Source organism: Pseudorca crassidens, chromosome 1 (genome assembly GCF_039906515.1).
Source record: "Pseudorca crassidens isolate mPseCra1 chromosome 1, mPseCra1.hap1, whole genome shotgun sequence".
NCBI classification, from domain to species: domain Eukaryota; kingdom Metazoa; phylum Chordata; class Mammalia; order Artiodactyla; family Delphinidae; genus Pseudorca; species Pseudorca crassidens.
The window spans coordinates 191,277,323-191,421,501 of NC_090296.1; the positions used below are offsets into that span (position 1 = coordinate 191,277,323).

The window sequence follows — 144,179 nt, forward strand, 5'->3', positions numbered from 1 at the left end:
CAAAAGCCACCACGGGTCAAATAAGACAAGAGGAAAAGGACGCAGCACTGCAGAAAAAGCCAGCACAGCTTGGATCGATACCATGTGGGCCGGATTCCCTGAGATCTTGTGTACGAAGCAGGCCATTCGGGAAAATACGGTAAAGAAAGTCATCACCTCCAACACCGCAAGGGGATTCATGAGAGCCTCAAAGTTGCAGGTTTGCAGAAAAGAACTCACCTGGCTGGATAATGTTTGATCAGCCTTAAAATGTCTTTTCTGTTTCACTATGTGAGAAGGGGTGGGGGTGTAGTTAATGAGTTGTGTTGAGAATGAGGGAGGAGGGGACTTATCTCTAAGATGAATAGCTTATCAGTACGAGTAAATAAACAGCCTACATTTGGAATCCTCCAAGTCTTGGATTATGGGTTAAATGTCCTTGTCCGAAGAATAAAATGTGGAAGAGAAAGAGCAATTACATGCGTTCAATCTTGTTCTACTCAGACTTGGCGCGATCTTTCTGTCTTTCTAGTAGTTTCTAATTGGCTAGATTTGTCGGTGCAAATTGACCTGTGGATTCACCCTCACTGCCTGGTCTCCTGCTTCTTTGGGGGCCTTCATAGCACACACCACAGTTGTCACATTCTGTTTGTGTGATTCTTTGAATAATATTTGGCACCTTATTAGATTTTAAGCCCCAAAACAACAGGGACTGAACATGATTTTGTAGCCCCGTCACTGAGCACTGTGATAAAAACGGACAAACAGCCTGGAGAGGAACTGTGTGCTTCCCCGGAGTGCCATTCATTCCTGTGTGCCCACTCCAGGCACGTGGGAACAGCCTGCCACTTGCTTGGTATTAATCATGTCACCGCAAACTGCACAGTTCTTCAGGGTTCACGCTAGGAAGCAAAATATACTCACCCATAGCCTAACCTTAAGTACCTCAGGAAGTCCTTTGGAAATAATGTCAGACGTTACCTGGCAACCCTACAAGCTGTTGTGCGTGGCGGGCCTGTGAGCTTACTTGCTGTGCTCTCCTCGCCGCACTCCACTCTCCTATTACTGATATTCATAAAAACCTGGGTTTTCAAACTGTCCAGTCTTATTCTTGGAAGAGTCTGTGAAGCAAAAAGGAAGATCAAGGATCAATAAGATGCGCATTTCATTTAAAACATCATTTGAACTGTTCCTTTCTACTGCTTCCCTTCAGAGAACATTTATGAGAGCATCTACGTAGCAGTAAACCCACATGATTTAGTGTATTTCTTTTCTTTTCTTAATTTGCTCCTATAGGTCTTATCTTCTCAGCATTCTTGTGGCAGTTCATTTAATTTAATGCTTGTTATTATTTGTTACATCCTAAGCAATGTCTCATCTCTGAACAAGATTATAAACACCCCAAGGGCTGGAACCAGCTTCTAGCAAGATATCTTGTAAATATCTTCGGTTAAGTACTTTCAGTTGACTGAGCTGGCATCTTTGAGAAACACTGAAATCACTAAGGAAGGAAAGAGAAATGGGGACAAACAGCTCATCAAATTAAAGCCAATTCACAAGTTTTGACCAGAAAATTGCCTTCGCTCATTTGAGTTTACACAGTGAATTTTCTCCTCATGATGGCCCTAGGTTGGCTACCAGCCCTAAAGAGGTTATCCATGAACCCGACTCTGGTTCTCAGTTCACTGTGTAAGATTTTGCCCCCCTGGCTTGCAGTAGATGTTTTGGTCGTGTTGCCCCCTCTTCGCTGGTACCTGGCTGACACAGGTGTGATGGTTTCCTGAAACCTCTTGAATGAGTAAATAACTGTGGGCAAATGACCAAGGTGGTACCCATGTGATCACACCTCCCACTTCAACAGTGAAGTCAGGACAATTGACGCTGCACCCTACATTCTCTGACGTAAATTCTATTCTAAGCCAGCCTCCATCCCAGTGCCTATTAGCCCTTTGTAAAAGGCCAGCATTTCTCCAGTTCTTGGCTAGCTCCTCTTTTGGCTAGCCAAAATCTTTTTTTTTTTTCTTTTTTTGGCTAGCTTAAATCATTTTAAAAAATTTTACTTATTTATTTTTATTGAAGTATAGTTGATGTACAATATTGTGTTAGTTTCAGATGCACAGCAAAGTGATTCAGTTACACGTATATATGTATATATCTTTTTTCTATACTTTTCCATTATAGTTTATTGCAAGATACTGAATATAGTTCCCTGTGCTAAATAACAGATCCTTGTTGTTCATCTATTTTATATGATACTGTGCATCTGTTACTCCCATGTCTCAATTTATCCCTCTCCCCCTTCTACTTTTGTAATCAGAAGTTTGTTTTCTACATCTGTGAGACTGTTTCTGTTTTGTATAGAGATTCATTTGTACGAATTTTTAGATTCTACGTGTTAAGTGTTATATAATATTTGTCTTTCTCTGTCTGACTTACTTCACTTAGTATGAAAATATCTAGGTCCATCCATGTTGCTGTAAATGGCATGATTTCATTCTTTTTTTATGGCTGAGTCTAAGCTTTAATGGTAACCCTCCTTCATCCAGAAGAAACAGAAAGAGAAATAAAATATTCTTAGTAATAGGATGAAGGCTTCACCTGGAAGCAAGGGAGAAGGTAGACAGAAGTTTCACTATCATCCAAGAGAGAATACGTCCCAAGAAGACTGTGATAGGCCAACCTAAAGCTCCCCCAAGGCACTGTGTGCACAGGGTATCAGTAATTCATTACCAAGCTGCATGTCCCCACCTTTCCAGTCCCCTTGACCTCAGCCAACAAAAACAACAGTAGGAAAAACCAATATTGTAGCCACACTACCTTAAATTCCAGTAGCAGAGGAAACATTTAAAGGGCAGAGTTTTCATGGTGAAGCCTACAACTGGATCTCTTACAAGGAGCCCCGGCTTAGGTCTCTGGTTCATCACTGGGGGGGCCGACAAAGAACTGATATGTTCCTCACTGCCATTCTGGAGCCCTTGCTTCTCTTTATTCCTTCCCTGGCTCCTCTTTTCCTTTGATTCTGCTTCAATTACAGGTCTGTGTGCTTAAAATAATTGGATTCTTGACAGTTTCTTAAAACGGATTCACTTTTACTTTGCTTTTTGGAAATGCTGAAATCATTCTGTTGTAATTTTTCACCATACATGTGCTCAACACATAAATAATTATGACATGAATATCATTTCATTTTTAAGAGATGATTTTGTATGAAGCACACATTTTTTTCCCCAAGCTTTTTCTTTGCTTCTTATGCCATTTTAAACACCGGTAGGTCAAGAACACACTTTAATTGTGTAAAATTATTAAAAATATAAAAATACACAAATTAAACTAGGAATCCCCCATTTCTGACCCCAATTCCTTTCCCTTCCCCAGAAGTGACTACTGTTTACATGATAGGTAAACATCCCGTCTTATCGATAAGCATTTATATAGATGTATGGATACACTTTTAATTTTTTCATGTAAATGGGATTATATTACATGTGTTGTCCTGTAGCTTGCTTTTTTATATAATAGTATAGCTTCAAAGTCTTATTTCTGTAAAATAAAATAATAATACCTTATTATTTTAAAAGATATGCATTATAGCCCATAATAAGGAATACAGATGTATTATACTCAATCTAGTAAACTACTAAAATATAGTTGGGTTGAGAAATTATGAGAAATGCTGCAATATCTTTGAACAACAATCTTTGTGCAGATAAATACTTCTGAAGGCCAAATTCCTGGAAATCTAATTGTGCATTCAAAGGATATGTACATTTTTAAAAGCTTGACTGAGGTATAACTCACATCCCATAAAAGTTACCCATTTTAAGGTATTAGTAGATTTATGTTTATATGATTACTAGTATATTTAAAGAGTTGTATGACTATCACCACAATTTTACTTTAAATCATTTCTATCATCCCCCAAAAGAAACCTCATGCCCATTTGTACTCATTCACCATACCCACCCCCAGCCCTAGGCAACCACTATTCTGCTTTCTGTCCCTATAGTTCTATCTACTCTGGACATTGCATATGGATGTAACTGTACACTATGTGTCTTTTGTGTCTGCCTCTTTTCATTTAGCATAATGTTTCTGACGTTTGTTCATACTGAAGCATGTATAAGTACTATGTTCCTTTTCATGGCTGAATAATATTCCATTGCATGGACATACCATATTTTGCTTATCCATTCACCAGCTGATAGACAACTGGGTTTGTTGGTTCACACTGGAAACTATAGCACAGAAGAGTAATCATCAGCAGTGGTCACACATAATAACCAAGTGGAAAAGGAGGCATGAACATAGAAATAACAAATTTAGAAGAACACAACAGTATGTTCAAGAAAATACAGAACCAAATGTCTCAGAGAATTCACTTGATGATTCTTAGTAGAAAAAATTCCCAGTATGATCCTACTAATTATATAAGATATCGATAAGGCATACCAGACTCTGGTTGGCATTACCATCTTGCTGGGAAATCTAAGGGCAAGTGGGAAGATGTTCCACAACATCCCCAATTGATAATCAGACTGCATTTTCTCACCTGGGAAAAAAAAGTAGAAATTATAATTGTGAGACTGTGAGGCTAGCTCATAAAGATTTTATTTACCCTAAAACCTTAGAATAAAACACTTCATTTTTCATTATACTAGTAAATGTAAGCCTGGAAGTAGTATTCTAATACTTCTTTTAGCTGTACTGTAGCATTTTAAGTCTTACCAAACATATTAATTGACCTCTGTCTTCTTTCAAGTCTATGACTACTATTGTAGGGAACATACAGTGGTCCAATGAAATGGACTGACAGCCTCAAAACTGCCACCTTGGAAAATTGCCTTGTTATTCCACTTTTCAAATTATTTTTGGAGCCCACCTTCTTCATTGGTCTTTGGAGTTCATGGTATAAACCCTAGACATAGCAAATCTTCACTGCTCTGAGTAGATTTAATTTTTCAAAAGACTCCAAAGACATTAGGAATTGGGTGACTAAGCTCAGTAGTAATTTGGGGGTGGAAAATAAGGACAAAGTATAGAAACTTCACTCTCCAAGCTATTTCTACCAACAGTATAATGCAGTCATGTGTACAGCTTCCCAAAGTGACTTCTTTGAGGATGAAGTTAATTTAGCTGAATAAGCAAAATAATTTCATGGTCATACTTATGGCATGTCATGTGTGCTCACAAGCACTAAAAAACGGCCCTTCCCAAAATATACCTCCCACTGTCCTACCAAGCTACCTAAAATTCAGAATACTTTGATCTGTAGCACGGACGGCTGTTGCTAAAATACCACATATTCTAAGCAACGTGTAGCCTAACACCTTAGCATGAATTTGCTTTGACAGAATAAATCATCAGCCTTGACTGACACAAGGCGAGAGGACATAACTGATTTGGGGGGAAGGCATCAGAGGGAAAGCCTCGAACCACCTTCTAAGCCTTGAATCGAACACAGCACCCACTCCCCTCCAATTCCACACAACCGTCTTAAACACATCAGCCAAACACGGGTGCATGGTCCAAGCGTGTGGTGATTTTTATTAAGAATAACTTTGGTTCTAAGAATTCCACCCTCAATTCTGTAATACTTTCCATTAAAAACAATTATACAAGAGCAAATACAAAAAATATTAAATTATGAAAACAAATCCATTAAGGCTCCCTTTATATATATTATATACACTCAAACAAGTCAGAATTTTTCAGAGTAGAAGAATAAAGTCAACTGTGATAGCTTAGAAAGCAACGCTACTCGGAGACTAGAAAACACGGAGCTATTTTAAGAAAACCGCAGAGTGGAAAAACGGAGCCATTTTCCTCAAAAATTGGCTCAAAGCACAAAACTGCTTGGATGTTCATGAGTCCTAGGGGTCTGGACTGTACAGTATGAAAGTGTGGAGGGAGAATGATGCCTTTTTAAACTCAGGCTTATAAGCTGAGCTGACCTGGCAATTTCAAAGAGCTTTTCTATCTGGACATTCCACTGTCTAGTGAGGAGACATCGCTTGACACTATTTACAAGTCTTCTTTTGGCCAAACCTTGGACTGCTAACCACTAATAATTCTGCAGATTTGTGAGTGAGACTGGGAGGGAAACACTCTTGGAATTTATTTTTTCCCAGTGAAGAATGCATTCTAGGTAAATTCTAGGAACAGAATTGGTCTTTCTAAAGGAGCCTGTTAGGGCCCTTGAGAATTTTATCAAGTGGTAGAATTGCTTCAAGGATACAGAATCTAAAGATCTTACATATCCGGTTGGATTCAAGGCTATGAGCTACTCCTGAATCTTCATTTTACAAATTGCATCACTAGTCCACATGCACAGGGGCAGAACTGTAGTCAACGTACAATCGGAAACGTACTTTCAAGATGATCAGTTAATGCTCTTTCCTCTCTGAAAAGGAAGAAGGATGGAAAAAAATAGTTACCATTCCATCCTTCAAAAGTAAATTATGATAGAGCAACATTGTACCTTAAGCACCTCATATTTTATTCAAATAATACTTGCTGATGAGAGAAATAATCCGTTTCAGGTGTAATCAACATGTTCTATGACTAGCAGTATATTATCTATGCATTTACTTTTGTCCTGTCCACATCAGGGGTGAACAGGAGCCTAATCACCAACCATGAAAACTACAGAATTCCCATAGAAAGCTACTTTCTACTTAGGCTTGTTGAGGATTCAAAAGCTCAGGATCCAGCTTTCTATGACTCTTGAAAGAAATTATAAGAAGAGCCTTCGGGGCTTCCCTGGTGGCGTAGTGGTTGAGAGTCCGCCTGCCGATGCAGGGGACGCGGGTTCGTGCCCCGGTCCGGGAAGATCCCACATGCCGCGGAGCGGCTGGGCCCATGAGCCATGGCCGCTGAGCCTGCGCGTCCGGAGCCTGTGCTCCACAACGGGAGAGGCCACAACAGTGAGAGGCCCGCGTACCGCAAAAAAAAAAAAAAAAAAAAAAAGAAGAGCCTTCAATGTAGGAATTACCGGCTGAACCGTTTCTACAAAGAACATACTGAATCCACACAAATTCTTCTAGACCACCCCCAAGCAGAACGTCCCCCTGCCCATCCCGGCAATAGAAAAGGGATTTTGCGTTAAGAATCTGGCTGTAGTTGGTAACGCAGGGCTCACACGTGGAGTACGGCATGCCAGCTGGAGAGCACCAACCGAGCAGCCTCCCCTTCCCCTCAGCTGTTCCTGAGAGATCAACAGTAGTCACAACATCATCCTTACGAACGCATCACCATCACTAAGGTAGTGGTGAACTAGCCTTTCTTCACAAGAAAAAAGGGCAAAGAGCTAGGTGACCATTAATCAGAAAATTTCAAAGGTTGGCTTCAAATAATATTAAAAATGTATAAATGCTATATATCTTCCAAATGGGCCTCCTTGAGACCAATCTACATTTGATTCATATTAAAATACCCAGAGAACTCTTCCTTCACAGCTCCACATGGGAGCTTTCCCCACACTGCTCTCAGGAGAAACCAAAAGATTTGGACCCTCTACTTTTGACACTGAGGTTGGGTTATACGGACTAGTTTTTATTCCTCGAAGGAGTGGGAGATTATTTCACATAAAAGGCGTGGCTGAGCAAGAAACTTAACAACAAAATAAAACAAAACCAACCCCCTAACAGTTATCAAAGCAAGACATGGATTTATATGATGGAACTTCCCTGAAGTAGAAGGTCACCGTGAAGCATCAGGGAACCAACAGGAACGGAAATAAGATCAAGACAGACGTTTACGTAGTCTTGTTTATGTATCTCTTTGTTCCCATATTTTTAAAGTTCCTCACTCTATTTCTGAATCTTAATGCCGACAAAGGTAAGAACTGTGTTCAACATGAATATTAACATTCTCTGGTGTTAAGCCTAACGTGGGTGAAAGTGTAAATAGACAAGAAAACAGAATTTACAAACAGTGGATATAACAGATCAAACGCATTTCTGCGCGATCTAAATTACTGAATGGGTAACTAAAGGAAGAACGAAACACATTTTCTTTACATTTGAAAAGAAAAAAGGCTCTGTGCCCCACTAAACTTGGCTTGAAAGAAAAACCAAGTAGTGCAACTCTCAGGAATTTATGCCAGTGTCCTCTTCCTTTTTTTCTTGTTGTTGTTATTTTTTAAGTCTTTGAACACACAGGTCCATTATCCCAACTTAAGTGCTGGGCAACGTCCTTCATTTGGCGAATAGGAACTGCAACAGTCACAGGTGTAACCGATCCAACCCGGATGGTAGGAAAACCAAAACCAAACTCTTTTCAAAGTAACAGTTCTCTGCTGGCTGGGATTCTCTCCAGGGGCTTTGGCCCTGAGGTTAAGTACTGGGGAGGCCCCTGCACACACTTTTTGTGTGCGCTGGGCTGGTGCGCGGTCTCTGCAGCCTGGACCTACGACTCCTGGGCTTGCGCCACTTCTTGGCCTGTTCTTCTGAGATTGCCTTTAACCTTCACAAACTCTGGGGCATTTTCTTGCTCTTCTCGCAATTTCTGCTTCTCAAGTTCAAGCTAAACAGAATTCAGAAACAGGAAAATTATTTCCAAATTATTTACAAACAGAGAGGCTTTCCAAAAACACTGTTCCTCTTTCCAAAGTCCCTAACAACTCCATTTCCCAATGGAAGGAAGTTTCTCCTGGTCTCCGCTTTAAATATATTTGTATCTTTACATACGTGGCTGGATCTAGCTGCTGGGGTAAGAATTCTGCACAGGAGCAGCAGCTGACTGGTTGTTGCTGAAATACCGAGGGATGACGAGAGCCTAAAGATTAAGGCTAAGACTTAAAACAGGACCCGAGGGCAACACGCACTTGCTCCACAGTCTTAAGTGAAGCTGAACTTCACTCAAGTGCTTGAGCTCCCAGCACTGGGCTGTGCATTCTGTGATGATATTCCCTGGTTTTGGCTTTGCCTCCTGAATCCCTTCTAGGTCCTCAACAGAATCCCTCCCTTTATCTTGAGTGTATTTTAGTCCATCTGCAGACACCTGTCTCAGCTTTTCCTTTCATGGTATAAAAACATTTACATCCGACGTGTCTGGGAAATTCTGCTTGTTCCAGCACCCTTTATTTCTCAGGACAAGGTAAGTCAGAGAAAGACAAGTACTGTATGATCTCTCTCATATGTGAAATCTAAAAACAGTGAAATCGTAAAAGCAGAGGGTAAAATGGTGACTAGCTAGGGGAATGCGAAAGATGCTATTTAAGGGTACGTACTCACAACTAGCAGAGAAGTAAGTCCTGGAGACCTAATACACAGTACGGGGATTATCGACAACAAAACGATTATAAACGTGAAAGTTGCTAAGAGACTAGAACTTAACTGTCCACACCAGCTAGAAGAAATGATAATTATATGATGCGACAGAGGTGTGAGTTAGCACTACGATGGCAATCATATTGCGATACAAATGTACCAAATCAATATATTGTGCCCCTTAATCAACAACAACCGAAAAAACACCCTTCACCCCAATCACCCCTACCTGCTCCAACTTCTGCTGCCGTTTTAATAGTTCTATTTCCAAGTCAGATTTCTTCTTTTGTGCCTCCTCTTCCTTCTGCTTTATTACTTGATCCCGTTTTCTCTTTTCCATCACTTTCTGCAGCTCTGGCTTATTCTGAGGGGCAAGTCCCCTGCAAAAAAGCATTAACAAATCACTTTGCTGTACACCTGAAATGAATGCAGCACTGTAGATCAACTATACTTCAAAAACATTTTTTTAATTAAAACTAGTAAAAATAAATTTTTTTAATTAAAAAAATATTTAAAGCATTAACAACATTTAAAAGTTTTAATCTAGTGGATGCATCTTTCATGAATAGAAATTTTAGGCGTCAACCACAGAAGAGGGGTCTAGTGACTTAGCGTGACTGTGATGCCTACCACCAGCTAACAGTCGACACTGGGAGCCTCAGAAATCCATGAGCATGAAAGAAAGCGCAAGAGCACCTTCCAACAGTAAGCAAAACCCATCGCTCGATAAAATCATCCTGAGCGCCTACCGTATGCCAGACGCTAGGTCTTGCAAGGGAGGTTAGCGCAGGAGGTTTGGGTGGGGAAGGTGGGGAACAGCATGCTCATTCGCTGGGTGGGACGGTCACCCACCATGGAGAGGAAGATGTTGAAGCTTCCCAGGCTCGAGCCCCTGACCCCAAGTACTAAATGCAGCCTCGAGAGAAGCTAGCACAGACACTTCAACAACCAAATGGCCCAGAAACCTCTTCCAACCCTTCACGTTTCGGACTTGGGAGAGGATTCTTGCGCATCTAAAAGGCACGTCCAAGGTTCCATCATGGCTGGGGGCATGGCCCTGGAGAACCTGTATCCCGAATCCCAGCCCAGTGCTCTGGAACCATTTCAACTGCTGACAACACACAGAAGTCAGGCTTCAGGGGACCTCGACACTGGGGAGAGATCAATCAGGCTGCCATCTCTTCAAATGGGGCGAAACAAAACCCAAACTCGGGCCATTCCCTAGCAACCCTCATCTGAAATATCTGAGGCAGGTCAGGAGAAGGACGACGTTCACTGGCATTTTCGCAGGTGGGATTTCTGTCTATGTTAAAGGTCAGCTGGGACATGCCTGGTCTCCATGTCTTCGGCTAATTCCTCAGGATTTCTCTAGTCCAGGCTCCCCCTCTTCACCATCCTCTCTCTCTTGAGCCAGTCTCCACTAGCCCCTGAGTCATCTCAACTCGTTATTAACTTTGACAATAAAAAATAAACCAAAAAAGAAACAAACAAACAAAATACACAAAGGGCTTCCCTGGTGGCACAGTGGTTGAGAGTCCGCCTGCCGATGCAGGGGACACGGGTTCGTGCCCTGGTCCGGGAAGATCTCACATGCTGCAGAGCGGCTGGGTCCGTGAGCCATGGCCGCTGAGCCTACGCGTCCGGAGCCTGTGCTCCGTAACGGGAGAGGCCACAACAGTGAGAGGCCCGCGTACCGCAAAAAAAGAAAAAAAAAAAAAGAAAGAAACAAGCCACAGAACGGGAAGAACGCTATCAGTGCCAAGCAGCCCAGGGGGTGAGTGACATTGCCATCACACGTGTCCGCACATGCACACGTGGCCCCAACCGGCACAGGTGCTTTTCTGGGCTGCGGGAAACCGGTGCTGCTGAAGCAGCCTCAGACCACCGAGGTGGCCTGTGCGCCTCCCCACACGCCTGCTGACCTTGCTGATGACACCCGGGAGTCTGTAGATCAGGCCTGTCGACCTCCGTGGCTCTTCTCCACTCTACTTCAATCAGCTAATGCGACTAATCAACTAGGAGTCATGTGAGTTGCCGTTAACTGAAAGAATTTCCGAAACGTGCTCTGGCTCTAAGAATCTCAACACCACCCTTGCCTCAATCTCTTTCAAGTTCACCCTATCACATCTGTAAAATAATCCTCGGTGTCACACTTCCACATCTACCTAGTGGTGATTTTTTAAAATGCTGGCATCTCTCCTCTCTACCTCTTTTTAAGGGCATAATAAATGATTTTGCAAAGTTGCTGTTTACAGAGTAACTGTCAGTGGATTCCATCACTGAAGATAAAGGACACAGAGTTAAAATAACATATATGTCTTCCCTTTCCCAATTTTCATTAGCAGAACTTTCGGTTTTAAAAAAACAGAAAGAGGAGTTTTCCTGGTGGCCCAGTGGCTAAGAATCCGCCTGCCAATGCAGGGGACACGGGTTCGAGCCCTGGTCCGGGAATATCCCACATGCCGCGGAGCAACTAAGCCCGTGTGCCACAACTACTGAGTCTGTGCTCTAGAGCCTGCAAGCCAGAACTACTGAAGCCCGCGAGCCACAACTATTAAACCTGCGAGCCACAACTACTGAGCCTGCGCTGTAGAGCCCGTGAGCCACAACTACTGAGCCCACGTGCCATAGCTACTGAAGCCCGCGTGCCTAGAGCCCATGCTCTGCAACAAGAGAAGCCACTGCGATGAGAAGCCCGTGCTCCGCAACGGAGAGGGGCCCCCGCTCGCCATAACTAGAGAAAGCCCTCGCGCAACAATGAAGACCCAACGCAGCCATAAATAAATAGATTAAAAAAAAAAACAGAAAGAAATATTAAGTTCAGCCATATTTCCAGTGAAATAAAAGAGACAGGTTATTTTTGCGATTTACAACTTATTTCACAGTTATTAAGATTGTATGAGGAGGACAGAAGTATAGACAGACTACTCTGGAAATTAAGTCTTAGTGTAATAAGAAAAGTTGCTTATGGTACTTCACTCCAATAGACTTAAGTGTCACTGAGCACCGGAAAATGTTTGTAAATAATCTGAGTAAAGACCCACGCAGTTTCATGACTATTAAAAAGTCTCAGGATGACAGTACAGACAGAGTTAAGGGATTTAAATTTTAGGATTAAGAATTTAGCTACCTGCATAATTTAAATTTCAAACTATAATTCACTGGTGAAATTAACTTCAACCGTTATTAAGTGCTTCTGGCTTATGCAAAAGCTGTTGAACAAACTCTGATGTATGACGCGTTAAGCTGGCATTCTATCACAACATGTGAATGGGTTTAATATATGGTATGCGTTTTCTGTTCAAAGATTTTACACAGTGGTGCAGTAAGATAAAATATTTAGTAACACAAAACTCAGGAAAATGGTGCTTATATGATAAATGTCCTGCACTTATAACAGTCAAGAAGTCATACAAATTTAGTTAATATTTTATCAAGCAGCTCACTTAACTTTCTATGCTGAATGGAAAAAGTCAAGCACTGCCTATGTGATTCTCTGAGTCTAAAACTAGATCAGGCTGCAGAGGTAGCAAGACAGAAATAAGCTCCAAATTTCATAAAAATTACAGTATCAGTCTCTGCATGACAACGTTGATTCTCTTTAATCAATTCAATTAACAAGAACTTTCAATCCCTTTATGACTGACAACTGCTTACGACCTGGGGGCTTGGTACCACCCAAGACCAACAGTTATTCCCGAACTGCTTCTCGTGACTATCACAGCGGACCAAGCCGATTTTTAAAATTAATATGTGCTCTTTGAAAAAAAAAAAAAAAAAAGGTTAGGTGTTATATACATACATGCAAGATAAAAAGTGAAAGCAGGGCTTCCCTGGTGGCGCAGTGGTTGAGAATCCGCCTGCCGATGCAGGGGACACAGGTTCGTGCCCCGGTTCGGGAAGATCCCACGTGCCGCGGAGCGGCTGGGCCCGTGAGCCATGGCCGCTGGGCCTGCGCATCCAGAGCCTGTGCTCCGCAACGGGAGAGGCCACAACAGTGAGAGGCTCACATACCGCAAAAAAAAAGGGAAAGCACACCTAGACTCTTCCTGTTAGACATCTACGGGGTGCACCACTTGCACTGTAATCTAGGTGAATGGTGGCCCGGAAAATTGTACACAGTAGAGGCCCTGCACCCATTCCTGCACCCAAAGATCACTCACTGTTTAGAGTGTGCCCCATACTCTCTAGACCCTTATCGGAGTACAGAAGTGCCCAAATTTCGCCATGTCCATAATGCGAGACATTTAGGTTGTTTCCAATTGTTCCCCATTGAACGCAATGAGGCGGGGAGCTTCCTTGTCCATTTATATCTCTCCTATCCAAGCATCTCTGCTGGCTACATTCATAGAAGCAGAATTGCTGGCTAAGCGTCTGCACATTTTGGATTTGGATGTGGACCGTGAAACTGCTTTCCAAATAGGCCGCAACAATTTGTACTCCCACCACCACTGATGAAGACGTACAGAAGACGTACAGACGACGTTTCACACTTCATATAAACCACTGAACACATTCAGGGGCCGACTGGACCGGTCTATGTTCACGCCACTCCGCCTCCACACCGGCCACACTTGAACCCGTAAAAGGGAGAACGCCTCCAGAGCCAGGTCAGCACGGAGGCAGGGGCAGGTCTGGCGCCAACTCTAACACGACACGCTCCCTCCCCTGCCCACCCAGCCACACACCTCCTGGCCTAATATTTTTCTGTAGCGGGGAGGGGAAGGGTTGCCTTTGACTTTCAGGCCCTTGATCTTGAATCTTGGAGTCTCCTGGTTTGGCCTGCCCTGCTCCGCGTTTATGACTGAGCCATTTCAACCGGCGTGGATTCAAATGTAAATATTTCGACCTCAGCTTCCCATATTTTTTTTCCACGTTGCACGGCAACAAGCATTTACTGAGGATCTACCTATTTGTCTGACAAAGCACACCAACTGAAGAGTGACCAAAAACACAGGGACCTCGAAACTGTCGACTGAAATGTACAAGCCAAAGAGCCATTGGTAGGGATGCAGAGTAGCCGGGCATTCTCTGTTTGCCCCAGAAGTACTCTTTTTAGGGAAGACAGATTCTCTCTAAATTATATTGGAAATATCCTCATTTTTTAAGACCTCTTGAACACTGATCTTTCAACTACCAAAAATAATGCCTCTTGCAATCTGCCTTGTTATAGGAACAAAGAATCTGAGAACCTGACACAGGGTCTTAATCGTCAGACTTGGTGGTAAACTGTGACCAGATCAAATTTTAAAGACTTTTAACCTGAAACTTAACTGGGTCCGAAAGACAGCAAATAGAGGAGCAGAATGATATACTTGAAAGAGTGCAGGATACGGCGTTAGAATACCTATGAGGATATGCTCTCCTAAGCAAGGCAACTCTTTGGACTGCGACAGGTCTTCGAGTGAAACTGTGGCCACGCAGAGGAAAAGCTCCACAGAGCCTGTTTCGTGTACATCTCAGTTCTCTCTCCCTCTCCTACCCCTACCCCTTCTTCTCATTTATATGGTTATTAAATTTGATTCATCGCTGTCTTTAATTTAAACTGCCTGTAATTCTATGTTGATTTCTACCCTTTTTTTATTCCAATAAAACTATCATGTGAAATTGAAAAGACTCTTCAGCCAATGACTCTTGAGTTTCCTCTCACTCACATGTCGAATGAGAACAACCCCAAGACAACACACACTGGGTTGCTGGAAAGATCACTGGATAAAATATGGGAAGGCCCTTTACAAACCGCAGACAAGTAAACAGAGGTTCATTATGGTACAAACCAGTAAGCAACTATCACTATCCTTTAACCAAATATATATATATTATTGATGTGATGCTTTCTATTATTTGGCCCTAAAACAGAAATAAAAACCCCACAGTCTCTAAAAAGCATGCGTGATAGAAGATGAATAAAAGAGAAGAAACTGCTTGAGAAGTTTTCACTCTAAAACCAGTTGTATTCCTAATAAGAGGATCCTACCAAACTAAGATTTTACCTTGAAAAAACCGGAAGGCATAGGATAAGATATATTCATTTGATTTTGAAACCTCCCTTTAATTTTCTTTCTTTTTTTTTAATGTACTTCTACAACCAGACCAGAACTTTTCAGAGAAAAAGGGGAAAAAGCAACAGGAAATTTCAGATGATGCTACATAGTAAGGGGGAAGATGGATGGGACTAAATGAGCACTTCTTATATGCCAGGTGTTTTAACAGGTATTTAAACATGCTCTCATTTACTTTCATTTTTTATAAGAAAGATATTTTTATCCCCTACTTTAGAGATGAAGAAGCAGATCTCAGGAAGGAAGACCCTATCCAGGATCATAAAAGGTAGGTCAAGTTCAATGGCAAACCAGATTCATACCATTTCTCCCTGACCTCAAGGCCCAGGTCCTCTCTATACCACGGTGCTCGAGTGAACACGAGCATTCTCCAAAATTAGCTGAGCTGGGCCTGGCTAAGGAGTCAGCTGTGCAAACAAGGAAAAGAAAGAACAGGCGACAGAAAGGCAAACAGGAATGAGGTCCATTTTCACAGAATGTGCCTACTCCAGGAAATTTGGAAACAGATTCAGTTGCACAAACTGAATGTAATGTTTTACACAGACAGACCCAGGCTACTAACTACATTTCTGCAGAATAGCCTATAGCCTCTAATTCAAAGAACAACTATTCCACCAACTTTGCTTTACCGTTGTCTCTATTCTGACGTGGAGCCTTTTCATAGATAAAATAGAAAAAACAAAAACCCAACAACAGTTTGAACTGGAATGTTCCTTAGAGATTAACTAAGTCTCCTACTCCTATCTGACAGCCAAGGGGACTGAGATCCAAGAGGTAAAGACAATCAGAAAATTATTTGGTTTAGGAAACCATTCGGCTACCCTCTTTTAGAGGATATTAAACTTTCCATCTTCCCACCAAAATGCAGACACGGTTTCCCAGGAAGGACGGCCTCCAAATTCTCTGGTCTGTTTAGGAACGTATACAGTCTTGTTTTGCTATGGGCGTGATGATACCAAATCCTTGGGGGTTTTGTTGTTTTTATGCGACAAAGACAGGTAGAAGCTAAGGACTTATTCAAAAGGGATCAAACTCACATTCTACTGATTAAGCGTTATTCAGACAGCACGCTAGTGTGCTGGGGACAGAAAGTAAGTCACATTCCCACATCTGGAGGGAGAAATGTAGTTACAAAGAGTTCCTGGGGCAGAAGATATGAGTTCTGGCAGAGGTACACTCCGACGGAGAACTGCCATAAAAATGCCCCCTCATCCCTTTTTAAAATGTTTCATTTTTATTTTTAATTAGGCCCTTCTTCCAAAACGTTACCCCAATGCTGAGCTTGGTCTGCACGTCTTTCAGTGCAGTGGGCAGTAGCTACCTTTCCACCAAGGCTTAGCAAAGAGTGAGCAGATGAGTGCCACAGTTCCACAACTCAGATCAGCACACAGTTTTACTATGAAGACCTGAAAACAGTTCTAAACGAAGCTTAACAGATCTTCTAGTAACCTTGTGTCCTAATAAATAAAGCAACTTTTCATCCTTAGCTTTCCCAGTCCAGTAGCCCTGCCCATAATCACTTAACACGCAGAGTACCAGCCATAAAAAAGAATGAAATAGCGCCATTTGCTGCAAAACGGATGGACCTCGAGATTATCATACTAACCAAAATCAGAAAAAGAAAGACAAATACCATATGATATCATTCATATGTGTAATCTAAAATACAACACAAATGAACTTATCTATGAAACAGACTCACAGACAGAAAGAGGACTTGCGGTTGCCAAGGGGGGTGGGTAAGGGAAGGATGGATGGGGAGTTTGGGATGAGCAGATTCAAATTATTATATACAGAATGCATGAACAACGAGGTCCTACTGTATAGCACAGAGAACTATGTTCAGTATCCTGTGATAAACCATGATGGAAAAGAATATGAAGAAGAATATAAATATGTATAACTGAATCGCTTTGCTGTACAGTAGAAATTAACACAACACTGTAAATCAGCTAGACTTCCATAAAATAAACTCTCAAAATTAAAAAAAGCAGAGTATACTGAACCCAATGCCCTAAATTACGTATGACACAGATGGAACTAACAAATGGTTTACAGAGAAGACTGAAGGTCAATGTTTTGCTCCTCTCCAAAAAAAAATTAATAATAATAAAAATGATAGTAATCATTTAAAATGCTACCTAAAAACAAACAAATGAAAACACAAGAAAGGGGGTACTTATCTACTGTTAAGTCTGATGTGGTTCTAGAGACTTCTCCCTGCCACTCTACAAATGCTGAAGTGGGTGGTATCTCTTCTCACATTTCCCCAGATATATGGGGAAAATTCAGAATTTTTACAAATCTAAGCAATAACGTATTCCTCTTCGACGTAGGACACCCTCTTTTATCCTTAATCCAGCCCCTTCTGTACAAATTCTAAAATACGCATCCACTTGAGAAGGGGACCCAGGACCACAGAACTCCGAGAGACCCTGGGGCCGGCAGCTGAGCCTGCAGACGGCTTTACATCATGGGTGCCCTGACTCAAGGATGCGAAAGGAATAGGAAGTGTTAAATATGGTCAAGAAACAAACAACTCTTCGAAGCCTTTGTAAACGTAACTGAACTTAAATCTAGTTACCTTAAAAGTCCCCTAAGGAAAACTCCACTCAAGAAAGCATCTTACCTTTTTTGATTCATAAGAAGTTCTCTGTGAAGGTCTTGATGGTTCCGGGATGTTTTGACAGGATTGACTAGTTTCTGAGGCCTAATTAGTTCAGGATTGTCATCGTCTATATAGTCTGGCTCAGCCATGATGTTTCTCGGGATGAGATACGTGTCCTTCAGGTCAGAATCCTCCAGCGGGCTGTCTGAAACAGAAAGATGAAATTCACTGTGGTCTCTGCTCAGACGTCTGCACAGAGGCCGAGGCCCAGGACAGCCGGGCTGGCCCAGCAGCTGACACCGCATCCGCCACGGGGCCCCTTCACCACTTCATTGAAAACTCTGAAGCTCTGTCAAAGAGATAGGGGCAGGGCTTCCCTGGTGGCGCAGTGGTTGAGAGTCCGCCTGCCGATGCAGGGGACACGGGTTCGTGCCCCAATCCAGGAAGATCTCACATGCCGCAGAGCGGCTGGGCCCGTGAGCCATAGCCGCTGGGCCTGCGCGTCCGGAGCCTGTGCTCCGCAAGGGGAGAGGCCACAATAGTGAGAGGCCCGCGTACCGCAAAAAAAATAAATAAATAACTCGTCCAGGTTAATTTTACCAGTAGTGTAAATCTCAAACTAAAAAAAAAAAAAAAAAGAAAGAAAGAAAAGGAACACCCTCCGATCTTAAAACCCATGTTCTGTATAACAAATTATGATGCTATTTTTTATTTTATTTTATTTTTTGCGGTACGCGGGCCTCTCACTGCTGCGGCCTCTCCCGTTGCGGAGCACAGGCTCCGGACGCGCAGGCTCAGCGGCCATGGCTCACGGGCCCAGCCGCTATGCGGCATGTGGGATCTTCCTGGACCGGGGCACGAACCCGTGTCCCCTGCATCAGCAGGCGGACTCAACCACTGTGCCACCAGGGAAGCCCCTATGATGCTATTTTTATAGAAAAATCTTTTGTTCTGTACATCTGTGTCTCTATTTCTGCTTTGGAAATAAGGTCATCTATAGCATTTTTTATAAAATAGACAATTGATGGGAACATACTGCAAAGCTCAGGGAATTCTACTTAATGCACTATGGTAACCCTAAATGGGAGGGAAGTCCAAAAGGGAGGGAATATCTGTATGTGTATGGTTGATTCATTTTGCTGCACAGTGGAGGCTAACGGAACATTGTAAAGCAACCATATTCCAATAAAATTAGTTTAAAAAAAACAAACAGAAAAAAAAAGAAAAATCTTTTGAAAATCAACATGAAAATAAAGAGGACAAAAGCCCAAAAAATAAATAAGTCAACTAAAACAGAAAACTTGTAGCTGCCTCATTTGTTTATATATTTTAGGTATAAACACATGATTAAGGCTCAAAATTAATGAGCAATAATATATATATCTAACAAATTACACCAAACATTCTTTAAATGCTACCTGCACTGACCTTTTAAAAACAAGCATGCCTGCAGCCCTCCCCCAAATGGAAACTCACAAACCTCGACAGTGGTAGGTTAGTGACCCCATCCCAGCAGCCTGACCGTGAACGCACCCCGAGGAGAATGTGCTCCTTGGTGGAGACTGGAGAGGCACCAAACACACTTGTAGGCAGTCTTGATTTTGTTGAAAAGCCAAGAGCAGTTTCATCCTAGTTAATCAGTAGACAAGAAGGCCCATATGCTTCCATAAAAGGACTGATTTCTCTGCCCTAAACCAGGGATAATCTCCGGGACATCAAATGCAAACAGATTCCTGCCCTCCTGAGGTCAAGGTGTCAGCAGGGGTGGGGAGAAGAGTATTCCAGACACCAGAATGAGACAGGAGTCAGGAGCATGCCTGATGGGCCTGAGGGAGGACAGACACCAGCGAGGGTGGGGATGGAGAGGGACCAGTGGGGACGCAGGGGTGGGGTGAAGGCGATACGATGCGGGAACTTGAAGGCCAGTGTCAGGGCTCTGGCCTTTGCCCTGAGTGACAGCCGGGAGCCATGCAGGGCTCTGGGCAGGGAAGTGACGAGCTCTAACTCATGCGTCCAGACAATGACTCTAACTGCTGAGTGTAGGACAGACCAAGGCGGCCAAGGAAAGACGCCGCCGGGAGGTGAGTGTCAGGGGACCCAGATGGTCTGGACCAGACAGATGCCGTTTCATCCCGGGCCTCAGGACTCCCCTAAAGGACTGCATACGAGATATGAGACACAGAAGGGCCGAGGATGTCTCGAAGGGGCCTGGCCTGAGCAACAGGACAGAGCGGTCGTGGTGGAGGCCGTGCGGACAGCAGATGGGAGGTCAGCAGCTCCCTTTAGGACGTGTTGGGTGGGAGACGTCGCTGGACGCCTGAGTGGTGACGCGGTAACTGGGCAGCGGCTGGAGGGGATCTGCCGTAACTGAAGCCCCCAAACATCTTCCTTCTTCTTTCTCCCTGGTTTGCCCTTCTTCTAAGTGGGGACGGGAAAGGGAGTCCCGGCCTGAGTCAGGCGTGTAGACCTCAAGCGTGACTGCAAACCAGGCTAAGGGAGACCTTGTGGCCCCCGTACAGTGGACCACACTGGGGTCTGGGAAAGGTCACTTACGAGAAGGAGGGTGAACTGGCTGGGAGCCACACTGTGTGTCCCTGAGCACCCCTGGCAGTGGTGGTGGCCAGAGAACAATCTGGGGTCTGGTTCTTTTTCAGCAACTTTCCACCCTGGAGCCACGACATGGCAATAAGCATCTAACTGACCTCCTTGTTCGACTTTCTCCCCTCTGCCAACTACCTTCCCCATGGCTCCCAAGGCTGGGAAACACAGCTCTGATCGTCAGGGAACCCTCCCAGCTCACAGATCCTGTCCTCGACGAAAGGAAAATGAACACTCACTGCTCCCCGTGTGTTCACAAGTCCCTGCCTTCCCCACCAGCATCCTGTGCCTGCAACGTGCCCTCTGGCAGGGCCGCTGATCTGCTCCCTACCCAACCCTGGACCACAAAGCCAAATCTCACTCACACCTTCAGGTCCAGACGAATGTCAGATCCTCCACGAAGCCCCCCGCCCAACTCCCCAGGTGCAATTCTCTGACCTCTAGACAACTATGGGGTTCTCTTTGCCCCCTTTTCCTAGTACTCACCAACCTCCACCTTGTGTTGCAGCAAAATTTACATAAATCGTATCATCTCTTCACCGCAAAGACCGCATCTGGTTTACGTTCATATTCCTCAGACCCCTTGGACTGAGTCAATGAACAGTCAGTCCTTAAATGAAGGAACAGAGCCCACGAATAACTAGCAGGACAGGGAAGCCCTGGGCTGTCTGGAGTCCAGAGCAGCAAGTAAAGCCTGGAAGGGCTCCGAGCAGCAAGCATCCACAGCCTGAAAGGGAGGAGGAGACAGAAATATGTCTGGGAGTAAAAGCACTTTGTAACTGGATGTTATTATTGCTACGAAACATTCTTCCAGAAAGTAACATGAAGACACTCTTGTCATATACACGCCCCTGGCCCAGTAACTGATTCATAAAGTAATTTTTTTTTAACTGTCAAGTCAATGAAGGAAAATGAAGGTCAGCTCAGTACAGGAGAAGAAAACCTGGCTTGAGATCTTGGACAAAGCTTAAGATGTCTGCCCCTCGGTTCTCCCACCTTCTAAAATGAGTGTTGTTCTAAGAACAGGCTGAAGGGGCTTCCCTGATGGCGCAGTGGCTAAGAATCCGCCTGCCAATGCAGGGGGACACAGGTTCGAGCCCTGGTCCAGGAAGATCCCACATGCTGCGGAGCAACTAAGCCCGTGTGCCACAACTACTGAGCCCATGAGCCACAACTACTGAAGCCCGCACGCCTAGAGCCCGTGCTCTGCAACGAGAAGCCACCGCAATGAGAAGCCCTCACACCGCAACGAAGAGTAGCCACCACTCGCCGCAACTAGAGAAAGCCCGCGCACGGCAACGAAGACCTAACGCAGCCCAAAAAATAAATAAATAAAAATAACACTTAGAGTTCCGGCACAGAGCGCGGTGAGAAGCGGATCGCGGCCTTCTAGCCCGGGGCCCTCCAGGCCCTCCGGCCTCTGGTCGGCAGGTGAACTGGGGGGCCCCCGGGACAAGCTCAGGCTGTGTCTTACCGAGCCCCAGAGCCCTCGCCGCAGCCGCCCACTGGCAGGGCCCGAGCCTGAAAGCAGCAACGAACTGCTCCCCCACCCCCACCTCCGCGACCTAATGGCGGCGGCCCCTCGGAGCCCAGATCCCGCCCACCGCCGGGTCTCTTGACCCCACGCTGCAGGGGTTAGGCAAAGCCTCTGGCAGGCCACTGAGGACGTGGCGTCTTTGGGCGTCGGGCGTGGCAGGGCGAGAAGAATGGCGGCCACTGGAACGCTGCGGAGGGCCGTTAGAGCCTCGAGGGCCCGGGAAGGGGGCTCTACGTGGACGCCAGCTCAGCCACCCTTAGGCCTTGGAGCCCGCGCGGATCCGGGACCTGAGGTGACCTCTCTGCCCCAGTTGGACGAGACCTCACCTCGTCCGGACAACGACGGACAAAGGCCTTAACGGGCCCGGAAGGTGAGCGGAGCCCCGGTCGACGACGGGTGGAACGTTAGCGGGTCATCGGGCGGGTTGGTCATCGTTCTACCAAGACCTCGATGTTGGAAGATAGAAATGGTAGAATAATGTACCACACGCGGCCAATAGGAAGTGCCCGCCACCCTTTGGGAGGATTTACTGGCCGTTTATAGAAGGCCTGTGTATATAATATGAAAAAGCTGCTCTCAACTTTCCCCCCAACCTTTCGAAAGAAAACTTTTCGCTACATATAGGCCTTCTAGATGTGAAGAGGTTGCCGACGTATGATAGAGTTAAAGTCACATGTCTTGTAAATGCCCATTTGTTTCTTTAAAAAAACCGTAGAAAAGAAATGTCTTCTGGAAATGACTTTTCGAAATGGAGTTGTTTGACCACCTCTAGAGGCGACATCAGGAGCCACAGAGGTCCACGTTTGTTCAGTGGGTTAGAGGACATGGAATGGAAGACGTTGAGGAGGAAGAAAAGAAGGTTCTGTGCCAGACTGGTCACAGAAGACATTTGCGTATTCGAACCATTGTTTTGTGTGTGCATTTTGTGTAGTTGACAATAAGTACTTTTTTGATATATCTAGTCTTTCTAGATCTTCTAAAGTGCCTGATATTTGTTCAAAGTAGAGGTAGTAAAAAGACATTTTGTAAATATCTTTTTGTTAAAATTCGTATGAAATGTTGTTTGGGGGGGAGGGGTGGCCAAACCACCTTTTTGAACAGTACGCAGTATGCACTGTGTTTGTGCACTGGTGCAAGGTCGCGGGGAGGAGAAGGAAGTGCAAAGAGCTCTGTGCCAGTGTGTTTATAGTGAGGCAAGATTAACCGTTGTCTTTTTTATGTTCCCGCATTTTGTTTCACTTTGCTGTGTATATAGAGTATATAATGGACAAATGAGTCCTAATTTACAACATCTAGTCTTTCTAGATGTTAAAGAGGTTGCCAGTGTATGACAAAAATAGAGTTAGTAAATAATACATTTTGTGTTAAAATTTCTAGGAAAGATTGTCTTTTGAAAATTTGAGCATGATAGCCCTCTGGGTTGGTGGAGGGGAGAGAGAGAGAAGGGGGTTGGTCTTAGAATGGCTAGAATGCTGGTATTTTGAAGACAGTTTCAGATTATAACTGTTACATGTGTGCAGTTCATTCAGTACTGCTCTGTATATAGTGGACAAATTAAGTCCTTATTTGAAACATCTAGTCCATCTAGATGTTTAGAAGTGCCCAACGTATGTTAAATGTAGAGGTAGTAAAATATCACTTTGTAAATAACTTTTTGCTAAAATTCACAGGAAGTACTGTCTTTGGGAATGTTAAATGTTAAACCACCTCTCTGAGCAGTATACTATTGTCTATACTTGTTCAGTGGTTTGGAGGAGGGAGGGAAAGAATTGCAAAAGGTAATATGCTAGTGTGTTCATACCTGGACATTTTCAGACAAAACCATTTTTTGTATGTTCATTTTGTTTTGCTGTGTATATAGTGTATATAATGGACAAATTGAGTCCTAGTTTTGCAACATCTAGTCTCTAGATGTTAAAGGGGTTGCTAGTGTATGACAAAGTAGTAAAATTAGCACATTTTGTATACTTTATTGAAATTCATAGGAAAGCTTGTCCTCTGTAAATGACTTTTGGATATGAATTTGTTCAACCACCTCTAAGCATTACATATGCATGTACTTGTCCACGGGATTGGCGGTGGAGAGAAGGAAGTGAGGGAGGAAATGGTTCAGGCCAAAATGGTCATATTTAGAAGATACCTCAGATTATAACCATTGTTACATGTGTGCAATTTTATTTAACAGTGCTGTGTACATAGTGGACAAGTAAGTTCTTATACGAAATATCTATTCTTTCTAGATGTTTAGAAGTGCTTGATGTATTTAAAAGTAGTTTTAGTAGAATAATGCTTCTTGTAAATAGCTTTTAAAAACTGATGGGAAATACTGTCTTTGGAAATGGAATTGTTAAACCTCCTCTCTGAACAGTATACTCTGTGCTTGTTCATTGGGTTTAGGGAGGTGGGAGGGAAGATTGCAAAAGATGTTTTGCTAGCAGGTACTAGAACATTTCAGCTTATCCATTGCTCTATATGTTACATGCATTTTGTTTAACTTTACTGTATATATTTTGTATATACTGGACCAATGGGTCCCAATTTTATAATATCTAGTCTCTAGATATTAAAGAGGTTGCCAATGTATGACAAAAGTAGAGTTAGTAAACTAACACATTTTGTACAAAAAAAAAAATAACACTTAAAAAAAAAGAAAACAGGCTATAATGTGGATATAAGTATTCGGTATAATCTCTGGCATGTCTATGATGCCAGATTCAATAAATGGAAACTATTATTAGTCAAACTATGTGACTAACAACATTCCATGTTTTATTCAGAGGTCTGGGAAACCCTGTATATACAAAGCTCTACCTCTCAAGCCCTTTAAAGCATAAGAGTTCTCCGAAAACATACGAGTTCAACTAGGTGACCCACAGGCACTGAAACGAAGGCACAAACATTTTCCCTCTCCTTTCTCTCCAGTTTGCCCTTCTTCTCAACCAGCGTGGGGAAGGGGCCACGAAGCCCCCTTCACGTTCTCGCCGGTAACATTCAGTGGTTCTAAGACCCACTCAGGCTACAAACATTAAGAACCTTCTGCAAAGTGTAAAAAGTCTATCACACACACATGGAGTTCTGAATGGCTCAGGCTACAGTGCAGGGTGTGTATCAAGGAAACAAGGCTGCTAGTGAGGATCTCTGATGCTGTTCTGAAGTGGAGGGGATTCACTGAAAGATTTTAAGCCACTGAATAACAACACAGATTTGCATTTTAGATATATACTAATGCTATGCACTGAAACATGCAACCTGATGAAAACTCTGCCTTTAATTCCTGAGAATCAAGAAACGGAAATCATCACTGAACTCTACTATCCCAGAGAGTAAGGAAATCCCATCCTTACAGATGCCTTCTGAGTCCTTGCTTTTGCATTTTTTTCCTCTTTCAAAGGTTAACTCTGGGCCCAAGCCTCTGCCTGTCCTGGGTATTTTGTGTTGATTGGTTTCCAGAGGCGAATAACCATCCCCACAGAAAAATTCCACAGCTCGACTAATAAAACAAACATTTCACTGCGTCTGAGTTTCCCATCAGTCTATTCCTGGCTCCAGTAGTTCACTTACATATTGTTACATCACAAAGATATATTTTTTTTGTATTTTGGCCGCAGGGCTTATGGGATCTTAGTTCCCTGACCAGGGATTGAACCCGGGCCCTCAACAGTGACAGCGCAGAGTCTTAACCACGGGACCACCAGGAATTCCCACAAAGATAAAATTTAAAACCTAATCCTTTGAGATGAAAAATCAGAATTTACAGATTATGCTAAATTCCATGTTTCCCTTAATATTTAAAATCTAATTCTACCTAGAAGTGCTAATAAATGAATCCTTTAGAAAACAATACTAGGACTTCCCTGGTGGCACGGTGGCTGAGACTCCAAGCTCCCAATGCAGGGGGCCCGGGTTTGATCCCTCATCAGGGAACTAGATCTCACATGCATGCCACAACTAAGAGTTCGCATGCCACAACTAAGGAGACTGCGTGCCGCAACTAAGACCCGGTGCAACCAAATAAATAAACAAACAAATATTTTTTTAAACAATGAAAGAAATAAAAAGGAAGAAGACAATACCTGAAACCTGTCGGTGCGTGCAGGTTACAGCTGTACTAGAACCAAGCGAAGCTAAACAATTAAACATCTGAACTGCTGCGACTTCTTCTGGAAAGTGCAAAGTAATTCCAAGGCAGTTTTTAAGAGCATTTGTTTCCCAGGCTGTCTCTAAGAGATTCTAGCAACCCTCTCACGATACCCTGAAAAACCCAAGTCATTTAAGATCGCAGGCCAGCCAAGTCCAGGCCTGGGTCAACCTGGAAGGGGAACGGCTGTCTCTGGACCCACGGGAATCTCCTGCAATAGCCACTGTTCCCAGAAGGGAGGCTGGCTGGCTGTGAGGAGAAAGGCCTTGAGAGACCAGAGAGTGAGTTAAAATGGGAATTTCTCCCAAACAGCCCAGGGCTCCACTGACAAACTCCTAAGCCTGGGGTGAACCTAAGGATTCAGTCTCGTTGCCAGGAGACAGTGGCAGCATCTGGTACCCAAAGGCATCAGACAAATGCCCAGATGACCTCTGTGGCCACAAACCTAATAAACTAAGGCTGACAAATGACACCAAACCGCAGCCATCCACAAGAGCTCATAAATGTGATTTTTCCAGCTGTACCCGGCCCACTGCTGCTAGAACTTCAGACCCGCAATAAACTGGCCACAAAGATGCTGCTGTACACATGCCAAACACTGACGCGCTTGGGAAAATACCAAACTAGTATTCTCATCGGTTTTTGCATCCCCCAAAAATGTATTTTTACAAAAAAAATAAGGCACATATTTTATATTTAGAAGATGGGAAAGAAGTCAAGAAAAACCTCGGGAAGACAGAACGCGTGCCAAGGTTAAAGATGAGCTGGTCAGGGTGAGGCAGGACCAACCAGTAGGTGGCGATAGCTCCGCAAATCACGAGGCGTCCATTTCCAGGATGACACCCACACCTCACCCTGAAAAAGCATCAGAGAGATGCCACAAAAGGAATCCATCGTGGAGTCACTGTGCATCTTCCCTCGATGCTGTCCACAAGCTTCTCCCCATCATTTCAGCCTCATGACGGCCCAATGAGGCAGGAGGTTTTATTCTCCATGAAGTCTCCAAATTTCCTAGAGGCTCAGACAGCTTCAAGGCCAGGGGCTCCAGGTCACACCAACTGGGTCTAAATTCCAGTTCTCTTATTTACTGTAAGTGTGACTTTGGGCCAAGTTTTCTCACCAGTTTAAAAAGAAGAAGAAGAGGTAGAAGAAGTGGAAGAGGAAGAAGCAGCAGCAGCCAGGGAAAGATTATCTTATAGGGTTATGAAGAATAAATGAGAAATGTACACCCAATGCAGGGCCTGGAATAGTAAGCGTCCAGTAAATGTCACCTGTGATGAGTGCTGTCATGGGCAACAAATAACGACTAGTAAAAATAACCCTGCTACTGCTGCCCCAGGTTACACAGCTACGAAAGGGCAGGACCAGGATTTGAACTGGAGTCTGTCTGATTCCACGGGTATGCCCTCAAGCATCCCACTCTTCTGGGCCGTGATAATGGTGGGGCAGGGGGAGGCAGGGGAGGAGACAACAGGTTTCGCTTTAACAGGATGACTTTCTCTCTCAGAAAGCTTTTAGAAGCTTTATAACATCATAGCTTTATAACCCCAACCAGAAAACATCTTGCAGAAAGTCACATTAATGCGGGGAAAGGTTGCGAGAGGGACACAGTTTCTTTAAAACATATAAATGTTTTTATAAGGATGCTCAGAGTAGCGATATTCGTAACAGCCCCAAACTGGAGGCAACCCAAATGTCCATTAACCGTCGGATGGAGAAGTAGATGGTGGTGTGAGGATATAACGGAAGAATACACAGCAATGAGAATGACAACAGCAGCAGGACCGAACCTCACAAATACAACGTCAGCAGAAGAAGCCAGACACACAGGAGTCCATCCTGGATCATTCCACGGATCTGATGTTCAAAACAGGCAAACCCAGCCTCTGGTGTCAGATGTCAGGATAACGGTTACCTTGGGAGCAGAGAGGCAGTGGGTGGGGAGAAAGGGGGCTTCTGGGGTGCCGGTAAGGTTCTGTTTTCTGATACAGGTTCTGGTTACACAGGCACATTCACTATGAAAATTCACCAATCGGTTCACTTTTGGGGCTCATGCCCTGCTCTGTATGCATATTATCCCTCAATAAATACAGTACATATTAAATAGCTATTAAACTTACAATCTAGGGATCATTCAGTTGCTGCTATATTATTAGAGTTTTGTTATTTCATCCATTTGAAACCCTGTTCAGTCCATGAGAAGTAATACCAGCAGGTTTGAAGACCACCCATCCTGGATTAGAAGCCTGGTTATGCCACTTACCAGTTATGTGATTTTGTACAAATGACTTAACCTGTGTCTTGATCTCCTCACCTGTAAATCAGGGCTCGTACACCCACGTTTGCAGAATTGTCCCAAGCATTAAAAAAAACTTAAGGAAAACATTCACCATACGTCGTACCAGCCCATGTGGCAGATGTTCAATAAACTGGACAGTTAAGTAGTTCCAACAAATTAACTCATTAATCTAACCCTCCATGAATCAATGTCCTATCACAGTGAAAAATGGATGACCACGCACTACAAGTATACTATTTTAGACCAAGTTTAATGGTGAACCCCATCTTGGCCTCTGCTCATTTTTCCAATTTGGACTTAGATGGGAGAGAGAGAGAGAGAGAGTCAGGGAGGGACGAAGTGGAGGGGAGAAAACAAAATCCCTGATGGCACAGCCAAAGCACAGAGAGGAGCCCGCAGCCCAAGGCTGGGATGCCGTGAAAACCCTGACCATCTCCCAGTCTCTGGGCTTCAGTCTTCTTATCTTTACAGCTGAATGGCTGTGTCGCCCTGATTGCTCAGTAATCTGTTGTAAATGACTACGCTGCGTACAGAGCTATCATACAAATGTGAGGGATCTATAAAAACATAAGTTAGTCCAATATAAAGAGTAACTGTTCAAACATCAAGTCACTCTTATTAGTGGTCACGATTTACTTAACCTCCCATGGCCCGCGTGGAATCTGAACTCACGACCCAATGGCAGGCAACTCTACAAAAAAAACAAAACAGAAAACAGGCCAGATCTCTTTAGAGGCATGTTTTGCACAAGGTTCAGTCAAACCCTGTGGGAAAGGGGTGGGGAGAGAAGCAATGGGTGGAAGACAGACAGCAAAAGTGTCCCCCCAAAGCACAGTACTTTACACTTCTGCACTGCACTGGTACTGTAAGTAAAGTGTATTGCTCCTGCACGTTTCTAATCAAGTTTCTACACCGTTAACAGTGCATTTTTCAATATAATCTAACACAAAATTACTCAAACACATACAAGAGGTAACCTGAAAGTAAATGCCCGGAACGTCAGGACCTCAGAGAACACTTATACCTAAGTTGGGCACCCAAGATCCTGCCGGTGCCTGATCAGAAGAAGGTGATGCTGACAGTCAGCAGATGCAAGTATCGGTTGCTTTCCATGGAAACCAGCAAATTAACCCTGTGACTGAATTCCTTCTGCCTTCTAGCTCCCCAAAGTCTAATGCTTTGCTAAAAAAATTTTAAAAAGAAAGAAAAAAGAAAAGGAGTTTGCTATGTTGCCTAATGAGGTCATGCTCAAAGCCTAAGTAAAAGTTAAAAGCAAAAGCAGTTCTTGAATAATCTGGTTTTACTAGAAAGGTGGATATTCAAGCTACCTTGGAAAACGGGGAAGACAAACTATACAGAGAAAATGAAAACAAAAACAAAAACCACTCTGGGGGTGTGAGGAAAAAAAAGTCTCTATGGCTTCCCTGGTGGTCCAGCGGTTAAGACTTCGTGCTTCCACTGCAGGGGGCGCGGGTTTGATCGCTGGTCAGGGAAGTTCCGCAAGCCGCGCGGTACAGCCAAAAAAAAGAAGAAAAGTCTCTAGGTAGAACAAAACTAATATAAAACGGATAAAAATTCCCTGAGCCGCTTGGTGGAGGGAGGAAGGGAAAATGGTGAAAGAGGTGAATAAAATCCTTCAAGGGCTCTCAGCCAGCGATGACATCCCTCCGTCCTGGCAGGCAGCTGATCCAGGTGATGTTTCACTCCGATAACTAAACAAGTCCCAGAATTTCAGATGAGACACGGATTCTCTACATTCCCTCCCTCTGCCTCCAGAGAAGATTCTAGAATTCCCTGGTAGACGACAGCACTAACTCTGCAAGCAGTGAGCACGCCTGAAGGAAGGAGGAGGGCCAGCCGGCGGGGGCCTCACCGGCAGGGGGACCCCAGCAGAGCTGCAGGAGGGCCACCACCTCCGCACGGGGAGCGGCAGGGCCTGCTGTGTCGCTCACATTCCCGCAGGACAACAGCACAGGGCGGCTTCTCATCTGAGCAGATGCACTCAGGCTTCTCCCCAAGGAAACACCTGGGCCTGAGTACGAATCGACAGGGATTTCAACCTGGAAGGACCTTAGCAAACCTCCTGCTTCCCAACTGCTACCTGGGGGGCAGATGTTCTTTCAGATCCAAGGTCCTGTGCTCTGGCCCCCAGGCCTGTCCACAGGGGCTGTCTGTGACCTGTAAGGCACTAGGGACAAAAAGCCACCACTGGATGCCTAGCAGAAAGCGCAGAAAACCTCCCAGTCCACGAATATGGGGTGCTCCTGGCTTCCTGGGGTACATTCTCCCCAGCCTCTCCCTGGAATTCAAAGCTGCTGTCCATCTCCTTCTTGATCTGAAAGCCAGCCCCTTGGACAACCCTCTCTCCTGGGCCTCCCTGCACCAGAGGCCCAGGTGCCCTCTTCCAGCCTGATCTCTTGGCACCAAGAGTTCTCAGGATCAGGCCCAGCCTAGACCCTTCTCTGGGTCCCCAACGCCCTCGGCCCTCCCTCTCTGTGAGCCATTTCTCGGTGGGATGCTTCCCTCTCCTGAATCTCCCCACGGCCACTCCCCCAGGCCATCTCCCTCTTGTCTGCAGTGCTGAGAACAATTTCACGCGGTACTCCCTTCCCGTGTGAACTTGACACTTACGAGTCAGTTCTTCATGCATCTCCAAGTGGTCCCCCTTGAAGGACCGATGTGCGTCCCTTCAGAAAGGAAAAGACCCCCGACTGACTTAAGTCATCCCCCCACCTGGAGCACAACGCCTCGCACTTATGCCATCCAAAGCGGAATTAGCCCCACTGTAAGCAGCTGACGAAGAAGAACCAGCAGGAAGCTGGGGCCACCGACGCCCTGTGCCTACGCTGAGCTCCAGGGGCCAGCGGTACATCTGGCTTTACTCCCTCCTGCGTTCCCAGCACTGGGCTGCGCGCCACCCCGTGGGCACCCGACAGAACTGCACCCAATAAAGGGGGCAGATGCTGAAGCAACAGAGAATCCAAACGAAGGAGCTCATCCCGGGAAGCTTTTCCTGATTCCTCTTGCAGTTTCCCTCCCTTCTGTCCCAAAAGGATGCCGTTAACACTTCTCTAAGGATGCTCATGGCTGCCTGTATGAAAACTACAAGTTTGCTTATCCCTCACATTAAAGTTGCAAAGGAAAGGCCTGACTCTTCCTCATTTCTTATCCCCAGAAACACCACTATGAGCCTTCCGCGTACTGCTGAACTCAATTTGACCTGTTGACAAGTGAGGTGCACAGCTCAGGCTTACAGAAGGGGCCAGAAACAGGGGAGGGGGAGAGAGGGCACCTCATGCTTTGAACAGACTCTGTCCTCACTTGATCTTCAAAAAGCACAGAATGAGTGAGAGACAAAAGTTCCTGGTTCTCCTGATACAGATCAGTCCAGGGAACCAAATGCCCATTTTTCTAGCCCAGCAGATGATGCTCCCTCTTGCACAAGATGACTCCCCGAAACCCTCACTCAAAGTCCATAACGTGAATTGCTGCATACGAGCTAGGAGTCTTTTGCCCCAGAAAGATAACTCAGATTGTTTTCTGCTGGGAAATAAATCTGAGTGCGCTGGCTTGCATAAATATTCCCGTGAAGTAATTAGCACTTCATCAACATGCAGCCCATCAATCTGCACAAACCTCTAAGCAACTGAAATGCTGTCCAATTAACAGATTTTTTAAATAATTGATTACCTTAAACTCATTAGCCTTAAAATTGCCATAGGCTGATAAATTACACTTATCAAATAACATTTGATAGATGACCATGAAGTGGTTCAGAGTCTCTCTCTCTCTCCTAGGTGAAGCAGCGTGATGAGATCTGAAGTCCAGGGATCCTTGATTCTACCCGTTGAAGAGTGTTCTGTGGTCTAACAGTGTCACCCAGTGGCAGAAGTCTCACAGTTGTGTTCAGAGCAGCTGTTGCTTTTTAAATGTATTTGTCACATGTGTTTCTTTACTAAAAGGAAAAGAAGAAAACTATTTTGGGGGAATTGCTCTAAGAAAACTAGTGTGTGTAAATTCTAGAAAACACGGCACTGGCATAAGACAGCTCCCCTACGTCCAAGGTTACTTTGAAGCCTTTGGGGACCGTACAGACGTGTGCAGACATGACGAGAGACACAAGGGAAGTTCCTGTGACTCAGGGACGGTGCAGGTTTGACATGAAATCAATTCAGTGTCCCAGGGCTGAGCAATAGGGTCACCCCCTGCTGTCTGCTTTCTCGTCCACCATTCGGCCACTTCAATTCTCAAAACCCTGGCTCTCCCAGAACAAGGAGAAAAAAATCAGCCAATTCTGTTCCAAGGTTGACTATCTGATTTTAGAAGCTTAGGAGGTGACGCTTAATTGAAAATAATAAATTATTTAACTTCCTTATCGGTACAAAGAGAAGGCTGGACCAGATAACCCTTGAGATCCCTTCCTGGTTCTAACATTCTGATAATACAGAAGAGTTCGGCTGGTCTGTCACTCCCCACAGCACAGGGGCTTCTGACCCAAGGCTGTGGAACTCTGGCCCCACCATCAGGGCCAGACAGACCACGGAGGTGCCCCAGTACGTTCCACGCACACCCCACCTCGGTCTCCACTCCTCTCGTTCCTGTCCCCAGTGCATCACATCTACGCTGAGCAGGCTTTCTGCTCGTGACTGCTGCACTTCCCCAGATGCAGCCACCCTCCCTCGAGTCCCTCTAGAAGAGTCTCAGCCACTTGGTCCAGGGCTAGAGCTGCCCACATAGGATGGGGTGCAGACTAGACTTTATTAAACCAAAACTCCCAATCCAGGGGGCTCCCAATACTCTAGTCAAGAATCACACATACACCATATACGATCAATAAAAACAAAGCATTGTTTATTCCTCTTTGCATAAAATCACCTACAGCAATTAGATATTACACTATAATTAAATTAATTCAAGTCTGACTCCTGAAACTACCCTGAAATCAAGCCACAATTCAGCCCTCTTTAGGATTGGTTCAAGATGGCGGAGTAGAAGGACGTGCTCTCACTCCCTCTTGTGACAGCACCGGAATCACAACTAACTGCTGAACAATCATCGACAGGAAGACACTGGAACTCACCAGAAAAGATACCCCACATCCAAAGACAAAGGAGAAGCCACGATGAGACGGTAGGAGGGGCGCAATCACAATAAAATCGAATCCCATAACCGCTGGGTAGGTGACTCACAGACTGGAGAACGCTTATACCACAGAAGTCCACCCACTGGAGTGAAGGTTCTGAGCCCCACGTGAGGCTTCCCAACCTGGGGGTCCAGCAACCAGAGGAGGAATTCCTAGAGAACCAGACTTTGAAGGCTAGTGGGATTTGATTGCAGGACTTCGACAGGACTGGGGGAAACAGACTCCACTCTTGCAGGGCACACACAAAGTAGTGTGCACATCGGGACCCAGGGGAAGGAGCAGTGACCCCAGGGGAGACTGAACCAGACCTACCTGCTAGTGTTGGAGGGTCTCCTGCAGAGGCAGGGGATGGCTGTGGCTCACCATGGGGACAAGGACACTGGCAGCAGCAGTTCTGGGAAGTACTCCTTGGCGTGAGCCCTCCCAGAGTCTGTCATTGGCCCCACCAAAGAGCCCAGGTAGGCGCCAGCGTTGGGTTGCCTCACGCAAAACAACCAACAGGGAGGGAACCCAGCCCCACCCATCAACAGTCAAATGGATCAAAGTTTTACTGAGCTCTGCCCATCAGAGCAACAGTCAGCTCTACCTACCACCAGTCCCTCCCATCAAGCCTCTTACATAGCCTCATCCACCAGAGGGCAGAGAGCAGAAGTAAGAAGAACTACAATCCTACAGCCTGTGGAACAAAAACCACATTCACAGAAAGATAGACAGAATGAAAAGGCAGAGGGCTATGTACCAGATGAAGGAAAAAGATAAAACCCCACAAAAACAACTAAATGAAGTGGAGATAGGCAACTTTCCAGAAAAAGAATTCAGAATAATGATAGTGAAGATGATCCAGGACCTTGGAAAAAGAATGGAGGCAAAGATCGAGAAAATGCAAGAAATGTTTAATAAAGACCTAGAAGAGGGCTTCCCTGGTGGCGCAGTGGTTGAGAGTCCGCCTGCCGATGCAGGGGACGCGGGTTCGTGCCCCGGTCCGGGAGGATCCCGCGTGCCGCGGAGCGGCTGGGCCCGTGGGCCATGGCCGCTGGGCCTGCGCGTCCAGAGCCTGTGCTGCGCGACGGGAGAGGCCGCAGCGGTGAGAGGCCCGCGTACCGCAAAAAAAAAAAAAAAAAAAAAAAAGACCTAGAAGAATTAAAGAACAAACACCTAGAAGAATTAAAGAACAAACACACAGAGATGAACAATACAATAAATGAGATGAAAAATACACTAGAAGCAATCAATAATGGAATAACTGAGGCAGAAGAACAGATAATTGATCTGGAAGACAGAATGGTGGAATTCACTGCAGGAGAACAGAATAAACAAAAAGGAATGAAAAGAAATGACAGACCTCTGGGATAACATTACATGCACCAACATTCAGATTATAGGGGTCCCAGAAGGAGAAGAGAGAGAGAAAGGACCCGACAAAATATTTGAAGAGATTACAGTCAAAAACTTCCCTGACATGGGAAAGGAAATAGCCACCCAAATACAGGAAGTGCAGAGAGTCCTAGGCAGGATAAACCCAAGGAGAAACATGCTGACACACACAGTAATCAAACTGACAAAAATTAAAGACAAAGAAAAATTATTAAAAGCAAAAAGGAAAAAACAACAAATAACATACAAGGGAACTCCCATAAGGTAAACAGCTGATTTCTCAACAGAAACTCTACAGGCCAGAAGGGAGTGGCACAATATATTTAAAGGGATGAAAGGGAAGAACCTACAACCAGGATTACTCTACCCAGCAAGGATCTCACTCAGGTTTGACGGAGAAATCAAAAGCTTTACAGACAAGCAAAAGCTAAGAGAATTCAGCACCACCAAACCAGCTCTACAACAAATGCTAAAGGAACTTCTCTAAGTGGGAAACACAAGAGAAGAAAAGGACCTACAAAAACAATTAAGAAAATGGTAATAGGAACATACATATCAATAATTACCTTAAATATGAATGGATTAAATGCTCCAACCAAAAGACACAGGCTCGCTGAACGGATACAAAAACAAGATCCATATATATGCTGTCTACAAGAGACCCACTTCAGACCTAGGGACACATTCAGACTGAAAGTGAGGGGATGGAAAAAGATATTCCATGCAAATGGAAATCAAAAGAAAGCTGGAGTAGCAATACTCATATCAGATAAAATAGACTTTAAAATAAAGAACGTTACAAGAGACAAGGAAGGATGCTACATAATGATCAAGGAATCAATCCAAGAAGCAGATATAACAATTATAAATATACATGCACCCAACACAGGAGCACCTCAATACATAAGGCAAATGCCAACAGCTATAAAAGAGGAAGTCGGCAGTAACACAGTAACAGTGGGGGACTTTAACACCAATGGACACATCATCCAGAAAGGACATTAATAAGGAAACACAAGCTTTAAATGACACAATAGACCAGACAGATTTAATTGATATTTATAGGACATTCCATCCAAAAACAGCAAATTACACTTTCTTCTCAAGTGCACATGGAAAATTCTCCAGGATAGATCATATCTTGGGTCACAAATCAAGCCTCAGTAAATTTAAGAAAACTGAAATCATATTAAGCATCTTTTCCAACCACAATGCTATGAGATTAGAAATCAATTACAGGGGAAAAAAACGTAAAAAACACAAACACATGGGAGCTAAACAATACGTTACTAAATATCCAAGAGATCACTGAAGAAATCAAAGAGGAAATCGAAAAATACCTGGAGACACATGACAATGAAAACACGACGATCCAAAACCTATGGGATGCAGCAAAAGCAGTTCGAAGAGGGAAGTTTACAGCAATAAAATCCTATCTCAAGAAACAAAAAAAATCTCAAATAAACAATCTAACCTTACACCTAAAGGACCTAAAGAAAGAAGAACAAACAAAACCCAAAGTTAGCAGAAGGAAAGAAATCATAAAGAGCAGAGCAGAAATAAATGAAATAGAAACAAAGAAAACAATAGCAAAGATCAATAAAACTAAAAGCTGGTTCTTTGGGAAGATAAACAAAATTGATAAACCATTAGCCAGCCTCATCACGAAAAAAAGGGAGAAGACTCAAATCAGTAAAATTAGAAATGAAAAAGGAGAAGTTACAATAGACACCGCAGAAATACAAAGCATCATAAGAGACTACTACAAGCAACTCTATGCCAATAAAACGGACAACCTGGAAGAAATGGACAAATTCTTAGAAAGGTATAACCTTCTAAGACTGAACCAGGAAGAAATAGAAAATACGAACAGACAAATCACAAGTAATGAAATTGAAAATGTGATTAAAAATCTTCCAACAAACAAAAGTCCAGGACCAGATGGCTTCACAGGCGAATTCTAGCAAACATTTAGAGAAGAGCTAACACCCATCCTTCTCAAACTCTTCCAAAAAATTGCAGAGGAAGGAACACTCCCAAACTCATTCTATGAGGCCACCATCAACCTGATACCAAAATCAGACAAACATACTACAAAAAAAGAAAATTACAGGCCAATATCACTGATGAATATAGATGCAAAAATCCTCAACAAAATACTAGCAAACAGAATCCAACGACACATTAAAAGGATCATACATCATGATCAAGTGGGATTTATCCCAGGGATGCAAAGATTCTCCAATATGCAAATCAATCAATGTGATACACCATATTAACAAACTGAAGAATAAAAACCAATCAATCAATGTGATACACCATATTAACAAACTGAAAATCAATCAATGTGATACACCATATTAACAAACTGAAGAATAAAAACCATATGATCATCTCAATAGATGCAGAAAAAGCTTTTGACAAAATTCAACATCCATTTATGATAAAAACCCTCCAGAAAGTGGGGACAGAGGGAACCTCCCTCAACATAATAAAGGCCATATACGACAAAACCACAGCAAACATCATTCTCAGTGGTGAGAGGTGAAAGCATTTCCTCCAAGGTCAGGAAAAAGACAAGGATGTCCACTCTCACCAGTCTTATTCAACATAGTTTTGGAAGTCCTAGCCATGGCAATCAGAGAAGAAAAAGAAATAAAAGGAATTCAAATTGGAAAAGAAGAAGTAAAACTGTCGCTGTTTGCAGATGACATGATACTATACATGGAGAATCCTAAAGATGCCACCAGAAAACTACTAGAGCTAATCAATGAATTTGGTAAAGCTGCAGGATACTAAATAAAGCACAGAAGTCTCTTGCATTCCTATACAATAACGACAAAAGATCAGAAAGAGAGATTAAGGCAACAATCCCATTCACCACTGCAACAAAAAGAATAAAATACCTAGGAGTAAACCTACCTAAGGAGGTAAAAGACCTGTATGCAGAAAACTATAAGACATTGATGAAAGAAATCAAAGATGACACAAATAGATGGAGAGATATACCATGTTCTTGGATTGGAAGAATCAATACCGTGAAAATGACTATACTACCCAAAGCAACCTACAGATTCAATGCAATCCCTATCAAATTATCAACAGCATATTTTACGGAACCAGAACAAAAAAATCTTAAAATTTGTACAGAGACACAAAAGCCTGAATAGCCAAAGCAATCTTGAAGGAAAAAAAGCGGAGCTGGAGGGGCTTCCCTGGTGGCTCAGTGGCTGAGAGTCCGCCTGCCAATGCAGGGGACATGGGTTCATGCCCCAGTCTGGAAAAATCCCTCATGCCGCAGAGCGGCTGGGCCCATGAGCCATGGCCACTGAGCCTGCACGTCCGGAGCCTGTGCTCCGCAACGGGAGAGGCCACAAAAGTGAGAGGCCCACGTACCGCAAAAAAAACACAGAGCTGGAGAAATCAGACTCCCTGACTTCAGAGTATACTAAAAAGCTACAGTAATCAAGAACAATATGGTACTAGCACAAGAAGAGAAATATAGATCAATGGTACAGGATAGAAAGCCCAGAGAAACCCACACACCTATGGTCAACTAATCTATGATAAAGGAGGCAAGGATATACAATGGAGAAAAGACAGTCTCTTCAATAAGTGGTGCTGGGAAAACTGAACAGCTACATTTAAATGAAAGAAATTAGAACACTCCCTAACACCATACACAAAAATAATCTCAAAATTGATTAAAGACCTAAGTGTAAGACCGGACACTATAAAACTCTTAGAGGAAAACATAGGAAGAACACTCTTTGACATAAATCACAACAAGATCTTTTTGACCCACCTCCTAGAGTAATGGAAATAAAAACAAAAATAAACAAATGGGACCTAGTGAAACTTAAAAGCTTTTGCACAGCAGAGGAAACTATAAACAAGATGAAAAGACAACCCTCAGAATGGGAGAAAACATTTGCAAACGAATCAACGGACAAAGGATTAATCTCCAAAATATATAAATAGCTCATGCAGCTCAATATTAAAAAAACAAACAACTCAATCAAAAACTGGGCAAAAGACCTAAGTAGACATTTCTCCAAAGAAAACATACAGATGGCCAAGAGGCACATGAAAAGCTGCTCAACATCACTTATTATTAGAGAAATGCAAATCAAAAGTACAATGAGGTATCACCTCACACCGGTCAGAATGGCCATCATCAGAAAATCTACAAACAACAAACGCTGGAGAGGATGTGGAGAAAAGGGAACCCTCTTGCACTGTTGGTGGGAATGTAAACTGATACAGCCACTATGGAGGACAGTATGGAGGTTCCTTAAAAAAATAAAAATAGAATTACCATATGATCCAGCAATCCCACTACTGGGCATATACCCAGAGAAAACCACAATTCAAAAAGAGTCATGTACCACAATGTTCACTGCAGCACTATTTACAATAGCCAGGTCATGGAATCAAACTAAATGCCCATCAACAGACGAATGGATAAAGAAGATGTGGTACATATATACAATGGAATATTACTCAGCCATAAAAAGGAACGAAACTGGGTCATTTGTAGAGATGTGGATGGACCTAGAGACTGTCATACAGAGTGAAGTAAGTCAGAAAGAGAAAAACAATTATCATATATTAATGCATATATGTGGAATCTAGAAAAATGGTACAGATGAACCCATTTGCAAGGCAGAAATAGAGACACAGACGTGGAGAACAAAAAATATGGGCACCAAGCGGGGGACGTGGTGGTGGTGGTGTGATGAATTGGGAGATTGGGATTGATGTATATACACTAATATGTATAAAATAGATAACTAATAAGAATGTGTCATATAAAAAGTAAATTAAATTTTAAAAAATTCAGCCCTCTTGCTTCTCCTCTAGTTTTTCTTGACATGTCTTTGTCTTCTCTATAAATCCATCTTCTTCCTGCCAACTCCCACCAAAGTCCAAATACACAGGAGCTTCAGAGAGTCAATGACAGTTCTTTCTCATTGCCTTACGTTCAGAAAATCACTGTCTACTCTCATAGACTACTCGTAAGAAGATATATTTTTGCCACTTCCTGTCTGAAGAATGTGTGGGCAGTGTGTGACAAAAGGCTTGAACACGTACATACCCGTGAATCTGGTAATTCCCCTTGCAGGAATTACTCCAAGGAGGTAATCAGACAAGGACACAAAACATATAAAAATATGTGTAAGAATAGTTTATGTATGATTTATGATAGTGAAAAAGGAAAGAAACCACTTAGATGTCTAATAATGCGATACAGTGCAGCTTTAATAAAATCATATTGTTAGAATAAATAATGAAAGGGGAAATATTCACGATGTATCAAATGAGAGAAAAATTTCAGGTTCCAAAACAGCATGTCCTTTATTTTCTAGTCTGTGCGTTTGCATGAACAAAAGCTATTCAGAGTGTCACCCAATGACCAGCAGTATCCGCATCGCCAGGGAGCTTGTTCAGTGCAAATGCCCTAGCTGAAAGGCACTGGATCAGAATCGCTGGGGCAGGGCACAGAGATCTGTTTTTTTGTTTACTGTGTGCCACACCACCTCTGAGGTAGATACTAAAATTTGCCCCATTGTGCAGATGGGGAAATTGAGGCCCAGAGAGACTAGGTAACTTAGCCAAGGCTGCAAAGCCAGTAAGTGGCAGCTCGCACAGCTAGCTCCAGAGTCCGCACTCCGCACCCCTCTGCTCTAGGGCCTCTCTAGGATAAATCTTATATTTGGAAGTGTGCTCTGTGCTGCTTCCCCGAAATCAACAGCATGATGCATCCCACCCATCCTTGTGTCTTCTTCCTAGTGTTTCAGCACTTCTGTTACAAAGTTATTGATGGGGGAAAGAGGCGTTGCCACTATCGCTGGTACCACCATTGACAAACCCCGTGGAGAAGACCTGCCTGAAGTCTTTAAAAAGATGGTTTGATTTAAGTGCACATTAAATAACAGCCCACATTAGCAGAAACAACCTTAATGCCCTTGAGTGACAGCATGGAGTGTGATATGGGTTTAACACGGAAGGCCTTCCTATCACCAGCTAGAGTGGGGCTGTCACTGGCGATTCCATAAACACCCTTGACAAACCACCCGGCCTATCATCTTTGAAATTATGCAACTTTTGATCGATTTCTTTTACTTTTTTGTCTTCTGCCTTCAAAATTTGCATGTAACGTAATACTTTGATTTTTATATGATGCTATTTTATATTCACAAAATTCAAGTTTGCACACAAACGCCACCAGCCTTTATTCCCAAACTGCAAATTTCTGAATAAAGGAGCCTACCTTGGCACATTTACTCTATGTGATTTTCTAGGGAGGAAACACCTCAGTCATTCATTTCAGGAGACTACCAAGGGGATGGACGGACTGGGAAGATGGTGGGCTTAGGCCTGGTCCCTCCTGAGAGGAAGGAAACCACACAGACCAGAAAAAAACTTCCTGCTGGACCAGCTTTCAAAGCCCTCAAATATTCCTGTCTTCAAGAGCGGAATAATAATTTCATAAAATGCATGACCTGGTCCAGCTGGGCACCCAAACAAATATTTTCAAAAGCGGAGACTATCTTCAAAAGGACTCAATTTAGAAAGAGCAGAGACCATCTGCTCAACTTCCCCAGCACCACACACGAGGAAACTGAGGCCCAGAGATACTGAAGCTTGGCTAAGTTCACAGAGAAAGTGGCCACGCCTGGACTGAAACCCGTGTCTGCCTCTGGCCCTCACTTGGCTGGACTATACCGCCTCTCTCACTTCTGACTCCTATACTGAATTTTCTAAATTGATTTTCTACATTTCCTACTCATTTTGGGGGGGTGGTGTTTTTGACACTAATATCACCATTAACATTACCATCAATAACGGGATGGCATCTTTGAAGATGATAATATGTTTCAGTTATAAGTAGCCACACTTCCATCTGCTTCTATATCCTGCCAAATTCCAGAAAACTACAAAGTCACTGTGATGATAAAAAAAAAAAAAATGCCTCTTAGGGTAGGAGAAAACGACTCATTTGCCTTTTTTTTTTTAACCTGATATTGACACTGAGTAACCATAACATTAAAAACCAGTGACTGCTCAGACACCGTGGCTTAAGACACCCTCTTTAGACTCTCCATCTTATCCTTCTCCTATTAAAACCTACCCTTCCTCAAGCATCAATAAACTACTGGATCAAATCAAATAAACTACTGGAAAAGTGAAAATCAGCCCTACTGACAACAGGAGAAGTAAGGACAGGCCTTACTGACAACCGACCCCAATATGCCATCAGGACATAAAGAAAGCTCAGCATAGGACCCAGACGCTGACCTCCACAAAAATGAATGGCCATCCTCCTTTCTCAAGAACCTGAGACTGCTAATTCTTTACTAAGTTACAACTCTAACCCCACTTTAATGTCCGGCCTCCTATATATAAAAATTGTTAAGATACCCAATCACTGAACTGTGACTGCTTCCCGACCACATCCAGCCCGGGTCTGGCCCCGTTTCTTTAACCCCATCTTCAAAGCACCCAGCATAAGCAAAGACGCAACTCTGCCTTTCCCAGAGAATCCCAGCACTCTTCCAGGCTACACTCGCCCCGCTGCAGAAGCTAAATGAACCGAACCTCTCTACAGTGACACGTGCATTCCTGGAGGTTGCTGGCTGGTGGGATTCCATACTCGTTTGTCTTACTAAGTTACTAGTAACATTAGAGTAGAAAGAACCTCAAATAAAAGGTCCACAAACCTAAATCCTGACTTATCACTTCTCTACGTCTGTTTCCTTGCTGGTAAAATGACAGCCAGTTATCCTATATTTTACAACTTTTCATCTCAAATACGCTGTATTTCAGCCATATTGTGGGTCAAAGAGGTTTATTTCCATTGAAGAAGGTGCTCTGACTTCCAGTCACTCAACTTAACTTTTTCACTTTTGAAATACAGCACAGCTAGAGTTTGTCTGGAAAACTTTTTTCACTCTTAAAGAGATCTTCATGCAAGAAACAATGGTTACAATTATGTGTTTTTCTGAATGGTTCATTAACATGTTCCCTAATTACACGAATATAAGTTGACATTTGATTTCTGCTTCCACCGTGAAAAATTAGTGTGAGGATTGGGGCACATCTCCGTCTGGGTCTTTGGAGGATCAACTGGCGCTAACTAAACCTCAGAGAGCAGCTATGGGCACAGCCCAGGTCCTTTTAATCAAAGTCTGTTTTCTCACCTACCCCTCTTCTGGTTACCCCGTGGGCTTTCTGTGAACAACAAACAGCCAGTCTTGTTATGAGGACACCAAAACCAAGAAAGGATTATTAAGCCCACTGTTGTCAGCAAGGCCAGAACCATGAGTGTCCCTCCTCTGTATGAGCCTCGGGTCAGGCCCTAAAGATCTAGGGAGGAGTGAGACATGGTCCCTGCCATCCAGGGCTCACAGCTAGTGGAGAAGACAGGCCCACAATCACTAGTGTGATACATACACTTTGAGGGTGGGAAGGCCGGGGAGGTCTCTGGGAGTTCTTCCTAAGACTGTACCTCCTTCCAGCTCCAAAAGGAGGAAGGTTCTCCCCTTGTGACTCCATCAATGAGGATGCTCTGGGCCACATGCAACAACACCTGCCTCTAAGGAGCTGCAACCACAGGGGCTCGTTTTTACCTCTCGTAAGAATGTGGTGGTATCAGGCTGTGCAAGGCTGCTTCAGAGCTCAGTGGTGTCATGGGGGCTCTGGGGTCTTCTCATTGCTCTGCTCAGTAGTCCCAGCACCTCCAGGAGGAAGGGCAGACTGGCAAAGCCCCCCCACACTGGGTCTCTTTATCTTGGAGGGAAGCCACTCCCAGAAGCCCCCGGGGGGCCTTCTGACACCTCATTGGCTAGAGCTACATCGTGTCATCACCATAGCAACAAAGGACGCTGGGAAAATGGGGACGTGGCATTCCAGCACTGAAGAGGGGACAGCAGTGGCTGTTAGGTAGACAACCAACCCTGCCACACACAGACGGTTATGGGGGGAATGTGTCCCACAATATTCATACGTTGAAGCCCCACCCCCCAATGTGACAGTAAGTGGAGGTGGGGCCTTTGTGAGGTGATTAGGAGTAGAGGAGGGCATGGGGGGGCCCATGATGGGACCAGAGTCCTTATAGGAGGACGAGACACCAGAGCTGGCATCTCCCCCTACCCCTGCCATGTAAGGACATGGTAAGAAGGCTGCTGTCTGTAAGCCAAGAAGAGAGTCCTCACCAGGAATCTTGGACGTCCAGCCTCCAGAACTGTGAGAACTAAGTATCTGTTGCTTAGCCCACTCAGCCTATGGTATTTTGTTATGGCAGCCCGAGCTGACTAGGACACAAATCCAATTCAACTGTCTTCAAAGGCACTCCAGCCTCCGGACAAGGGGCTCATCAGGCCCCTCCGGGTAAGGTCAGCAGCAACTCTGCACCTCAGCTCCAAAGCTGAAAGGGACACTAGAGCAACGACCATTCCTTAGAAGTGCTCAGTCCTCACAGCATCTGTAATAATGTTGCAGTAAGCAACAAAGACGGGGGACCTTTTACTGGGAGCCCTTTCAGCCTTTAGCTTTGCCTTCTGCACAAAACCTCCCTGTCTAAACTACCGGGATTTTGGCAAAAGTTCAAACGTAAACACATGTGTAGCGGGCGCTGGCCCCGGAACGAGGGAGTAAACTGCGCTGACTCTTCCCTTTCTCTGCTTGAACTCCACGTATTAATTCAACTCCCTCAGGAGGCCTGTCATGCTAGGACGCCAGGCCTTACCGTTTTCCCACAGGCTTTCCTTCAGCCCCAGGAAAACAAAAACAAGGCACCCCCAGCCCCGTGCGGCTGTCTACGCACCCTAAACGGTTATTTCAGTCACCCCCATCTCACAGGCCCACCCAGCCCGGAAACTGGATACAATCTCCCTTGGGCCTCCACTGGAGCCCTTTCTCTACATGCAGTTAATAGGCAGCGGAAAACCTCCCAAAATAAGAATTGGGAAAAACTGACAGCAACCTACTTGGCAAACAGGGAACACAGAAACACAAAAGCCTAAAAAGACGGAGCCTGCATTTAAACCAGCAGACACCAGGGGCCACGATGTCTGAGAAGCATAACAGCCTTTCTTCTTGCTGGAATGGAAGGGGGCTCACTGTTCATTAGAAAATAGTCAAGATTTCAAAAATTTATCTATTCCTAGAATAAACAGAGGCCTTAGATAATCACTTACTTGAGTAATGAGCAACAGATACACCATTCACGTTCCAGATCCTATAGAAGTTGAGTGATATTATTCATCTTCCTTCCAACAAGATGTTTTAAGGGTGTTTATGTTCAAACATAAATTGTTTTAAGTACAACTTATGACGATTGCAAGACTCTCCTATTTACTTGGTAGCTTCCATCCTCAAGGAAATTCTCTCTTAAAATAAAGCCTTAACCATCACCCCTTCCTCCCCGCATCCAAGTATGTAGAACTCAAACCACTTACCCCTGTGTCTACAGCCCCCAGGTCCTCAGCCAACAGGGATTAGGACGTGTGCCCTGAGTACCAACACATCCTCCACCAGGCTACTCACTCTGGCATCACAATCAAATCTGCTGCTAACCTGTTATACTAGTTGTTTTACATGCTTTCCCCAAGTCTTGACACAACTGCAGAAGCAGTACTGATTAAGTAAAAGAACAGGACAGGCTGGTAACTAGTAAACGCTCTGCCCGAACCCAGTTCCACAGGAAATGGAGAACTCGCTTCTCTCTCCTTCTGAAGTTACCCAAGTTTGAAATGTTTTCATTTCTTTTGTTGCAACAGGACTCCTTACTCAAGAACTTGGCATCCAGAAACTTCCCATCAGCTTCCGACTACTCTCACAGCTCCTGTCCAAAAGTTCAGAACTTTAACTGTGTCTGTTTTAAACTCCACGCGTAATAGAAGCTACTGGTTAATTAAATGAAAAGGGCAAGGACAAATGACATATCAACACATCCATAATGAAAATTTGTCCTCTACTTACAACCAGTTATAAAGGAAATCATCAGTCGCTTCCGGAAGAACAGTTATAAAATAATTTAACAAGAAACTACAGATGTATCATGACACCTAACTACTTCCCTTATGCCTTAAAAAAACAAAACAAACAAAAAAAGAATCTGAAAAGCTTAAGATAGGATAGTTTTACCTACTTTAATGAAGTATTCAAAAGTAAAATGCAGCCAAAGGCCATGAAAAATAAGATGCTTCTTTTAAAAAGTTTTCAAGGTAATTCAATGAACAAAAATCTCTACCCTTTAGTTTGTAATCTTACAAATGTCAAACTGAGTAAGAACCCAAGTATTTAAGAGTCCAATTTAAGATTTTTAAATTCAGTCTACAGTACAAAATCTACAAACACAACAGTACATGTGATGTGATAATTAGGAAGGACCCTATCAACTTTACTTTCGTAATTTCATCCATGAAGCTTCAGAGCTGAAGTCATAAACATTTTTTCTTTCTTTCTTTTAACAGGTTTTGTGTGTGTGTGTGTGTGTGTGTGTGTGCGCGCGCGCGTGCGCGTGTGTGTTTTGACGGTGTTGCGTCTTCATTGCTGCACGCGGGCTTTCTCTAGTTGCGGCGAGCAGGGGCTACTCTTCGTTGTGATGCGCAGGCTTCTCATCGCAGTGGCTTCTCTTGTTGCAGAGCACAGGCTTCAGTAGTTGTGGCACATGGGCTCAGTAGTTGTGGCTCACGGGCTCTAGAGCACAGGCTCAGTAGTTGTGGAGCATGGCCTTAGTTGCTCCGTGGCATGTGGGATCTTCCCGGCCCAGGGCTCGAACCCGTGTCCCCTGCATTAGCAGGCGGATGCTTAACCACTGCGCCACCAGGGAAGTCCCAATCTTATTTTCCATTTATAAAATATATATTAGCTCTGGGGGAAAAAAATCTGAGTTACCACTGAGTGTTCCTAAATTTCATTCTGTGAGCCATGTAGGAAAATCAATGTTAAGGACTCAGTGGAACTTCCCTTCTATATAACATTTAAACTTGCTCTAAAGCTGATAAACTTTCTAAAATACCTCAGATCAATGGCTTTCTGTCTGTAATCCTCTTTATACAGAGGGACCCAATAACACACCACACTAAAATTAGCTGAAGTAAAAGTTTCCAGAAACAATACTAGCCTTATGCTATATACACCCTGATATTTTTCAGTTTCTTTTTTTTGTATTGCTTCTTGTGACCCACTAATGGATGCAGCTGGGAAAATCCTGTCCTAATTCTTTTACTTAAACTTGCCATCATCACCTGGCAGCACTCCGGGTACCAGGGAAAGCACCCGAAAACTTCCAACAGAAACATAAACTGGCCGAGCAGCCAACTGTCATCATCCCTTCCAAATGAGAAGCACTTAAAACCATGACCTTTTAAAAGTTTATTTGAGCTTCTATTACTGATACTAAAAATTCATCATCTTCTCCTCTGTCTAATCTTTAAAATATCCTTATTCCAATTGTTAAAGAATAACCTCAAATCCTCCTAGCTATATGTGAATGAGTAAAGAAATACAAATTAAAGATTACTTAGAGAATGATATTTGTTCATAGTTCAGTAACAAGCCTTTTTCCCTGTGATGAACATGGGGAACAGAGATCACCGAGGCAGTATTTTCTCCCCTTCTTAAAGTGTTCTTTTAAAAGCAGTTTCAAAAGTTTCTCTATCCATAAATAAAATGATACCCATAGTACATCAATATTTAAAGCTAACTGTAATGGCATTTGCTTCTGTGTTAAAAACTACAGTGTAGGGCTTCCCTGGTGGCGCAGTGGTTGAGAGTCCGCCTGCCGATGCAGGGGACACGGGTTCGTGCCCCGGTTTGGGAAGATCCCACATGCCGCGGGGTGGCTGGGCCCGTGAGCCACGGCCGCTGAGCCTGCGCGTCCGGAGCCCGTGCTCCGCAACGGGAGAGGCCACAGCAGTGAGAGGCCCATGTACCACAAAAAAAAAAAAAAAAACTACAGTGTAACTCAGATTCTTAATACCGAAACAATAATTCTAGTTGCATATTTTTTAAGAAGCAGGACAAAATTCCACACACTTAACTGGAGTTAACAATAGGTAAGAGGAAGTTCTCCAGTCCCAGGTACCTGCAACCCAACCGTCAAAGGTCATTTATACCCGCATGTGGGAAACATGCGGAAAATGGTAAGGGAGACAACTAAGAATTGATGTATTTTTCTTCCTGTTGAAAAGAGACATGGCGACAGTAATGGTGGTTATGAAACAGTAGAAAGAGCTAAGCTTTCGAGTCTGAGAAAGTCAGAGCCCGCTCTGCCACGTGTTAGCTGGATGACCTTGGTTCAACAAGAAAAGTATTAAAATAATTATTCAGTAAATATCAGCTGTGGGCTGGGCACGGTCCTAAATGTCCACGTACATCACCTCATTGAATTTTCACAACACTGGAGGTAGAGGGCCAGAGGGGCTAAGGCACTTATCCAAGGTCGTACAATTAGTCATGGGAAGGCCAGAGTTCAAACATAAGCTGTAACTCATTTCAAAATCTTTGTTGGGCGTTTGCCTTCTGAGCTCTGCGTTCCTTATCTTTCCCTCTCAGGGTTGCTGTCTGGATTAATGACTGACTGTTAATAAGGACTCATCACCCCCTCCCCCCAGCCAGTATCTCAGCGGCCATGAGCACAGGTTACCAAATTTCTCAGGTAAGCGGGCTTCACCTGTTCAAAGTCAGAAACTTCTTATCTTTCGTTCAGAGTCAGAAAACTTATCTTTTTTCCTTCTACCCTCTCACTGCTCCACCCTGCAAACACACCTCCCACACAAATACCTATTACTAACCTTAGGAAGTATGTTCAATTTCATCAGCACTGCATATAACACCCACCTCCCATGAGTCTATTTACTAAGGGAAGGGAGGTGGGTGTCCCAGGTTTATAAGGCAGGGCAAAGTTATCAGACTTCATTCAAAGCCAAGACAATGACAGGCAGAGAGCCACAAAGGCTGGGACTCAGATGGGGCAGCAGGAGTGCCCTAGAACAATCACTAGGGTTAAACTGTATTTACCCTACGAGGTCTTGACCAGGGACAGAATAAAGGCAGGAGAGCGACTGAGCCAGTTGTGGCTTGGGGATCTGGCAGGAATCAGAGGGGCAGGGCCTCAAATATGCCAGGAATTCTGCTGAGGGCAATAAACAACCTCACAGTGGAGGGCAGGATTGCATTAAATTGGTTTTTGAAAGAGGAAGTACCAGGACCAAGTAGTTAATAAGTGTCGACAGAATTTTTCAAAATAGGATTATATTTCTCCCTTGCTTTCCTGTCCACATTAGTTGGCAAATGCTACCCCCTCCACTTCCTTATCCCAAAAAGTGGGTAAACAGAAGCACTGACAGGCTGTTCCATGGAAAGAACCAAAGCACACCGACCAAATTAATTTAACCAAGTTGATGAAAGACATGTCGATAATACACCATCACCTAATCACTGAATCGGGCCTTTTTTTTAAAACAGCAAATAGAGATGAGCTGTGTGAGTATGTGTCCTCAAGGTGTAACAAGTCAGCTATATACGTTAGACTTAAATTGTTAGTTGTCATAGCAACAGTGGACAGTAATGCCTGCTCAGATTGGTATTTAGCAGTTTAGTTCTTTGTTTTACGCTATACATCTATCACTAATTATATAAACTACTTTCCAAGTATTAAGAAATAACTGGTTTGGCAAACCAAAGCAGAATACAACCCATGACGCTGACTTGGATAAAAGCACCCGTAAGTCTAAAGGACATACATTGAATTTATGAATGTTCAGAAAACAGGACATTGTTGCTATATAGCTATTTAATAATCTGAAGAGATACAGCGTCTTTTTACCCTTAGGAAAAAAATTAATTATGAAACTACCAGATTAAATAATATCCTCTAACAAAAGGAGATTCACTGATACATCCATTATTTTAATTAAGTACTGATGACATTATGAATTTAGAATCATTAAATGTCACTCCCACTGACATTCTAATTTTTTTTTAATTTTTATTGGAGTGTAGCTGATTTAGAATGTTGTGTAACTTCTGCTATACAACACAATGGTTCAGTTATACATATACATATACCCACTCTTTTTTAGATTCTTTTCCCATCTAGGTCACTACCGAGTATGGAGTCGAGTTCCCTGTGCTATACAGTATTCATATTAGTTATCTATTTTATATATAGTAGTGTGTATGCCCACCGACATTCTAATTTAAAGCCTGCTTATAAAACAAAGATACAAAGTATCCTAGACTAACATTTTTATTTGTCTTTAATCTAGTTTTATTTTGCCTCATTCTCATTTTTAAAAATAAGTTCTGCTTCTACCTCACAAGCAAGAAACAAATTTTGTTTTCTCTTAAAATGGTTCACTGCAGATTTAAAAAGATTCAACTCACTGGCTTGGAATAATCAGACATTATTTATTTCCTCATTACATCTGCTACTAACCATTTTCTTTACAATTAATCTAAACAACGTGTTTTGTCAAAAGGCACAGGTCCCAGCACCAAAAATGCCAGGTCCCAGTCCCAGCTCAGCCACCGACAGGCTCTGTGCGTTCAGCAAAAGATCCTGCCCCGTGGGGTCAGTTTCCTCACCTGTGGGCCCCAGACCAGGAGACCAGATGTTCTCACTAATCAGGGCAGTCTGATCTAAACTTGCAGACTTTCTTGCACACACACACACACACGCACGTGCGCGCGCACACACACACACACACACTGCACCAGGCAACAAAGTCAGGCTCCAACAGAGACAGGCCTTTCGAAGCCACACACACTCCCCCATCCCTTCCAAAAAGGGAAACGTGAGAAATCTGCTTCTTGCCCATCTGCAACTATAACACAAAATAATAGGGTGACTCCTCGGAAGACCCATGACCAGAAGAAATCCCGATTAAAGCCTGTTTCTGAAATGCAGCCCCTCACTGCCTGGGTGTTGGGACCTTCCATACTTGGAGGCAAACCAGTAAGACAGCATAGCACTCCTCTCTCAGCGCTCCACATAAAAACGAGCACTGTTGGATTACTAACGACTGCTTTAAAGAGGCCTTCCAAAGGGTCCTTCTCTGTCATCCGAAACAACTGATTTCATCATCTGTAATTGGCTATCAGAAATTTACATTAAAGCAGCCCATGTTACTCTTCCCAAAAGCACAGAAGATCTACAAGTGCTGATCGCGGAGTTTCTGGATTGTTCCCGGCTTGGCCTGGATGCTGTGACTGAAAACGGAAATACATCGGTCAGCACTCAGCTTGCCAGCCATCGGCCAGGTCGCAGTGTTCTCATCGGTCACAGCCCAGACGAATGACAGCTCTGCTCTTGACACCACAAAGCGGTGCCAACCTCTGGCTAGAACAGCCACCTCCTGTGCTCCTCTTGCCAGGAGCCTGTAGGATGTGATCAGGGCCACCAGCCTGGCCTCACAGTGCAGCTGCAACGTAATTTCAGGTTGAAAACCCAGAAGGTCTTGTTGTCATTCCTGCTCCTCAAATATATCCAGATACCAACATTGCCATGGCTAAAAACGCTCTCCTCATGTTTTCTTCATTATCAAATAGAAAAATGTTACAGCAGGAAGCTTGCACTAAGAATTGATCTTCCGCCCGTGGGATTGTCTTAAAATGTAATTTAGGTCAGGTCACTCCCCAGAAGCTTCTCTAAGTCCCTGACCATGGCCGTCACTCCCTACCTGACCTGATCCGGGCCTATTTCTCACACCTCGTCCCCTGCATCTCTCCGTCTCTCCCCGCAGCCTTGCTCCCCGCCCTCCAGTCCTGGCAGCCTCCCTTCATTTTTTTTTTTTTTTTTTTTTGCGGTACGCGGGCCTCTCACTGCTGTGGCCTCTCCCGTTGCGGAGCACAGGCTCCGGACGCGCAGGCTCAGCGGCCATGGCTCACGGGCCCAGCCGCTCCGCGGCATGTGGGATCTTCCCGGGCCGGGACACGAACCCGCGTCCCCTGCATTGGCAGCGGACTCTCAACCACTGCGCCACCAGGGAAGCCCTCGCTTCATTTTTTACCTAGTCTGTGCTCACGTCAGTACCTGCTCCAACCCATCCCTTCCCATCCCAAATCTCTCCATACTACTGGCTCACCCTTGAATCTCCACTCAAACATCACCTGCCCAGATCACCCCACCTAACTTGGGTCCTTCCACCATCAGTCTGTCCTAAGCTCACATCCCAACCCTTTCACAGCCTTGGGAACTGTTCATTTTACTGCTGGGAACATGTTTTTTGATCATCTTCCCTCTAGATATGAAGCTACCTGAGCGTCGGGGCCACTGCTCTCTGGGCACCACTGTATCTCCAGGGCTTACAATTACTAAATGTTTGATTATCACTTGCTAAAGCAATTCAGTGTCTCAGTAAATTTTGCAGGGTTAGAAAAGATGCAGCCCATGAACATTTTTCTTTGTCCTAAGTTGGTCACGGACCAATAAGAAAAGTATTCACTTGTCTTGGGCAAAGTTAATTTCTACTCTTTCTATTTCTCCCCACTGAATATCCACCCTGTGGGTCTGTGCACTCCTGCAATCTCCTGATTTAAATGGGAGTTTTAGAACACTGAAATCTGTAATAGAAACGCTGTTATCAATGACAGTCTGGTTCCCAGGTAATCCTTAGAAATACGAGTCCTCCTTCTTGTTAAAATTTATTCAGTGCTTACTATGTTCCAGGCACTGTTTTTGGTTTTTTGGGGTTTTGGCCGTGCTGCCCGGCATGCGGGATCCTCGTTCCCTGACCAGGGATCGAACCCGTGCCTCCAGCAGTGGAAGTGCGGAATCCCAACCACTCGACCGCCAGGGAAGTCCCAGGCACCATCTTGAACACTGCGTCTTTCACGTCATTTGCCTTCCGAGACAGTCCTATGATGGAGGGATTACTGTCCTTATTGAAAGAGGAGAAGCTGAAGCCCAGGGATGTTAACAACTGGTGCAAGGTCGTGCAGCTGTAAGAGCCTCATCAGTCCAGTGGGTCTGCCACCAGCGTCTGGGCTCTTTACTGCTGTGTGATGGTGTTTTTATCTCCTGCGAGAGAAGTCCTCTACTAGCAGGAAACAGAAATGAGGCAGAGCCACCCCTTCCTGTTTTGGAGTCAGGCAAATCATTTTTTTAAAAAAATTTTTAGAGAAAAAGACTAAATTCCTCTTCGGACCCACGCTCCCTCAGTCCAGGTAATTCCCTCTGGGTCTCCCCAGTGCATCACGCGTCCCTCACCTCCCCCATCAATGCATCTTTATGCTTTGCAATTCACCACAGGGTCCCCAACTGCTCTCCTCCCCTGCGTGCTTAGCAGAAGCACATGCACATGCACTCACAAACAACTTTCCAAATTCCTATTTACTTCACCCTGCGGTGTAAAAGGTAAATAACTACTGAACCTTCCTAGCGATGCCAAAATGCATAACATATAAAAGGTTACTGATTCACAAAGTATCGTCTGAATTATTACACAGCCAGAAAATGACCAAACTTGGATGGACATTTCAAGAATTATCCAGGAAGATAACTAAACAGGTCAACGGGCAGTGCTCACCTGGTCCCGGTTTTCCCAACCGCTTTCCCTCCTGCGATTCTGAACTCAGACTAAGCTGCTGGCGATCGCAGAGAGGACTGGAAATCGGGGGGGTGGACGGGGAGTTGAGCAGGGAGATTCTAAATCTAGTGGCTGGAGCTGGAAACCACCTACACTTTGCTGCTAAATTTTAAGAAACACTTCAACACCTTTATAATATGTTCTGCCAGGTATAATAAAAATGTGCCCAAAGAGCTTGAGTTCTTATGAGCTGCCAGGAGCCAAACGTGGGGAAAAAAAGTCCAAAACAGCAGATGAAGATGTAGGGGGAAGAGAAACAACTAGCGAGTTAGGTGGGTCCATCTCAGCAAAGTAACACCCTCCCCCCTCCCCCACCCCCGGGCAAAAAGGATAAGCTGCTTTTGTTTATTTACATGTGGACAAACTGGCTTAAGTTAACTTCCATTTTCCTTCAAACACTACAGCTGTGGTTTCCAATTCTCCCCTGCACACCAGAATCATCTGTGAAACTTCAAAAAAAAAAAAAGGTGTGTCCAGCTCCAGTAGAGAAGCACTAAAGGAGCACCCATCGTGATCAGCCACACCTCCAACGGGGTCTGGGCCATAACACAGCCAGGGAAAGAGCAAGGCTGGTCAGGACAGCAAGAGCCACTGCTCCATCTCCAAGAGCCTCCTCTCCCTCCATCTCCAAGACCAAGCAGCTGCACCACCCATCCATGCGTCCATCCATGCATCCATCCATTTATCCAACCATCCATCCATCCATCCATCCATCCATCCATGCATCCATCCATTTATCCATCCATCCGTCCATCCATCCGTCCATCCATGCGTCCATCCATGCGTCCATCCATTTATCCATCCATCCGTCCATCCACCCGTCCATCCATGCGTCCATCCATCCATCCATCCATCCATCCACCTATCCATCCATCCATCCATGCATCTATCCATCCATCCACCCATCCACCCACCTTCACTGAGCACCTCTCGTGCCAGCACTGAGTACCAGGACACATGGCAAATAACACTGGCGGCCCTGCCCTCCAGGAATTCCATTCTAGGGGAAACCACACCAGGGAAATTGAAGTTACCCTTTTCTTCAAAAAAAACAAAAGCAATTAAAAAGGTTCCCACAAGCAATTTCAATCAGTCTCACTGAACTGAAGTCCTTTCAGCCCACAGCTTCTCATTCGGTCATCAGAAAAGTGTTGTGTTGTGTTGTGCTGCAAGAACTGGTAAATGCTTTCTATAAATGTGAAGAAAATTGTGTTAAACTCCAACATCCTCCTTCCCAAGCTGAAACATTCTAGTTCATTCAATGTTCACACCATCTCCAGGTTTCCAAATCCACAACCCCAGCCTGCACAGTCTCACTTCAACCAGCAGGGCAGGACTATTTCACACCCGGCTTCACTCAGTGGCTTGAGATCCAGACAATCAAACAACATTAACTAGCTCAGGGCCCCTGTGTTCCCCACATCCTCGGAACGGGTAAGCGAGTGTTCCAAAATCAAGTCTGTCCCATCAGCATTTCCTAGTTTTTCTTTTATTTTTTTTCATTTGGAACAAACGCCCATCACAGGCTTAGGGAATATAAAAGAAGTACAAGAATCCCTTTTAAGAGTATTTAGTTTTTTTGTAAAAACTAAATCAACACAAGTAACGTGAGTATCACGTAACACTACATCTTGATTCAGAACAAAATTGTGGCGAGTAGGCAAAACAGATTAGTCAGAGTGTGAAACTCCACTGAAGCAACAAGCCTCAAAAGACGGGTGTGACCAGGCGGAGTCAGCAGTGACCAGGCAGGGGATTTTTAAGGAGTAGGAAGGGTCCTCCGATGGGAGAGACAATGGAGACACCAGCCCGACTGAAACACGGGGACTGAAGGGGTGAGGGACAGGAGATTTGGCTGAACCAGTAAGAGGGGCAGGTAACCCAGGGCTCGGAAACCAGATGTGGTTCCCCTGTGACATGGTCAGTGAGACAGAGGTGTGGCAGGTCCCCGAGAAGGAGAAGGCATGACAGAAACTGTTTTAGGTACCTGTATAAAACAGCTGCCATTGGGCTTCCCTGGTGGCGCAGTGGTTAAGAATCCGCCTGCCAATGCAGGGGACACGCGTTCGAGCCCTGGTCTGGGAGGATCCCACATGCCGCGGAGCAACTAAGCCCACGAGCCACAACTACTGAGCCCGCGAGCCACAACTACTGAGCCTGCATTCTAGAGCCCGCGAGCCACAACTACTGAGCCCGTGTGCTCCAACTACTGAAGCCCACGTGCCTAGAGCCCGTGCTCCGCAACAAGAGAAGCCACCGCAGTGAGAAGCCCGCGCACCACAACGAAGAGTAGCCCCCACTCACCGCAACCAGACAAAGCCCGGGCGCAGCAACAAAGACCCAACACAGCCCAAAATAAATAAAATAAAATAAATTAATTTAAAAGAACAAAACAGCTGCCATCAATTCTGATGGAGCCTCCGATAAATGTCTGACGCGCCAAGTTATTTTCAACAAGAACTTTAATCCAGGTTGTTCATACCATTTCCATGCCTATCATCAAAACAAAATCACATTCCAGTATGCCAAAGTCCCAGTATTTACAAATGAGAAATTCAAAACAGCTTCCCATCAGCCTCCCTGGGCTCTTCATGCCCCATTTTCTCCACCTACTGGGCCTGTGATGATTCTAGAAGCCACTGGCAAACATGAGCGAAAAGAAGCAACTACCTGGCCGTCCCACTGGGATTTTGTTCTAAACATCTGACCAGCACCTGTGCGTCAGGCACGGTGCCTGGTGGGGTCTGAGTCAAGCCACACACAACAAGCCTTTCACTTTCAAAAAGCTACTCCTGCCCTTTCGGAGAAGATATGACTCCTGGAAAGCAAATGCCTATTGTTTACCGTAGCCCACAGAGGGAATCCAGGGAGTCCAATCTTCCAATAATTCACCAAGTATTTATTCCACATCTATTAAGTGCCTGGCACCGTTCTAAACAGTGTGCAATTAGCAGGAAAGGAATCAAAGCTCCTGCCCTCATGAAGCCTATCTTCTGTATCACGGCAAGTTCTTCAGGTTATGTTCCACAGGCTCCCGCAGTTTATGATCATGGTAATGCAATAATAATGACACTTCTCGTGTCTTTCTTAGAATCTGTGATACCTTCCAAGCCCAGTCTATTACATAAAAGACGATGACAGACCCAAGAAATAATTAAAGTCAAAGAGTGGTTTCCATTATAAAAGGAAGAAACCACTAGGTATTATTTGGAGTATATTTCTTAGCCTCCAAAATGCTCAACTCATAAAATCTGACTAAAATTAAATTAGAGTATTTCCAGATATAATGATGAATGCTTTAAGGGTGCCCCCAAGTAGAATATTCTCAATTGTTTTAAGCAGAGGATAGAATGGTCTTTTAATGTAAAACGGTATTAGGACGAACAATTAAGTAGTTACCCATCACAGTTTATACTTCAAAGTGAGCTGTGCCTTAGTAAACAGTTTTGGGAGAGACTGCGAACGTTAACAGTCACTAACGTATTAACTAAAGCCACAGAACTGAACGTTCAGCTGGAAATATCAAAGTAACAATGTTCATATCTTTAAAGTGATAAGTAGAGGATGCAAAACTGCTAATTTCCTGCTTTTTGGGTGCTTTGTAGCCATCTTAGTAATCACTTAATCATATCATAAGGAACATGAAGAAAGACCAACAGGATGGAATCCTCCACTTTCAGGAAAATAGACCATCAGCAGATTTGGATTCCTGTCCACAGACAAAGGACAGAAGCCTTAAAGTAGCAATACGTTAGGACAATACCACATCAGCTACACAACAGTGAACAAACATGCTTCCTAAATCCAGGGGTAAAAGCAGGGAGCTCATCCCCAGATGTGAGATGCCCTTTGCATCTCTGGGTAGACACTTCTACTTCCAGCCATAAAACTGTAAAGAGAGGGACTGCCCTGGCGGTCCAGTAGTTAAGACTTCACCTTCCAATGCAGGGGGTGTGGGTTCGATCCCTGGTTGGGAGCTAAGATCCCACATGCCTTGTGGCCAAAAAACCAAAACATAAAACAGAAGCAATATTGTAACAAATTCAATAAAGACTTTAAAAAAAATTGTCCACATCAAAAAAAAGTCTTTGAAACAAAAATTGTAAAGAGAAATACTCAACACACCACTGACAAAAGGACTCAGAGGCAATAACTGAGAGGTTAATTGCATGTTAATTTCCAGGAATATTTCTCAGCTATGCAAGGAGCTCTACTATCACTGTAGGACAAGATCCTCCTGCATTTTTCTTACATAACAATCAGTGCTTGGGCTTCCCTGGTGGCGCAGTGGTTGGGAATCCTCCTGCCAAAGCAGGGGACACGGGTTCGAGCCCTGGTCCGGGAAGATCCCACATGCCGCCGAGCAACTGGGCCCGTGCGTCACAACTACTGAGCCTGCGGCTCTAGAGCCCACAAGCCACAACTGCTGAGCCCTCGTGGAGCGGCTACTGAGGCCTGTGTGCTTAGAGCCCATGCTCCACAACAGGAGAGCCCACTGCAATAAGAAGCCCATGCACGGCAACGAAGAGTAGCCCCTGCTCACCGCAACTAGAGAAAGCCGGCTTGCTGCAACTAGAGAAAGCCCTCACAGCAACGAAGACCCAACACAGCCAAAAATAAATAAATTAATAAGTTTAAAAAAAAAAAAAAAGAATCAGTGCTTGCCTGAGGTGTAGCAGAAATGAGAAAAAGCAAATTGTGCCCCTGCTATAAAGTTCCACAAGCAACACTTTGCTTGAATAAGTCTTGAATAAGGTTTCTCTAATAAATCAATTAATTGTTATTCAAATAAAGAGGAAAAGTTCTGAGGTTGAAAACAGGCGTAGAAACGTTACACTAATCTGTTAAATAAACAAAAACTTGAAGGGGGAAAAGGGATTTTTGTTACCACTCCAACTATAAAAACTGGGGTTTTCATGTACAAGGTGACCTGTTGACGAAGGAAAAGGTTTAACAGACATACTTATTTCGCTATTAAAACAAAAAAAAAACTCTCCCCGCCCCTGCCGGTTTTAGAAGCAATATGATCATAGAAAATTTGGAAATCAGAAAAGTATACAGAAAATAAAGTATCATCCACGAATGCATCACTAAACATATCCATATTTTGATATATTTTCCTTTCAGTTAATACAAATACACATCTCTTTTCTTTTTTTTAGCAAAATGAGGGTCATATTAAGTAGACAATTTATGACATTTGCAAGCATTTCATCTGTGATAAAATACTTTTAAAATATGGTTGCATAATATGCCATTATACAGGTGTATTATAACTGACTCATCTACCCTCCTGTCCTATTCAAAATGAAAGATAATTTAATGAATTTTAATGTAACAGACTGAGAAAAGATCACTGTTGCGGTTTCAGAATCCACACTGTACCATCCGTAATTCTCTGAAAAGGTTATTTCAGTACTCCCACCTTTACCAGTTATGTATCTGTGTAAGATTGGATTTTCTACGTATACTTCAACCAAAACAACCTATCAACACACTGAATGCAGAAGCAGTTATGAGAACCCAGTTATTTTCTATTAAAGCTGGTTATGAAATAGATTTGCAAAAATGTAAAACAATGCCGCCAATGTCATTAATTTTTTTAACTTTGAAAAATAGTTATTTCCATTTAAAAACTTATTTTAAAAATGTGCACAAATGTAAAATAACGTTCATATCACTATTTTTTTCTGTTTTGGAAACGTTACCTTCCAATAAGAATGGTCTTCTGCTAATACGTAATGGGCTTACTGTTATTTTTGCCATTTTTAAGCGAATTTTCTAAACTTTCTCTGTTTTAATTCCTAACACGGTAAATAATCAATAGATATTACAATGGACAGAGGTCTTTGAGGGTCTTCAAATACTCTTTAACAGTATAAACAGAGGGTCCTGATATCAAAAAGTTTGAGAGCCACTAGGCTGTAGAATAAAGGGTCTCTTTAACAAATAAGTGTATGTATTATTTTGTTTGCTTGTAACAGACTTCTGCTTAAAGAGACTTCTCCAAGGCCTTTGATAGATGAGCAGTGTCTTTGCTGAATGGAATCCGTCCTCTTCTAGCCCATGTTTAGTCTCTAAATAATTAGGCCCCCAAATACTGAAATGTATTTCGACATTCTATTACCAAACACTATTTAAAGCAGATATTGCAAGGAAAACAGGATCCCGGAAAATCAGAAATGTAGATCTCTGACAACAACTACCTCTGCACTTGTTGGTTAAAAAAATAAAAATATGTCAAAACGTCTGGAGTAAGAGCAGAGTGACTCAGATGATGGTACCTGATACCTACTTATCTCCACAGTTACCATGTTTTTACTTCCTGCTACCAAATGACACAAGCAATTCTTTGAATTCTGCAGACCCAATGACACAGGCTCCCTCCCAACCACCAGGCCCAGAACTCCATGGAAATAAGAAAACACCCACGTGGTGCCTGTTACAACTTTACTTTCTAATCAACAACAATCCAATCAAAAGGTCCCAAACTATTGTAACATTATAGGTACTCCTAGCATCTCTAGAACAGGAATTCTCCTATACAGTTGTCCTGTTTTTCCAAAACGTATGGTTTCTACAAAGGAACAAAACAGTCATGCTTTTTTAAAACTCAGGTTGAAAATAAAAAACTCTTTCAATAAAATATTACATATTTATTGGGACTTCCCTGGCAGTCCAGTGGTTAAGGCTCCACGCTTCCACCACAGGGAGCACAGGTTCAATCCCTCAATCCCTGGTCGGGGAACTAAGACCCCACATGCTCTGAGGTGTGGCCAATAAATTAATTAATTTTAAAATAACATATTTATTGAGGGTGTAGCAGGTGCCCGGCTTCCCAATACTGAGGATAAAGCAGTGAACAAAACTGCGTCCCTGCTCTCAGGAGGCTCCTATTCTAAGCGGGGAAGCAGACCCTTAACTGAGGAAGAGCAGTGAAGTCTGCTGGGTTTGAACAAACAAGCCCAGGAGGCCCGGAGAACAAGAAGATCGCCCGGATGAAATAGAGCCCCAGGGCAAGCTCTTCACAGCCATGTGGAGGCACAGACCTTAAATACAAGGAAGATCAATCAGAAGAGAGAGGGGGCTCAAGACAGGAACACAGCAACACCAGAAATCCAAACTCACCCGGGGAGACAGTGGAGCCATTGGCCAAAATGGATGACGCTGAAGAGAAACGAGCTTGATCAGAGAAAACAGGGAGATCACCTTTAGACACACTGCATTTAGATGCCCATAAAGCATACGAGTGAATAAAGGAAGCTTGGATGTGAGTGCCCGAGCTTGGGAGTCAGATACAGGCTGGTTACGTAGATCTGGGAGCCCCAAATCCACAAGCAACTGAGGCCAAGGAAACTCACAGGGTGACAAAGGTGCCTCCAAATCCTCAAATATAAAGGGAAGGATAAAGAGGAGGAGCCTGCAAAGGAGACTGAAGGGGAAGATCCAGAAAGAGAAGGGAAGCCAGGAGGGCGCAAGGTCTCAAAAGCTCAGGGACATGAAAATGTTTCAGAAAGCGAGATGCTCTCAGCAGTGGCAAGTGGACAAGCAAAACTGCTGAGAGGGGGCTCCCCTGGTGGCGCAGTGGTTGAGAGTCCGCCTGCCGATGCGGGGGACGCGGGTTCGTGCCCCGGTCCGGGAGGATCCCACATGCCGCCGAGCGGCTGGGCCCGTGAGCCATGGCCGCTGAGCCTGCGCGTCCGGAGCCTGTGCTCCGTGACGGGAGAGGCCACAGCAGTGAGAGGCCCGCGTACCGCAAAAAAAAAAAACTGCTGAGAGGCCAAGTAAGAAAGCACACAGGCAAGTGCCTTCTAGATTTAGCAACAGGGAGGCTGGCCTCACGGGTGTGGACCTTTGCATCCCTGTGCTCAGATGAGCCCCCCACCTGGTTTAATGCTTTGCTGCTGCCATCTTGAAATTCTTAATAATTTTTGAACAAGGAGCCTCCCACTGTCATTCTGCACGGAGCCCTGCACATCATGTAGCCAATTCTGCCTCTGAGATTAGTGTCAGTAAAGTGGTGGAGATTAAAAAAAAAAAAAAAGAATACAGTGGTTTAAGGAGTGAATGGAAATAAGCAAATTGAGAGACAGACAGCCAGACTAAGGTGGTCCCCATGATCCTCATCTCCCATTGTTCCCCCTAGTTTAATCCCCTCCCTCTGAGTGTGGGCAGAACCTGTGACTCAGTTCTAAACAACAGAATTAGACCAAGGTGATGGGATATCACTCCCGTAATTCCATCCTGCTGGATTTGCTCGCTCACACTCTCCCCCTCTCTCCCTCTCTCTCCCCCTCTCCCTCCCTCGCCATCTGTGAGGACCTAAGGTGCCATGAATTAAGTGAAATCCCTTGTGTCATGGAAGAGCAATGACCTCTAGGAACTAAGGGTGACCTAGGTCCCACAGCTGCAAGGAAAGGCGTTCTGTCAACAACCTCAGTGAGCTCAGAAGATTCTTCTCCAACTGAGCCTCTGATGAGACCACAGCCCCAGTGCCCACGTGGACTGCAGCCTGGTGAGACCCTGAAGTACAGGCTAGTATAAGCTGTGCCTGGACTCCTGACCCACAGAAACTGTGAGATAAAAACTGTGTGTCCTATATGATGCTCTGTCAGGCAGCAGATCACTCCTACAGGCCATAAAGTAGAATATCCTCTCAAAACGTTTAATCAAAGAGGAGGAGAGAGAAAGTGACAGCTGAAAGAGGAGGGTACCAGGCAAGGCGTGGGTTTCACAGTGTTTGTTCCGTTTTGTTTTTGCTTTAAGATGGGAGAGACCTGAGCATTCATAAATCCTCATGAGAAAGAAACAGCAGGACAGAGATGGAAACAGGGAGGGGATGGCTGCGGAGAAACTGATCTTTAGAAAGTGAGGGAGATGGACACCGCTTACACTGTGAACAGAAAGATGAGAAAAGGATCCAGGAGCAAGCAGGTTTGCAGAGGGGCAGTGGGAAAAGGAGCAAAGGGCCTTCACACAACTGCCTTACTAGCCGTGGAAAGAACACCTGCTGAGAGTGGGGGACCAGCAGGCAGGATGGGGCTGACGATGAAACTGGAGATTTAAGAACTGTTGAGAGAATTGAAAATAGTCACGTGGGACAGTGAGAGGGTTGATGAAGAAATCAGTTGGTTTCCAGGCAGTGTTGAAGTTGACGACCAGACTCTATCGCCGCATCTGTGTGACTTTCTCTGACAAGAACCTCGCGGTCCAGGGGCAGGTGCAGAGACCATGGGCTGCCCAACCCTCCAGGGTTGGGATGTGCCAGGACGGCAGATAGGAGGGGATTCAGTGGATTGATAAGCACCTTGGTGAAATGCTGGCCAGGGAATTAGAAAAGCAGAGGCAGGGCATGATGGACACGCCGGGTGAAAGCAGGGGCCACGGGCTGCAAACGAACCTGGAAAGACAAAAGTCTGAAGATACTAGGGATAGTCTGTCAGGTGAACTGGAAGGATAGAAGGCTCTGGCCATCAAGGGGGACCTCTGAATTCCAGATAAGGAGCTGTTCCCGGTATTAACAACATCTGGAACAGTGACTCTTTCAGGGTGGCCCACGCATCCCAGTTTGAGCATCCAAGTCTCGTGTCCTGGGAAAGGCCCCAGTCCCAGGCAAACCAGCATGGTTTTAAAACGGAAAGCCCCCCCATCGAAGAAAGCCCCACCCCCAAGTCCTGGGCAAACCGGGACTGCTGGTCACCCAGCTTTGGCTGCATTGAAATCACCCAGGCAGCTCTCACAACTACTCCAGATGGAGCAGAAGATCGCCACCCAGGTGCCAAAAGGCTCAACAAATGAGGAGACACAAACAGTACGCGACAGCACTGAGGATCAGAGACAGAACATGACTGAAGTCAGCCTCGAGAGAGCAGTGCACAGAAGAGGAAGGATCTGAGAGCCAGGAGGAGCGGGGACCCCATCCCGAGATGTGGGAGAAGCAGCTGGGTTCCATCTGGATTCGAACCAGGAAGTGAAGGAAAGACTTCGGGGGAGAAACTGGCTGACCACGGAGCAAGAGTCACAGCACCGTGGAAAAGTCTGGAAGGCTAAGGAAGCACAGAACAGTCCTCGGAGGAAAGTTCCAGGAGTTCCGAGGCTGGGGGATCCCACCAAGGTAGCTGCAGGGAGGAAGGCAGTGGGGTGGGTACCACCCACCGTGTGGTTCACAGGATGGATGGCTGGTGACACACTAAATGGCAACTACAGGGGAGCTGCTGTCCCACAATGTGAGTGCCACAGAAGCACGTGTGTATTTTAACACACTGACATTCTGATATGGTATAAACATAGAGATTTATCCTGAAGAAGAGAGATTAGGGATTGTCAAAGCTCTACAGTGAGTTCCTCTGGTCCTTGTCTAAAAAGTCCTTTCCTCTCAGGACTCAATTCCTAGATATCTGTTTCACAAATAATCAACTTTCTTCTGATATTCAAACCCTCACCCAACCCTGAGAGTCTCCTTAAACCTCTCACATTTCACTAGTTACGATCTTCATGGATTTACTGATATCACTGCCAATAACTAACATAGAAACAGAGTACAGACATACATCTCTGGACAATAAAATGCTAAAGTTTTCACATCACCATAGAAGAAGGGGAGGGTCTACATGTGTTGTGTCGTGGTGAGTTGCGTCTTCTGTCGTGTGTGTATGTGCGCATGTGTGCATGCACGCATGCGTGCGTGTTACGATTAGGCTATCTGGAGATTGAAGTCTTATGGAAGATAGAAAAATTCAACCGTAAAACAGCAAAAAGGTTTTAGTATTATTTGGAAAAAAAATATGCAAAAAAAGGTCCTCGACTCAAGAATGACTCAAGTACTTCTGTTCAGTCTAGCCTTGCTCTCAAGTTTTGGGGAAGACGGAGTTAAGCCAGGCCTGGGGGTACAGGGTCCCAACCAAACAAAAAAGTAGAGTAAGTTCACAGGTCACCAGGAGATATGATGGCTACTCAACACTTAGTCCCTGGGAGGGACATCAAGGGCCGTTGCCTCCTCTCTCACACGGCCCACAAGCTCCCCACCTTCCCCGTCAATTCCAGGCTGGGCTTCCTGAAAGAAGTAGGGCTGGCCAGCCTCACAGGTGTGCTTTCGCCGTTTCCCGGGATCCAGGGACATGACAGACAGAGAGCCTTGGCTCCACCCCCGACCACGCAGGCTGGGAGAGCCAGAGGCCCAGCAAAAACCCGAACACAGATAGTGGAGCAGGAATCCCCACCAACGAAGCCCATTTTCCTCTCATTTCTAAACCACTTTCCTTAGTTTCAGAAAGAGAGTTCTTCTGTAAAGGAAAGCTTTCAAAAGCGAAGCCATTATTCCTTAAGATGGCAGGTATCACTGCTTTTGAAAATTTTATTTTTATATAAATATGAATGTGCACAAGGTAGGTAGGAGCCCTACGTTAGCAAGGGTAGCCCATATTTTTTTTTTTCCTCAAACGAAAAGGCACTGCAAATGCACCCAGCAAAAAAAAAAAGGTGTGTGTGTGATCTGTTTGTCTGTATCAACATTACCCTGTCACCAAATATTTGTGCACACCTAGGGCAGGCAGGAGTGTGAAGCAGTAGTAGCAACTCAAGTCAAAGCTACTGTGGAAATTATGACACCACAATCAAGGAGAGCATTTAAATCCCTTTGGTCATTAGACAGGTATGAACAGAGACTGAAAATACTGTTTCCATAATGGACACCCGAGAAAGCATCTTTCCTAAACCCCACCAAGGAATAAGCAGCAAATTAAAACCAAGGCCTCTCAGAGTGTTTTGTTGCTGTTTTCACAAGCTTGTTTTTTTTTATACCCACAACCAGCAGGGAGAAAGTGGAGATGATGAGCAAAACGACTGCAAAGCAAGTGCTATCTTGCTAAAATGAAGCATTCCAAAATACACATCGGTAATTTTCATTGGAGTCACACTGTACCAGGAGTGGAGATCTTCAAAGAAAAAGCACAGTTTAATCATCAGAAGCCCAGACACTGAATGGAGCCTGGATAAAAGAAGGGAGACAAAACCTACTCAACATCAAAAGATAGTTTTAAAAGGGGAGCCAAGGGCAACTCATCCAGAGTTTGACAGAGATGGCTGGGCACTGGAAGAAATTGTCGGGGGAAAAAAAGGTAGTTTATGACTGCAAGGCAGACAGCCTCTTACAGAACTCTCTCCCTGGCAAAGACACGACATCCAAAACCATAACAAGATGTGACTTTTTATTTAGTCTTGTTTAGATCTGCTGTTTTGTTAAATCCACAAGCTCAAGTTCACACATTTGAAAGACTAGATTCTTCAGTGGCCCAGGGGAAGATCTCAAGGTTTATTATGACCTCAGATAAACACGTATTTATGCTTTCATCATCAACATCCAACATTTTAAAAATTATCCTTTAGTAAGATAAACTTTGCCCAGAAAATCACCCCACACTTGTCACCTACTCAAGGCAGAAGCAACCAAACGTCATGGAGAATGAACACTGATCTCTTTGGATGTGTGCAGGCTCCTTGTTCAAGGCAACAAATAAAAAGATCACAGTAAGAACGCGCCTCCCAACAGCAGGACTTTTATCTAGCAATAAAGAAAAGCACCCAGAACAAGGATTTACCACCACTGCCCCTCACCCCGCCAAGAAGCTCTCTTACTGGAAATCAAAACAGAGTTAAAGTTCAAAGGGAGATGTTGTAGCAACTTCGGAAAGCAGGAAAGTTTGCATCAGCTCTGTGTGCAACTGTATGACCTCATCGGGCACAGAAAGGACAGCAAACAATGAAAAACAAACTGTTCCAACCCTGGTACCAGTTACCGACCTTCCAGATGGAACACGCTGTCTCTGCCAGCACGTGTGCAGAAAAGATCAGCAGAGCTTGCTTGCAAGCAAGTACCCTCTATACAAGCTAAGTGAAATCTATCAACAAAAGCAAACATTTCCCCCTAAGAATCAGCTCCCTCATTAAGTGGTGTGACCACACACACACACACACACACACGCACGCCCCAAACACACCGGGATCTCCCCAGGTCTGCACGTGCACCATCCCCAGCCCGACATTCGCACACCTCGATCACTCTCCATTCACCTTTCCAACTACTGACAAATCCCCTCCCCAACGAGCGGAGGTGGAGTTCTAACGTTGCCTGTAACCCCACAAGGCACATCCCATCCAGGCTTTTGAGACAATGCAAATCTGCGCTCCTAAGGATCGTAATTCATGACGAGACGGTCCACTCATAAAATATGCTCTGATGCTTCTATTTGGGGGGAAGCGTTTAGTACAGTGAGAAAAATGGCATCAGTGGAAGAAAGGCCTTGAGCGCTAGTCCCAATTCTGTCCAAATACCTGAGTGACCTCTGGGCTGAAGGGTCTGCCCCTCTAAACCAAGGAGGGTTTAGACTGTTGGTACGAAATTAGTAGGAAATATCAAATCTAGAGCTAGGCAAAGAGTGAAAGGACAACTGTGGAGGCGTGAATGAGACATAATATTCAGTGAACTGACTTCAGCTCTGGTCCACAGTCCATGCCAGCTTCTGCCTCAAGCCCGTCACACGGGAGCTGCAGGCTCTCCCGGTGACGCAGCCCTGCCTCATTCAGTGCCCTGCGGGGTGTACGGCGGTGGGGGGGGGGGTGGAAGCACCCCAGGAAGACAGGAGAAAGAGGTTCCACGGAAAACCCTGAAAACTGTTTACAAACAATGCTCTCTGGCTATTGGGTTCACTTGAATTCCTTCCAAGTGTATCACTGTGGACATGTGACACTTAAACAACCACGCCCCATGAGTTCACCTATTCTTCCTGCTCGTTCTTTCCTAGTCCACCCCACCCAAAACATGGGAAACACTGCAGACCTCTCTATGTGAGAAGTGGCATGAGACCCGGGAGATACCAACGTGTTCCACTCTACTCTGCCTGTAAAAAATGTAAAAAAGCAGGGCTTCCCTGGTGGCGCAGTGGTTGAGAGTCCGCCTGCCGATGCGGGGGACACGGGTTCGTGCCCTGGTCCGGGAGGATCCCACATGCCGCGGAGCAGCTGGGCCCGTGAGCCATGGCCGCTGAGCCTGTGCGTCCGGAGCCTGTGCTCCGCAATGGGAGAGGCCACAACAGTGAGAGGCCCACGTACCGCAAAAAAAAAAAAAAAAAAAAAAGTAAAAAATCAATAGGACTTAGTACAACACACACACACACATACACACACACACTTCACAAAACAGTACTGATCCCTAATATAGGCAAACATTTCCTACTGTATTTTATGTTGTAAAATGCTGATTGTGACCCACAGTATAAAAAACAGTTAGATCCATCAACAGATGAATGTGTAAACAAAATGTATCTGATACCTACAATGGAATACTATTTAGCCTTAAAAAGGACTGAAATTCTGACACATGCTACAACATGGATGAACCATGGATGAAGACCTTATGTTAAGGGAAATAAATCAAGCCACAAGAAAACAAATACTGTGTAATTCCACTTATATGAAAAACCTAGAGTAGTCATTTTCACAGGGATAGAAAGCAGAACGGTGGGTGCAGGGGCTGGGGGAGGGGAGAATAGGGAGTTAGCGTTTAATGGGTACAGTTTCCATTTGGGAAGATGAAAAAGTTCTGCAGATGGACGATAGTGCTGGTTACACAACAACGTGAATGTGCTGAGTGCCTAAGATGGTAAATTTTATGTTATATATATTTTATCACAGTTAAAAGCAAAAATTAAAAACAAAAAAACCTGAGTTAGAAAGCAGTCAACAACTGAGAAATTCCCCTAAAAGATGAAGGTTTTCTATACTATGTAATCCTGGTGAAATCAGCACAATTGGGAAGTAATCTGTCATCTGTAGCATTAGTGTGAGATAACAGAAAATATATATATTGGTCCCTGCCCCCAGTTCTAGGCAGAGAACTCCTAAAAAAGAGCAACGGGGGGCATCTCTTCTAATATTTGGTCTTTGATCCTGTCCCTTACACAGAGCTCCTGAAACCCTTGTAAATGCCTAAATGATAAGAGCACTGAGAGCATCCTTCGTTCTAATGAGGTGACTCTGGACCGGCTCCCGGATGGGGGCTGCTCACCAGAAAGACCACACCATGATTCGAAGCTTGGAATTTTGAGCCGCACTCCCCACTCCTCTGGTGAAGGGAGAGGGGCTGGAAATAGAGTTACTTATTGATCATGCCTGTGTGAGGAAGCCTCCATAAAAATCCCCAGAGTATGGGGTTCAGAGTGCCTCCGGGTTGGTGAACATGTCCATATACTGGGAGGGTGACACACCCCAAATCCATGGGGACAGAAACTCCTGTGCTCGGGGACCTTCCCAGATCTTGTCCTCTGTATCTCTTCATCTGGCTGTTCATCTATATCCTTAACCATACCCTTTAAAAAAAAACTGGTAAATGTGTTTCCCTGAGTTCTGTGAGCTGTTCTAGCAAATAACTGAATCGGAGGCGGACGAGGTCATGGGGACCTCCAATTTGTAGCCGAGTCAGACAGAAGTTGTGGGTAACCTGGGGACCTACAACTTGAGATGGGCATGTGAAGAGGGGAGGGGGCGGTCTCCTGGGACCAACTTCCAGGTAGATAGTAACAGAATAGAGTAAATTGCAGGACACCCAGCTGGTGCCCCAGACAATTGCTTGGGGGCGGAAAACCCCCAAACATCTGCTGTCAGAAGGTGTTCAGCACGGCAGCTGCGCCACAGTCAAGCAGAAACAGAGGAGAGAAGACTGGGCATTTTTTTCCTAAAACAATTAGAATCCAAACAGTGTGTTCAACTTACACTACTGAACCTTAGTTTTTTCCAGCTATAAAACAGAAATAAGGATGTTTATTACAAAATGAAAGAGAGTCGTAATGCTCAAAAAAAATACGTGTTGATAAAAAGGGTGAAACACTATGAAAATTTAGTTAAATAGAGGAGAAATGATCAGAACACTGAATGGAGAAAGGGTATTTGAGTAGATTAAATCTTCCCAAAGTATTTTGGGATCAGTAATGTGTCGCCTCTATTAAAAATAAGGAAACTGAAGAAATTTAAACACCATTTTCAAGCAGTAGGTCAAAAATGAAAATAATCAGGCAAGGCTCCTTTTGATCAAACAATTGTTTCTTTTTAAAAAACCCCTTTCATTTCAAAGGTACGCTGATTAATATCACGGTGTTTGCCCTGGCTTTTTAAGTTGAGATCTGAGGAATTCAGCCCTCAAGAAGGTAGGAGGGGCCTTATTCCTTCACCTTAATCTCAGATCCAGTTTCCCTAAATGTCCTTTAAACTTAGATCTATAAACCTATACTTATACCGTGACAACACACGTCCACAGTGGGAACTCCGGTTAAGTAGGCCCAAAGTTTTTACCACAAATATGAATAAACGTATCTACTTATAATCCAGTTTTCTATTCACATACAGCTCCAGTATGAAAGTCTTTTTTTCCTCCAAATAAACCTTGTCCAGCAATAAACATTTCTGGGGCTGCAGCAGGCTGGGAAATAGAACGAGTTAAACCAAGCTTCAGTAAAGGTTCTATGACTAATACCACCTAAGGATGGTCCTTTTCCCAGTGCTTCCCAACCGAACTCAGTCCTCAAGCTGACACCTATTTTTATGTATAAAAAGCGCATCGTGGGCCCCGAGTCTCAGGCCCAGAGCAAGTGCATGGAAGTACCAAGCTTTCTTCCAATCAGGAAAGTTCAAAAAGCAAAGTGGTACCAACTTTTCTTTGAACAGAATGAGCAACTACTTTGACATACTTGTTAACTCAAAGTATGGGCTCAGCCTCCCTAACTAGATGTAAGCTCCTCGAGGGTAAATATCCTGCATCCTTACCTATATGCCCAGGCCGCTGGGTCTTACATTAGGAGTTTACCGAACATCAGGTGAATTAACACATTCCACCAACTCAATCCATTTTTCATCTTTCTTCACTTTGCCAAACCTCTTTGAGTAATTTTCTCAAAGCCAGTGAAGGAAAATCTAGAATAAACAAGATCCTTCTCTATCACAGATACAATTTCCTTTGGAGATTCTGAAATAAGACCACCATCTTATAAATATGACCAGTCTTCACTGGGAGAAAAAAAAGTCCATCTCAGACTTGACAAGAGATGGGATCTCGCCAACTGTTCACTTTTCATCCTTGCTATAAGTACAGCATCCTTCATTCAGGATCTGTTCTCCATAGAAAGCAACTAGGGGCCACTGACAAGGCAAGAAGAGAACACAAACTCCACCTCAGTCACCAGAAGAAGTATTTACTTAGGAATTCCTGTTGAGTAAAAGAAAAACAAGACTATTTTGGAAGAGACTAAAATGAGGGAGAAAGAGGCAGAAGAGAAATATGTACATCTTGCCCGACAAAGCATTGCTGATATCAAACACTGTATACAGGTGGAATCAAATGTAAGAATGCAGTGATTTAATTCATCTGCGACTTAGCACTATCTTAAGCGCCTTTTCCATGCAGACTCTCCACAAAGTACAGAATATTTTCATTTCAATGCATGCTAAAAATGAGAGCCTTGTTCACAAATTTCATTTTAAGACTTTCCCAAAATCATAACACAGCAAAATACCACACTCACTTTCTATTAATTTCTGTCTCTCAGAAAAACCTCCGTTCCAAACACCTGGAAAAGACCTACTCATCGTATGACACGTTAAACTCAAGTCAGTAAATGAACTGATCCTCTAAGGGGAAAGATATTTCCATATTTGCTTATGAAATAGGTACCAATTTGACACACCAATTATGAAAACTAATTTATTAGAATATAAGCTTCTCGAAAGTAGGTTCAGCTATTCAAGCATCGCTTGTAAACATTCACAGCAATTAGGGTAAATCTTTGAACACAGGAAGGTGCCTAAGTTACTGAACGAAAACATTCGAATCCTCCGGAAACAGCAACGCCTAAGAAATTGTATTTTAATATGCAGATGTGAGTTATCTGGTCTCCCTACAACAGTGCGTATTTATGTTAAAGCCTTCAATTGCAAAGTAACCAAAATCTCGCAACTGGAATAAACCAGATAAAACCAGTGAGAAAGTCACCTCAAAATTGTACTCTGACTATTTACAAGTTCCTACTTCCCTATCCGGCTGGAAAGTACCCTAAAATGGCTTCCTTGGGTTTATCAACCAAAGAAATGGAAATTCTACCGAAGCAAATAAAGAAATTTCTGTCAGTTGCATTACCCAAGCAAAAACACACAAGGCAACAGAATTTCAAAGGCAAGTGGGCTATTCAATACCTCTCATTAGGAGATGAGGGGAGATAAAACTGCTGTGTCATCCTCTAGCTCTTTCCAAAGAATATTCAGGATGCCTCGAAACAAGTCATACAGGCAACTAGATAAACAGAATTTAAACATTAAGGCCACACTACAGAAGCAACAGCCAAAGTGGGATACACCAGGGCTAATACAATTTCCAGATCTGAGTGTTAAAGGTGGTTTTGAGCTTCCTAGTGGCCAGAACCCCCCCCCAAAAAAGTTATATACTTCTCATAGGAAAAAAAGTGGCATTTCACCTTCCTTCCCAAGAGAAAGAAAAAAATATCACAGCATTAACAATAGTCTCAAAGAAGTTCCCCACTTGGACTTTATATAAAGAACAAGGGGCAACACTGTGGCTAATATCCTATACTCATTTACCCACAAATAAAAGGGCATTGAACACATGGCTATTTTCTATTAAAAACAAAAAAACACGTTAAAGGCCAAAGGCATAGGATTATGCCTGGCCTTGAATTCACCGGCCTTACCTTCATTTTAATTCACTGAAAGGTGATGCTAACCTGATCCTCACATCTAGCCTCCCAAGATCCTGACGTCATGCCCAGATGGAACCTAAAACAAAGTATTCTGCAGAATGTTCTTCCCAAGTATTTCCCTCTGCCGGCATATTGAGAACACAGAAGATTCGGTTACCCTCGGTGATTAAAACCTAACGACCTCTTGGGTGGGCTTCCCTGGTGGCGCAGTGGTTAAGAATCCGCCTGCCAATGCAGGGGACACAGGTTCAATCCCTGGTCCAGGAAGATCCCACATGCCGCGGAGCAACTAAGCCCACGAGCCACGACTACTGAGCCCACGAGCCACAACTACTGAAGTCCACACGCCTAGAGCCCATGCTCCGCAACAAGAGAAGCCCACGAGCAGCAATGAAGACCCAACGCAGCCAAAAATAAATTAACTAAATAAATTTTTTAAAAAAACCTAACGACCTCTTACCCTGTGCTGCTTTGGAGGTAGGAGAGGCCACCCCACCTACCGAAAGGGCACCTGGAGCTCCAGCAAAGGCCCGCCTGTGAGAACAAAGCAGTGTCTCGGTGCCGGAAACCCTGGTTTCGTGGACTTTCTATTCTGGTGATGGGGCGAGGGCAGGGGGAAGACGGGCGAGAAACGGGTGAACAGACAAGGTGTCTGCAAGCACCTGGGGGAAGAGGACACATGAGCAGGGTAAGAGGGTCAGGGGGCTGATTCTGTAAAGGGTGACGAGGAAGAACAGAAAAGAGGCCAGTGTGGCTGGAGCGCACGGAAGAGGAAAGTGGCTGGAAACAAGGTCTGCGAGGTGACAGGGCGCGGCCAGCTCCTGACACACTCTCACTTGTAGCAGCGGATGATTTAGGTCTCAGAGTTCCACGCCACCAAAGGCTGTGGGAATCAACTGGCCTGAAAGAGGCTGAAAGAAGTCCCCCGCCCAGCCTGATAAAACCATCGGGAGGTCCCAGGGGACGTGTGACTTGGGCTCCTCTGCAGGGGTCCACCCCTGCAGGTTCTGAAATCAAAGCCACTACGGTAAGGAGGCACACTTAAGGGTGTTGAGGAAGATGGTTTTAAAATTCCATGCGATGTTTGCTGAGGTTGACCGTTTCAGCTCGGGCATTCTGTTGACGCAGTCCTGGTGACAGCAGATAAGACTCCAGGTACATTAAAATAAAACCCGGTCTCCGACCAGAGAGCATATTACCAGCATCCTGTTCGCTGCAAGTTATCCAAGGGATCCGGGTTTTCTGGGCCACTCCCAATTTCAAATATTCTTCCTTGTCAACCCCAGAAATGCATGCACAAGTTCTCAAACAATTCGCTCTGATCATGATTAAAGAATAGACGGTGACCATACCCCTAGGAGATGGATAACAGTTCCAAACACAGCACCGGAGTACTGAGGTTTATGTTATTATCAATACCCACATTTTTCAACGCTGAACTGAGTGCTGCCTTATATGCAGGCACTCTGCTGGTGCACTAGCTGCATTCCTGTAAAACTCTACGAAGTGTGTTCTATTATTATCCCCATTTCACTGATAAAGCTAGTAAACTGCAGGCCCAGAAGGTGGAACCAAGCAGCGTGATTCAGAGCCCACCAATTCACACTGCTTCTCTATTTAAAGAAACTGCACAGAGAAAAATACACATTAGACGGAAGTTACCCAGGCAGAGCAGGGAGGACATTTCCTTTTCCACTTAGCTAATAAGACAGTCTGGGTCTTATTTAAGATCCAGGACTCTTTGGGGAAATGGATGCAACCCAGAACCAAAAAGATTACAGGAAAAGTATCTGCTATTCATTAACCGCAAGTGACATGAAATGCAGAAGCATGGTATGGACCACAGAACTCTGAAAACACGATGCAAACTCACTTTCCTGGGCAAGCAACCGCCCACCCGCCCACTGCCCTTTTCCATTTTAATATCCTTTCATCGAGGGGAGGTCACAAGCTGGTGGCACAGCTCTCTGTTTGTTCTAGTTTTTTAAAAAGGGGTCGCGGGATTCACTTTGTTATAAAGCAGAAACTGACACACCATTGTAAAGCAATTCTACTCTAATAAAGATGTTAAAAAAAAAAAAGGCGGGGGTCACGGAAGTCGTGGTCTGACACGGCACCCCACCCAAATTGTAAAGACAGAGTGGGTGGGGTGCAGGAAGAAGACAGGGTCCCACCCAACCAACCTGCACATTTACTTGCCAACATCCTGCCAGCAAGGATGGGGAGAAGTTCACAGTGGAAGTAATTCACCAACAGAAGCAAAGGAAAGGAAAACACACAGACACACAAGATCGTCCACCCACCAGAAGGTCTTCTGTATTTCGACACGGCTGGGACCCTCTGCAGTGTATCATAAGGCCAATTCTTCTTGAGCTCCAGGGCCTGGGGATACAGTACAGGACAACACTTTCCCCTAAAAGGATCTGTTGTGTTGTTGTTGGCGGTGGTGGCGTGTGCGTGTCTGTGTGTGTGTTTCAAGGCAAGTCCTTAAAAAGGATGGTTTTGAGCTCAGGAAACGTGGGAAGAAAATGATACAAAAACGATGCTGTTAAAAGGAACTTCGAGGGACTCCTGCACATCTCAGATGCTGACCCACACTGAGTCTGAAACAAAGCCTGACTGCAGATGCCCAGCCCTCCTCAGGTGCTGTATGAACTTTATGAAGCTGGCCCAGCACCATTCAACAGACAGCCACGCTCAGGGTCTGAAGCCAGCATCCATGACCGACCCTGAACAGCAGCAGTGACTTAGGAAGAAGCCCTGACGCTGGGTAGGACGAGATTAGGATGACAAGGTCCTGCCCTCGGAGTTTCCAATCAGAGATGGAAAAGCGCAGTCCGCAAGCAAGCGACCACAGAGAAATCCAAAGGTACGGAAGTACCTCCCACAGGGGCGAAGTGCAGCCGACGCCCGCTCTCTCAGCCCGGGGCACGCAAGCCCTCGGAGTCCTTCCCCCCATCTCATCACAAACAAAGCCATCAGACTACCTGACTGGCTAATCCTGTGCGACGGTGGTATCACTGAGCCCGTCAACTCTCTTTCTGGGGAATGAAGCTCTTACCGGAAGGCACAGAGAATCCAGGCCAAAGGGAACCAGAAATACCTGGGGTGTGTTGGTAACAGCCTCATGACGGCACCCTGAGCCCTACTTACCCCACCCTACCTACCTCCCCTGTCCCACGCCCCAATACCCAGACCCTCAAACAAGACGTCAAAACCCCTCTCAGCAGGATGACCAGTAAAAGAAGGCAAAGCATCCTACTCTTCCTCCTTTCTTCACCAACCCCTGACACCAAGGTGTTACTCAGGTGGGGCTACTGCACCCCAGGGAGCCCCAGGGGGACAGCAGGGTCTCCTGAGGAGCTCCCGGCAAACAGGTGCAATTAGAGATGCCTGCGGGTGCAGCTAGATGACTGTTTACGGTGTTAGCGGATCACTGCCGAAACAGACCATCATCGAAGACAAACCAAGAGAGAAAAGGACGTGGAAAAACGTAATGCAGAATGTTCTTCAGAGTTCAATTAAGGAGCAAAGAGGTGGTAGCCAAGCTCCCTCAGTGAGGCAGGTAATGAGCCTCGGGCTCACCACAGAACCTCACGTCAGACCAACTTCTGATCGGGATTTTTTTCATGCACACAGCAAATACTTACCTGCAACTGAGGACATGTACGAAGGGTGACTACATGATCTATCAACCAGACCAGGTCACTCTGGGTGTGGGTGAGGCTCTACTAATAGTTACACTGGACAAAGAAGACGCGTGCGTACCAAGCTCCTCCGCCAACAAACCAGGAGGGACCAGGTGGCTGCTCTCCTGCCATGCACCGTTGACCCTGGGTCCCACCGTTGACCCTGGCTGCTCTCCTGCCATGCACCGTTGACCCTGGGTCCCACCGTTGACCCTGGCTGCTCTCCTGCCATGCACCGTTGACCCTGGGTCCCACCGTTGACCCTGGCTGCTCTCCTGCCATGCACCGTTGACCCTGGGTCCCGCTTGCCTGGGGGTGCAGGGCCCTCACTCAGCAATCAGTTCCTGCATTTACAGGAGCCCATGAACCGACAAATGAACAGGTGAGAGCCTTTATTCAGCACCCTTGTGGACTCCTGGCTATTGGTGACCTACTGACCTGATTCTCTCCTCCGTGGCTCAGATGCCTGACCCACAGCTTCACTCTCACTTCTGTCACATCCTCCCTACTTCACTTCCATCCTGGGCCACTGAAAACCTTCTTCCTCTACAGAACCTGTCTTTGTTTCTAAGAACCCTGCCTGCCTATAGGTCCTAAACCTCTGTTCACCCCAGCCCACTGCTATGGGCTGAGTCAAGCACCCAAGCTGACTCACAGCCACATCCACACCCCTGAGCCCAGTGGTCCCTCGTCCACTCTCCAATTAGGCTCCAGAGCTCCAGCTTTGGCCATTCATCCCCAGCTTCCTAACCCATCTCTCTATCTACCTCTGCTTATACAACGGGCTCAGCGCTTCAGGTGTAGAAGGCCCATGAGGACGGTATGGGTGAAGCAGACAGTCACTCCAAACCTGGGGCAACCTTGAATTGAGTCCTAATGGAATTGAATCATTTTGTTCTATCGGGTGGGTGAAAATAATCAGGTATGACATCACATCCAGACACGAGTGTAAGCAGAGCAGACACAGGGAGGACACTAACATTAGTCAACACCTGCGTGCAGACACCGGCCAGGTGACTTACCTGCCTCATACTCACATTGTAGAGATGAGAAAATCTGGGCTCACAGAGGTCTACCAGACATGAGGTTCATGCTCTTTCTAGCGTGCCAATGTCAGAACCAGCCAATGACAACAAACACTTGAAAGAAGACTTACAGGGAACGGTGATGTGCGAAGCTCTCCTCCAAAATCGTGGAAAGAACGCATATATTGATTCTTTAATTTAGAGAAATATAGTCTCATGTATTTGTTTACAGAGAAAGACGTCATGTATTTATTCACACACAGGAAGTAGCTTAGCCCTAAAACTCAAAACGGGCACAACAGACAACATCAGCAAAGAGAGTTCTCAGACATTTCAATAAACACCTCGGCTTCTGCTTATGGTATAAATAACTATTTTTAACGTTTAACGTTTTTAAGAGTTTGTATCAGAACGGACAGGAACTAAGAAAAGAAAGGTTTTTAGGATGACAGAACTACCTGAGGTTTTTCTTTAAAACATTATTTTTTTTCTGCAATAAAATCATCGCCCACATTACAGGATGCCGGTAACGAGGACGTTTTCTCTTTCGTTTTTGCTTTTGTTCTTTTGTGGCGGCAAGTGCCGGTCCATGGGGGTAGGTGAGGGTAGGCAAGGCAGGTCAGAGCAAAGGAAGCCTCGTGCTGAATTAGCAGTCGAGGGAAGAGAGTTCTGGTCCTAGATCTGCACTAAGGAGACTTGTAAGATGCTGGGGTCCTCAGCTTCCCTGAGCACCAGTTTCCCATACAGAGCTCCAGGTTTTGGAAGGCCTCGTCCCCCTTCCAAGCCTACAGCTTACTGAGAATGCTCCAGCACGGGCTGATTATTAAAGTGACACACTTCAGAGAAACGGCAGGGTGTGTATTTAAAAAGGACTATGAAATGAGTCATCTGTGAGTAAAACGTAATTTATCTCCATTTAAAAAGTCATGTTAACCTACATGGCGGTGGTAGAGAGAACATCTACCGTCTCACCATTATTCTGAAGAGGCTATAAATAGGCAGTATTTGAAATGAATCAGCTCCACCATCCACCGAGAAGCCATGCATGCAGCATCTTCCAGACCATACCTGCAGGCAGCTTTGTTTCGAGCGCAAATGGAGAGGGGAAAAAAGCAGTGTTGGTAGTGCCCATCATTACAGATTCAGCTGCATGTCTGACACAGGAAGCTCATGAAGAACTGCAATTTAAAAGGATTTAAAATAAACAAATAAAAAATTCTACCTGGGCACCTATTCGGAGAGCTGCCAAGCCAACTGTTTTTGTTTTATCACAAACTGTTTAAAGTCACCCCTGGACCAGGGTACAAACCACATCCAAGTAGAGATCTCCCTGGATGTTACCAGGGTCTCCGCACTTCCCCGCTCCATTATGTACTCAGGTGACACAGTTCATGCAGTTGAAATGCCCCCTCTCTGGCACCCACACCGGGCTCTGTGTGGGCAGCATGGGCGGAAACAAGGTGAGAGCCATGCAGGCTTCAAAACGAGAGCGTACCACTCAACACCAACACCCTCTCCCAGTTCCAGAGGCTACTTCTCACCACCTCTGCTCCCCACCCACCACCCTTCACACCCTTGCTCCTAAAAGTAGACCTGTTCCTGCCAAGATCTCTGCCATAGGACTGTCCCTAACGTGATTGAAGGAGGAAGGTTAGAGAGAGGAGGGAGTAAAGAGGCAGCAAGAGATGCGGAGGCTCTCGCGGAAGGAACTTTTGCTCTCCAGACCTGCTGCAAGGAAATATCCTGGTGATGTTTTCAAGTACTTAAAGGATAAGTGGTGATCTTCTTTTTTTAAAGAATGATCAAAGGAAGTTTTTAAGTTCCAAAAGCTCTTTTTTTTTTTTGCGGTACGGAGGCCTCTCACTGTTGTGGCCTCTCCCGCTGCGGAGCACAGGCTCCGGACGCTTAGGCTCAGCGGCCATGGCTCCCGAGCCCAGCCGCTCCGCGGCATGTGGGATCTTCCCGGACCGGGGCACGAACCCGCGTCCCCTGCATCAGCAGGTGGACTCTCAACCACTGCGCCACCAGGGAAGCCCCAAAAGCTCTTTTAAATGCTAAGAATTCAGGCAAAGTTACTTATTGTTTCAACCTTTATTATAGCTAGTGCATCACTTTCCGTTGACTATATTTACAATATATTAGAGATGGTGGGTTTAATATAGATCTTTAGAGTAAATGGAAAGCCATGGAAAGGCAAAGTTTATGGGCCATTAGGAATAATTCCTTTCATAAGAATAATCAAGTTAGGGCTTCCCTGGTGGCGCAGTGGTTGAGAGTCCGCCTGCCGATGCAGGGGACACGGGTTCGTGCCCGGTCCGGGAAGATCCCACATGCCGCGGAGCGGCTGGGCCCGTGAGCCATGGCCGCTGAGCCTGCGCGTCCGGAGCCTGTGCTCCGCAACGGGAGAGGCCACAACAGTGAGAGGCCAGCGTACCACCAAAAAAAAAAAAAAAAAGAATAATAAAGTTAGAATAATAATAATAATATTGATAATAAGAGGACGAGGAGGAGAACGAGAGGAAGGAAAGAAGAAATGGCGAACATAGAAGACAGTACCATAGGGTGGATAAACCACATTTTCTGTAGTGAATAGAGTCGTCCCTCAGTATTGGCAGGGAACTGGTTCCAGGATCCCTGTGGATACCAAAATCCACGGATGCACAAGTTCCTTACATAAAGTATTTGCATATAACGTAAGCACATCCTCCCATACGCTTTAAATCAACTCTGGATTACTTATAATACCTAATACAATGTAAATACTATGTAAATTGTTGTACATACAATGTAGATGTTATGTAAATAATTACCAGGGCATGGCAAATTCAAGTTTTGCCTTTTGGAACTTTCCAGAAATTTTTTTTTTTTTAATCAGAAGTTGGTTGAAACCACGGATGCAGAACCCATGGGTATGGAGGGCCAACGTAGCTGAGTTCTGTGTTATCTAGGATAAATTACAGAGAGTCTCTAGGCCTCAGTGTGCTCCTCAGTAACATACGGTCCATTAAAGTCCTGCACCATGGGATAAGGATCACAGAAACGACGCATGTAAAGCATTTAGCACGTGCTTAGGAAACACCCACGTGTCAGTGATTGTTATTCTGGGATGAGTTTTAGTTCCAACTCAACCAATAACGAGCTGTGTGGTCTTGGGCAAGCTAGTTGACACGTCTGAGCGGTGGTTTATTCACCAAAAGAAATAAGGAGTCTAGATTAGATGATCCCTTGATCTCTAAGGCTTCCCCAAGCTCAAACCCTCTGTGATAATGCAGGGTAGTTTCTAATTTCAAATTCTTTGAGGTGTCTAGTTGTCACACCTTTATGATTTACTGGTCATAGCCACGATTTATTTGATACCAAGGGTCTAGTCAAGGCACAACTCCTAATCATGATACTGTGCCTGTGGGGATCCTAGAACCGCTTTATGAAGACTGTTTGCACACTGTGGTTTCCAGGAACATGTGCTGGCAAAAGGCAGGCTTGCCTGTAACAGGAGAATCGATATATTTCCATCCCAGGGGCCTTCAAATGTTGCGACTGTCCCCAAATCAGATTGCTACTGTAACATGTCCCAGTGGCCCCTGGCAGCTGATGGAGCACACACAAATTAAATCATTTACTACGACCCCCCCACCCTCCAACCCCACCCCCGCCTATAAAAGAAACTCCCAATTACTTCCTGCTGGACACATTGCAATAATCCATCCTTTCTGATCTTAACAATGAAGTTGAAAGCTGCCAGCAGAGGTCCATTTCTCTTCCATCTAGGCAGAACGGAAACTCAGCTATTTCAGATTTATCATCCACCTCCTATATTTTAAAACTCATCAGTGACTTACTTCTTTTATAAGGAAAGATGAGGCATAAGTGTCCTTACGTGTCAGGAAATTTTACATGATTATTGAAGAACACAATCTATCATGGTCTACACCATCACTTGGCATTCTCACCCATAAACCCATGTCATAACCTCTTAATTTAGGTGATGGCCAAGCACCCAAGTTAGCAAATACGGACAGAATTTAACATTGCTGCTAAACAAAACTTACAATAAAATCAACCTGGCACAGTAACATTCATAAAAGGTGGTGCAAATAGCAATTAGCTCTAATGAAGTATTGAGTATTGGAAGTATTTGCTATGCTTGGATAAAGCCAAGCCAATCATTGCTTCTCTGTTAATTCTTTAGCTGTCCCTAAGCAGACACCCTGGCCAGTTTAAATCTCATCTCACACTCACTAACAGGCTCATTAAGAGAGGAGAATCAACAACCTCTAATGAAATGATCAATTCAGGCAACAGTCCTCAATGAAAGCTAACAGACCCTGGGAGAAAGGTTGATGTGGAAATTCACAATGAAAGGATCAAACTCCCAGCACATGGACCCAACGATCAACCTCAATATCACTACAAGGGAGACAACCAGACACCGTCCTGAGACGATGGGACACGAAGTGTACAACACGGCCAACAAACTAATCTTGCCCCCCTAAACCTGAACGTGAGTCTATGAAAAATAATAAACAGAAACCTCATTTAAAATGGAATCAGGAAGCCAGAAGGGGGAGTTTTCATGCCCTACCACTCTATGTCAACTGCAGACCCCAAGTAAAAGAGATACCTCTGCATCTCCAACAGAAAGAAGGTTATTACTTTACCACTCAGCAGGAGGAAAGAAGGGTTCCTACGCCTGGCAACAGCCCAGCCAATGAGAGGCTGTCACAAGTCACCCAATGAAAAGCCACTATACTTTGAATTCCCAGTTTCCTCCAATGGACTCTTTGTTTATAACAGTCCCGGCCAAATCCTTCTCCTCTAGAAAAGATTGTTCCTCTTCTCTGTTCTCTGGACTTACCTGTGGGTCGCCATAAGTTTTAGGTCCCAAATTGCGATTCTTTGCTGTTCTCCAACAAAGCCATTTTGCTGGGAAAATAACTGGTTGTTTTACATCAACAAATCTAATAAAGCTTTCGTTCTAACTTTCAGGTTACAGAAATACAGAGGTTGGTGGAACACGTTTAAAGAGAAAACTCTCACCAAATCCAGAATGCGGGACCGTCTGCAAGACAACGCACTAGCTTCTTCCACAAAGCAGTAACTTAGGGAGAACAGGATGGAGCATATCAAATGCAATGTGTGAGCTTTGTTCAGACCCTGGTGTGAGAAACCAACTATCAAAAGACATTTTTAAGCTAATGAGGGGTGAAATCAATGCAGGGAAGATGGGGAGTCCTACATATTCCGGGGCTGCCCCACCCCTTGCCTTCTGATGGTCTGGAACTGCAGTTCAGCCACTCTCCAATTGAAAGGGCGGGGCCCGTGAGCAGAAACTGAGCCATGGATGGCTGGGCCACATCCAGCTCTGCTCAGGAAGGGGAAACTCTCAGTAAGAAGATGCAGGAGATCCTCGTTGGTAGAAAAAGAGGCAGTACCTGGGGCAATCTAGAGAGGAAATGTACAGGTTCCTGAGCACAATTATAGCCAACAGGATTCTAGCAGCCTTGGGCTTCACAGGAAACCCACTCATGTAAACAGCATAAAATCCATGCTCTGAACAGAGAAGTTAACATCTGAAGCAAGCAGGGCACCTATGAAATGGGAGAGAAGGAAGCCAGATGCACACCCAAGTGTACAGACAGAAAGGTATGAAGTTTTAAAAATCCTCTCAAAACGTTCAGATATTTGTGATGCACAAAGAACTCCTCTGCAATGGGGAGCACAAAATCCTCCAATATGGACTATACATGAATTGGAAAAACTACTGTTTAAATGCAGGATTGTTACATAGAAGGGAAAATTGTATTAGCATCTAATATAATGACATAAAACACTTTGAAAAATACATGATGCCTAATTCCACCCATTAATAACAAGGTAACAGCCTTGGGAAACTTCATACCAAAAAAATGGTACTTCTGATAAACGTAATATTTAAGACCAACTCAAAAACACAAGCTCTGCCTAATGACATAATTCTGTGTTTGGAATTTGGTGCCACGCTCACACCATACCTAAGGAAGCTCCTTCACTAAAGGATCACTTTAAGACATCATCCTTTCCATGTGATGATGCCCAAACTAAAACGCAGTCATAAATATCCTCCTTAAAGCTACAGTTTTAGATTTACCTGCTAAGTGCCTTATTCCAACTGGGATTCCAAGCCCTTTCTGAGGCTAAGAACTCAAAAGTTTTATCAAGGGCTTCCCTGGTGGCGCAGTGGTTGAGAGTCCGCCTGCCGATGCAGGGGACACGGGTTTGTGCCCCGGTCCGGGAAGATCCCACATGCCGCGAAGCGGCTGGGCCCGTGAGCCATGGCCGCTGAGCCTGCGCGTCCGGAGCCTGTGCTCCGCAACGGGAGAGGCCACAGCAGTGAGAGGCCCACGTACCGCAAAAAAAGTTTTATCAACAGGGTTAAGGGAATGTGGAGTCTTGAGTCTTGGCCGAGGCAAAGTTCTGCAGAGAGGAGGCCCAAATTTGATCCCAGCTCTTAGAACCTGGGGCAAGCTCCTTCATCTCTCTATGCTTACTTTCCTCATATGTAAAACACTAACACTAACGGTACCTCCCTCACAGAACTTCTTGGAAGACCACAGAAGATAATGAATGAAACCACACCTGGCATAATCGGAAATGCTCAGGAAATGCTAGCCATCATTATGTTTCATCATCTGAAGGCCCATCTCCCTGGAAATCATTCTCATCAGCACAGAGTACCTCTTTCTGGCCAAGGCAAAAAATGTTCCTTAAGAGCAGACACGGTGTGCCACAATGAATGGACCTCAGAAACACTCTGTTAAATGAACAAAACTGGACACAAAAGGCCACATATTGTATGATTCTCTGTGTAGGAAATTTCTAGAAAAGGCATAACCTTAGACACAGAAGATCAGTGTCTGCCTGAAACTGGGGATGGAAAGAGGAATTGACTACAGAGTCTAAAACTGGACTGGGGTGATGGTGCTCAACAGTACAAACTGACTAAAAATCATGGAACTGTATGCTTGTAATGGGTGAATTGCACGGTACATAACTGATACCTCAATAAGCTGTACTGAGGGAAAAAAAGATGTGCTTTCACAGTGCCTGCACAAGTCCTTTCTCACCAATCTATTCTGACAGCAAACTCACATATTCTGCAGAGCACAGCCAAACAGCTGAGGACGCTAGGCTCGGGCCAGGACCAGCCCTGGATCCTAATCCTGACCCGGCTTAGTCCTACAGCAAACTTGTTACTTCTCTAATCCTCAGGTTCCACATCTGTGAAATGGCAACCCTAACAGTATTCCTGTCAGAGCTGTTGGAGCACATCTATAATCCTCCCCCAAGTTTCCCAGATCAATAAACGGTGCCCCCTTCACCCAGGGGTTGAGGCTAAACACAGAGGTATCACTCATGACTTCTCCCCTTTCCCATATCTGCCCCAATCCATGACCAAGTCCTGAGGGTTCCATCCTCAGAATATTTCAGGTATCCATCCACCCACTTCTCACCAGCTCCACCCCAGTCCTCGGGGACTCACAGAAGCCTCCCACGGGTCCGCCTGCCTCCACTCTGGCCTCTGCAGTTACAGCTGCAGGTGGGTTTTTACACACACAAGGCTGATCTCCACCATCTCCTGCTCAGGACCCTCCCCTGGTCTCCTACAGCCCGCAGGCCCCACCTGATGAGCACCTCTGGCCCCTGGGCCGTTATCCGCCCTTGCCTCTGCACAGACGGACGGGGGTGAGGCTCACCCCTTCCCTCATTCAGAGCTCAAGTTCTCCTCAGAGGGGCCTCACCCTACTAAAAACCCCACCTCTGCCCCTGCCGGACTCCAACCCCTCCACCTCATTTCCTCCACAGCAGTGACGCTGCCTGGAATCACATCATCTACGTTCTCCTTTACACTCTGTCTTCCCACTAGAAGACAAGCTCCACGCAAGCAGGATTTTGACACTCCTACCCACGTGCCCCAGAGTCTGGCACAGGGTCTGGCATAGAGAAAAACACGTTAAATACTTGCTGAAGGAATAAAGAACTCTCACGAAGCACTCAGCACAACACCTGCCACATAGGAAGTGCCCAAGAACTGTTAGTTGGTAATAATAAAAATATTTATTATAATTACAGTTCACAGATCAGAATATGGAAGCCCTACGAGGTTACCTGCCTAAGCCAGGTTGCACTCTTAGTCTGACAGTCTAGTACACGTCCACGGTGCCACGTTCCACGAGCACAGAATAACCGATGCTCCCTGCCCGTCCCCAGCAGGAACGCGAAGGACACTGCGGCCAGTCCCCCTGACCATCCTGTGCCCTGCCTCCTCTCACCCGGCAAGAGTCACCTGATCCTAGAAGGGGTGGCTGGCACGCTATTGAACCCTATGGCAGTCCCAGGAACGACAACTGATGGTCCCAAGCGTTCCACCAGGTAAAACAAAGGCAGGCTTCCAACTCACCCTAAGACCACTCTAAGAGGTAGGCAAGGGTGATTATCTGCATTTCATAAATGAGAAAGTAGAGAAAGAGAAATAAATGACCTGCTCGAAAACCACATGCATACTAATTAATGGTGACCCTGGGCCCAGGATTCCGAACATTTTAGAACACTAGGCCTCCCTCTTTCCAACACACTACACTACTCTGGGCATCCGTGAAAAAAGGAAAGGAAGACAAAGAACCCTGACCACAGCTTTATCTGTTTTATTTTATTAATTTACTTTTTTTTTTTTTTTTTCGGTACGCGGGCCTCTCACTGCTGTGGCCTCTCCCGTTGCGGAGCACAGGCTCCGGATGCGCAGGCTCAGCAGCCATGGCTCACGGGCCCAGCCACTCCACGGCATGTGGGATCTTCCCAGACCGGGGCACGAACCCGTGTCCCCTGCATCGGCAGGCGGACTCCCAACCACTGCGCCACCAGGGAAGCCCCTATTTATTTACTTTTTAAATTTATTTATTTTTTATTTTTTTGGCTGCATTGGGTCTTCGTTGCTACATGCGGGCTTTCTCTAGTTGCGGCGAGCAGTGGGCTACTCTTCGCTGCATTGCATGGACTTCTCATTGCAGTGGCTTCTCGTTGCAGAGCATGGGCTCCAGGCACGCAGGCTTCAGTAGTTGCAGCATGTGGGCTCAGTATTTGTGACTCTCGGGCTCTAGAGGGCAGGCTCAGTAGTTGTGACTCGTGGGCTCAGTAGTTGTGGCACACGGGCTTAGTTGCTCCATGGCATGTGGGATCTTCCTGGACCAGGGCTCGAACCGTGTGCCCTGCATTGGCAGGCGGATTCTTAACCACCACACCACCAGGGAAGTCCCGCTTTATCTATTTTAAATGACATTAAGTTGTAAGGGAAAAGAACATTCTAAAGAAAGTCCTTCTATATATCCATATTCACAATGACACTCTTAACCTCCTCCAGCACAGGGGAATTTTCGTACCTCTCCATTAGACATCCAGAAACAACTTCTGATTATTTATACAGTGGGAGTTTGTAAGAGCACTGCATGGTTTTGTAAACTCATGAGCATGGATCAGGCCCAGATGCCTCAAAAACCTGGATAAAACGTGAGTTTTAATCTGAACGCTCACAGAGTGCGCTGTGTTACATATATACTAATAACGACACAGAAAAGCTGACACCACAGGATCACGGCCTCTCTCCCGGACACTTGGTTACGTCGCTTTATGAAGGGTGCCAGAACCTGTGTCCAAGAATAGAATGAAACATGCCATTTCTGATAGCAAAGCCAGGATCTCTAAAACCCTCCTGAAGGCGTGAAGGCATCCTGAAAGGTCAGATAAGGAGAGAAGGGAGAAGCCCCTCGTCCTCTGCCACCCCGCACCAGTGTCCCTCATCGGCATCTTGGCATCATCACTGTTACCAAAAATCTGTGGGCGACAAAGCAAAAGCCTAAACGCCTCTGGCCGGCCACGCTCAGGGACCACGTGTTTGGGGCTTCAGGCCCTCGGAGGTAGATCTTACAAAGTTCATCTCACAAACAAGAGCACTAAAGCCCCCGGGGGCTCTGTAACTTGTGGGGGTCACAAAGCCGGGGCCTGGTACTAGCTCAGACACACCTGGTTTCAAAGCTCCAAACTGTATGGCACATTCGTTAACACGCCCCGTTCCCCAACCCCACCTCTTCCGCCCAGGGCTGGCACTGAACAGGGCCACAGAGGCTCCACTATCACACACTTGGCATTGACGACAGAAAGGAGAACAGAGAACGAGGCGAGAAAAATCCTCCAGACAACACACACCTACCACCCACCAGGATGCGGACAGCTGGTCTACCTGCACTTTTTCTATCTTCTGCCTAGGCTCTGCAATTCCCCATTTAAGATTTCTCCGTGTAACAACTGCTAAGGATTTATAATTCAGTAGCATGACCAGGAATAGCACTGAGGACAGCCCAGAATCACATTGTTTCATGGCTCTAAGGGTGGAGGGAGCTTTTCTTCACACCACAAAACTCTAAGACTATGCGGTGGGTAGGGACAATTACTGTCACCAACGTACGCGTCCCTCCCACCTCTCCCCAGGCACACACAACACAGACCACAGCTACTGCTTTACAACTGCTCTGACCAGCTGCTTGGCCTTAAATGAGATCCTTGGAAGGATGGAACTGCTAAAGAGTCCACCTTGTGTTAAAGCAGCAGTCCTTCCTTTTTCTACATTGCTCTCCATTTTCCTTCCTACAGTTCACCTGAGTCTGGAAAACATTCTTAAATAAGTCTTCCCACGATTTCCCCACAGCCCCCTCTTACCTTTTCATTTGTAACAGAACCTGGGGTGGGCGCGCCATGTCCCCACCACAGCTGGCTTCCCAGGGCCACTGGCTGGCAGGTTTACCTTCAGCAAGAACACGCAAACAAGACTACAATTTCCCAGTCCCTCCTCAATTCTGCCCTAGAAAGCGTCCCAACCCCTCAGCCGAATTCTAAACACAACCGAACAGTCCTGCAAATCTCTTCCGCCAAGCCCCTACACCTTGCTCTTAAACTGATCAGCCCCGGGCAAATCACACTCGGTGCCCTCCACGCCTCTCGCCCTACCCTTCACGCCTCTCCCCCTACCCTTCACCTTAGAGTCAGAAACCCAGTCCCGCAGCCTTAGGTGGGATTTCCATCATTCTTGCTGAGATGCCTTAATTCACAAAGTGCTACCTTCCCTTCACAGCTCTTAATATCACGGTCATCAGACAATGTCTGTGTAACTCATGCAATTCTTTAAATATCTTCCTCCCCTGCCCTGCCATGTGGACAGGGACCCCCTGGGACTTGTCAACTGCGGTATGCCCGATGCAAGGGCAGTGCGGGCACACGGGAAGCAATAAGGAAATGTCTGTTCAATGAAGGAATGAATAGAAAACAAAGCTTCCCCCAGCAGCCTCAAAAATAACCACTCGACGATTTACCAGGACTAAGTGGCAGCTGGCCAATCATTTTCTTTCTTTTACTGATGGGGTCTAGCAATCAGCAGCATCGGATGCGGTGGAAAGCATCGACTCCTTTTCAGCGGAGCTCCCTAGGTACTGAGTGTAAGGAAAAGTTTAAAGTTCAGACGGATGGGGCCCAGCACCTCTTGCACAAGAAGGAAAAGGGGAGAAACTGGTCTGCTTCACAAAGGAAAAGCAAAACAAGGCCAAGCTTAAACAAGGAAATTACACAAAAAAAACGCAGGGAAGTCTCATCATCAGGTCATCCCAGCACTAAGTGGCCCGGGGCTGCGCACACGGACTCCTTAGCTGCACAGAGCTTTCCCTACATGACATGAGCCCAAAGTGAGATGCAGAAACGGGTCAGTGCTCACAGCTACTTTCTCCAGACTTAAAGAAGGCTGACAAGTCAATATCTCAAGATATCCGGGGACTTCTAAAAATGCCTAAAATCTAGACCTCACCCAACCAAACCTCCTGGCCCCTTTTCTCCAAACATTTGCATAGAGAATTCTGGAGGGAAGGGGCAGATGGGGCATTAAGAATATGAAGCTATATTACTAACCTACTATGTCCCCTCTTTTTGGAGAAAAGTTTTCCATGCCTTAACCACTCCCCCAAAAAAATCTTTAAAAGTCTTTTCCACCTTTACATGTGGCATTAAATAGCTAGTGGGAAGCAGCCGCATAGCACAGGGAGATCAGCTCGGTGCTTTGTGACCACCTAGAGGGGTGGGATAGGGAAGGTGGGAGGGAGATGCAAGAGGGAGGGGATATGGGGATATATGTATGCATATAGCTGATTCACTCTGTGATACAGCAGAAACTAACACACCATTGTAAAGCAATTATACTCAAATAAAGATGTTAAAAAAAAAAAGTAACAGGAAGGAAGCGAGAGAGGGAGGGAGGGAGGGAGGGTGGACAGCATCCATCCTACCACTTACAGTTCAGGACCCGGATCTCTCAGAGCACTTCTCTCAAGCACAAACCAAGTCTGCTTCTAAACATCCCATGAATGGAATCTCCAGGCAACAGGGACAGGTGTCTGGCCATCACAAAGAGCCATACGAGTCTGTAACCCTGGACCACTCCCAAACTTTTCTCTCCACCCTGCGAGGCAGCAGAACTTTTAAGAGCAAAACAGCTCAACTCTAACCTCACGTCCAGCTTGGCTGTGCTGCTCAGACTGTTCAAGGTCATAGCAGGGTTGAAAAATGAGATTGAGAGATTCTGATGGCCCCTATTTTAGTTTCTTTTGACTTATGGTTGGAGAGAGGTGCCATTATTACAGCAGATTACACACTTTACACAGTCACTCACAGGTCACTGCCGTTGACCCTCCATATCCACAGGGTATTGGTTCCAGGACCCCCGAGGATACCTAAATCCGCAGATGCTCAAGTCCCTGATATAAAATGGTGCAGTAAAATGAATACAGTCGGCCCTCTGTGTCCGTGGGTTTGGCACCTGCGGATTCGATCCTTGGTTGTTTGAATGTGGGGATGTGAAACTTGGGGATACGGAGGGCTGACTGTACTGCACCATAACCCGTCCAAGCACACTCACAGATTAAGGAGCCCCACGTTAGAAACAGGAACAAAGATTGCACCTGACAGTACATAACCACAACTTCCTCCTTGCAAATTCTTCTGATTTCAAAAAGTACTGCATCATCCTAGTGATCAATTTAGTACTTCTAACAGTTGTCTCCAAAACCTCTTTTTAACTTTGCATATTGGAGAAATTAAATGTCGGAACATTTTACAAGTGGAAAATAAAAGTATGTAATGACAAAAGCATTCAGTGGCTAAATCTGGGGTGGCACAATGTGTTTTTTGTTTTTGTTTTTTCACAGAACACAGGCACGTGGCGCAAGGTCTTTTAGAAGCAAGCAAGTCACCAGCTACAAAACCATGGCTATTCCTTGTTCTACAAAGAGTTCCTTTCCATCACACATTTCTCATGGATCTCAGAACACAATTTTTTTTTTGAATATGTTAAAAGCCAAAAGGTTTACTTTTATTAAAAAAAAAAGCCAATCTGAAACTACTCCTGAAATCCAAAGAATATAGTACATTAAACGCTTCTATCTGTCCGTTCTTCCCTATTAAGTGGAACTTGCATTGTTTTTTCTCTTCCCTCCCCCTTCTGTATAGGTGGTTATCTGCAAGGCTATGAGGAAATACACTTCAAACGACTTGTTGGCAAAACACTGCTGTAGACTACGGTTATTAGAGATTGTGTTTAGGCTGATAAGAGTGGTAAAGATTAATAATCAGTAACTCCCTGATTTATTCATTCACACACATGCATTTCCACACCATGGCTGCCAAGCCATAAATGAAGCAAAGATGCCTTTATCCTCCGGGTATGTTTGGGTGGTTTGGTACATGAGTGACTTTTTTTTCCCCTCTATTTCTTTTCAATTTTTTAATAAATATATATAATTTTATACTTAAAAGTTTTAAACTGGAAAAGACTAGCACTAAGAAATCTTCTCTATACACGCCCTCCAGATACTATTTCAACTTAAAGCAACTTGGACAGCTAAAATCTCCAAAGTGATGGAGAGGGCACATGGCCGGCGGGGAAACTAAGTACCTGTTAGCAAGAAATCCTCAAGTTAAAAATATAAAGTCTAACAGGCCGCATTCCGGTTTTCTGTATTTATCTTGAATATCAAACTCATTTTCATTAAATAACTTTGCGCTACTGTCATTAAGTCAAGTCTTTTCAAGGAAAGAAAGGTATGGTATCTTGCTGCAGAGAAAAAGATACCGCATTTATCCTCTGCGGGATTCCGCTTCGCATTTCAGAGGGACTGTTACCATCCCCTACACAGCAAGTCAAAACTTGGCCAGACGCATCCACGCCATCCCCGAGGGACCTGAAGATGCTTGAGGAGAAGTTAAGAGAACCAAAATTTTAGGACTCCTTGGGGGCAGACGCCACCCAACATACTGGGTTCACTGGAGTAGCGGGAGCGGAGAAGAGGCAAAAATAGAAAAGTTACTTGCAGACTGTTTGGAAACGGTGCCCCGGTCACCTTTAAACCAGCGGCGCAAAGCCCCCACGGCCCCTCCTCTGTTTGCCCAGGAGGAGGAGGCTCCGCGGCGGCCGGGGCTGCAGGGGGCGAGCCGGGCGCCCAGGGCTCGGCATCTGGCCGCGCGCGGCGCACCCGGTGGGCAGCGCATCCCCGCTCCAGGCAGGGTCTCTCCATTTTCAGGGCCGAGGAAGCAACAATAAGCCGAGCGGAGCGGCCGCTCAGGCTCGCCTCCCTCGCGGCGCCCACCCCCCCATCCCCTGCACTCCCGAGCCTCGGGTACCCCCGCGCGCGACCCCTGCCACGCCCCGACCCCGCACCCCGGGCTCGTCCCCGGCACGGTGCGGGGTGGCCCGGGCTCCCCGCACGCCCACCGCCCGGCGCGCCGTCCTCCAGCGCACGCAGGGACCCCCGCCCAGCGCCAGCCACGGGGAGGGGAAGCCCGGCGGCCCTTCCCGCCCGGGGTACCCTCGCGTCAAGGGTCGGAGCCGGGCGGCTGACCGGCCGGCCGCGCAGTGGCCCCGGCGGGCACCCCGCCTCCCCCGCGCTCCCAGTCTTTGTGTGCAAAGTAAGTGCGGTAGGCGAACCCACCTCGGCGCGCGCACAAAGGCGCGCGGCTCCCTCCGCGGCGCTCGCTCCGGGCGGCCGCGGCGGCGCCCAGCGGCCCGGCGGCTCAGGGCGTCCGGGAGGCGGCGCGGGCGGCGGCTCCGACTGCGGCTCCGACGGCGGCGGCGGCGGCGGCGGCGGCACGGCCAGTCCAGCGCAGAGAAGCTGTTTCACACCCCGCGGCCCCGCGCGTCCGAATTAAGCGGCGAGGCTGGGCGGAGCTAGGCTGCTGAGGCCACGCCCCGGACACGCCCCGTCGCGCTGGCTGCAGCTCGGCGCTCCGGACCGCGGCTCGCGGGGACTGCGCCGGGAAAAAGTCTGTCAGTTTGATTCCTGGAGGTTTTCATTCTGTGGTTTTAGTTTGGTTGGCTTCGGAATCTCTCAAAGCAGAGGGAATATTGGAAGAAAAAAACTGAGTGTCACCGGATGAGAGAGAGAGAAATGGGAAATTAAAGGTGACAGGCGCCCGTTTGCGAGGCCCACAATCAAAGATCTCTCTCTGTGTCTGTCTGTCTGTCTGTCTGTCTCTCTCTCTCTCTCTCCCTCTCTCTCTCTCACACACACACACACACACACACACACACGACCGCAAGTATTCGGGACTGGTTGGTTGGTGGGTGTCTGGCCTCCATCGCCACTCCACTCCTGTGACATTCAGAGAGACTGTCCCCATTGAAATTCTGCCAACACGTCACCGAAGAAAACTCAGAGGGACACGGAATCAGATGTACTGTCCAGCCAGAGCCTGAAACCCAGTGACCTGGGAATTTGCTCAGACTCCTCCCCCTCGCCCTCGCTCTTCAAAGGGTAATTGGAGATTTAAACTTATCCGAAGGGGGTTTCCTGGTGGCGCAGTGGTTGAGAGTCCGCCTGCCGATGCGGAGAACGCGGGTTCGTGCCCCGGTCCGCGAAGACCCTACATGCCGCGGAGCACATGGGCCCGTGGGCCATGGCCGCTGAGCCTGCGCGTTCGGAGCTTGTGCTCCGCGACGGGAGAGGCCGCAACAGTGAGAGGCCCGCGTACCGCGCAAAAAAAAAAAAAAACTTATGCGAAGGAGAAAAGGGTTTGTTTTTTTCCCTCTCGGATTTTCGTTTTTCTCAGCTCCCTTACAGCAAATCGCTTCTCTGCCCAACCCCGAGACTCTTAGATTACAATCTACGTGAATCACAGCAGGTAAAAAAATGGGAGATATGTTTCAGAGTAACAAACAATAAAGACAGCAGGTAATGGATTTTAGAGCAAAAGCTTTTGAATTTTCTTGGCAACAGATGAATAAGGGCTTATTTACTGGGAAGCTTTTCTGACTGAAACAGCTTGGGTCACAATCACACAGAAAAGTCATATCAATTATGGATTTTGGTAAACCAATTACTTACTCCAAAAATGTTGTAAAGTCACAGTACTTCAAGAGCCTGGTCATCCCTAGGCCTTGAAGCCCACTGAGGGGTGGGGTCACCTGCCAGAGGATTTAGAGAGATGGGCTCCTTCCCAGCCCAAGAAATTGACCTGTGTGAACTTTATCCACGGTGTTTCCCGCAAGTCTTACTTCCCTCCCATTCTTGGGTTATGTTGGTTCTGTTCTTCACAATGGATACACCAGTCACTAAACCAGAACCTGGGATCCAGCCTAGATTTTGCCCTCACTCCCCACAGGGGAGACAATTCCAAGTCCTGCACGTTCTGTGTGACGGCTTGATAGCCCTTCCAGTCCCCATCCCACTGGCTCTGCCCCAGCTGGCCTTTGGGGTCTGTCAACACACTGTGGCGGTAGCCCCCCAGCTGTCCCCAGACCCCAATCTCACATATGCTTTTCCTCCAAACTGCTTCCCCAGTGAACATTCCACTTGCACATCTGCTCTCAAAACCCTTTAAGGGATGCCCAATCCCTACCACATGGCCAAGTTCAAGCTCCTTCGTACGGTACCCCGTAGCACAGCGTACCTCTTGATATCACCTTGATGACTTCCCTAGGCTCTTGCTGTATCCCCCAAACAAACACCCATGGTGCCACTCAGCCAGAGTGTTGTATTTGCTAAACGGCCCTGTTTTGTGACTATGAGGACTAGATGAAAGAATCTGTCACCTGTTAGGCTTTTCTATGCCTCCCCTCTACCCAGCACACCTTCATACCCCCCCTACCCCCAAGAGCTTCTCTCCTGTCTGAGATCCAAGTTGCTCTGAGAAGACTTGCTGACCTGCTCAAACTGAATGGACCTTTTCTGCCCTTCCCATACCTAGCACGGCCTTATAACTAGTGCACTGTATTATAAATATGTGCTCTTGGGGCTTCCCTGGTGGCGCAGTGGTTGAGAGTCCGCCTGCCAATGCAAGGGACACGGGTTCGTGCCCCAGTCCAGGAGGATCCCACGGGCCGCGGAGCGGCTGGGACCGTGAGCCATGGCCACTGAGCCTGCGCGTCCGGAGCCTGTGCTCCGCAATGGGATTAGCCACAACAGTGAGAGGCCCACATACCGCAAAAAAAAAAAAAAGTGCTCTCCTTGAGCAGAGTTTATACTTGATAGATACACATATCTTTACATCCTCCTGCCTAACCCAGTATCTGGCAAATAAGAAATGTTAGGGACTGAATTGTGTCTTCCCCAAATTCATGTGTTGAAACCCTAACCCCCCAATGTGACTGTATTTGGAGATGGGGCCTTTAGGGAGGTGATTAAGGTTAAATGAGGTCATGAGGTTGGGGACCTAATCCAGTAGGACTGGTGACCTCATAAGAAGAGGCAGAGATACCAGAGATCTGTCTCTCTGTGCACACAAGGAGGCCATGTGAAGACACAGCTAGAAGGTAGTCATCTGCAAGCCAGGAAGAGGCCTCACCAGAAACCAACACTGCTGACACCTTGATCTTGGACTTCCATCCTCCAAAACTGTGAGAAGATAAATGACTGTTGTTTAAGCCACTGTTATGGCAGCTCAGCAGACTAATGCATTAGATTCTAGACTCTTAACACTAGAAAAGCATGGACCCACTAGTGAGCCTATAATGTACCCCCCCTCAAAGCAGCCTGGACAAACTACTATGATGCCAGGGCAGTGGACAGAGTGTCTAGACGTGATAAGTGACCACACAGCCTTTTCCCTGCCCTGGTGAGAAACAGCTTATTCCACAGACTGAGGTATTAATGCCCAAGGATCTCAGCCTTGGCCTTACCTTTGTATCAAGAACCATTATTTCTTTTAAACCAAAAACAAAAAAGTACGTCAAATATTTACTTTGAACTTCTTGAATCAAAGCTTTATTAAAAGACAGGATGCCAACACCCATTCATTAAGTCTACTGTTTGGGGCTCGTATTTCACATTCCTGAGAATCTTAGGGGGATTTTAATCCAGGCAGGATCAAGTATCCAATTTGGCTTGGGGCCCCTGGAGTCACTGTGGGTGGACTCTGGAAATAAGAACTTAAAGATTATGGACCAGAGTGATATTTATACTTGTATCCACAGCCTCTATCAACAGTGCCTGGACCACAGTAGAGGCATGATAGATGTTTGTCCAATAAATAAGCCTGGATTTTCAGGGCACAGCTAGACCTCCCAGGAGTATGTCCGGTGACACCTAACTCTCAGCCTGAATCTGATATCCTGTAGATTCCATATTCTGGATGTGGACAGAATCCCAGGAAGGTCAGGTGAGCCCGTGGTACCTCCTTGGGTTTCTACTATTGGGCTGACACACTTCACCAGGTATATAGAGGTCCTTTGCTCACTTTCTCCACATACAAAACAAAGAAAATTCTCCCCTGAGTGGCTTTTGAGTCCTTTAACCAGTCACTGGTGTTAGATTCTCTAATCGTACTTTACGGCAAAACATACATAATAATTTTCCACCTTATAACACTCACCCGCAAGACCACCCATATACTCAACTTTAACCTCATCCTCTTGCTTTGACATAGGGGGTCTTTTAAATTCATTCCTAAGAAAAAGTGAGGAAAGCAGAGATGAACATGTGGGGACATAAAGTGGAACAAAGCAAATCAACTTGGAATGAGATATGTTGTCCTTTATCTCCCACTTGGTCATTTTCCTTATACACAATCTTGAAAGAGTTGCTTTATGCCCGAACCATCATCCTGCAGAACTCCAAACGGATGAGAAAGGCTTAACATTGCCCTAGAGGAGGGAAATTTATTTTTATATGTATACTGTTCTGTATCTTAAATTTTGCACTGTGTCCGTGACCATTTGAATAATCCGTTCAAAAAGACCATTTGAATAATCCATTCAAAACGAAATAAAATCTTAATTTTCAATTCATATTTTTAAAGTCATGTTCTTTAATATCTGTATCAGCTATTAATGCCTAACACATCACATCAAAACATAGTGGCTTAACATAAGAATGAATGATTTGCTCACAGTGCTGTGGGTTGGCAATTTGAATGAGGCTCAGCTGGGATACCTTGTTTTTGCTCTGCTTTCTGTTCTGTTTGGCTCTACCATGCGTTTGGCTGTCACTGGGAGGTTGGCTAGGGAACAGCTTGTCCTGAGTGGCCTCAAAGTCCAGATGTTGACAGGAGCTGTCTGCTTGGGTCCCTCAGGTGCAGGCTCACGGTGACTTCCTCCCGGGGCAGCTGGTCCGAGAGGGTGAAAGAGGAAGCCATCAGGCCTCTCGAGGTCTAACCTCTGCTACATTCTGTCATTCGAAAATATCACAGACCTAGCCCATATCCAAGGTTTGGGGGCTCCACCCCTTGATGGCAAAGCGGTGGTCATATTTCAAAGGGACCTGAGTGCAAGGATGCTATGTACGATTGGAGGAGTTGTTGTAGCCATGTTTGCAAATAATCTTCCCCTGCATCAGAGTTAAGGAACTCCAGCATGGAGGGTAGCTGTGACAGGTGATAGCAGTCGTCTCAGGGAAATCCTGATTATAAACCAGCCAAAACCCTTTGCAATTAAACATAAAACCCACAACAGATTCAATAAATTGCTACTGGTCTCACGTCCTGAACAGAGAGATTAAAGTATGTATGTGGTTTCTGCTTTTTTGCTTCTGGTTTCATATAAGAATGAGAGGCGGGGAGGAAAGGACAAAGGCTTTAGGACGCTAAAGAAGCTAAGGTTGACCAGGTTCTAAATCAGTGTATTAGTTATCTGTTGCTGCATAACTAATTACCACAGAATTAGCCCACATATATTAGCTCATCACAGCTTTAGTCAGGCACGGCCTGGATGGATTCTCGACCCAAGGTCCCACAAAGCAGAAATCAAGATGTTGGCAGGACTCATGGCTCACTTCATCTGGAGCTCAAGGTCCTGTTGGCAGAATTCAGTTCCTTGTGGTTGTAGGACTGAGGTTCCCATCTTCCTTTGGCTGAACTGGGAGGCACTCTCAGCTCTTAAAAGCTGCCCACATACCTTACTAAGGAGGCCTTTTCCATCATCTAGTGAGCAAGCACCCAGCAAATCCTTTGGTGCTTCTAATCTCTGCCCCCCTTCATCTCCACCCACATCCATCTCTGCCTCTAGACTCAGGTTTAGAGTGCTCATGTGGTTAGGTCAGGCCCACCCAGATCATCTCCCAGTCTTAAGGTCAACTGATTTGCGACCTTCCTTTGAGTTGCAAAATCCCTTCCCAGCAGTACCTAGATTGGTGTATAACTGAGGGACTGGGAGAAGGTATGTGTATACCAGGGGACAGAGTTCTGCCCATACAGTCCAGAATATAAATAGATGGACTGATAGGCAGATGGACAGACGTTCTTTAGTATAAAACTTACAGATGTGAGGGCGGGCAGAAGATGGACGCCTTGGGGAGGTATCACATACAAGCTCCTCAGCTACTTAGGTAAACCAGAAGAAGCCAGGCCTAAGAAGGGATCCCAGTTAGGTTAATAAGCTAGCTCCCACACAGCTCAAGGGGTCGTAAGTCTTCATTAAACTGTGATGACCTGACTACTGAAAAACTAGGAAAAGAAAGCAAAGTTAAGAATACGGCACACTAATTTTATCACTTAAACAGCATAATAATATGCACATAAGTGTTTCCTTGATTTTGCTTAACTGCTTTGCACCATTGTTGCATCACACTAATGCAATATTCTATAACCATGAAGATAATGCTTTTCAATGAAGAGACTTATAGAACTCATTTGTGGAAGTGTTTTGTGAAAAGATGTATGGCTTGCCAAGCAAATACAGCGTATATGTACCTTTTAAAATTAGTAGTACTTAGAAAGGATCAAAATGACAGACTCAAATCAAAAAGCATGTGCTATAAGCAAGATCGTGAGCTGTTATTTTATTTATTTATTTATTTATTTATTTTTTATTTTTTATTTTTTTTGCGGTACGCGGGCCTCTCACTGTTGTGGCCTCCCCCGTTGCGGAGCACAGGCTCCGGACGCGCAGGCTCAGCGGCCATGGCTCACGGGCCCAGCCGCTCCGCGGCATGTGGGATCTTCCCGGACCGGGGCACGAACCCGTAGTCCCCTGCATCGGCAGGCGGACTCTCAACCACTGCGCCACCAGGGAAGCCCCATGAGCTGTTATTTTAAAATAGCCTCTTTGCATGAGCATTTGTGAGCGCAGGAATGGAATCACTTCATTAAATATGCTAATGGTACCACTAAGAAAAATGAACACTCTCCCCTTTAATAGTTAGTTATCTGCTACAAAGCATTTGGCAAACTCCACAACAGAGCCGTGCTTCATAGTGTAACTGAACACTATGCCATTTCTAGACAGTTTAAAATTCAGGAGAGTTGTCATTTCAAAACCTTTAATATATGAGTTGCCTCAAATGTTTGATTTCCTTTTTCACAAAACACTTGCTCTTTGTTATTCATAATTTTAAAATCAAAGGGACTCTATAATATAATGGTGATTAATATCTGCAACTAAATATCGCCTAAGAGTCAAAAGAAACAGCTGTTAGTCACATAAACAACTAGGGCATGATGCAAAGATCTGAGTTTTACGTCTTTTTCTTTACATAAATCCAAAACCAGAAAAAGAGGATTTCCTGACTGTCTTCCTGTACATTAAAACTAAAATCTCTAAAAGCAAAGGGAGGGGAAAAAACACTCAGACGCTCATCCTGTCAAAAATATTAAGATGTCTTAATAGTAAATATTAATGAGTAAACAATCTCTGCACATAAGCATAATAAAGATAATTCCTATATGCTTCCTGATTCGAGTAACTAGCACAGAAAACAAGTGGCCAATTCACTGAGAACTTGGGTCCCTCAAAGCAGGCTCACTTTGCTTCAACTTCTTTTTCTTCTTGCTCTACATTCCAGATACAGTTCTAGCAGGAAGTATCCCTTGAAATGCTTGAATTGGTAATAACTAGTTATATGCCATTTATTTAACTAGTTGAATGCCATTTATTTATATATACTTACCTGCCTTTTAAGCAATGCAATAAAGTAAGTCCATGGAATTATAGAAAAAAGACTAGGCTAGGGCAGAAGGGATCTAAATCTTGGCTCTGCTACCAACTAGCTTTGTGACTTTGGACAAGATATTTAACTCACTGCAGGCTATTTCCTCTGGACTTAGTGGTTAATGATTTTATTGCAACATAAATCTAGATAAATGCATGTTCCATGTAAAAATTACAGCACTATTACGCACACACACACATATATATATACATGTATATAGAGAGAGGTGTGTGTATACATATATGCTATATCTAAAAATTTCAGCATTAATGGTTTTTCTGCTGCTGTCCCATCTTGGCTGCAAAGGGAGGACTGCTCAGTCCACTCTGGGCTTGCACCTAAAGTCCAAAATGCAGTTAATGTTAAATCTTGCCAGAGAAAGCTTGCTTATTAACTCTGCCTAGAGAATTGCCATACGTTTGAAGTGCTAATGATTCCTGTGCTTTAAAAGATGCTCTTCGAGCAATAACATTCTTTTATGTGTTCCACCAAATGCTACCTAATATTAACTGTAGCTGGATAATGTTAAATTAATAAGGAGCTAAACTTGATAAGGAAAGAGAGAAAGAATGACTGACAAAAGGGCAGGGTCCTTCGGGGGAAGCTGAAGGCTCGTTTCTGGAGATGTTTGGTAATCCTCCCCAGGCGCTTCTCAGTCACCGAGACAACCTGCCTTGGTTCTTATTCCAGCTTGACCTGACGACTGCCCTTCTGCAAGTCAACAGCTGAGACACATTGCAAGAAACTGTACTTGGACATGCACCTGCTTTTCCCAGATCGTTCCTCTCAACAACTGCTTAAGCCATCTGCTCTCATCTACATGAGTGCATAAACAACTACTTAAAAGGATAAATGAGAGAAATACAAAGGTAGAATGAAACTTTTTCTTTAAAAGACCAATAAAATGGACAAAACTTTGTCCAAAATGATGAGAGACAGAAAGAGAGACAAAGTCAAAATAATATTAGGAATGAAAATGGAGGCATAACTATTGATACTCGAAGATACTCAAAAGAGAATACAGAAACACTAGGGACAGCTTTATCTGAAAATTTAAGTGAAATGGAAAAATTCCCAGAAAAATTCAACTTGCCACAACCAACTCAGAATGAAATAGGAAACTGGGAGAGTCCCACATGCTACTGATGAATGGGATCAGCAATTAAGATTTTCTTGCAGAATAGGAGGAGCCCAGTACTATGGAAACTGATTTTCAGAATGATTAATGATATTCATGGCTCAGAGATATGCTTAATCTTTCTGAGAGACAGCTTATCAACGTGACCAATTAAAAGCAGAACTTCCCTGTTTACTCACAACTTCCCTACTCACCACCCCCCCTTATCAAGAGGACCCCTGACACTATCAGTCCTACCACTTTAGGTAATCTTCATTTCCTCTCGGGCCCTACGTCCACTTGGGTCACAAAACCAATCCATTGCTTTCACTATATTCCTCTCATATCCACACGTTCCTCTCCATCTCTAGCAAATTCTGCCTGGACCACAGATACTTAATCCTCATTGAATGGACATCTATGGACTACTCTCCTCCCATATGCCCCACATAGCAAACACTATCGCCCAAGCCATGGCACCAGCAGGCCCCACCCAATATAACAAGTTATGTAAGCCTTCCTCCCTCAGACCCAGGCCTCTGGTTTTTCCTTGATTAAAATTCCAAGTTACTTCTTTCTTTAGGAAATTGTTTTCTTAAAAATAGAACTACCGTATGATCCAGCAATCCCTCTTCTGGGTGTACACACAAAGGAAATGAAATCAGTACTTTGAAGAGATACAATATCTGCACCCCCGGGTTCACTGCAGAATTATTCACAGTTGCCAAGATTGTGTATCAAGAAAACAGCCTAAATGTCTGTCCATGAGTAAAGAAATTGTGATGTGTATATACAATGGAATATTACTCAGCCTTAAAAAGAAAAAGAGGGACTTCCCTGGCAGTCCAGCGGTTAAGACTCCACGCTCCCACTGCTGGGGGCACGGGTTACATCTCTGGTCGGAGAACTAAGATCCCACATGCCGCATGTCGCGGCCAAAAAAACCCCAAAACAATACAAAACAAAACCTGCCATTTGCAACAATGTGGATGAACCTGGAGGACATTATGAAAATATGGGGCTTCCCTGGTGGTGCAGTGGTTGAGAGTCCGCCTGCCGATGCAGGGGACACGGGTTCGTGCCCCGGTCTGGGAAGATCTCACATGCCGCAGAGCGGCTGGGCCTGTGAGCCATGGCCGCTGAGCCTGCGCGTCCAGAGCCTGTGCTCCGCGAGGGGAGAGGCCACAGCAGTGAGAGGTCCACGTACCGCAAAAAAAAAATAAATAAAATAAAATAAAATAAAATAAAATAAGTCAGACACAGAAAGAAGAGAACTGCATGATCGCACTTATATGTGGAATATAAAAGAGTCAAATACACAGAAGCAGAGAACAGAATGGCCATTACTAGGGGCAAGAAGGCAGGGGAAATGGAGAAATGCTGGTCAAAGGGTACTAAGTTGCAGTTATGTAGGAAGAATAAGCCTACAGGTATAATATACAGCATGGTGACTATAGTTAATAATATTGTATTGTGTACTGGAAATTTCCTAAGAGAATAGATTTCAAGTGCTCTCATCTCACACACACACACACACACACACACACACACACACAGACAAAATGGTAACTATGTGAGATTATGTTAATTAGCTTGACTGTAGTAATCATTTCACTATGTATGTGTGTATCAAATCAGCATGTTACATACTGTAAATATATACAGTTTTTGTTTTTCAAATGGCTTTCTTTTCCCTCAAACAGTTGTCATAAGGAGCCAACGTTAATGAATTCAGCTGAGCTGAAAATTAAGAAAATATATAGAGGCAGGGGAAGTTTACTTTTATAGAAGAATGCATTTTCTCATGAATTATAGTTACTGATCAGAGTTATTACTTTCAAAGAAGAACTGTACACATCTTCAGAAATAGTATTTAGCTTCTTATGGTTTTAGAAAGACCTGGGTCTTAAATATTATTGGTTATGAACAGCTCTCAAAACATATGTCTAGACAACTTTTTCCTAATTAGCTATGTTCTTTGTATGATTAGGATGAAAATAAGTAAGCCAAGTCCTGAACAACTCTGAATATTTCTTCTTTCATGAAATTTTTCTGATCTATTGTACTACTTTGGATAATAAATTTAATTCAATTCCTGACTTTTCTTATCTTCTCAAAATAGAACTGAATTACCAAATAAAACCTTTTTTTTTGTAATCTACAAAGTGACATGTGGATTTAGCATTAATATGTTCTTTTATTGTCATTTATTTTTGAGCAAGTTGTAACTCCCAACAATGGGAAAAAAATCAAATTTTTTCACATTATGGAAGTTATAAAATAATATAATAAAAAATGCCTGGAGAACAGTTCCATGCCCTGTGTAAGACAAAGAAGGCTTGCTTTGCCTACCAGAGGACCGAATACTACAGTGATCAGGTCCCCAGACCAAATGATGGGAGTTTGTGTCCTATATCCCCTGCTTAGCAGCTGAGTAACCTTGGCCAAATTATTCATCTTCTCTAAGGCTCAGTTTTTCCCATCAGTAAAATGGGGATTTATTCACTTAACAATATTTCTCAAGTACGTTCTTTGTTCCAGGCTCTGTTCTATTCTAGTTCCGGAGAATACAACAGTGAACACAACAGAGAAAAATCCCTGCCTTTATCCGATGCATACTCTAGACCAAGGAGTCAAACAGGAAAGAGAAGAGAAGAGAAGAGAAGAGAAGAACAATAGAAAGGCATATAGTATGTTTGATAGCATTCGTTACGGCTATGCTATAGAAAAAAAGGTAAGCTGGATAGGTAACTAATAAGGACCTACAGTATAGCACAGGGAACTCTACTCATTACACTGTAATGACCTATATGGGAAAAGAATCTAAAAAGGAGTGGATATATGTATATGTATAACAGATTCACTTTGCTATACACCTGAAACTAACAGAACATTGTAAATCCACTATACCCCAATAAAAATAAAAAATAAATAAAATAAAATAAATTAAGCTGGGAAGGAGATAGAAAGTGGTGGTGGCAATGTGCAATTTTAAATAGGGTGGCAAGAGAAGGTTTCTCCGAGAAAGTGGCATTTCAGCAAACACCTGAAGGCTATGAAGGTGTTCCTTGTGCAGGCAAAGTTTTGTAGGTAGCTGGAAGAACAGTGCAGAGGCCATGAGGCTGACACACACGGTAAATTCAAGGAACAGTAGGAAGGTGGCAAAGCCGAAGGGCAGGGTCCATGAGAGATGATGAATAATGAGGTCAGAGCATGGAAGGCCCTGTCAGCTGCTGAAGGGCATCTGGCTTTCACTCTGAATGCGCTGGGAAGCCACGGCAGGGTTTTGAGCAGAGGAGAGACCTATTTGATGTACATTTTCAAGGGATCACCCAGTTGCCGGGGTGAAGATAGACTCAGGGGACCAAAGGTGGAAGCAGAAAGAACAACTTGGAAGGCTGTGCATTCATCTGGGAGAGAGAATGTGGTGGTTGGAATCAGAGCGATGAGAAACGGTCACATAATGGTATTGTGAAGGTAGAACCAGCTGGATTTGCTGATGGATTATGAGACGGTGAATGGGAGGGAGGAAAGAAAGAGTCAAGGGTGACTCCAAAGTTTGGGGCCTGAGGACTTGGGAAGGATGGCGTTTCCTTTTTCTGAGAAGGGGGAGCCTATGAGAGGAACCGCCCTAGGTGAGAATATCAGAAGTTCAACTTTGGGTACATTGAGTCTGAGACGCCCTCAGTGATCCAAGTGAAAAGATCAAGTAAGTAGAGCTGACCCTGGAACCACATGGGTTTGGACTGCACAGGCCCACTTATACCAGGATTTTTTCCCTAAATGCACACTACATAGTCTTGGCTGGCTGAATCTGCCCATGAGGAGCTGCGGATATGGAGGGCCGACTGCCAATTATACTCGGATTTTCGACTCCAAGAAGGGTCTGTGCCCCTAAAACCCGCGTTGTGCAAGGGTCAACTGTACTTGGATACGGGTTTAGAATTAAGAGGAGAGGTCGAGGCTGTGGCTATACATTTAGGAGTCATCTGTGGGTGTATGACACTGAAAGCCAGAAGACTGCATATATCACCAAGAAAATGACTTAGGTCTGCACCCTGGACCACCTGGCATTTAAAGATCAGGGAGGTAACTGGAAAGTAGTAAAAGAGACTGAGAATGCACAGCCAGTGACAGGGAATGAAAACCAAGAGACTAGCGTTCTGGAGGCCAGCCAAGACCAGTGTTTCAAGAAGGCTAGAGTGGTCAGCTATCTCAAACACTGCTGGAGCCCAGCAAGACGGGGTTTGAGAACTGACCGTTGGATTTACACACTCCATGTCACTGGTGGAGCAACAGGCGTGGAGACCTGGATGGGGCAGCTCAAGAAAGAATGGGAGGCAATATTCACTGCAGCACTATTTACAGTAGCCAAGTCATGGAAGCGACCTAAGTGTCCATCGACAGAGGAATGGATAAAGAAGATGTGGCACATATATGCAATGGAATATGACTCAGCCCTAAAAAAGAAGGAAATTTTGCCATTTGCAGCAACATGGATGGACGTAGAGATTCTCATACTAAGTGAAGTAAGCCAGACAGAGAAAAACAAATATTGGATGACATCACTTATATGTGAAATCTAAAAAATAATACAAATGAATCTATTTACCAAACAGAAACAGACTCACAGACGTAGAAAACAAACTTATCGTTACCAAAGGGGAAAGGGGGCAATAAATTAGGAGCTTGGGATTAACAGATACACACTACTAGATATAAAATAGGTAAGCAACAAGGATTTACTGTATAACACAGGGAATGTATTCAATATGTTGAAATTACCTAGAATGGAAGATAATATTATATATATATATATCTGAATCACTTTGTTCTATACCTGAAACTAACACAATATTATAAATCAACTAAATTTCAATTTTAAAAAAAAGGAAAGAAAGAATGGGAGGGGAGGAACTGGAGGAAGCTGGTATAGGCAGCTTTTTCTAGGGAGGTAGGTGGAGGGAAATATAGAGATTCTATTTATTGTTTGTTTTGTTTTTAAATTGGAAGGAATTGATGGCATGTTGAGGCCTGGGTGTAATTCTTGTTACTTTCTTTGTAAGCTGATGGGAATGATCCCGTATGGAGAGAATTAATGATTATCCTTATTGGTCTTTTGAATATTAAACCCTGACCTCGCTAAAGGGGAGATTCTGCTCAGGCAGTTTCCCTCCCGTTGGCATGAACACACTTGCCCCCCACCTCTGAACGCTGTTCATGCTGTTCCCTGGGGCAGGAATGCTATTCCTCCCCCTTTTAACAGATCCAAATTCTACCTGTGCATTAAGTTTCAGCTCAAGCCCTACTTTCCCCACAAGACAGTCTCTAACTTTTGTAATCTGGATTCGTTGCTTCTTTTATTTTCCTTATAACACCCAGTATTTTTCAAACACTCATTAAGTGTCCTTGTGTGCAAAGGAATGAGCTAGATTTGGGACAACAACACATTAACTAAAAAGCACGGGGACTTCCCTGGTGGTGCAGTGGTTAAGATCCGCCTGCCAACGCAGGGGACACGGGCTCGAGCCCTGGTCCGGGAAGATCCCACATGCCGCGGAGCAACTAAGCCCTGTGTGCCACAACTACTGAGCCTGTGCTCTAGAGCCCGCAAGCCACAACTACTGAGCCCACGTGCCACAACTACTGAAGCCTGCGCGCCTAGAGCCTGTGCTCCACAACAAGAGAAGCCATCGCAATGAGAAACCCGCGCACCACAACGAAGAGTAGCCCCCGCTTGCCACAACCAGAGAAAGCCCACGTGCAGCAACGAAGACCCAATGCAGCCAAAAATAAATAAATAAATAAATATAAGCAAGTTATCTACCCTCTAGAAGGCAACAAACTTGTTATCTGTCACATATTATGATTTTTTTGTACGTATCTTTTTTTTTCCCCTAATTACCTTGAAAATCTTGAAGGCAGACAGGAATCGATATTTCATCCGGTTGGTGTTTTTAGCACTGTGAGAGAGCCATGAGAGAAACTAGATAGATATTGGTTGAATTATATTGAAAATCAGTATGATGGAATTACTTAAAGGATCATTATATTACTTCCCAATTATAGAAATAATCACCCAAAACTCTGCTTATCAGTTTATTCCTTCAAACATTTTTATAGCAATTATTTTAAATCCTTCCAAAAGATGTTAGATATTTCCCTGCTGTGTCATAGAAAGGTTCTCAGAGACGTTATTTCAAAAATGATTCTGATCTCCTTGTGGCAGGCAGAGCTGAGTCTTTATTGGGAATTTTGATAAAGGCGCATTGCCCATTTGCAGGAATGGCTGTTTTTAAGACTCAGTTTTCTGTATAGGAAAAGAATCTGATTAGCAGTTCTATGGAGCAACTGGAAACTTGTGCTTCAAAATAGATGGAAGCAAATGCAAAGACAAGGGACATTGTTTAACTGAGATTTCCACAATTCTCAATGCTCTCCCGATGACACAGAGTCAGCCCAGGGGACTACTAATGAGGTAGAAACATGAATATGCAAGAGCTTGAATCACGCCCAGAGGCTGATAAAGGGTATTGTCCTTTGCCTGGGTCCGCCTGGTATAAAAAAGTGGAGGCACTTGGGGAGTATACCGTTGGCAAGTTTGTGGCAGATTTTCTCCTAGGCTTCTGAGAACACAAGACTTGATTGAATAAGAACAGCAACCCTGTAGCAGATGCAAACTGGTATATATAGAATGGATGAACAGCAAGGTCCTCCCGTATAGCAGAGGGAACTATATTCAATCTTCTGTGATAAACCATAATGGAAACGTATATCGAAAAGACTGTGTATATATGCATACCTGAGTCACTTTGCTGTACAGCAGTCATTAACACGGCATTGTCATTCAACTATACTTCAATAAAAAATAGATTTAAAAAAGATACACTTGAATCCCTTATAATAGTTAAAGAGAGAGTAGCAAAAGCACAAAAATAAAGTAAGAATCAGAAGTGCAGGGGAGCAGATAAGAGGAGAAGGAAGGGGAGAGGGAACGGTAAGCGGGAGAGGGGCCGGGAAGGACTTACGGGGGATAGGAGTGGGGTGGGAGAGGAGAAGAGGAAATAAAGAGGCTGGAAAGGACAGGAAATTAGCAGGGAGAAAGACACAGGATATTTTAAGTTTTTTTTTTTTTTTTGAAGGTCATGCCTTGGTTTTCACCATGAATTCAAGGCTCAGGAAACAAACCTTCCTGTTGAGGCAGGTGTGAGATTCTTGCTGGGCACCTTATAAGTGGTTGTTGTGTGTTAAGAGGATCTACAAAGAGAAGGGGGAGGGGGTGCATCTGAGGACTGGGGCCTTTTCCCTGGGGAAGACAGATGTCTCTTAAACTTGAAACGGCCAAGTGAGAGAGAGCCCTGGTCTGGCTCAAGAAGGAGTCAAGCCATGCAGGAGACACAGTCTAAAAAACAAAAGTGGCACACACCGAATACCATTTAACATAAACTTGTACATTCTGTCATTGGAACTTCATACAAGTATCCTTGAAAATTGGCTTTACACCACTTTGCTTTTATGAAAGACTTACATTAGTACCTGTTTTCGCTAACCAAAAGGAATCCTCCGAAGCAGATTTTTGCTTTTATGAAAAAAAGGCAAAACGCCAAAATAGTGTTCAGCGGCTGTTTCGCAACAGGTTGTTACAAAGGCGGTGAGCATCCAGGCCAGGAGAGGGGCCCCGCCATCTCCTTCCCCGGGAACCGCATTCAGCATCTCAGCATCAAGTCTCTATAGCTTTGAACTATGTCTGTAAGCATCTCTGCTTTAACTCAATTAATTTTGTGCAACCATTAGCAAGATGGATAAGGTATAATTCCTTCTTCACTTTACACCATTTCAGCTTACAAAAGGTTTCATAGGCTCTGCTTTCGGATAGTGGGGAAATGGCAGACCTCGTTTCACTGGACTTCATGTGCTTTTCTTCCTTTCTCTCTTTCTTTCTTTCTTTTTTTTACAAATTGAAGGTTTGTGTCAACCCTGTATTGAGCAAGTCCATCGGTGCCATTCTTCCAACAGCATTTGCTGACTCTGTGTTTCTGTGTCACATTTTAGAATTCTCACAATATGTTCAACTTTCTTATTACGATTATATTTGTTAATGACGGTCTGTGATCAGTGACCTTTGATGACTTGCTGAAGGCTCAGATGATGGTTAGCATTTTTTAGCAATAACGTATTTTTTTAAATTAAGGAATGCACATTGTTTTTTTAGACATAATGCTATTGCACACTTAATAGACTACAGGAGAACATAAATAGAACGTTTACATGTACTGGGAAACCAAAAAATTCGTGTGACTCACCTTATTGTGACATTCACTTTATTGCTGTGGTCTGAAAGAGAACCTGCAATATTTCTGAGGTGTACCTGTATCATAATTTCACAATTGATGGCTTCTTTGAATTGAGGAAACATAGAAGTAAGTGTCTATGTTTGAGTTCAGACAACAATTGAATGATAAGTTCAGACCCAAGACCCATGAATAGCAAGAGTAATCATCCTGGTAGGAAAGGCAGAGCACAGCCCATCTCAGGAAGGGCTGTTGGGAGACTAGAAATAACAGGTAGTGAACATTCAGGTAGAAGTCAAAGAAATAGCCCCAGGCTCACACAAGGGCCTGGCTGGAGCCTTGTTACTGCTCAACATTTAGATTTTCTAAATCTCAGGGTGTCTTGAGGATTGCTCCTATAATTATCAGAGGGCCATTCTCCAAAAGTACAAACCTTGACTCTTGGAGATTTCCTTTCCTGATTCCCAGCCAGGGGAAGATATACTGACCTTCACTAATTCCAGTTAATCCTAATATGTCCAACAATCTCTGTTAGAAACTTTAATTCCTCAAATCTGAATAGTTCATATGCAGACTGCCTACAGTGAGAGCGCACAGAATCTTGGGACTTATTTTTGTAAGTACTTTTGATTTTCAAACTGCAGTATGTAAGAATTTTTGTGAAAGTTTTCTTGAGGTATAATTTACACACGGTAAAATTTACTCTTTTTAATGTACAGCTCTATGAATTTTGACAAATATATATGGTTGTATAACCACCACCACAATTACGATAGAGAATATTTTCATCACCTGAAAAGGTTGTTTCAGGCCGCTTTGTGATCAGTACTCTCCTCCCACCTTTAGTCCCTGCAGTTACGCCTCTGATTTTTGCCTCATAGTTTTTGCCTTTTCTGGAATGTTGGGTGAATGGTATGATACAGTTTGCAGTCTTTCCTGTATGGCTTCTTTCATTTAACATGAAGTTTTGAGATTCATCCGTGTTCTTGGATGTAATAGTAGTTTGGTTCTTTTATTGCCAAGTGGTATTCCACTGTATGGACGTACCACAATTTATCCATTTATAGTTGAAAGTTTCCATCATTTCCATTGTTGGGTGACTATGAATAAAGCTGCTGTAAACATTTTGTACAGGTCTTTGTGAAGACATATGTTTTCATTTCTCTTAAGTAAATGCCTAGGAGTAGGATCGTTGGGTTTTATGGTGTCATGAGTTGAGTTGTGTCCCCCCAAAAAGATATGTTAAAGTCCTAATCCCCAGTACCCCAGAACATGATCTTATTTGGAAATAAATCATTGCAGATGTAATTAATTAAGATGAAATCCTACTGCAGTAGGGTGGGCCCTTAATCTAATTGGTATCCTTATGAGGGGACAACTTGATTTCACACTTCTAGCCACCAGAAGTGTGAGATGACAGATATCTGTTGTTTTAAGCCACCTCGTTTGTGATACTTTATACAACAATCTTAGAAAATAATGCACATGGGAAGTGTATATTTTGCCAGATAGGAGCTGCCAGACCATTTTCCACACTGCCTGTGTTTACATTCCCATCAGTGATGCATGAGAGGTCCGGTTGTTCTACCACCTGTCAGCACTTGGTGTCGTCCTGTTTTTTATTTTACCCCTTCTAATAAGTATGTAGTGATATCTCTTTGTGGTTTTAATTTTCATTTCCCTAATGGTTTATGATGTTGATCATCTTTTCATGTGCTTACTTGCCATCCATATATCTTCTCTAGTGAAATATCTGTTTAGGTCTTTTATCCAGCTGTTATTGGTTGTGTGTTTTCTTAGTGACTGAGTCTTAAGCGTTCTTTTACCTGTTATCAGGTGTATGTTTTGTGGGTGTTTTATCCCTTCCTGTGACTTCTCTTTTTATTTTCTTAACAGTGTCTTTTGAAGAAGAAAAAACTAAATTTAATGATGTCTTACTTATCCATTTTTTCTTTTATGGTTTGTGTTTTTGTGTCATAGCTAAAAAAACCTTTGCCCAAACCGAGGTCAAAAATATTTTCTCTTATGTTTTCTTCTAGAAGTTTTATAGATTTTTGCTTTTACATTTTGATCTATTATCTATTTCAGTTAATTTCTATTAATTTTTGCATAGGATGCTAGGTAAGTGTGAGTTTCACTTTTTTTTTTTTGTACATGGATGTACAATTGCTCCAGTCCCATTTGTTAAAAAGACCATTTTTTATATATCGAATTACCTTGGTAGCTTCGTTGGAAATCAACTGACTATATAAATGTGAGTATATTTTTGGACTTTCCATTCTGTTGCATGTATCTCTAGATCTCTCCTTTTGTCACTACCACACAGCATTATTTTTCTTGCTTTAAAATAAGTATTAAAATCAAGTAGTGTGAGTCATCCAACTTTGGTTTTCTTCAAAGTTACTTTGGTTACGCTAGGTCCTTTGTTTTTCCATATACACCTTAGAATCAACATGTCAATTTTTTTTCAAAAATCTTCCTGGAATTTTAATTGAGATGATATTAAATCTGTAGCTTGATTTGGGGAGAACTGACATCTTAATATTTCATCTTCTGATCTATAAACATGGTATATCTTTCCATTTAGTTAGGGCTTTTTAGATTTCTCCCATTACTGTTTTGTACTTTTCAGCATACAGACCTTGCACATATTTTGTTAAAGTTATCCCTACATATTTCATGGTTTTGATGCTATTCTAAATGATACATTTTTAAAATGTCAACTTCTAATTATTTATTGCTACTATATAGAAATACTATTGATTTGCATATATTGACCGTGTACCCTATGAACTTGATAAACTCTCATACTACTTCTAGGAGTTTTTTGGCGTTTTTTTTTTGAGATTCCTTTGGGATTCTTAATGTAGATAATCATTCATTTGCAATAAGAAGTTTTATTTTTTAGAGTCTCTGTTTTTCATATTTGATAATCCTTTCAGGGGACTCCAGGGGAAGTGGCATGCCTGCAGCAAATGAGAAGAATGACATTCAGTTCCATATTTATATGTTTGCAAAGCACCCATTAAACTGCTGCTTATACTGAATGAATTCATTAAAAAACTTTTCTCTTAAACTGTGCCTGTGTCATTTGTGTTCCTTGATTGACTCCTACTGCGGACTCTTTGGTTCTAAGCCCTAAGTGTTCAAACTATACAATTTACTTTGGATGAAATATTTCCTCTTGCAGGCCACTTTTTAAAATTTATACGAAATGGAACGTTTTGTGGCTAGACATAAGCCAAATGCCACAGGGCAAGGGAATATTAAAGCAAGACATTTGATTAAAGAGTTAAGACCAAGGAATTAAAGAATGTAAAGGATGGGGGAAGAAAAGATAATTCTTAGCTTAGGCTGCAAGTCTATTAAAGGAAACAGGATACATGGCCTTGAGAACTCCCCTAGACTCCCAGACTAGATGCATATGTTGATTTGAGGTTAGGGAAGAGAGGAAGGAGAATAAACAAGATTTATAATGGAAGGATTTAGATTCTTTGAGGCTGTCCCAGTTGATGTGGGGTGGCACCAGCCAAGTTCCACAGCTTCCTTGTTAGCTGCTGGAAACAGAATACAGCACGTGGAAGGCAAAAAGGAAAGGGGGCAAAAATTCTGCAAGGCGAAAAGATATAAAAATATCTTGCGGTTAAGAGACGATATGTCCAGACAGCACACACTAACAATAAAATCTATTCATGTTACTCTGTGACTCCCAGGTACTTGATCTTTAAGCTCTTTACAGAACACATCTAAATCCAGAGAAACAACTCCCTTATACCAACAAAGTTTTTCCATAATCTTTCCATAAAGTGACACACCTGGTTTTTATTTTTTTAATCTTGGTTATTCCATCAACACCTTTAATGAAATCTGTTTTTCAACCTTCAATTCATAAGCATTCGTGCATCCACACTGGGGCCAGGCAGTGTTTCAAGACCTAAGAATCTGGAAATTAAAAATGAGTTCATTGCTCTCAGCAAGCTCACAGCCCAGTGAAGGAGACAGACAACTAAGCAAATAGTTACGATGTAATAAGATGCTGTGATGGACGAACAGCTGGGAGCCAGGATGCGGGAGGCTTCACCCAGGCTGGAGAGGAAAGCCAGAGAAAGCTTCCTGGAGGAGACTGCACCCAAGATGTCTGATAAAGGACTTGTACCCTGGACATCCTTTCAGCGGCTCTAAGTTCAGGTAGATGGGCAGTTAATCAGAGCAGGCAGTTACATAAAAACAATCTATGCCTTGAACACTTAATTCCACATAAACTCATACGGGGCGTTTATTCACTGGTTTACTTTGTTGTAGTGTCAAGATTTTCTATTAAGCGTAAGCCTTCTAATTGGAGCTTCCTTGCCTTCTTTCCTGCACAGATCACACCCATAATGCATTAACTACACAATTTCCAGTTTGTTTTTTTTAATGGGAGCAAGAATGGGGAGAGAATTGCAAAGCAATCTGAGTACAGAGTCCTTCTTGATTTTTACTACTTCACTCGTCTTGTATAATTCTCTTGCCCACACCTAATCTGACAACAATTTGTCTTCAGCAGCTCATCTTCCTTATTTTCCAAGCATCTGATTTTATCTTCATAATAACCACCCCCTTTCTTTTGGCACTCGCATCTTGTTGACTTATTTCATGTCTAATTATATTACGGTATTACAATAACAACAGGTGTAAACAAGTTTGAAGCAAACACATCTTTTTCTCAGGATAAAAAACAATTCAAGCAGTAGATGCAGAAGTGTGTGGAGAACAGCCTACCAGCTGCAAGAGTCTAGGATGCCATGGGATTCACCGTATACATCCTACCGAGAGAATTTAGAGTGACCATTAATCCAGCAGGTGGCTAAGTGGAGACCTGTTTAAAGGACATCAAAGATGGACAAGGCACAAATATTCCAAGGAGAGTGAACAGCACAGAGGTACGGGGACGGGCACAAAATCATCACAGATATATACAGAAGATTTGATGAGTTGAGACTTCAAGCTAAATACCCCACAGGTGGGCTTTGTGTTCTAAAGGCATACAAAACTCTCCATTTTCCCTTAATTTTCCCACTGTTTAACAAAAGTGTCAAACTCATCTTTCCCAACAGTAATACTCAACATTGTTGAGGATACTACTTTTTTTTAATGTGGAAAGTAGACAGAAGCCTTTATTTGTTATGATAAAGCAGCATAGGGTTGAAAAATTATTCCATTCATTGACATTATTTCTATTGATTATATTATGTTACTAGGCCTAGCAGGTTAGAGCATGAGATAATATTTTGTGGTTTGTTTTTTTTAGAAAAATAAATTTATAATTTTACACACTTTAGTTTTAATTATGAAATTTTATCTGGCTCATAGCTAAATAATGAGTATGTGCTAAATATCTTACACTCAGTCAGTGGACCCCTATAGCTGGGAAATCCCAAAAGCCCTATGATCACTGGAGTCCAATGTTTTTTCAAAGGAACTAAGGCTAGATTCTTATCCCACTGTCATTCATGCATTTCACCAAGGTGATATCAGAGGTCCTCTCCAGTTTCCAAATTTTATCAATATTTTTTTATTGAAGTATAGTTGATTTACAATGTTGTATTAATTTCTGCTGTACAGCAAAGTGACTCAGTTATACATATGTATACATTCTTTTTTATATAGTTTTCCATTATGGTTTATCCCAGGAGATTGGATGTAGTGCCCTGTGCTATACAGTAGGACCTTGTTGTTTATCCATTCTTATATAATAGTTTGCATCTGCTAACCCCAAACTCCCAATCCATCCCTCCCCTAACCCCCTCCCCCTTGGCAACCACCAGTCTGTTCTCTATGCTGAGGACACCGTTGTTTTGGGGTTTTTTTGCAGCATTGGCTATTTTTATTGCTTAAAATGTCTACTATTTTGAAGAATTAAAAACTCGTTATTTTGTTTAAATTTGTTTTTACTTCTTTGATTATTGGTAAGGAAGACGTTTATTTTTAAGTGTTAGCCATGTGTATCTCCAGTTCTTTCAGTGCTTAGTTCATGCAAGAGCATGATGATTTGTCTTGCAAATATTTTATCCAGATATTCCTTACTATTAAGGTTTATAGTTTTTTTTTTTGACAGAATTTTGAAAATTTTAGATCTTTAAATCTAGCAATCTGCTCCTTTTTTTTTTTTTTTTTTGCAGTACGCGGGCCTCTCACTGTTGTGGTCTCTCCCATTGCGGAGCACAGGCTCCAGACACGCAGGCTCAGCGGCCATGGCCCACGGGCCCAGCCGCTCCGCGGCACGTGGGATCCTCCCGGACCAGGGCACGAACCCGTGCCCCCTGAATTGGCAGGCAGGCTCCCAACCACTACGCCACCAGGGAAGCCCTGCTCCTTTGTTTTTAAGTTGAGGTGCTATTTTTCCCCCCTCCCATGACTGGCAAATTTGCTTACTTAATGTTTATTATTTTTTATGATGTAATTTATTATTAGTTATTAAAAAATTTTACACTTTCATCATTCTGGAATTGTTTCAGAACGATTTATCAAACAGATCTTCCCCTTCTCCTTATTCATTTGGAATGCCTTATTTATTACGTATTTGATTCTTACATATTTGATAGTACCATGTTCTTTACATTATTAGAACTCTATAACATGTTTTAGTATTTGGTAGGGTTAAACTTTCTTTACCCATTATTCTTCTTTTTCAAAATTTTCTGAACTCCTTTCATCATTTATTCTTTCATATGAAATCTAAAAAATTTTATCTAGTTTCAAAAGCTCCTCTTGAAATTTTGATGTAATTATTGCAAATTTATAAATTAATTTTAAAAGAACTAATATTTTAGTTACGTTCTATTTCCTAATCAATGAACATGGCATATTTCATCATATATCCAAGTTGTTTATATGAATAACCCAGAAAAGACATTCATGATTCTTGTACATGTGCCGAAAAAGGCTATTTCTGCATATTTTATGTTAGTGAGGATTGTGAACCTCCTTTGTCTGTTCTAGATTTTAATGTATGGAGCCATCTAACGTAGTCTCTAGTAAGAAAATGGCGACTGATTTGAGATAGATTGCTGTTTTTGCATATAAATAAAATACTTTTTATTCTTTATCCTAGTTTTTTAAACTTCTTTAAAAAAAGTTTTAACGTTTTTTAAACTTTACTTTTTTAAGAGTAAAAGGTTTTTTCACTTTTTAATGAACTTGCCAACATCAGTTACAAAGCATCCTTTTGAGTAATGGAGGCATGTAAAATGTCAGTTGCCTGTGTCATCCGCTACCGCGGTGTTTGTCCCCAAATGGTTCCTAGCAAACGGGAAACAAAGTAGAGGCAGCTGAGGCTGGTGCCCAGTTCAGAAAACACGTGGAGGACAATTAAATAACCACTGGAAGTGCTGAAAGAGACCCATGAACAATGCAAATAACCTAGTGATAATGAGAACAGTAAATAAAACCATGAAACCTATCGGGAGACGGCTGGAAGACCTTCCAACGCTGGCTGAAAACACTGGAGAAGAAATGACGGAGCCAGTTTCCGCTGGGCCCAGGACTTGTTTAGCCCATTTCACCTCAAAGTGAAAAGAACTTGGGGGTCAGCTCCCAAGGAGCTTGAATGTCCCTGCATAGAACTCCATATTTGGACACAGAAGCTGCGTTTATAACAAATGTGGTAAAACAGTTCAAGCAGCTGACACATGCAGGGAGAAAAGTGAAACTGTTAAATCAGTAATGCAGGTGTCTTATAGATACACTAATATGTATAAAAAGATAACTAATAAGAACCTGCTGTATAAAAAAATGATAAAAAAGAAAAACAGATATGGAAAAAAAATTTTTTAAATAATGCAGATGTCTTAGTAGGGAGGGGGGAGGGGCACTATTGGGGTGGGAGTGGGAGGTACAAACTATCGGGTGTAGGACAGGCTCAAGGATCTGTTGTGCAACACGAGAAAGACAGCCAACATTTTGTAATCGTTGTAAAGTGACCTTTAAAAATTGTATTTAATTTTTTAAAACAAATAAAATAAAATATTAAAAAATAGCAATGCAGAGGTTTTGTAAGCCTAAAGCACATACAGAACAAAGTTTAACTTGATCAGTAAATATTCAAGAGTGAGAAACACTTGTGCTCCTGGTGGCCCATTATACTAAATGCATGACAATAATTCTGTTGATCAGAATGTCACTTCTGTGTGTGTGTGTGTGTGTGTGTGTGTGTGTGTGAGAATCCCTCCTAGCCCTGCCAGTTTTCCAGCGTGGCACCAAATCTCTGCCCCATGCCAGGGTCATCCTTCATTCCTTCTTCTTTGATCCCTGACAAAGCATCATCTAACCACATACACCTTCCCCGAACAGTGGGCAGAGCTTGGCCCCTGCTCTGAAATACGGAGTGTGTATTTCCAGCCAGTCCCTGACAGTCATGAATGTGACCATCCTGGCAGCCTTGCAGGGAGCTCATCAGAACAGGCAAACAGGAGGGACCAGCCCTGCTTTGCAGCTGGGACACGATGTGCCAAAATGGCATTAATGTCGCGTGGAAGAGGAACAGGCAGGTGGGACAGAAAGGATTTGTCTCCGGTTAGAACCGAGCTGCGGTTTACAATCTAGATCAAGTTTCTTAGTCATTTTTATGGTGAAATTCTAGCAATTTCAAAATCTAGTACTATTGCTTAGAAGCAGAAACAAAAGTGGCACAGAGGAATAACTGAATTAAATAAATATTCAGGAGTGCCTTAGCCCAGCCCCACTCAGTTTGACACTACAAGCAAAACCGTCCAACCCTGCGTGCAGCTGCTCGTAGATAAATGAACTGTTAATTTCAACAGGGCTGCTGAATAATCTAGGCTTAAAAGGAGATGTCCTAATGGAATCTGATCTCTTGCCTACCTCATTAAAAAACCTACAGCTGTGCATCAAAGCAAATCGCATCCTCCTCCTTCGTTAGGGCCAACAGGAGGCTGGGGACACTGGGTCCCCCAGGAATACACTTGGGACTCTTTGGATTCTTTTAAGACAGTGGTTATTTTGCAGCTGGCAAAGCAGAAGAGAAGAGAAAAGCCATCTCCTGTTACGGTGATGATCTTATTTAGTTTTTTGAGGGCTGACCACTGCTGGTCACCGCCAGTCCCTGGGTGGCCCTGGATTTAACACAAGACCCTTCTTATAGCTTGAATTAACTCAGACCCCTCCACTCTCCTCTGTCTTCAATATACAATTCATTAGGGGAACAATAAAAACAATGCTGTTTTATATCTGAGTGGCAATTTAGAGTTTTCAATTGTACCAGACAATTGTCCAAGAGCTGGAGATCTTGGGGTGTAGAGGCAAGAATACAGTCTCCCCCAACGCTTCTGCTACTTGGTTTCTCACCTGAGGTCCTAGTTACCGCAGGACCTGACTTTCATGGAAACAGACTGGATTTGAGATGGATCGTTTTATAGCTTTAGGTGTCTTAACAATCTCCGCGTACCTCAGCAAAGCTCTTTGGGCCATGCATAAAAAGTACTACTGAGGACATGATCAGTGAGCTCTGAATTCGTTTCTGATCTGTCTCCACATGAGCTGTTTTTGCCTCGCTCCATCTCTTGGACGTCACACTATAAATCCTCATCTATAATCCTGATTTTCCTCTGCACCAATTGGCTATGCTCTCTGTTCTTGTCGACATCTCTCCCCTCCCAGGATGCTCCTAATTAGATATGACCATGGCCCGAAGGTGACTTCAGAAAGGACATTTACAAGGCAGGCACCAGTGGGCCTAGTTCCTCCCAGGCAGCAACTGACCACCCAGGCAATTTAGGTTAATTGCCATTTCTTGAACACTGTGGTCTCAATCATGGTCATTTGATTCAAAAGGAAAATTTCCTAAATGAATGGTTATTCATTCTTAAAGTACTGCCATCTGATTCTGCCAAAACATCTTTTTATCACAGTCTGAAATTTCCTACCTCCCAATATGTTTAATGTTATACTTACAATATTATCATCAGAATGACTTTAGAAATTGACCCTGCAGCTAAACAGACGGGAGAGACGTGCAGAAGCTAAAGGAGGTCGTACAGATATAGCTGTTTAAAGTAGCAGCTCTGCCAGATAGAAAGAACGTTAAAAGAATTTAGAGTAGAAACAAGCATTAAACAGATTGGTTGAATCTTATTAGGCTGTGGAGCAAAGAAGGGGGATGGAATTGGAGTTTGGAGGGAAGATCACATATAATTTGCCATAATCTAGGACACAATTGAGAGTAATTACAAAAGAACGAGCATGAATTCAGAGGACCTACAGTGTAGGACATTGACTTGGCGTACCCCCTCGACAGAAACTATTAATAAAATAGTCTCAGACATCATTCGTCATTAAGGAAGTGCAAATCAAAACCATAATAAGATACCGCTTCACAACCACGAAGATGGCTATCATTTTTTTTAATGGAAAGTAACAAGTGTTGGGTAGGATGGAGAAATTGGAACCCTCTCACCTTGCTAGTGGGGATATAAAACAGTTCAGCTGCTGTGGAAAACAGTTTGGCTCAAAAAGCAAAACACAGAATTATCACACACACGACCCAGCAATTCCACTCCTAGGTATATACCTGAGAGAATTGAAAACAGGTGTTCACACAAATGCATGTACAGGCGCGTTCATAGCAGGATTATTCACAAGAGTCCAAAGGGGGAAACAACCCAAATGTCCATCAATGGATAAATGAATACACAAATTGTGGTGTATCCAAAAAATGGAATATTATTCAGCCACAGAAATGAATAAAGTAGTGATACATACTACAACGTGGATGAATCTCAAAAACAAGCTAAGTGAAAGAAGCCAGACACAAACATTCACATGTTGTATGCTTCCATTTATATGAAACACCCAGAATAGGTAAAACCATAGAAATCAGAAGCAGATTGGTGGTTCCCTGGGGCCAGGGGTAGTGAGTAACAGGGACTAACTGCTTAGTGGGAACAGGGCTTTATTTTGGAGGGACGGAAATGTCTTACAATTTAAAAAAAGGGGTGGTTTCACACATTGTGAATGCTGCTGAATTTTTTATTTTAAAATTGTTATTTTATGTAACATGAATGTCACCTCAATTTTTTTTTTTAAAAAAAAGGCTCAATATGACAGTCTATTGGTGAAAAAATTTATGCTGGATGTCTCGAGCTCTTCATTTGGTACTCAGGCCAGTCTCTCTAATTCACATGCTGCTCAATCTGTGAGGTCACTCAATGCACTTGGAATGGAAATCCCACTTCCTCGGAACAGTACTGCCAAAAAATACTTGGAAAGAAAAATGAAATCAATGTGGGAAAGTATAATTGGTTCCTTGGTGGGTATCTTTAATACCAGGCCAGCTTAGAATGAAGTCTAAAGATAATTCTTCTTGGGTTTCCCTGGTGGCGCAGTGGTTGAGAGTCCGCCTGCCGATGCAGGGGACTACGGGTTCGTGCCCCTGTCCGGGAAGATCCCACATGCCGCGAAGCGGCTCGACCCATGAGCCATGGCCGCTGAGCTTGCGCGTCCGGAGCCTGTGCTCCGCAAGATAATTCTTCTTGCTTCGGCTTTCCTGGGCTCTTTTAGATAGAATTCACGGGTTCCATGAAGTTGAACGGAAAAGAAATTACATGTTTATTGTCACTGGTCTCCCGGAATCCTTCTCACTGGAATCCATCTTGGCTGAGCTATTAAAGATAATTGAGTAAATGCAATTCATAGTATTTACATTTTTTTGTGTTATATTGCATGTAAAATTTTGTGTACCTTGCATTTGAAATGTTTGTATTGTCTAAAAGAATAGTTGGCGTGGATACCTGATTCAAACTCATGGTTTTTAAGCTGACAAGCTAAAACCTAATTTGTAAATGGTATTGAACCGTTTTGGAGAACTGAACATTATATGTAAGTAGATACTATGTATAATGTAGATGTTATCATATTATATATATTAGATTTATATTACTTAAGTAAGTTTTGGGAAATTTTGGCGTTACAGAAACAACTGAAGGACTTAGAAATAAAGCTATATAAACGGAATAACTATAGATGTAATTTTAAATGTTTAGAGGAGTTTAGGTTTTAAATGGGACCCAAGATGAATCGAAGAGCCTTTAAAGTGACTTTTAGAAATTTATTGGCATCTTATTTAAAGCAAAATAAGATTTATAAACTTAAGGAAAAATCATGACTTTTCAATTTACTTTTAAAAATCAAGTATTAATATTAAAAAACACAGAAGTCACGGAAGTACGAACAATCTTTTCACCTAAGATACATGAAAAAAACATGTGTATATATATATACATATATATACATATATATATAATATATATGTTCTTTGAGGTTTCACAGTCAGTGAACACTCTGTAACATGGTAAAACTCGGATGGAGTTTTATCTTCTTCCGCAGGATGCTGTGGACAGACAGGGCTTTCTTGGCTGCAGAATTTCCTATTCTCCATACTTCAGGCTCATTTCAATAGGCAAGGCTTTCAAGAAAAGACCAAAATGTACTTCCCTGGCTCACTTCAGCAGTTTGTATTAAAGGAAGCACTTAGTGCCTTGAACGCAATGTTCAAACTTGGTTGTTGAGTTCAACGCGGCATCCCTTCTCCTTCCGTGTTAAAAGGCACAGTGGAAATAGACTTGCAGAAAAATAGTTGTCTTGCTAGATTGACCACAGTAACCATTCTCAAAAGGATTGCCTACAAATGCCCGCTGCTCCCAAAGAATCCCAACAAATAAGAAATAAAACACTGCACCTCGGCAGAGCTGAATTTTACGTATGTACGTCTTTACTCAGCTCTCGTTTTCAAAACCATGTTCTGAAATGAACTCTCCTCAGAGCAGTCAATTATTAAAAGAAAGAACTTCAGCTAGAGCCTTCAAATGCTATTGTTTGAAAGTCCTTGAATTCTAATGGGATCTAGTCTGTTTTAAATGGTTTACCTGATGGATTTTATGACTCTTTTACACTTATTGAGAACTAACAAAAGGATGAGCCCAAAGCAAACAGAAAGGTATTAATCTGCAGTCTCAACTCTGCCTCTTTCTGTTGTCCAGATCATCACAAAGCCCTTTCTATTTAGATTAATGTAGATAATTTTTTTTCCAGGACAGTATGAAATTATCTCACGTGTTTTCCTTTGTTTTCTTCTCACATATGCATCTCACTGTGTTTCCTCAGGTTCTGCCTTGACAGCATCCTAGCACCTCTTCAAAAGGTCTGGGTGAGCTGTGACAAAGCGAGAGAGTGGCATGGACATATATACACTACCAAACGTAAGGTAGATAGCTAGTGGGACGCAGCCGCATAGCACAGGGAGATCAGCTCGGTGCTCTGTGACCACCTAGAGGGGTGGGATAGGGAGGGTGGGAGGGAGGGAGACGCAAGAGGGAAGAGATATGCGAACATATGTATACGTATAACTGATTCACTTTGTTATAAAGCAGAAACTAACACACCATTGTAAAGCACTTATACTCCAATAAAGATGTTAAAAAAAAAAAAAGAAAAGGTCTGCATCACAATCCTCTTCCTAATTTACTCTCCCAGAATATCTTTCCTGAACCAACGTAACATCTCCTTACAGTAAACACCTGCAAAGTGCCTTACTGCCACTTTTTATTTCTACAGGATGGGATTTTGCTCCTGGCTTTCCTGGGATAAACTTGTCTATCTTTTATATTAGTTTACTTATTCCATGAAACAGATGAGCCAGTGTGTAAATTCCATGGCAGCCCTTTTAAAATCAATCTATTTTTAGAGGTAGATTCCTTCTGTAGAATTCCTCAAGAGTAGGTCAGAATTGACTGTGGTCATTTGAACAGCTCCTTAATTGATCTACAAGAGCATCTACCACCATGTCCTCCAACCCTGGCCCTGCGATTTAAGGAGATTCCCAAGGTAAAAGAGAGCACTGCTGACAGGTGATCCTACGTATCCTTCTCTTCTAACTTCCTGGTCCCGTCCCTGCCAGTGATGTCATAAATAGCCCTGGCTGCTCCTTTTCCTACCCAGTGAATTGCAAACTCCTGACCCACTGAGCACCTCTCCCTAACGCAGGACTGGCTATGCAGCTTACGGGGGACAGCACAAAATAAAAATGCTTAAAAATGCACCTTGTTAAAAAACAATGATTTAAGTATTTTGAGATGGTGACGGCAGAGCAGTAAGCCAAGTGCAAGGCTCTTCTAAGTTCAGGTCGCTGTAGGACTATGTGGGTTGTATGTCCGTGAAGAAAAGTACAGATTCTTCACCATCAGAATCCCCTCCAATAGAATTCAAAGATTTGCATCTAAAAATTATTACGTAAAGGAAATCCAAAAGTAACTTTTTTCTTAGGGAAAGTATGGGGATGTAGAAAGGTGGGCGATGGAAGATAGGTGGGGTATGACATAAAGAAGGAGAGACTCGGGACATTCCCCAGGGATTGAGAGGCTGACCAGCTTAGGACAGAGACCAGGAGGTACACGGCAAGAAGTACCAGAGTGGGGAGGGGTTCCAAGATGAGCTGGCGGGTCGTATGCCAGAATAATCAACCAATTTGAAATCATAGAGCTAGTCAAAAGCACCTCATTGAATGAAGCCCCCTTTCAAGACATCATGGGAAACTCACATAGGTCTTTGATTGTGAAACTGACGAACAGAAAATGGAACCTTTACATAACCCTTGAGAAAATTGATACATGTACTAAGCATGGACTCCTGGTTTTCCAATAATAATGCAAGAAGTTATAATTGATGCTAAAACTATCCTGAACAAAATTAATCAACTCGATACTTCAGAAGGCATTTCAGAATCTTGCAGTGCCTTGGAATAAGGATTAGGAATTTATTGCTGAATTACATTATTGCATTGATTCATCCATAAACTAACTAAATTAAATTCATGAAATAAATTAATTTATTGATGAATAAAAGTATGACCACACTAGCTTCTCACTAATCCACAAACGATTAAATTAGTTTTCATTGAACAAACTAATTACAGCCACTATGGAGAACAGTACGGAGGTTCCTTAGAAAACTAAAATTAGAATTACCATATGACCCAGCAATCCCACTACTGGGCATATACCCTGAGAAAACCATAATTCAAAAAAACACATGCACCCCAATGTTCACTGCAGCACTATTTACAATAGCCAGGTCATGGAAGCAACCTAAATGCCCATCAACAGAGGAATGGATAAAGAAGATATGGTACATACCTATAATGGAATATTACTCAGCCATAAAAAGGAACAAAACTGGGTCATTTGTAGAGACAAGGATGGACCTAGAGACTGTCATACAGAGTGAAGTAAGTCAGAAAGAGAAAAACAAATATCGTATATTAACGCATATATGTGGAATCTAGAAGAATGGTACAGATGAACCGGTTTGCAGGGCAGAAATAGAGACACAGATGTAGAGAACAAACATATAGACACCAAGGGGGGAAAGTGGCGGGGGTGAGTGGTGGTGGTGGGATGAACTGGGAGATTGGGATTGACACGTATACACTAATATTTATAAAATGGATAACTAATAAGAACCTGCTGTATTAAAAAATTTTAAAAAGTATGACCACACTAGCTAATCACTAATCTACAAATGATTAAATTAGTTTTCATTAAACAAACTAATTAACAGGTGATGCGGATCTAACACATATTTGTTAAGCAATGAATACATTGAGAAAGGCAGGCCAGTCTCTTATTAACCCCCAGATCTCAGAATTATAATTTTCCAATCTGAAACCTGACAACTTTTCCTCTCCTCATACTTCTCCTTTGTCCCACATAGCGAGAAATTTAGAACATTTACGGTTAATCGTAGCGCCACTTTGTGGAGCATAAATACAATTTAGGGAAGAGGTTAAATGAGTTGTAATGGCTAAACCTCAACTCACGTGCCTGGAAGTAAAGGAATGTGAAGCCATTGCAGAGTTTCCCCTTAACACTGTGAAGGGGACTGTGATTTTTCTTCTATAATTGAGTTATAATTTTAAGACCATATTCTCAATTTTTAAAAAAATCATATAAACTAGCTCTTAAGATTTCAAAAGATACGCTCAGTGTCCAAAATTTGGAAAGCCTGGGTTTATTCACACGGCAGCACCAGCTTTTGGAGAGGATGAGAGTGGATCCTGAAAAAGAGGATAAGGTTCTGCTTCCAGTAATGGTGGAATCAACTCTTCCACAGAAAACAACTGTCAACTTCAAATAAAATCCAAAAACAACCACTGAAGGCTTGGTGAGTGACCAAAAAGCAGGTCAAACCTGGAGAAGAGTGTCCACATTTGGGACAGAAGTGGCACCAGCTGAGTTTTGTACTTGTGTAGCCTTTAGCCTGAAGTCAGATGGTTCCTTTGGGGTGGGGAGGGAAGAGTGGCAAAACCTTGAATAGAAACCGGCAGTCTTTCTGGGCTAAAGAACCCAAGGACAGAGGCAGGGAAACCACATCAGCTAGAAAACGAGGGGGAGAAATCTGGGAAAGGAGAACAGGAAAGAGGGGAGCCTCAAATTTTCGGCATAAACTTTGCGCACATCTCTGGGCTGACATTTAAACTCTCCCTGCACAGCTAGACTTCAAGCAGCCCCGCTGAGGCTAAAAGAACTCAACAGAAAGTTTAGCTGTTGTTCATAATTTATAAAAACAAAAAAATCAGTATTCTCCACCAGTGGTCCTCCAGTGGGTGAGTTGGAGTAACAGGGATATTACCGCCTACGATGGACAAGACAGCCTTACACAGCAAAGTACTGTTTTACTCAAAACGTGAGTTTCTGCTTTACACCTATTAGGATGGCTATTATCAGGAAAATGGAAAAGAACAAGCGTTGGGTGAGGATGTAGAGAAAATGGAAACCTTGTGCACTGCTAACTGAGAATGTATAATGGTGCAGCTGCTGTGGAAAATTAGTGGTTCCCAGGGACTTCCCTGGTGGTCCAGTGGTTAAGACTCCACGCTTCCACTGCAGGGGACGTGGGTTCAATCCCTGGTCGGGGAACTAAGATCCCACATGCCTCACAGCACAACAAAAAAAATTAAAGAAAATGAAAATGAGTGGTTCCTAAAAATTAGACATAGATTTAATGTGTGATCCAGCAATTCCACTTCTGGAGATGAAAGCAGGGACCTGACAGATACTTGTACACCCATGTTCATAGCAGGATTATTCACAGTAGTCAAAAGGTGGAAACAACCCAAATGTCCATTGACAGATGAATGGATAAACAAAATGTAGTAGATACATACAATAGGATATTATTCAGCCTTTAAAAGGAAGGAAGCTCTGACATGCTACAATGTAGATCAACTTTGGGGATATTATGCTAAGTGAAATAAGCCAGACACAAAAGGACAAATATTGTATGATTCCATTTATATGAGGTGTCTAGGGTAGTCAAATAACTATGGTTACCAAAGGGGGAAGGGGGGTAGGGATAAATAAGGAGTCTGGGATTAACATATACACATCACTATATACAAAATAGATAATCAACAAGGACCTACTATATAGCACAGGGAACTCTACTCAGTATTCTGTAATAACCTGTAAGGGAAAAGAATCTGGAAAAGAATATCTATATATCTATATATATCTGAATCACTGTGCTGTACCCCTGAAACTAACACATTGTAAATCAACTATACTTCAATAAAAAATTTTATAGAGATAAAAAGTAGAATGAGAATGGACTTGAGGACACAGGGAGGGGAAGGGTAAGCTGGGACGAAGTGAGAGAGTGGCATGGGCATACATACACTACCAAATGTAAAATAGATAGCTAGTGGGAAGCAGCCGCATAGCACAGGGAGATCAGCTTGGTGCTTTGTAACCACCTAAAGGGGTGGGATAGGAAGGGTGGGAGGGAGACACAAGAGGGAGGGGATATGGGGATAGATTTACACATAGAGCTGATTCATTTTGTTGTACAGCAGAAACTAACACGACATTGTAACGCAATTATACTCCAATAAAGATGTTAAAAATGCAATAAATATTTCACTTTCACATTTTTCAATAAAAATAATTGTAGTTTCTTGAAAAAAAAAAAGTAGAATGGTAGTTAATAGAGGCTCAGGGGAGCTGGTCCATTACACGGGGTGAAGGTAGGGGTGTGTCCAGGGGTCGGGCTGGAGGGCTGGCTTAGGTGTTTTGCCCACCCCTCTGGTGGTGTTGTGTGCAGGGGGCATGCGCAGTAAGTACCCTGTTTTTGCTCCTGGCTCTTCAGAAGTGGCGCACAGATTCCCTTCAGATTTTACATTCCATTTATAAATGGAATCATACAATATTTGTCCTTTATTTTTGTCTTTTTGTATCTTTTGCCCATAATTTGCCCCAACTGCACATACATGCAGTTATTTTTAGTCCCTTATAGTTTCTTTGCATTTTGTTGCTTAAGGAGATGTTTGTCCAGGTGCAAGCATTGCAGCAAAGGGTCACAGGTCCCAGCCTGTCTCGAGACCACACTGCCTCTCAGTAAGTGTTGGTCAAAAGAGTGAATGATTTCTCCAGAATTATAGGAGGTGCTTGATTGCCCTTTTTTATTTGCCTTCACTGCTCACATTACCACATCCTAGGTGAACCCTCTTTGGATCCACGTCTCTTAAGGGAAATTCTCATCTGCTTTAGTTCTCCTGCAAATAAAGCAGAGATCTGACCAAATTTGGACCAGTAGAGCTCTCATAGGAGCCCAGTATGACCTGACTGGGTGGCAGATACTGGATAATAAAGAGGTGATGACCTCCAAGTGAAATAAAACCAATGAATTTTCTTTTTGCTTGTTGGATTTCCTAGGATAGCACCTTGCATAAATTCTAGCTAGCATGATGGAATTTTCAAGCTGGAAGATATCTTATAGGTGATGCGTCCCAATCCCTTAATTTAATGACAAGCAGACTGAGGCTCAGATCAGCAAAGTCGTCAAATTGCCCAAAGCCACACAGCTAGTGAGTGATTCCCAGGCTGGAGGCCAGAGGAGACAAAATACTCCAAAATCTATTGGTACATCCTTTTCCTCCAAGGGAAATGCCCAGATCCATAATTTTCCCATTTTCTCTCTCTCTCTCTCTCTCTCTTTTTTTAATAGAAAACTTGGAGCTAAAAGGAGTTATGATCCAATTGTTTCTTCTCAGATGGATGAATAACCAAGTTGGTACTTTCCATTCCTAATGGCTCAAATTACTAAGCTGTATAATAACTTCCAATTTTGAAAGGTAAATAGATAAAATGCATTTGGAGAGTTGGGGTCTTTTGACACGTAAGACTTCTGAATAATTTCAGCCAACACCGGTTTGGACAAATACAAGTTGCTGTATTGTGCACTGGTCCTGGGTTAGACAGAGAGATGCAAAGCCAAGTTAGGCCAGTTTCAGATGACTGACCCTCAGGTACAGGACCTCAGCAGCCATTGCAGGCAGCCAGCAAATAATTCCAAGGGAAAATTTAAACAAAGTCACTTTGGGTAAAGACACAAGAAAAGAGCAGCCCAGTGTAAGATTTTTTAAAGCTGCTGTCATATTACATATTTAGAAATGACCTAATGGTGCCAGTAATGAGGAAGACAGACCAACCATAAAAAGCAAGGATATTCCCTCTCCCTGTCTTATTCTCTCTCTTTATCTACCTAATCTTGTTAGTGTTGTAAGGTGGCAGAGCTGGGAAGGGAGAGGCCAAGATACACTGGGGACCAGCAACAACAGCACAACGGTAGTCACGATGAGGGCTAACACTTATTGGATGCTTACTATGGTCTAGACACTCTTCTTATTTAATTCTCTACTTAATCCTCTACCGTGTACCTGGCCTTGTGCATTCCATATATATGACATTGTGTTACCCTCACACCTAGCTGATGAGGTCAGTGTCGTTATCCTATTTTACAGCCAAGGAATTTCCCTGAAGTGAAACAAGCCAAGCTTGACATGGGATCCACATCCAGCTTGTCTGACTTGGAAGCTCATGATCTTTCCCACTTATGACACCTGCCACTGTGAAGGCCCATCAGCACCACATGCATTAGCAGACATAAATATTACAAGCATGGTGGAGGTTTTCCTCTACGTTGGAAATCAGAAAATGTGAGCATTGCATCTTGGTTTTGCTTCCAATTTTCCATGTGACTGTAAGTGAGTTGCTTACTTTCTCTGTGACTCAGTTTCTTTACCTGCAAAGTGAAAATTATATCTGTCCCACTTGATCTCAAGGAATTTTAATGAGAAATTCAATAAATGATTGTGAAAGTATTATGAAGAATGTTAAACATATGTAGGCTTTGGTATGTTGTATTTACTACAAAATGCGGAAAATTTCTCCTCCTCCTCTTTCTCCTCCTTCTTCCCAGTTTTATTGAGATGCAATTGACATCTAGCACTGTACATCTTTTTTTTTATTATTTTATTTATTTATTTATTTATTTTCTGGTTGTGCTGGGTCTTCGTTGCTGCACAGGCAATGTTGCAGTGAGCGGGGGCTGCTCTTCGTTGCGGTGCGCGGGCTTCTCATTGTGGTGGCTTCTCCTGTTGCGGAGCATGGGCTTTAGGCGCACGGGCTGCAGTAGTTGTGGCTCACTGGCTCTAGAGCGCAGGCTCAGTAGTTGTGGCGCATGGGCTTAGTTGCTCCGCGGCATGTGGGATCTTCCCGGACCAGGGCTCAAACCCATGTTCCCTGCATTGGTAGGCAGATTCTTAACCACTGTGCCACCAGGGAAGCCCTAGCACTGTACATCTTTAAGGGGTACAGCATAATGATTTGACTGACATACATCATGATATGATGATCACAAGAAGCTTAGTGAACATGTATCATCTCATATAGACAGAAAAGAAAAAATATTTTCCTTGTGATGAGAATGCTAAGGGTTTACTCTCATAACAGCTTTCATATATAATGTACAGCAGTGTTCATTATATTAATCACAGTGTACATAACAGTCCTAGTACTTAAGTATCTTACAACTGGAAGTTTGTACTTTTTCACCATCTTTATTCAATTCCCCCTGCCCCTACCCCTCGCCTCAGGTAACCACAAATCTGATCTCTTTAAGTTTGTTTTCTGAACTATAAGTTTGTGTTTTGAAGAAACGTTGCTTCTTATTTGACAGACAGGAGAGGTCTTTCTTATATACATCCTCTGTCTTGTCATCTTCATGCCCAGCTACATAAAGTGGGCAATAAATTACCCCTTATTTATTTATTTAATTTTTTTAAGTCTTTATTAAATTTGTTACATTATTGCTTCTGTTTTATGTTTTGGTTTTTTGGCCACAAGGCATGTGGGATCTTAGATCCCCAACCAGAGATCAAACCCGTACCCCCTGCATTAGAAGGCAAAGGCTTAACCACTGGACCACCAGGGAAGTCCCCTACCCCTTATTTATAAAAAGAGGTAAACATAGAGTGTCTGGTCTAGTAGGAGCTCAATAAATATTAATTTCCTCACTTTGTTTGAATGGGCATAGGAGGCAAAGCCTGTCAGAGATTAATTATATATCAACTTGACTGAGCCATGGGTTGCCCAGATATTTGGCCAAACTCTATTCTGGGTGTTTCTGTGAGGGTTTTTAGATGAGATTCACATTTAAATCAGTAGGATGAGTAAAGCAGATTGCCCTCTTGAATGTGGGTGGGACTGTCTAATCAGCTGAAGCCATAAATAGAACAAAAAGACTGATCCTCCCCAGAGTAAGAGAGAATTTTTCCTGCCTTTGGACTCAAACTGAAACATCAGCTCTTTCTGGGTCTCGAGCCTGCTGGCCTTTGGACTGACCTCTCCCATATCTGCAGATCTTCAGATCCTGGGTCTTGACCCCCTCCCAAGTTACATGAGCCAGGTCCTTATCATAAACCCCTCTCTCTCTGTCTCTCCTCCCCATATGTATCTAAAAATTATTTTCATATATTTTATATGAAAAAATATAGATGTATAACTGAATCACCATGCTGTACCCCTGAAGCATCGTAAATCAACTATACTTCAACTTTTAAAAAATAATAAATACATAAAAATGTTAAGATTGAAAGAATCTTAAATGTATATACACATCCTATTGATTCTGTTTCTCTGGAGAACCCTGACTAATACAGCCCGGTACTTACTCATCAAAAGTCACGGGGAATCTGTTTACAACATCCTAAAAATAATAATCGGCCAAGACCTTATAAGCAATTAGGTTCAAAATTGAAGATCCTGAGTGTGGCGGGGAGAGAGAACTCTGCCCTAGGAATCACTTAGTCACAGCAGAGCCCCAGCCTTGGGACTCAGGACACGTCCTTGGGGAATTCTGTACTTTCCATGACTGGGAGCTTTTTGTCCTTTCTGCCCTAGGGTGCAAAGCACTTTTTTGGCTACAAAAGGCTCCCTTACGGTCTGTCTCGCCTTCTCCACTTTGTACGTCTTTAATAAGTGTCAGTTCCACAGAAGGCAGTGGCTCTTTCTTTAAAAGTCCGAAATGATCCCCAATGGCTTGTCACCTGGCTATATTAAGAATGGCTTTTAGATGTCTGCTCCCCGTTATTCTCAGCCAGCCCAAGAAAGAACACACTGTGGCTGTCTGCCTTTGGGGGGTGCTTCCTTTCCCACATCTCCAGTGATTTATACCTCGTTTTTCCTGGTTAACCATGACCACGGCCGTGACCATGCACACAGTCTACCCTGGATAGACTCAGCTCGTAGGGGATATGGCTATTAACGAGAAAGCCTGGCTCCCAGAGGGTTTGGCTACTGAGAGGCATTTTTCTTTCTCTCTCATTTACTAGTGGAAAATACTGCCTGGGAGGAAAATAAGATAAACAGTGGCCTTTCAAATTTCCCCTAAGCTCGGGTTTATGTTTTACTTTTCCCAGATCCCAGATAAATTCTCTTCCTTGTTTCTGTTTTATGCCACTTTGGAGGACATATGTCAGGCTCTTAACACTGGTTAAAAATAGGCCATTTGGATGGAAACAGAATATCATAACACAGCGGGGTTTTGCTGTTTCATTTTGTTGTTTTAATAAATGTAAGTTTAATCAAAAGAGCTAGATGAATCATCTTGGAGACTAAGTCCTCTGTTTGTTTACAGAACAGATGTAACTTCTCAGCTCTCTTCACTCATAATCATTCTGCTTGATCACCCAGAAAGGTGGGTTCGCCCTGTCTCCACCACTGCTCTCTCATGGGAAGAGTCAATTTAAGGGAACATCTATAATTGTATGGTTTTATCTCTGTTTAGTCTATGATCTTGCTTGATAGTTACTTGGGTGCATGTCTTACTTCCTCTGTCAAATTGACAACGCCCCCCAAGGTTACAGACATATTTTTCCCACAAGACACACCACGGTCTGTAGACACATATAGGAGACCCTCAATTGGAAATATCTGTTGGTTAAACGAATAAGTGAATGAAAATATTTTAAAAGCTATAGAGATAAGAATTCTAGGGACTGTTAGGCTCAATTATAATTAGCCGCCTGTTGCCAGCAGTTTGAGCAGATAGTCAATGTTACCAACGGATACCAGCCAATTGGTAGGTAAAGATGTATGACCATCTTCTCTAAGATCTCTGTTCTCACACAGGTTACTATTCAAAGATGAAGCAAGGCATTTCCAGTCAGCAAATTCTGAAGCCATGCTCCAGCTATGTGCTACGGTCTGTACAGATTTACACTTTCTAAAATAGGGCTCTGGGGCCCCAACAGGAAGAGGATCAATGCCCCCAGTAAGGATGACTCTTTCTAGAACTTAGTATTTTGCTAGACTGAGGCAGTGTTGTAAGAAGATACTTTATTTCCCCAGCCATCTTGTGCATTCAACCCCCTACTGACATGCTGACCTATATAAGGAATGAAGAATTTGGCTTCTGCGGAAAAACAAAGTGAAGAATGGGGTAAGAATGAACTCTTCAGGGGAAAAAGAGTCTACTCAACTTTTCCTTAAGAAATTTAGGTCATTTGAAATAATGTGCAAACACTAGGTTTTTTTTTTTTTTCATAAAAACTCAATTTTTTCCTCGGGCATCTCAGAATTTTCCATTTCTGGTCAACATCTGAGAGACGAAAGAGGAAGTGTGATCTGAGGTAATTATGGTCTGACCAGGAGCAAAACAGGCCCCAGACCTCATGAGGAAGCGCCACCAAAAGAGGAACAGGGCCCTTTGACTTAGAAAACGAACGGCTGGGGTCGAACGGCCCCCCTAATTCAGAGCAGGTGCAGTCACTCTGGCCACTTGCTGACAGGCGAGACGGAGGAGAGAAAACAAAAGGCAGGGAGCGCGCTGAGGCTCAGAGGCAGTCGGAGGTTCCTGTTGCTAGGGAACCACTTCCTGTGCGCTCGCACACAGCTATACACATATCACTAGAATAATCCTTCTCAGGCTTCGAAGGAAAGGAAAGAGCTCTCAAAGCTCAGACGTGACAGTAGCACCAGGCAAGGTCTGGCTTTTCCAGCAGGCGCTGAAGAACCCAGGATGCCAGGAGAGAACGAGGAGTGAGTGGACATTTTGTTTTTATTCAAAGAGACAGAGGGCTAACCCCCTTCCCGTATTTATCTACCCCGATGTGTCAGATGCAAACAGTGACCACACACAAACACACGTGCACACACGATTTTACTATCAGTTTCTTGAGAGCAGAGAGCACGTTTCACTCATTTTCAGATGCCCGCATTCTCCCACACAGCGCTCTGCACTCAGTTCTCCAAGTTCCTTGAATTCTATTCCTTCATTTCACAAAGAGTTACTGAGGATTTGGTTCTACACACACTGTGCCGAGTGCCTGGATGGAGACAAAGATGCACAGATACCATCCTCCCCTCAAGAAGCTTCCTGGTCTTGTAAGAGTAACACGAGTGACAAGTAGGTTTGGCTACAAAGAACAGTAACAAAAATAACAGTGGTGTATATGAGATGGAAAGTTTTATTTTCTGGCTCTTACACGTAAAAGAAGGGTCCAGAGTTGGTATGGAGCCCCAGAGACCAAGGCCTCTCCTGTGTTTTACCCCCACTATCCTTAACATGTGGTTTCATCCTCAAAGTTGCCACGTGGTCCAAGATGGCCACCATGATTACCCATCACTGTTCCAAACAGGAAGAAGGAAGGGTGTGCTCTCTTGAGGGAGATTTCTGGAAGCCCCGTGGTAGTAGATGCTACACTTGAAATCTTTTTATAAACAACATTAAAGCCCCTTCCCTTATGTTATTGTTTTGGGGGTTGTGAAATCAGTCTTATTTGTATACAGTTACTTTTTTTCATTACAAAACTTGTAGCATCTCATTATGGCAAATTTGGAAAATAGATTAATTCATCCCTAATTCCAATATGTATTTAAGAACCATGAAAATTTTTATTGCATACTTATGGTACTAGAAGCTAGGACTATAAAGGTAAACAACTGCTGTGAGCATTCTGTTTCCTCTCCCTCCATTTTGTAAAGCTCTGCAAGCTATGCATTGGTTTTTGTGTTTTGTAGTTGTAATTATGGTAAATAATTTTATATCCTCTGTTTTTCACTTCACATTAAATCAATAGCTTTTCCCCATTTTACTATATGACTAAATTTTTAATAATTTAATAATATATACTCATAGTGAAAATTGAAATGTTATTTAAAAAATAAAAACAACCCAGTCAAAAGACAACAAGATACCTCTACACACCTACTAGAGTGGCCAAAATCCAAAACGCTGACACCACTAAATCCTGACAAGGATGTGGACCAACATGCAATTTCACTCATTGTTGGTGGGAATACAAAAGGATACAGCTTGGAAGACAGTTCGGTGTTTTTTCTACAAAACAAAATACACTCTTACCATAGGATTGAGCAATTGTGCATAGGTGAATATAAGTATTGTATAGACAACTGGCAGGGGTAAGACATGTCCACACATGACTGTAAATCATGGGCCATAAGGGAGGTCTTGGTGAGATTACTTCTTGGTATGTCCTCCGTTATTACATCAAGACTATAGCATTGAACTTGGACCTTCAAGCCTAGGTGTGATTTTAATAGATGAATAGATCCTCTGTCAGTGGTGTGTAGGATGTTTAAGAGCAGGTGAAATATGGATGCACAGACGCCTGTTAGGAAACTATTAAAATAGTTTGGACAAGAGGGAATAATGACCCAAAATGGAGTGTAACGGCAAGACTGAAAAAGTTGGAATAGATATGAGAAACATGACAAAGGAACTCAATAAGAAGGATACAGAGGTTAAGTAGAAAGAAGGAATCAGACCTGGCCTTGAAGCTTGAAACCAAGGTGGATAGTGACACCATAAACAGAAATCATATCATTGGATAGAAGAACCAAGTTTTAGGGAAGTTTATTATTATTTTTGATTCTACCAGATTTAAATATAATGTCCCAATAGAGTTAAGTAGATTTAAAACACAGATACTCGGGACTTCCCTGGTGGCACAGTGGTTAAGAATCCACCTGCCAGTGCAGGGGACACGGGTTCGAGCCCTGGTCTGGGAAGATCCCACATGCTACGGAGCAACTAAGCCTGTGCGCCACAACTACTGAGCCTGCACTCTAGAGCCCGCGAGCCACAACTACTGAGCCCGCATGCCACAACTACTGAAGCCCATGCGCCTAGAGCCTGTGCTCTGCAACAAGAGAAGCCACCGCAATAAGAAGCCCACGCACCACAAGTGAGAGTATCCCCCGCTCGCTGCAACTAGAGGAAGCCCACGCGCAACAACGAAGACCTAACGCAGCCAAAAATAAATAAATAAAATTAATTAATTAAAAAAATAGAACATAGATTCTCAACTTCACCAAACTTTTAAAAAAAAGGTAAAGACTCTCATTTCTTTACTTCATCTCCATCAAAGCATGACTTTATATGCCCAGGGCAAATTCCAAGAACTCGTCCTACCCCGGCTCTCCCTTACAAGAAACCCGGAAGTTTAACCTTTCTAAAGGGCACCCGAGCTAAGATCCCTGCTGATAAACTTGCTCAAATCAGAAGGATATAAAATCAACCCTCTCATATGGTACTGCTCAGAAATTCTTAACTGTCCAGAAGACATTTGGTATTTGCAGAGTTGCTGAAATGGCTAAGAGGGTAGGACTTTGGACTCAAGCAGACTTGTGTTGGGATAAATGAACTCTTTAAACTTGAGTTCCCTTATCTGCATAGTGGGAATAATATAGTACCAATTCCATAGCGCTGTTAAGAGGATCAAATAAGAAATCCATGTAAAGCACTTAGCAAGGTCCCTAATGAATTGCAAGTACATAATAAATGTTAGCTGGTATTATTGTTAAGTACCAGGTCGGCATGGTTACCAGATGTTTTATGTTCAATTGTTAGAAAAGAACAATTCAGATGATGTAATCATGGATATGCAAAAATCAAACATGGCAGCTGGACCACATTAACTAAGGATAAAATCAGTTGGTTGTAGGAGGTAAAGAACAGAGAAAGTTGTAGTCACCTGAAGGAAGTGATACAATTATCCATTTTCCTGAAGCCTTTGCAAATTGTCGGAAGGAACTACATACTGTGAACCCCTTAGAGCAGGGCAGCTATGAGAAGAGTCTAGGCACAGGAAAAAATGGCAAAGCACGAACTTCTGGAAACGTGGCTATTAGGGTTGAGGGTAGTAACTGGTTCCAGGTGAACAAAAAAGCAAGAAGGCAAGACTTCAGGCCCTATCTCAGTACCCAGCATAGCAGCAGGTTCCGTACACCCTTGCTGAACACACAGACAGATGAACTGTGGGACCAAATGCATGGATGCCCCAGTGTTCACAGTGATGGCCAAATACCAGAATTGGGTCTTTGCGACACCCTGACTTTTTGAGTCCTTGATCTGTTCTGCTTCTAGAGCTTGAAAAAAGCCAAGGGCAATTTGTCCCTTTTGTCAACTTCTCCTTGGATAGGAAAGCTGAAAATTTCCACGATTACTATACACACAGGAGTCATGCTTGATCAAAATCTATGGAAAGGTGCCGGGCGCACAGCCAGATGGGCAAATGCTCACAAAGGGATGTTACATCAGGCCTGCTGAGCATAGGCAGAAACAGAAGTCTTTGGCTGCAACCCTCTCAGTGAGAACATGGTGGTTCCTCAGCTCCCACAAAAGGATGACCCAGAGGAGAAGACTGTGGTCCCTTAGGTGACCCCGAGTCCTCCAACGTCACGTGTCACCAGAGTGTGAGCTGGAATACACTTCTAGCGGTTCAGCTGCACCCATCCGTTACGTGGTTCCTTCTCCTGGGGGTACCCTGCATACCTGCCAAATGTTGGTAGTCCTCCATTCCTGAAATCATGAGAAGCCTGAAGAGTATAGTGTTAGCCTCTTACCAAGAAGAAACCATCACTGCGGGGAACTTCAGAGAACTGTGTGAAGATCACTGGCCGAGGTAAGTGCTCATCAGCTTGAAGAGCATTCCCTCCTGTTTCTATAGCAACAGCCTCTGCATCATCTTATCTGCTCCTCAAACCACAGGCAGGATGGGGAGGGAACATCTAGAGGATGCAACCCCAGCTGATTTTTTTTTATCACTTAAGGATGCAAGCCTGGTTTGACCAGTCTCTGGCCAAATTTCTCGAGAGAAATCAGAACCTAGATTTTTACATGACATTTTCCACTTTTTAAACATTGACCACCGATTGAAAAAAATTTTTAAAGACTGTGGGCCAAACAAAACACATCTATAAGCTGAGTTGGCCCTGTTTGTAACATCAGCCATAAGCAGTTAAAATCAACTTGCAGGAGTTCGGAATTACTCACTGTTTCTGAATATCTGTGGAGCTCGTAGACTGAATATCAGCTCTTGGCTATAATTTGTTTGAGAAAGTTGTTCATTAACATTTTACTATCGTGTTTGATTGTCTCCTCCTCCCATCATCTCTCCGTGATGAAGGATAAGGAACCAGAGGTGTTTTTCCTAAGCTGTTTGGTTTTAACCAGGTTCAAAACAGGGTAGATGGTTATTCTTGTTCACATGGATGCAATCAGTAACCAAGCTGAATGTGTTACCCATCCCCAGTGAACAGGGAAGGACAGAGGGCTGCAGTCAGAAAAAGGGAATTTTAAGAAGCTTGGCGATGCCACCATTTTGACCAGTTAATAAGGTAGTAATCAAAGCAGCTATTTTGTATTTAGGTATTTAAAAAAAATTTTTTTTGAAAGGTTTTCTTTTCTGAGATTTCAACCAGACTCATGGACGCTTTCAAATATGTTATGATGAGTTCAGTGCAGAGACTGTCAAGGGACCCTCTTTTAGTTCGGATTCCTTGCAGGAGGTGGAGGATACACCAGGAGGGGAGTGGGGTGCAGAGATGGGAGGGGGGCAGCCGGCACTGGGCTTTATCCAGCCAGCTACTTCTGGGGGTGACTGGGGCTTGGCTCCATGGGGCAACCCTGAGAGCCGGCGTGGCCCGTGCTCCCCAGCTGTGCTCCCCAAGGGGCCAGAGAGCAGAGGTAGCGGTTCATCAAGTCCCACCAGTGATCGCTCGAGGGCTGTTCCTGAGGGGTCTTAGAGCAGGTTCTGGAAGAGAAAGCCTCAGGCAGAGGCCTGCAGGTGCTGGAAGTGGGGCAGGTGTGCGCTGAAGTGGAAGGTGGGAGACAGGGCGCACCCCCAACTTCATCCAAACCACCTCCCCGGTCTCTGATATGGACAATCACATTTTCCCAGTATTACATAAAGTGCTGCCCCAAAGCAGCTGTAGGACAAGCCCCTTACTGTCTTCTCAACCATGTTGCTTGACCCTGTGCCCCCTTCAATACACAAATTCAGGAACAGTGGCCGATCCACCAGGAATCACTGAAGCGTGTAGCAAAGTACGGCTGCCATGAAGCCAAGTTGAACTGGAGGTAGGGAGAGCAAGGAAATAAAGCAGCTGATTTCAGGGGCCCCGGGACCAAAAATGCCACTTTACTGAAATGTTTGCAGAGAAACATGGGTAAAGGGCAACAAAAACAATGACAACAACAATCTGTGAGATGTAAAAACTTCACGTCTTCTCTCCTCAGAGCCTTTGTGACAATAATCAGCTGGAATTTCTAGATGGTGATTTTCCCACTCCACATATCCTGAGAACAGAAGGGAAGGTACACTCCCAGGAGAGAGCTGGGTGGGCATCCAACTACGTTGCATGCAACACAAGTGTCATCTCCTTATTCACGTGCAGGGAAAGGAAGTGGGAAGTGGGAAGGGGGTAGAGAGATTCCCCCAGGATGGAAACCTTTAAAGAGCATCGCTGTACAGTTTGATTTATTTAATGCACGTGCTACTTTAATCATTGCTGCTTCTGTATATTAACGTCACCTTCCCAATTCTTTGTCCTCTAAGGGGCTCTTACGAAGACCCAATAACACATTTTAACCAAACAACAAAGTAATAAAAGAAAGTGAAATAGCGTAGAAACACATCTTGTCACACACTCACACACACACACACACATTAGGCAATTCTGCTCCAAGTATTACCGCACTGAAGATTTCATTCCTGGTAACTGATTGACGTTATGACCTGGATGAACTTCTGGAAAGCTCTCTGACTGCATGTCCACTATGCTAAGGGGACATAGGATCGGATGGAGAGTAGTACAAGACAAAGCTGGCGGGGTGTCTCACCGCGCACATGCGCACAGTGTCAAAACCAACCATCAGCTATGCAGGTGCATTTCTGCTTCTCCTCAGGGCACAGGTGCCCATCAATCAACAATGCATCAGGTATACCTTGAACACAGAGGACTAAAGCAAACCCTCATTTTCTCTAAACTTGTATTTTCCCATTTACAAACAATAAGCAGTCTGTTGAATTTCCTAAATAAAAGATCTGGAAACGATTAGCTCTCTGCCCATGGGGGGAGGAGAAAAAGCCAAGAGTGCTCTCTGGGTGATGCTGAGGAGGACATACGCTGTGGTTTCAGAGACGTGGGTGGTACCATCACTTAAGAGCTTTTTGTCTAGGAGAGCGCTGAGAACTTGGAAACCCGATTTCCTCCATCTGACACTTTCTCGATGCAAAAGGTAGTGAGCTGGGAGCCGACAGACATACTTTAATAGGCAGGCCAGGAAGTCTCCCATCACCGCAGACATGAAGCCTTCTGTGGCTGGCCACCCTCTCCTGACAGAGGCAAACAACACCCCCGGCCCCATCCACCCACCCCCAGTCACCAGAGAAACGTCTCCTCGGATTCTAGGGCAAGTCCAGCTGACTTCACAGGTGAAGAAAACCCAGGCAAAAAAAAGACTTTTTCCTACTGACCCTGATAGTGCAGAATCTGTAAGTAAATTCTGGAAACGTCTTCCTCTCTACGAATACGTGTTAGAGCCCATGACCTCCTGTCCAGTGGGGTTTTAGTTCTCAGAATAGGGAATGTGTCACCCTCAGAGGACTTTGTTCCTTTGATGAGCCTCCAGCAGCAAGCAGGTTGCTGCCATCATTGCTTCAGAAGAATGTACGTGATGGGTAACATCTAATCATTATTATTTGAAGTAGACACGGTTATAGTGGGATTCCTTAGACTAAAATAAAAGTATGGTAGCAAAGTCCCATAAAGGGGTTTAAGGATAAGGACTTTGGGCTTCCCTGGTGGCGCGGTGGTTGAGAGTCCACCTGCCGATGCAGGGGACACGGGTTCGTGTCCCGGTCCGGGAAGATCCCACATGCCGTGGAGCGGCTGGGTCTGTGAGCCATGGCCGCTGAGCCTGCGCGTCTGGAGCCTGTGCTCCGCAACGGGAGAGGCCACAACAGTGAGAGGCCCGCGTGCCGCAAAAAAAAAAAAAAAAAAAAAAGATACGGACTTTGCTGAAAGTCATCTACAAACCCCAGTAGCATTTTCTCTAATAAAAGGCCTCCCAGGAATCCTCAGATTATCTGTTCCAAGTTTCAGAGAATGGAAAGAAAGTAAATTCAGGATAAAGGCGGTGCACCACGCTCCTGTTTTCTAACTTCCCCACCTGAACAATTTTCTATTCGTTGGCTGGAGCCCCAGAAAGATCAGCGAGGAAGATAACTTGTTGGCGCGATCAGAATGGACTTTGACTGCAATACGGTTGGCTGGGCCAGAAACCTCATTTGGACGGTTCTACTATGATGTGAAAGTAAAAGCAGACATTTTGTCTGAATTATCAGAGGCTCAGTCTCATTTTCGTCACCTCCCAGGGCTCTCAGCCGGAAAGCCTGACTTCTGAGTCTCCTCGGGGGCCCAGCCTCACACACACAGTAACATCACGTCGCTTAAGAAGCTGCAGAGTGGAACCCTGGTCTCACTTCCCCAGAAAGGTTACAAAAAATACATATATTTTTCCCTCATCGCATCCATTTTTAGTTAAAGAACTTTAACCGTTTGGGGTTCGTTACTTTACACTTGAAGAACCTACAAACCACAGGAAATGAACATTTGACTAAGTGCAGATGACACAGACAGCCACCTCTGAAAGTGTGCTGGGGCCCACTCCACCCTAGGTGACCTTTCGCAAAAGGAGAACATTCAGATGAAATTCTTTGACAGTCATAAAATGGTTTCTCGCCTCTTATGAAGCAAGTGTTGCAATCTTGGGGCCCTAACAGCACAGGGTGAATGCAAACTAAAAGCTAATGAGGATTCCACAAAGTCTTCCTGGATTTTAAACACATTTAAAATCGTTTCAGCATTCAAAAGGACTTGGCATTGCTTCTAAAGCAATGCGTGGCAAGAGACGTGGCAAGATAGAGCCAACGTTTTTAAAACACATATTACTTTTTTTTTTTTTTTGGGAAACACAGCCATCAGAAAGGATCCAATTAATTTTTAAAAAGAATTCTCTCAAGAAAGCATAGTTGTCCCATAGATTGGTCTCATTGCCCACAAGGGAATGAATGAATGAATAAATTAAGATATGATGGGCCACCTCTGAAAAGTTGTTCATCTCCCTCTTTCTAGAAAACTGGTACTACAGAATATCTTTTCCTTTGGCTACCAATAAGATTAGCCTAAGCAAGATCTGTTGTTTTTTCCTGTCAGCTATAAACCTGAGTCTCTGTACTAAGAAAAGTAATGCTCAGTTTTCATCTTATTCAATATCGATGCCTTTTATAAGCTGTTGTATGTGTGTGTGATTCTTGCCTTGTTCCAAGGGCCTTTCAGTAGAATAAAAAGAGATTAAATGAAGGCAGATCATATAATTTCTTCCCTACAATAAAAAGTCAGAGCAATCACAGGAGGCTCTGGGAAAGGAACACATTCCATGGAGAAGCAAAACGGAAAGAGCAATTATCCAGGGAAAGAAGGACCTGAGAGAGAGGGGGGCCTGAGTCATGCAGACCAAAACTCTGACAACTCTGCTACAGTAGCTGCTTAGAAACAAGGCATACACCCAGGTGAGAACGTGTAGACTAGTTCCTACCCTGTCCTCAGCACCTTCCAATAACTGGCTTATTGGGTCACGTTGTCAGGCTTCAAACCGTGCCTTCTTGCTGACGTAGAGTTCTCCCTGGTTGGAATTACAGCCTCCTCCTTGTCACTATCAGTAAAGCATCTTTGCTTTTTTTTCCTCTATTATATGAGCAACATCACGGATGCATCAAAGGATCTCTTAAGTATATGGAAACCTCTTCACCGTAATACCTCCATCTCACCACCATTTTTCATGGGTCCAGTACTTCATTCTTCCTTGCCTGTGCAGAGTGATAAGCTTAACCCAGTTTAGCTTCCCATCCTTTTCTTTACTTTTGCCTTGAATATTGTATCAGAAGGATATAATAATTCTTTAAAATGGCGCTTTCGATAAAGGATCTAACCTCACTTGTAAACAGACACACAATCTGATGGAATCTTCGTTGCATGGCCCCACACTCAGGGCCATCCAATGCTCAGGTTGAGAAAGTGTGTAACCAGGCATCGTGGTTGGAGCCAGAAATGCCCCTGTTCTTTAATTGTTTGCTGGTGTTTAAAATCCCTCTAACACCACCACATTGTTTTCATTCCACAGGTAGATTTGTGGCTTAAAATACCAACAGGCTGAACAAGAAGCAACACAATGATGTGAATTAACATGCACCGAGGTGTATGAGCCTGACTGCATGTCCTTCTGAAGGTAGAGAACCTGGGGGATGAGGTAGTGGGGAGCAACCCCACTGAAGAGGTTCAGGGCACCAGAAGGGCCGGCTGGAGGTAAAGGTAAACCTCATCTATCTAATGAAACTTCCCAGCGCTGGTCTTGCTGAAATGAAGCACCAGGTGACAGCAACCCATGCTGTATCACATTAAAAGGGACTTGTTACAAATGGGCTACTCTATCTGCTCAGCTACATCACCCATAAAGTCAAGGGGGGATGCTACCTGATTCTGAGTAGGCATTAGGGTTCTGTCTATTGCAGGCAGGTCACATTAAACAAAACCTCCAACGTACATAGATGCCGAATTATTAGAGCTCAAAGGACAGGTAACGATGGCGGTAAAATTTAAATACACTCCCGATTAACCCGTCATTGTCCCCTGGGGGGCCCCTGCAAATATAAATTACAGACCTCAGGATAAGGTGACAGCTGCCAAAGGATCAGGTCGTCAGCAAAAAAATGGGCAGAACTCCAAGTAGATATCACTGTGGATTCAACTTACAGTATTTGGTTTTCACTTTATAAACACACCAGCTAATGTGTCTCTCTTCACAAATGGATTTCGTATCTCTCTTTCCAGACCCAACTCCTATGCCACAATCTCTTGAGAGGACAGTAAGTAAAGAAACCAATCAACAGAAAGATGATTTGGGATCCTAATAAGTGTTACGGAAAAAATAGAAACCAGCAATGGGATGAAGAGTGATTTCAAGGAATGACAAGGTAGCTTCTGGGACTGTACATTCCAGCTGAGAACTACCCGAAGAGAAGAAGTCAGTCATGCAGAGATCTGCAAGGGGAGAGAATCAGAAGAGGCCCGCAACTAAAGCAATGTCTGTTACTGGCGAGGGTAGACACTTGGGAGGGCTGTAGAGGGCGATGCTAGAGCTGGATAATTGCTAATTGTCTCTCCTCCATGTAAATCAGAGCAGGGTGCCAACTTCCCCCCCCCTCGCTGTGCATATTCTTTTTGTTACCATTTTTATTTTCTTAATTCTGCTCCCTGATTTCCATTGAATTACAAGAACATGACCCTCTATGAGCAGCAAACACGTCTGGAGCCCTCTTCTAACCCCTCATCATATAAAACACCAAATTAAAGCCATTGGAAAATAGAAGCTGAGAGTATTAAGATTTAGCTTTCATTATTATGAGGTCCATTCAACTAATGTTTATTTTTATGACCATTACATCTCATTATCATTA

General features: G+C 43.9%; 1 protein-coding gene across 4 annotated transcripts; it reads right to left on the bottom strand.

Annotated features, from left to right (window-relative positions):
- Positions 1-5,498: 5,498 nt before the first annotated feature.
- On the bottom strand, positions 5,499-92,278 carry FAM107B (family with sequence similarity 107 member B). 4 transcript variants are annotated; one of them, XM_067703892.1, is made up of 4 exons: positions 92,132-92,278; positions 17,940-18,123; positions 9,478-9,628; positions 5,499-8,502 (listed from the first exon to the last, which is right to left on the bottom strand). In XM_067703892.1, exons 2-4 carry the CDS (start codon positions 18,065-18,067, stop codon positions 8,386-8,388), a joined length of 396 nt encoding a protein of 131 aa, XP_067559993.1. In that variant the 5' UTR covers positions 18,068-18,123; positions 92,132-92,278; the 3' UTR covers positions 5,499-8,385. The 4 variants fall into 4 exon arrangements, with proteins under 4 accessions (XP_067559993.1, XP_067559997.1, XP_067559991.1 ...); XM_067703896.1 differs by lacking the exon at positions 92,132-92,278 and adding an exon at positions 45,471-45,738; XM_067703890.1 differs by lacking the exon at positions 92,132-92,278 and adding an exon at positions 26,127-26,253.
- Positions 92,279-144,179: the final 51,901 nt, after the last annotated feature.

Coding starts and splice junctions, on each gene's coding strand:
- FAM107B (XM_067703890.1), bottom strand. CDS start 26,193: ATGTTTAATTGTTTAGCTTCGCTTGGTTCTAGTACAGCTGTAACCTGC. Junction 18,124..26,126: donor CACGCACCGACAGGTTTCAG/GTATTGTCTTCT, acceptor TTTCTGTTTCAG/ACAGCCCGCTGGAGGATTCT. Junction 9,629..17,939: donor CTTCTTATGAATCAAAAAAG/GTAAGATGCTTT, acceptor GCTTTTTTGCAG/GGGACTTGCCCCTCAGAATA.